The sequence below is a fragment of the Phyllostomus hastatus genome, unplaced genomic scaffold, assembly GCF_019186645.2.
Source record: "Phyllostomus hastatus isolate PE091 unplaced genomic scaffold, TTU_PhHast_1.1 phas_contig_38, whole genome shotgun sequence".
NCBI classification, from domain to species: domain Eukaryota; kingdom Metazoa; phylum Chordata; class Mammalia; order Chiroptera; family Phyllostomidae; genus Phyllostomus; species Phyllostomus hastatus.
The window spans coordinates 28153144-28275039 of NW_025333869.1; the positions used below are offsets into that span (position 1 = coordinate 28153144).

The 121896-nt window shown below is 37.4% G+C and overlaps 1 protein-coding gene and 1 pseudogene across 3 annotated transcripts; both read right to left on the minus strand.

Annotated features, from left to right (window-relative positions):
- Positions 1-2997: 2997 nt before the first annotated feature.
- Positions 2998-116262, minus strand: MYPN (myopalladin). Of its 3 annotated transcripts, none has more exons than XM_045841936.1 (21): positions 116211-116262; positions 84628-85530; positions 67323-67376; positions 63172-63347; positions 59522-59573; positions 56272-56386; positions 55099-55170; positions 49022-49163; positions 47087-47110; positions 44409-44525; positions 43520-43892; positions 32344-32934; positions 31829-31967; positions 17064-17285; positions 15703-15852; positions 14741-14823; positions 13427-13553; positions 11026-11233; positions 9309-9474; positions 7774-7907; positions 2998-5004 (listed from the first exon to the last, which is right to left on the minus strand). In XM_045841936.1, exons 2-21 carry the CDS (start codon positions 85527-85529, stop codon positions 4835-4837), a joined length of 4017 nt encoding a protein of 1338 aa, XP_045697892.1. In that variant the 5' UTR covers position 85530; positions 116211-116262; the 3' UTR covers positions 2998-4834. The 3 variants fall into 3 exon arrangements, with proteins under 3 accessions (XP_045697892.1, XP_045697891.1, XP_045697894.1); XM_045841935.1 differs by lacking the exon at positions 116211-116262 and adding an exon at positions 96003-96215; XM_045841938.1 differs by lacking the exons at positions 67323-67376; positions 116211-116262 and adding an exon at positions 96003-96215.
- LOC123821106 lies at positions 38762-41865 on the minus strand (annotated as a pseudogene).
- Positions 116263-121896: the final 5634 nt, after the last annotated feature.

Consider the following 121896-nt stretch of genomic DNA (forward strand, 5'->3'; position numbering starts at 1 on the left):
TATCAGAAGTTGATGGGAGTAAGAAAGCAACCCTTTTAAAATGCAGCACCTCTGGCCAGTTAAAGGCATTCAGAATCTGTTCACCTGGACTACTTTCTTCAGAATATCGAGCCAAGATGCATGGAACTGGAGTTAGATCATTTTGGATCACGAAGCATGCTAACATGCTCACAGGGGCGGGGTGAGATCGAATGGGTTACAGCAGGTGGATTAAAGGGCATGGAGTTTGGGGCACCCAGGGAAAAAAACCACAGATTGAGGATAGATACAGAAAGGACCATAGACGTCCTTTAACTTTGACACATCATAGACACAAAAAGGGAGGAGGAGGAAGTCTTTCTTCTCCTTTTACTGGCTGTTTTGCCTGGATTCCAAATCATCGCCCAATCCGCTGTACTAAATACTGTAACTCAGTCATGAATTACATGGGCTTTACCAGGTTCACTTGGAAAAGTAGCATTGGGTGGTACATGTGTGAGAAAATGGATTTTGAGTTTTAAACAACCAATTTACAAGTGAATATTTAGAAGGTAACCCATTTGTCATCTGAAGATTATCCAAATCAACCCGTTCCTACAAAAGTTAGTTTTTCACCCCTCTGGGAGTTACTCTCCACGACATGTGTCATTCAAGGCTCTAGCTCTATCACTGCTAGTCTCCTGACCATTTAATTTCTCACTGGATGCCTACGAACTAAGTGACAAGTAAAAATTTTTTAAAAAATGCATTAAACCAGTCCTACTACTTGGCAATTATGATTCAAATCTTACTTTGTTGAAGGACACTATGTTTCTAACAGGCAGTGAGGTTTTGATGGCTCATTTTCTTTCTCCACTCTCCCTCTGACCCCATTTCTGTGACTGACTACGTTATAAAAAGCCCTTCAGTTCTTTGGAGAGAAGGGTTCTTACGGGATCAGTACGGCTTTTTGAAACAAAGGGCCAGATGAATTGCACCAACTTTCCCTCTTTCCCTGGTCCATTTTTACATGTTTTTGAGGTTCCCTGGGGGGGCTTCAAGAATGCTACATGTCTAATGAACACTATGGAAAACAGCAGGGGCTCGTGAGGCCAAAGTGCGCATTTATTTCTACTTTTCAGGCGTGCTGGCACTGCTTGGGCGACAGGGGGAGCACATCCTTCACCGAGGCCGGCACAACAGCTTTCCGCCATCTGCGTCCCTTTGGACCTTTCTGGGTGAGTTCTGAAACGACTCTTGTGCACCTTTGTTCTTATTGGAATCACCTGGGGAGCTTTAAAAAACACTGATGCCTAGGCCACAATTCCAAAATTAGGACTTTCTGATTTGGGGTTGTGGCTTGGGCACCAGGATTCTTAAAAACTCCCCAGGAGATTTACTTTATATGGAAACAAATATTGACTTACATGGATTTTAAAGTTCAATTTAGGTCAGTAAATATTTATTGAGTGCCTGCTCTTATAAGGTACATGGCAAACTTTTGACACAGTCCACACCGACAGGTAGCTAAAATCTAGTGTAGGCAGATGTATAGAGGCTGTGTTTTACATAAAATACTATACAAAGTTCTCTTCTCCCAGGCTCAAGACATTCACTATAAGGTTTCAAGGAAGGTAGAATTGTATTTGGTTGGGGTCTGGGAGGGGGATCATCACAAAGGAATTCACAGAGGCAGTGGCCTTTGAGATGGACTTTCAGAACAGGTAAGATTTCTATAGGTGTTGACTAGGGAGAGAGACTTCCAGGTAGAGACAAAAGGGAGGCATGTGGCTGGAAAGCAGGGGCCTGTGTTAATATGTCTGCTGCCACACTGGCTATGTTTTCTGAGTAATGGGTGAAAAGCTTTGGGATCATGTTGGAGCAACAGGGCAGAACAGCTGGCACCTGAGTTAGCTCCAGGGAGCCACTGGGGTTTGAAATGGGGGAACGGTAAGACTGGAGAAGTACTTTGGGCAGGATGAGTGATGCTGAGATATGGGCTGGATTTGAGTGGGGAGAAACAATAGGACTGGAGGCAGAAAAGCCACTTAAAAGTATTTTATCACGTTGAGGTCAGGAATACTGAGGGAAATTACTAAAATAATGAAAGTCTGACTGGAGAACTGTAGGGGATGAGAAGGAAGGGCTGAATGTAAATCATAGTGTTAGAGGAAGCAGGACTTATCAATTGATTGGATAAAGGAAGTAAAAAATGACTTGGATGATTTTTATTTGGATGACTGTGTGTTATTAATAGAAATTATTAAACTGGGTTGAAGAATCACTTACAAAAAGGAAGATGATGAATCTTCTGGATACACTGAGTATACCCAGACATACCCAGCAGAACTAAAATCTCTTATATAAGTATTCCTCATTGTAACTGAATTCTTTTGGAATTCTCAAAGCAGGACACTGATTTGTTTAACTCAGTGGTTCTCAGCAAAGGGGGATTCTGCATCTCTGAGGACATACGGCAATGTCTGGAGGTGGTTTGAGTGGCCACAACCCCAGCAGGGGCTGCTATGCTACTGGCATTTAGTGGTTAGAGGCCAGGGATGCTTCTAAGCATCCTAGAGTGCCCAGGTTAGTCCCCCCACCCCAAACAGAGAATTATGTTGCCCCAAAAGTCAATGATGCTGAGGCTGAGAAACCCTGCTTTAATATAAGCCAATAAATAGCTCAAATTTCATATTGGAAGGTGGGGGGTGGGGTGGGCAGGGTGGTGGGTGGAGGGGAAGGCTTTTATATTTTAGGTCAGACAGCACCATCTAATGGCTAAATAGAATATTTATCCCAGGTCTCTGTTGAAACACTAGAAGCCAAGAGATAATAAAATATTCAGAAAGCTAAGACATATAACGATGAAGAATATCCTTTCCTGGGAAAACTGTCGGGTTTTCAAAAGTAAATGTGATGGGGAGGTCAGGTGTATAACTGTGAAGAGATCATCTTGGAGTTAGAAACTTCTCTTTGGTTAATAGATTTCATAATAGAAGCCAGTATGGAAATAGAACATTTTACAGGATGCATTCTATGTTAAATGCATTCTATTTTTATTGCAGTTGCCTATATTTTTAGCATTGTTCCTGCATACATGAAAAGAGGAAGCAAAGTCTAATCATTCCGTTAAATAATTGAAGCCTTGATTTTAGAGACATGAAAAATGCTGGATGAAGAGATCTAGAAACTTCTATTTGATAAAGAATAGACTTTTTTTTGTCCTAAGACAAGTGCTAAGAAGCAGCACTCTACGTGGCTTCTATCTTATCTCCTCTACTAGACTGTAAGCTCCCTGTGGGCAGGGACTGTGTCTTCTTCATCTCTTTGCGTCGCCCACAGTCTCAAGCATAGCATCTTACATACACAAAAGTGATTTTTGAGTGAATTAACTTATTTTTATACTGAATATCCTTGCCTTGAAGTAAAGAAAAAGAACATTTCAAGCCTTTCTAAGCAATTACTATTTGTTCACTTGAGTAAGATGCCTGCTGGGACAGATACTTCCAATTCATGTCACTGGTGAGCCTGGGGGCAAACTATGCTGTGACAAGTATCCCCAGGACAATTTTTTGACTGGTGCATTAATTGTAGATTTCTCTGTCTAATGTAAGATTCACTCATCCAACAAATATTTATTGAATGCTTACTCTGTGCTAAGTACCATTCTAGGCACTGGGGATATTGCAGTGAACTTAAGTCTAAAAATTCCTTAAGTTGGAAGGCAGGTTTTGAATTGGTGGGTTAGAAAAAAGAGGCAAATTCCCCTTTCCTTCACCTTTTCAGTTAGCATAATATTTTATATGGAGAAAATGCAATTTGATGAATGATCTCAGAGCAGTTCACAACCATTAAAGACCTCTCCTCCCACAACCACTGCTCTGTGAGGGCAAGTGAAGAACACTCTCTCATCACTTCTCCCCTTGTTGCATCTCTTTTTCTCTCACTGTCACACATTCCAGACTTTTGGGAGAGGGGAGGAACAGGAGGATCAGTATATTTATGGGCAGAGGATGATGATTCTTGTCCGTTTTGTAAGTGGCAATTGAAGATAGTAGTGTAAAGAGTGTCTCCAGAGAAGATTTCTTTCTGGTTAGTTTATTAACAACCCCTTAGTTCTAGAGTCTAGGGATATATAAATTCAGAAAGAAAAACCACTCACCATTGTATCCAAAAGAATATGGTGCAGACAGGTGGGTGAAGCCCTCTTCTAGCTATAGAATACTGCACTGTGCAATATTGAGTGTTTCAGTGATTTTGTATCTCAAGCACATTTTGTTGCCTTATTATGTGGCTCAGTACACTCAGGATAAGCAAATCAAAAATGTTTCTCCACACATGTGAGTTGTATGGCATGATCTCCCTACCATTGTAGGGCTAAGTAGAAGCTGTCTTAAGCCACCAAAACTACAGCTATGAATGTAATCACTGAAGGTTGCTGGAGACCTTCCCATCTTTTTCCTTTGCACTGTTTGGTGTTAGTAACACCTAAGGTCACTACTGTCTAACTCTTCTCAGCCCAAGCATATGGCCCCTAATTGCTGCTAGCAAGGCCTAAACATCCCTAACACAGCATGGGGTAGGGAGCATGCTAGCTTTTCCCCAAAGCAGTGGATGGCAGCGGCATGACATCTTTGGTTCATCTGTTATTGTCTCCTCACATTTTTTGTTGGAATCTTTAAAAGGCACAGACCTATATCTCTTCCCCAGCTGAAACTGCAAGAGTCCCCAGCTGTCTCATACAAAGCACTTCTTGCCATAGGTCCAGCGGCATTGGAACTTACTCAAATCCAGTTGCTTGGAAACCACTGGTTCTGGCTTGTCCACCTTCCCCCTCCACAGTCTGCCCCCTTGCACAGCAGGTACCTGGACTTTCTTAAAGTTCATCACTCTCTACTACACTCCGAGAAGAGCATGAATACACAATCGTGCTTTCCGTTGAGGAGAAGGCAGAGAAAATGTCAAGTCCTTTACTGGTGAGAGATCCATAACGACTGCCACTGGGCCGGATGGACATGGGTGGCGGGATCTGCTGGTGCCACTGAGCTGGAAAATGGACCAAAGAACGTGTTGTCATCAAAGGAGCACAGTCTAGCAGGTGCACTGCAGGCGTGCATTCTGTTACCACTCCAGCACTTTCTGTGGGATCTTGGTAAAGCTTTTAAATATAACTAGGTCTGAAATGCCTCATTTGTAAAAGAGAACAATAAAATCTCTCCTTCCTGGCCAGCAATAGGGAAATTGGGCTGGTGGTCTCCTAAATCCCTAATTCCAAAATCTGTGATTCTAATCCAGTAAGATCTGGGACTATCAGAAAGAAGAGTGGGTGAGTAGGGTTGTTTATAAAAATTATTCCTTCTCTTCAACCTAGTGTGGGGCCTGCAAGGGGCAGTGTAGAGAGGGCCGTAGGCTCTTTGGAAGGTGCAGACAAGGAACCTGCAGAAATGGAAGCCAAAAGATGGGTCTGGACCTCTGAGAAGTATCCACCCACACTCTCATCACCCTAATCAGCCATTATCTACCCAGCACCCTAATTAGGTTCCAGTGAGTTTTATAGTAAGAAGACTGAAGAGTAATTATGTGCCACCAATCATGGTTCAGGGCAAAAGAGAATGTATTAGAGGTTCTGTGTTCACCAAGCACTGTCCAAAGGAGACCCCGTTTTTTACCAATCGTTAGACTTGAACTATAGCCTGAATGAAATACCCATCCAAAATGCCCAATCCCCACTGTGGTTTCTGACTCAGAAATTACCGAGGAGAAATTACCTAGCAGAAATTACAAGAGGCCTTGATGTGGAGAAGGGGGAGCATCAGGTGGGGAATGCTGAGGCTTTGGATTCTAGAAAGGTATCGACCCTTTTAGCATTTCCATTTATAAATTGGTCCTTTGTTGATTTTATTGTTTTGAATCAGTTTTGCAGAGTTTAAATACTTTTGAGTGAAGTGATAAAATCAGCCTTCGAAAACTACAAAACTGAGGACAAAACTTACAGTGATTCCACTAAAGAGCAGGCACTTGGGAGGCGGCCATCTGGTCTAGCCTCTCCCCCTGTCCAACTCCTCTTAGTGTTTCCCTGCTCTCCCTGACCTCCTACCCAGGTGACTGTAATTGCTACTATTAAACACTGTCTTTTTGCTGAGAGGGGAGCCTACTGTCCCCATTCCTCAGACAGGCAGGAAACAGTGGGAAGGGACAAAGCAGATTGACTTTAGCTCAAGACCATCATTCCCTAGTCCACCCCCAGGTTTCAACTAAGGACATAGCGCCTCCTATTGGTGCTGTGGAAGCAGGACAAGAGCCAAGAAGAGGTGAGCCAGGACAAAGCAAACTGGGAACTTGGCCACTGGAGGGCAGGACTGGGACAAGAGTCATCAATTTTAGGGTTTATTGGTACTGAGCTGGAGACCTATTTCCTTCTGACACAGTGAGGCCTGTGACATGGTTGAAGGAGTTAGCCTAGATTAAGAAACACATCATAATATTAGACCTAGGAAAATTAGACCTGGGGGGCAGGCCTAGCCCCCTCCTGTATGACATTTTAAAAAGGGATACCTGGTGTGTACCTGTGAATAGCAGGGGCCTCCAGTTCTAGACAGTTACGCTTGTTATTCTGGTTAATCACATTAAACCAGTAATAAACAAGAAACCTTAAAAGTGACCAATTATGGCCCTGAATGGTGTGGCTCAGTGGATTGAGTGCCACCAATCATGGTGGTAAACGATTTAACGATTGGTAAAAAACGGGGTCTCCTTTGGACAGTGCTTGGTGAACACAGAACCTCTAATACATTCTCTTTTGCTCTGAACCATGATTGGTGGCACATAATTACTGGCCTGCAAACCTAATGGTCACTGGTTCAATTCCCAGTCAGGGCACATGCCTGTGTTGCCAGCCAGGTCCCCAGTAGGGGGTGCAGGAAAAGCAACCACACATTGATGCTTCTCTCCCTCTTTTTCTCCCTCCCTTCCCCTCTAAAAGTAAATAAATAAAATCTTAAAAAAATATATATTTGAAAGTGAACAATTATTTTTTTTAAAGGAGAAAAAAAGGCATCACTCATTTGGGTTAAGGAATATGTCTCCAAAAATATTAGTTAATGTCAAAATTATAGAGAACAGGAATAGAGTATACAAACATATTAATAAAGATTACTTCATTGAATACTTTTAAAATTAGAAATATGTCTCAAAGGAATGATACAAAACCTAGGGTTTGCATCCTGGGTGTAGTCACTTAACCTCTCTGAGTCAGTTTCTTCAACATTTAAATAAGAGTAACAACAATTACAGAAATCTCATGGGTCCGAGAGATCTAAGGGTGCCATTTTTTATAAATTATACATTACTATACAAATGTCATTTGATATTATTTTTAGGACAGCTCTTTATTATTAGTCTGATTGTGGAATTGGGACAAAAATATTTGTGAAATGAATTAATAAATTAATGGTACCAGGAGAAGTCTGCTGGTGTGGCTGGAGGGAGTTCCAGTGGGTGGCCCTTGGTACCAGGGAGATGGCATGAAGATGCTGGGTGATCGGAAGTACACGCACATGTAAACTCTGATGTCACTGTAATCCCTAGTATTGGAGGACCTCGTTTGGAAGAAGGTTAAGATCATAGTAAAATGTAAAAGTGTGCAAAGCCCTGAGTTACTTTTAAAGATGAAATAACTTTCAAAGTCTACCTCTTAAGCACTTAAATATAATCCATCCAATTCACTTATGGAAATATACTACACCTATCCTTTAAAAAAAGATTCTCTGAGTTACCAATCACACACAGATATTCAACTGATGTCATTATACCTACCATATATATCCAGCCGAGCAGTGCACGACACGATGCCAACTTCGTTCTTGGCTGATAACGTGTACCACCCGGCGTCTGATTTCTTGGCTGGCTGAATGAGGAGGCAGACATACCCTGTTGTGTCCTGGTGCATACTGGAGAAAAGAAAGAATATATCATATTGTATTTGGGGACAGAAACATCCTTGCCAAGGTTAGGGGACAATTCCAGCAGTGCACTGCTTCCCTCCCTTCTCTGTCCCTAGGTGGAGGAAAGGGGGGCTCAGCTTGAAGCAAACATTCAAGGTGAGCCTGAAGATGAAAAGAAGTCACAAAAGAGCAGCAATGAACCTGCTGAGGCTGTAATGAAGGCTGAGGCCTTTTCTTGCCCTCGCCATTGCTCCAACTCTTCCAGAGTCCTAGTTCCCACCAGCGGTATTCCTACTTGTCACAACCAAAGTCCAGAAAAATCTCTTCCAAACCAGGCTGGACATTTCAACAAGAACTTTATTAGGAAGCTATGGGAAAGATGAATTGTTAGAGGGAATACCTCTTTCTTCTTCTTCTTTTTTTTTTTTTTTAAGAGGGAGTATTTCTTAATGCAACTAACTGGGCATGTGTAGTACTTAGGTTAATCCAGTTCAGGAGCAAATCAGCATGCTCTTCCGACTGTGTCCTCTGCATCAGTAGTTCTCCACCTCAGCTGAAGACTGCAAGCCCGGATAATTCCACCAGAATTCCAGGCTGGGTTTAACATGTTACCTTCACTTAGACTGAAGTGTTAACTTGAGAATATTCTCAGTTCTTGCTTAAGTTTTACCAGAGAAAAAGTCTGACCTATATATACATAGACTTGTCAGATGCCCAAATTTTGTAAAACCTGACAGCTACAACATTCTCTGGAAAAATTCCAGTGACTGTGAAAAAATAATTCTCAGTAGGAATTTTTGTACATCATCTGCCTTTGAGTGCTTGCCCCCTTGTGGCATAAAACCTAAATGGCAAAGAAATAAAAGAGGTTAGGGGATATGAAGCAAGACATCCACGCTATGAACTGGATCCTTAAAGTTACTTTAAAATCAACCATGTAGAGATGGGCAAAGGGGTATAACTAACTTATTGTTTTGTTTTGATTTATTTTATTTTAGCTTATTACTGTCAGAGAGGTTTCCTGGGTACTAATATGACTAAAGATACATGATACAAACTATGCATCGTCATCATAAATTCCTTGTACATTTGTTTGTTTGCTTGTTTTAAATTTTCATAGGAATTTATTTGAGCCAAACTGATGACATAGGCTGAGGAGCAAGATCTCAAATGCTTCTTCTCATACATTTTGAAACTTAAAAATTAAGGTTTTAAAAACGGTGAGACATTCATACAATAGACTACCCTCCAGCAACAATGAGGAGGAAATTCTCGGTGTGTACAATAGCATGGACAAAACTCAAACGCGCTACTCTCAGTGAAAGGCGCCAGATTCAAAAAGCTACGAACTTTTTTGGATGAAGCACTGCGTTTGGGAGTCCCTTTGAATGTGGGGGGCGACTGTACCTGATCCTCTCTCTGGTAAAAGGGATGGTCTCATTGTCCTTCTTCCAGTAGAACACGGGAGGTGGCATGCCTATTACCCGGCACTCCAGCCTCACAGGGTGGCCTTCGGGAACCCCACAGTTCTGCAGTTTCTCCAGGATCACGGGGGCTTTCTTTACTTCTTTGGCTAAACAAAAGAAGGACCATTCTTGTTGGAATAGTAAGTGCCTTCAGGTTCACTCCTCAAACTCACTACAGTTCTGGCATTTAGCAGAGAGGGCATCCACCCCCTTACCTCCTTCAGAACACTTCTCACTCCTCTAAGTGGAGCATGCTGCCTTCATAAAGGCTCCAGAAATGAGGGACAGAGAAATGAGGGAGTGGTCTCTGCATACCCTATAAGAGACACCACTCAAGGATCTGGGTCACACACAGGCGATACAAATGGTAGGTGTGAAATTTAAGGAGTTTCTTTTATTGCTCAGTAGTACACTTTGAGAAACAATGTATTTTATGTACTGAACATAATCCTTTTCTTTTTTTTATAGGTACTTATTTTGCATAAGATATATTAAGTTTCCTGAGCTTTTTATTTTGAAGAAGTTTATAGCTACAAAAAAGTTAAAAGAAGTGTTATATTAAAGAGAAACACACAAATTATGCTTCCTAAGTAGGCTTTCTTTTCTTTGCTTCTCCCTCTCTCTTTCTCTTTTGCCAAAACCAATCAAGGAAAAGATATCTCAAATCTCAGGGTTCCAGAGTCAATATTTTAGCAAAATAGAGGGGAAAAAGTAAAAGCTGATGATTAATATATCCTTGCAGAATGAGCTTGTTCTATTCTGTTGGTAAGAAGAAGTTAGGAGTGAGTAAAAGAAAAAGATATACGGGGGAAACAGCCACTGGCCTGGAGAGAGGGCTACCATGCTGAAGTCACTCTCACTTCCTTTAGGGGCCACACATGGGGGAAAGCCAGCACTAGAATTTATATATTCTGAAATTTAATTCTGGCTGGACTATTGCTCAGAAGGGCTGATATCACTTAGGTGATGACGATTGTTGTCTTTATTTGTAGGCATTAAATTTGTTCATATCATATTATAAAGTAAAAATTCCTCATTCAGTTACGGACTTGACATTTGTTGGGCACCTTCCGTGTTCCAGACAGAGTCAGACACGGGAGATACACAGAAGAACAAGCCAGAATCTGACTTTAGATGCTCATAGTCTCTTCAGGGGGGTAAAGGAGTAAACAGTTACACAGTAAGCGCTCTAAGAGTCTGTCCTTTTCTAAGTGCTATGGAAACAGAGAGGGATGTTTCCATAGCACTTAGATTCACTGTGCCTTGGTGGTGACATTTGAATGAAGCCTTAGGGAATGAGTAGGATGTTGCTAGGCAGAGAAGGGCGTTCTAGGTAGAGGGACCATTGATGCAAAGGCATGGAAGCTTGAAGGGTGGGGTGAGGAAGATCCTTGTGCTTTCCAGGATGATGAACTACAGAGCAAAGGGCTTAAAATTAGTAGTGCTCAGTTAGTTGACCAATTAATTGATTGATTAATTCTCACAATGACTCCCATTTATTGCATGTATAATATGCACAAAGTGCCCAACTGATGTTTCTTTGAAACTGAGATTAGACTTGGTGGGGCAAGGGTCTAAGTAATTCTGTCACAGGCTCTGTGTATTTGGGCAATAGCTTTGGAGGGAGTTATGTTTAAGGGTCCCAGCAGTGAACCTACCTACTACAGTGAGTTCCAGACTGAAGGAATTATGTCCAGTTTTGTTGGTAGCAACACATGTGTAGGTCCCCGCGTCACGCTGAGTGAGTGGGTCAATGAGCAGAGAGTGGACTCCGGTCTCTCTGACCAGCATCTTGTGGGAGGCATCTGGTAGCACAGGTTGGCCATTGAGCAGCCACGTCAGCTCTGGGGGTGGTAAGCCACTCACCTAATTAAAAAAAAAAAACAGGACAGCTGAAGCAAATGACAGATGGATGACAGGCAGATTTATCTGGTGGCTGAATTTTTTATCCTTATCTGGCACCAGACAGTGGGACAAAACATCAACACAAGAGGGTTTGGATGAATAGCTACATGAATTTAAACTGTACAGTATTTAGATCCAGATTCAGGTCATAGTTACATTCTAGATTAGAATAAGTATGAATTAAGAAGGTAAATAGATAAAATAGGCTTGCAGTATCAGTTTCAGAGATGATATGTTGCTTATATACCTAATGAGTGAGAGGTACCCAAGTAAAGGACAGACATTAAACCAGTGTTCTCAAACCTGACTATGTAATATAATCACACGGGGAGCATCTGAAAATCCTAATGCCCACTATTTAACATAGTAACATTAAATCAGAAACTCTGGGGATGGGGCCCGTACATGGGTGTCTGCTAGGGCTTAGAAGTAACAGTCAATTTGGAACATTATTCAGGCCTTCATTGGGAGAGCAAGAATCATCAAGAGAAGTGGACTTTATGAATTACTGACCTCAAGCCTTTACTAATTTGCATCTGAATTTTCCACAGCACTCTGCATCTTTGTCTGGGCAGAAGGGCGACTTAAATTTCTCTGCATACTGGGAGATATCCAGGCTGCTCAAGTGAACCTCGTTCTTTTTTTTCTGATATTTTATTTTATTGATTATGTTATTACAGTTGTGCCATTTCCCCTCTTTATTCCCCTCTGCCCTGCACACCCCCTCCCACCCAAATTCCCCCCTTTAGTTCATGTTCACGGGTTGTACCTGTAAGTTCTTTGGCTTCTACATTTCCCATACTATTCTTACCCTCCCTTGTGTATTTTGTACCTACCATTTATGTTACTTATTTCCTGTACCTTTTCCCCCTTTTTCCTCTCCCACTCCCCTGCTGATAACCCTCCATGTGATCTCCATTTCTGTGATTCTATTCTGGTTCTAGTTGTTTGCTTAGTTTGTTTTTGTTTTTGATTTTTTAGGTTCAGTTGTTGATAGTTGTGAATTTGTTGTCATTTTACTGTTCATAGTTTTTATCTTTTTTTCTTAGATAAGTCCCTTTAACATTTCATATAATAAGGGCTTGGTGATGATGAACTCCTTTAACTTGACCTTATCTGGGAAACACTTTCTCTGCCCTTTCATTCTAAATGATAGCTTTGCTGGATAGAGTAATCTTGGATGTAGGTCCTTGCCTTTCATGACTTGGAATACTTCTTTCCAGCCCCTTCTTGCCTGTTAAGATTTCTTTTGAGAAATCAGTTGACAGTCTTACGGGCACTCCTCTGTAGGTAACTGTCTCTTTTTCTTTTGTTGCTTTTAAGATCCTCTCCTTCTGCCCTGGTTAGTGTGGCTCAGTGGATTGAGTGACAGTCTGCTAACAAAAAGGTTGCCGGTTTGATTCCCGGTCGGGGCACATGCCTGGGTTGCAGGCTGGGTCCCCAGTGAGGGGTGCAGGAGACACAATCACACATTGACATTTCTCTCCCTCTCTTTCTCCCTTCCTTCCTCTCTGTCTAAAAATAAATAAATAAAATAAATAAATAAAAAAGATTCTTTCCTCTTTAATCTTGGCTAATGTAATTATGATGTGCTTTGGTGTGTTCCTCCTTGGGTCCAACTTCTTTGGGACTTTCTGAGCTTCCTGGACTTCCTGGAGCGAACCTCATTCTTGATCAAAGAATTAGAATAGCTACAGGTGATGAATGATGATTAGCATCAGAAATTACCGTCTGTTTTTATAAACTGCCTTGGAGCCATCTTTTCATGACTGTAATTTTTAAAAGGCTTCAAGAATGTAAAAATCACATTTTGGCTTTATAGTAACAAAGACTTTCCAGGCACCATAAGGAAAACGTCAGAATTATATCACCTCTTTTGTTGTTTTTTTTTTTACAAACACGGAGTTAACTTGATACAATACCGATAGTAAGATACAAAGGCTTAAAAATTTCATGAAATATTTTTGTCTAGTATTAAATACTTCAAAACAGCATTGTGAGGAAAACAAAGTGATCTATCTCCTTTCCCCAGTCCTCTTTTCCTTGTGAAAACCCCACAAAATAAAAACAAAAATAAGTGAAAACAAACAAACAAACAATTGCAAAACATGAACAGATCTGGAGCCACAGATGGCGGATGGCGCTAGGGCCTACCTTACAGTCCAGCCGACAGAGGCGCCCCTCGTGAGCTACCATATCCCCAGGAGCCTGCAGGAAATGTGGTCGGAAAAAGCGTTCCTGTAGGGGCTCCTTGTCTTTTTCTTGCACTCGGGACCTTCCTCTATAACAACAAATGTGTTGAGGTATTAAATACAGAAACTCACTTATAAACTTATGACAGTAGGCATTCAGGCATGGCTATTGGGTCTGGAAAATGAATTTTCTTTCTTTCTTTTTTTTTTGTGGGTGGTAGGTGGTGAGGGAGGGTGAAAGTGTTGCTGGACCATAAACAAATAATAAATAATAAATAATGGTGTGGATCTGATGTAAAAAACAAAGTGGTAAGTATCTCATATACTGTAGGTTTATCTTGTGAGATCTGTAATCAAATAAACAGGCTTTAGCTTCTTGCTCTCTGAAGTCATTCTGGGTTAAGTGGCTTAGCTTCTCTTGCCTTGGGTTTGACCAGTTGTTCAAAAGTTTCAAAATAAACAAATAAATCAGTATGCATGCTGAACCTCAAATGAGAGCCAAAGGAGAAGTGCTGTTTATGACCCAGAACAAGGCAGCTGCAATCCTTGTGTCTCCAAGTAATAAAATTTAACCTGGCTATAAATTATAGCAGATCATTAAAGATTATCACGAACTTACTGGTTCAGAATGACCAACAGTAACAGCTGCTCTTGAAAAAAAAATGAAGAAGGTATAGTGCAACGACAGTGAAATACTGTATCTGAAATATGAGTCACTATTTTTGTTTCTTTGGTAAGTCAAATTTAATTCATCCATGTCAGCAACTATGGAATGCTTTGCTAAGATTTTATGGCGCCATAAGAGTCAAGGAAAAGCTATGCTCTTTCTTCTTAGTAGTTCATAAAGTCAGAGAGAAAGAAAGTCAAGTAGTTTATTAGAAAGAATTGGTATACTGGAGACAACAACAACAATATTCAGTGTATGTCCACACAAGCATTAACAGTTTTTGTTTTACTAAAGAAAAAATGATGATCCCAGGTCTAATTTATATGTAAACAGGTTACAAATTTTGAAGCATTAAAAGTGTGCTGTAGGTCAGTACTTTTCAAATTTATTATGTTTATGAGTCACCTGGAGATCTTATTAAAATATAATTCTGATTCAGTAGGTTTGGGGTGGGGCTTAGGATTCTGCATTTGCAATAAGCTCCCAAGTGGTACTGATGCTACAGGTTGATGACTACACTTTAAGTAACAATTTCTGGACCCACTGCTTCAGTGCTATTGTAATGGGTGGTTGCTTGGGAGTAGCTAGAGAAGGAAGATCCTTATTTACCTGTGAGACTGACCAGTAGGTGTTACTCGACTGCGCATCGGCAAACTTTGTACCATTAAGTGGCCAGAACAGCTGATTCTCCCCTAAGAAACAGAAAATGAATAATACTGAAATGAGAATTCCACATCTCAATTTAATATACTTTTTTGAACATGACTCTTATAACTATTATGAACCTTTTGGCTAAATAAGTTTTCTTTGGGGGGATAAACATATAATATGACTCCTTAAATCACTGTAAATAGTCCATGGGGAGGGATTTTAAATAAAATTTTGATGACTTTCAGTTTTTTAAGCTGAGAAATGAACAGAGCACAAATGTAAAAATATGAATTCTTGTGCAGCCATATGCAGAGATCATGGCCAAGTGTTCTTATACTTGCCTCAATAAAGATTATCTTCAAAACTACTATTTTAGTAGGAGGGGTGGGTGAGACTAGAAATTCCTATTCTAATAGTAGTTGAACATATTTATTCAGCCATATCTTTTAGAGGAAGTTGTCAATCTCATCAGAAAAGGAAAGCATAAGATTATGGCTTTCTAACTTTTACAAAAAACAAAAAAGAAGGATGTTATGAGTTTGAGAGATATTCATAAGACTTTGTGAAGTAATTTGCTTATTCTCTAAATGACAAAAACAACAAATCATTTTTTGAATAGATCAGTTTATTGACCCTTCAAGAGAGTCAGTGAGTTGATAAACACAAGATTTAGCCCAATGGGTGTGGGATGTAATAAATAGATACCACTAATGTTTTTGACAAAGGCTGAAGGGTTGAGTGACCCATCAGTGGCTAACCGGTCTTAAATTGTGATACTGTGCTTTAATACACACAATCACAATGCTTCTTATTCATTTTCCTCGGCAAGCCTCAGCAACTCCCACCTCTCAAGTTCTCATTCATGACACCACCCATTCCTTCCTAAGAGTGCAGCAAAATGCTGAACCCTGCATCTCCACCTGGGGGTTGGCAGCCATGATGGTGTAGTTGCCATCATCATCACTCGTGGTGGATTCAATGTGCAGAGAACACGTTCCATCTCCTTCTCGTTTCATTTTGCAGTGCTCATTTTGCTTTGAAATCTGCTTTCCATCTTTGAACCAGTAAACCTGAAATAAAAGATGATCAAGGAGCATATACATTGTTCTGTACATCTTCACAGGATAATAAAGTAGGGAGTAGGATGAAGCAAGGGCTGATTCCCATCTCTATAAGTGAGTCACCTCTTATAAAACATTCAGAAAAAATTATAAAACATATTAAAAGCAGTGTAATATGTTCCAACACTTACACAATGCTTAAGTCAAAAATTCTACATAATTTAGGATCAAGATGAAGCTTTTACTATTTTTGTTGTACTTCATAATTACTTAGAAAGTTACTCTAAGTACAGACATACTTTCAAAGGCAAAGGAAAAACAGAAAACTAGGAGCCTATTTTTCCATTATCCTATTCCCATTATCTTTTTCCATTACAGGCTCAAGTCTTCTGCAGTTGCAGATCTCAGGGTTTAGATGGGCTTACCTTGCTTGAAAGAATAGTATGGTTTATTATGTTGAGTAGAATGAGGCCAGGATTCACTCTCTAAATTTTTCATCCAGCTAAAAATTGAATATATATATTTTTCATGGTAAATTCTGCATATATCAAGGAGATATCTCAAAGGTGGGGGGGTGGAGGGTAAGGGGGTAGGATGAAGTACTGATTGCAACTGCCCTTTGTAGAGGGGTACGTTCCTCTACATTTCCTTGTTCGCTAACGTTACGTGATAACACCAGGCTAATTATTGTTTGTGAAAGAAGAGTGGAGAGATCTCCTGCTACAGCAATACTGGGTGTAAATCCTTCTCTTAGCTGACTGCCAAAAAATCTGATGACTCATAAGATTTTTCAGCAGCCAGTGATAATGATATTTGACATTTTTAGCATTTACCAAGCTAATAGTAATGATACAAATATAGCTCGCTTTGTACAACAACAGGGACACTGTAGACATTCAATAAGTGTTAAGTATAAAAAAATCAATTTGGCGAGTTTGATGGTTGAGAGAATCAATAGCCTAAAACAGAGGATCATAACTAAGAAGTTTATTTTAAAATTTTAATAAAATTCTAACTTACCCATAAGTCTGATTTATTTTTGGTCTACTTAACAATCTTATTCCTGATTGTCTCTTTTAAGCCAAATTAGGTAGACTTTGTTAATTTTCTGATATTGGTTTTTATTCCCTTTGTAGATATTTCACTTGAGTCTGATAAGAAAGGTACTGTCTACGGTTCTGTGCTGTTGCTTTGCCAACTGGCTCATCATCTTCCCTTACCTTTGGAACAGGTATTCCAACAATTTTGCAGGTGAACGTGACTGGAGAGCCTTCTGTGACCCGGAAGTGCTTGAGTCTTTTGTCAAAGATGGGAGCAATACACTTGCCTGTGGGGATCGCGTCATGTTGGATTTCATCATCTGATTCATCAACAGGGGTACGTTCCAAGCGAAACTCTATTTCATTCATCAGTCTCTGCTCAAAGCTTGAAATTTTGTACTCCTGTCAAAATGGCAAACATCTTTCAATTTCAATTTCTATGGGCAAGGAAGAAGGTGTCATTATAATTTAAAGATGCAACTTTTTAAGGTTCAGATGTTAGATTTATATCATGGAGCCCCAATAAACCAGGCATGTTCCATTTCCAGGTCCTCACCACGAGCACTAAAGGTGATTTCAGTGTCTCTACTATAATCCCAAACTGCCTTAGTGAATCCCGATTCCTCACCTTGAGCATGGAGCCCCTGTAGAATCCTGTAGGGAATGGAATGAAGATGGAATGTAATATCCATAACTACTATTAATGTCCATTTCAATATGTAGAGCTCCCTATGAACTGCATTCTGATGGATGCCTGTATTACTAATCTCCTGTCTCTCCTGGACATTCCCATCCGCATACCTGAAGAAAATCTATCCTGAATATATCTTCCTTGACTCCATATCCATCTTCATTGCATCTCTCTACTCCCTTCACAACAAAACTATTTGAAAAAATTTTATATTGTTACAGGATCATTTCTTTGTCACCTGTTCCCTTGCTAACCTAGTCCAGTTAGGATTGTATTCTCACTGTTCCACTGTAATTACTGTTGTTAGGGTCTCCAAATTTGCCAAATCCAGCTGTCACTTATTTGTTCTTACCTTATCATACCTCTCAGCAGCATTAGGCACAGATGACTACTTCTCCTTTTTGAAACATTTTATTCTGTGGGTATTCATGACACCACACTGGTTTTCCTTCTCTGTCTCTAGCTGCTCCTTATCAGTCTTCTTTGCTAGCTCCTAATTGTAGGTAGGTGATCTCATCCAATCCCACAGCTTCAGATATCTTCTGTATACTGAATGGCCCCAAATCCATATCTCCAAGTTGGGTATTTCCCCAGAACTCATAAACCCAGTAATCTACTTTGTATTATGAGAGTCATATACCCAATGGTTTACTCTACATCATGGCTTGGATGCCCAATGGGCACCTCAAACTTAGCATGGTCTAACAATGCCCACTTGATTTCTGTTCCCAGAAATGCTCCTATCCCGCTCTTTCTCATCTCAGGAAATGGCATCTCTATTCATACACTTGGTTAAGTGGCTAAGCCAGTGTTTCCACACACAGTCTATGGTGAAAACCAGGTTTCTAAAAATTTCCAACCTGTACTTTTATAAAATAAAATAAGAATGAATTTACTAGAAAAATGAGAATATAAAAGCATGCAAATTTATTATGCTCAAAAGACGTGAAATTTTTCTGTAAAATTACTATAAAAATTTTGTAATGGTTACTCTCAATTTGTGTACTTATCTCAAGGTGGAGAGGAGATAGCTTGCAGACTGCCACAGGTCCTGAGACCATCCTTTGAGTGTACCCAGTTAAACTCTAAATCTAGGACTTACCCGAATTCCTTTCACTTGCTCTCCCTGCCATATTCTATCTAGCTTAAAAGTTACTTCTCCAAAGCAGCCTTCCCCAGGTCACTTCATGTAGTAACTCTCTACTCTAATTTTCTGTCTAATATCAGTTTCTATGTAGCATTTTTCTTGTTTGTTTCTTGATTGAATGATTGGATATGTCTAAGCACTAGAATGTTACTCCACAAGAGCAGGGGTCATATTTACCTTGCTTCTCTCTGGGTCAATAGCAACCTACACAGTGAGTGGCTGCCTCATGGCAGGTACTCAGGGAGCTTCTGAAGAATGAGTGAATTCATGAGTGACATGGGCAAGCACTTGTTCCAACTGTGCACATCTTTGAGGAATCTGGAAGGTTTTTTGGTGATTTTATCAAGTTGGGGCCCAATTTTACAGAATTTAAAAATGGTTGAATTGATTTCACACAAGGAACTACAGAAGCAATGTGATGAAAATATGCATATTTTGTTTTACTATAAATGTATACATGGTTGAATATTTATTGTTTTACCAATACTGCAAATTGGGAGGTGATGAAAACAGAACATGCAGTGAATTATTTTAAAAATACTAACAGAACTGAGAACCCACTGTAATGCACTTTGTTAATGAAAATGATAAAACAATATATTGATAAGCTGGGACACGTGTGATAGTTTTAATTGTGTCTTCTTCAGAACTTTGCTTCTGGCACAATTAGGTATGGAAGAACATTAGGTATATGTTTACTTCAGGGCCTGGGAGAGCTTAACATCCTTGAGCAATGTGTCAGTTGTATGTGAAATGGGGAGCAGGTATGACACATGATGACACCCACAGAAAGATGACACCTGATGACACTTGGAAGCGATTGTCTTTAACATCACAGGCACCACACTTTGAACAACATAGAGATGCACAAACAGTTGAACTTAGAAGCAGCTGTATTGATTTTATGTAATAAGGGAAGGTTTTTTAGCTTTAATAATAATAATAATAATAATAATAAATGATAATAATAAAAATAAAATAAAATAAAATAATTGAGAGCCCAGAAATAAATTCACATGTATATGGGCAGATAATTTTTGAAAAAGGAGCCAAGAACATACAATGGAGAAAAGAAAGCCTCTTCAATACATGGTGCTGGGAAAACTGAAAAGACACATGGAAAAGAATAAAAATAGTCTGGTATTTGTCGCCATACACAAAAATTAACTCAAAATGGACCAAGGACCTAAATATAAGACCTGAAACAGTCAATTACATAAAGAAAAAATAGGTACTAAACATATGGGCCTTGGTCTTAGAGAATATCTTATGAATTTGACCTCAAAGGCAAATGTTATTCAGTGGGTTAGTGTTGTTCTGTAGACCAAAGTGCTATGGTTCAATTCCCATTCAGGGCATATGCCTAGATTGTGGGTTCGGGTCCCCAGTCAGGGCACGTGCAAGAGGCAACTGGTCAATGTTTTTCTCTGATATCAATGTTGCTGTCCCTCTCTCTCTCCTTCCCTTCCCTTCTCTCTACAATTGATAAGCATGTCTTTGAGTGAGAATTTAAGAAAAAGGCAATGGAAGTCAAAGTAGAAATAAACTAATGGGGCTGTATCAGACTAAAAAGCTTCCATACAGCAGAAGAAGCCATCCACAAAACAAAAAGGCAACAAACCAAATGGCAGAAGATATTTGCAAACAACACTTTTGATAAGGGGTTAATATCTCACATATATACATAACTCCTACAGCTGAATAACAAAAAAAAACAAACAATCCAATTAAAAAATGGGCAGAGGACATAAATGGACACTTCTCCCAAGAAAACATATGAATGGCTAACAGATATGAAAAGACACTTTTTACTAGCTACTAAGGAAATGCAAATCAACCTACAATGAGATACCACCCCACACCTGTTAGACCAGCTATTATCAACAAGACAAGTTAATAACAAGTGTTGGGGAGGTTGTGGAGAAAAAGGAACCCTCATTCACTGTTGGTGAGAATGTATACTGGTACAGCCACTATAGAAATAGTATAGAGATTCCTCAAAAAGTTAAGAATAGTGTTGTTATGTGACCCAGCAATCCCTCTTCTGGGTATCTACCCCAAAAACTTGAAAATATTTATTTATAAAGATCTATGTACTCTTATTATGTTCAATGCAGCATTATTCACAGAGGCTAAGACATAGAAACAACTGAAGTGCCCTTCAATAGATGATTGTTTAAAAAAGATGTGGCACATGTACACAACAGAATACTACTCAGCCATAAGAAAAGATGGAATACTGCCATTCGTGACACCATGGGTGGATCTTGAGAAGATCATGCTAAATGAAATAAGTCAGATGGAAAAAGTCAATAACCATATGATTTTATTCATATGTGGGATATAAAGCTGAAAGCAACAAATGAACAAAAAGACACACAAACAAACAAAAATGCATAGATACAGACAAAAGTAGAGTGATTATCAGAGGGAAAGGAAGTGGGTGTGTGGTAGTAAAGGGTAAGGTGGTCAAATACACGGTGACAAAAGGAGATTTGACTTTGGATGGTAAACACAATATAATATACAGATGATGTATTATAGAATTGCACACTTGAAACCTATATAATTTATTAACCAATGTCATTCCAATAAATTTAGTTAAAAATACTAATTGTAATTATTAAGCATGGAGTTGTAAACAGATTTTAACTGGAAGTTTCTACTGAGGCACCAAGATGGGCTACATATCAGAAAACAAGAAAGGTGGGAGACAAACTATTCTCCAGAAATTTCAAAGCAGCTGCTTAATGATAAGTTAGATGATTTAAAGTCTCCATCAGAGATATAAGAATCAGGAGGGAGAAGATCCAGTGAGAGGACTTTGGACATAGTTATTAATGTCTGTGAGTCTCTTACCTCCACCTCCCGCCCCAGAGTACCTTCCTTTCACTTGAAGTCTATCCAGCATGGTCTCTCTCCTGCCTAAGAAATCTAGAGTGAGGATAGAGGTGGACTTTTGTGGTGGGGAAGCTGAAGGCAGCATTGAGTAACCCTCATTCCTGCACTGTGTCAGGGCAGAGGCCCTGTGACGGTTCTCTTGTTATGCACAAGTGGGTCATGCATGATGCAAAGCCAGTGTGGGGGCAGCTTTGTCCTCCCATGGTTGGGGAAGGAAGGGGTCAGGAAAAGCAGTTAGGAAAGTGGGGCAAGAGGGAGCAAAAAAGAGAGAGAATAGTTATATTTCCTTTCCTGGCTTTTTAGGTTCTTATCCTGCAGCAGTCCCTGGGGTGTGGGTTGGGGATGGGGGTGTTTGTATGTGGGGCCTTAGTTTTGAATAAGGATTGGAGTGTTGGTTACTACAAGGACTGGGAATTTTGTATTACAAAATTGTATTTTTTTAATCAAAATTGTATTTTTGTTTATTTTATTATTATTTTTGGATCAATATTGTATTTTGCAATAATATTGCAACCATAAAACCTTATATAAACTAAAAGTTTTGATCAAAATGATTTTGAGGTAGCCTCATATTTGAGATTGCCAGGAGCAGAAGAATTAGCCCCATTAAATAAATTTAAAAGAATAATGGAAGAAAAAATAAAATTTCTTTTAAAACATAACTGCTTCATGTACCAGTTATATAATATAGTGTATAAATTGCAGATGAGTGACAAAATCAGAATACTGTAGATGAAGGAGTTTTCATGAAAGATTTCATAAAACATTTGGAAAGTCTAAACGGAGAAGCAAGGAAACCAGGCAACAGTTACTGAAGCTTGTCACTGAAGCAGTGAATCTTCACCTCTGAGATGTTTACAAAAATCGATACCATTCCCAAAGCAGGAAGTGCTGTTTTTTTGTAGTGCTTTGCAACTAAGAGTTGGTTATCCCAAGGGTAACTATCCTTATTACATATAAATCAAAGTTTTCCATTCCAAGTTATGACTGATGGGACTCAGATTTTGTAATAAAATTTGCAAACACAAACAATATATGTAAAGTTAAGTTTAAAGGTGCTTTCTGCACTATTCTGCACAAGGGTACACCACTGAACCAATGTTGGTGGACGGGCACTTTGAATTTCCAGGACTTAATTTATGTTGCATTCCCCATTTTCCCTTGCCTTGTCCCCTTTGTGAGTAAAAGCAGAAGCTTCTGTGCCACCTGCTCGTGGGTGATGTCTATTCTCAAAGGAGAGAATGTGTGTGTGTGTGTGTGTGTGTGTGTGTGTGTGTGTGTGTGTGTAAATCTGGCCTATGTGGCAATCAAATCAGTGATAGATGACCCATCCTTTCTAGACTTATTTTTAAGGCCTCAAGTGAAAATGAATTTCACAGAATTTCAGTTGCTCTATGAAAGATAACAAAAAACTAAAATTTTTTTTTCAGAAGAATGTACAATTTAAAAATATAATTTTTTCTTCCTTTAAAGATAATCCTGGGTTTGGGCTGGGGTGGGGGTGAAATGCAGAAAACTGTACCTGAACAACAATTAAAAAAAATTTTGAAAAGCTAAAAAGAGAAAGATAATCCTAAGAGGGCTGATAATTTGACAACTTGAAACATTTGATTTTTAGGACACGTCTGCAGAAAATTTCTTTAAATTGGCATGGTTGTGGAGAGTGCTTTCCTTCTGTTGAGAACCAAAGTATGATGATACAGTCCAATCAGATACGGCATTGCCAAGGCTCTGAATTTCCAAAATGTGGACCCTTATCAGACACTTACTACCTTAAGCTTATGCTGGCTTCCTCTATTCTGGGTTCTGATTCTACTTCAGAGGAGAGTGGGCAAATAGGATCAACTCAGCTGGAGGAGCCTGCTTAAGGGTTCCAACCAACTCTGGGTACAATGTTCATTAAAAAAAGTCTTATGTGTTAGAGAAGGTATTCTTTGTTTTTTGTTTCAGGGAGATCTACAGTATGATCAGAGGATAAAAGATTCCTCCTTTGTTAAACTTGGAGGTTAACATACATAGAGGATGCCTTCTTTCACTATTTATTTAATAATTACAGGCTACCTTCAATAAAGATGAGCAAGCTTCATGCCTACTTCCTGTCCCTGCTGCCAAGTTCTTAGTAAGCACCTACTATGTGCTAAATTCTGTGATAGGCACTGGAGATACAATATTCTATAAAACGGAGATTCTACCTTCAAAGAGTTTGCATAAAAATACTTTAAATCCATTTCCCCTAAAAGTAAATAAATACTAAAAGATGTACAGATTTATTTTATACTTAAATGTTCACTTAGCACCAGTTTTGCTTAATTTCAGTTTTCTTTTTTTCTGTGTGTAAACTCAGTGCACTTTTTAAAGTTTTTACCTTTTTAATCAGTTGATCAAAATAGATTGCTATCACGGCTAGTAGTATCCACAATTAGGTATAAATGGAGTCTATATAGTCAAGTGAGATATTTTCTATAGATAGGCAACAAATCCCAAATTTTCTGCTTGGTTGAGAGTTTCATTATCCTATCTGAAACTAATGTAAATTCCATTGTTGTGTGTTAATTCAGCAAATACTCACTGAACTCCTTCTCTGAGCTAGACATAACAAGTGCACAACGATGAAAAAGACACCCCCAATTCCAGCTCCCAGAGAGCTTGTGATTGGTGTATCATGCATGGGCCCCTGGCAGATGACATTGGGACATTTCTTCACTACAGTGTCCTACAGTTCCCAAATGGGGCAACCTAAGGCCAATGGCTACATGAAATTTTTAATAGAAAATCCTATACACTCCACCAAAAAACTACTCAATCTAATAAGTGAATTTGGCAAAACAGCAGGATACAAAGTCAATATTCAGAAATCAAAGGTATTTTTATATACCAACAATGAAATATCAGAAACAGAAATCAGGAAAAAGGTTCCATTTGCTATGCCAACAAGAAAAATAAAGTACCTAGGAATAAACCTAACCAAGGAGGTAAAAGACCTTTACTCAGAAAACTACACAATGCTGAAGAAAGAAATTAAGGCAGACACAAACAAATGGAAACATGTACCATGTTCATGGATTTGAAGATTTAACATCATCAAATGTCCATGCTACCCAAAGCAATTTATAGATTCAATGCAATCCCTATTAAAATACCAATGACATATTTCACAGAAATAAAACAAATATTTCAAAAATTAATGTGGAATAATAAATGACCCCAAATAGCTCTTCTTTCTCAAAACAGCAATTTTGAGAAAGAAGAACAAAACAGGAGGGATCAAAATACCTGATATCAAACTGTATTACAAGGCTACTGTAATCAAAACAGCCTGGTACTGGCATAAGAACAGATATATAGATTTCCAGCCAAGATGAAGGCATAGGCAGACACACTTTGCCTCTTCACACAACCAGAAGAAGGAAAACAACAAATTTAAAAACAAAAAACAACCAGAACTGACAGAAAATCAAACCGTATGGAAGTCTGACAACCAAGGAGTTAAAGAAGAAATATTCATCCAGATCGGTAGGAGGAGTGGAGATCGACAGCCAGGAGGAGAGGACTCTCAGCAAGGTGGCAGCTTGTGGAGCAAGTGGTCCCACAATCACGTGCAGATAAACTGGGAACAACAACTGGGAGTATGACAGACCATGAAACCCAGGGTCCCAGAGCAGGGAAATAAAGCCTCAAAGCCTCTGACTGAAAACACCTGTGGGATTGAGTCTGCAGTGGGAGAAACTCCAAGCCTCACAGGCGAGTTCATTGGAGAGACCCACAGGGTCCTAGAATTCACACAAACCCACCCAACTGGGAATCAGCACCAGAAGGGCCCAATTTGATTGTGGGTAGAAGGGGAAGGGACTGAAAGTTGGCAGAGAGCTGAGCAAGTGGCACTGTTCCCTCTTGGACCCCTTCCCCACACATGGTGTCACAACACAGTGTTGTGGGTTGCCCCACCCAGGTGAACACACAAGGCTCTGCCCATTACTATGTAACAGGCACGTTGAGACAAAAAAAAAAAAACCACAAAAAACGTTGCCCAAATGAAAGAACAGATCAAAGCTCCAGAAAAAATACAACTAAGCAACGAACAGATAGCCAACCTATCAGATGCACAGTTCAAAACACTGGTAATCAGGATGCTCACAGAATTGGTTGAATTTGGTCACAAATTAGAGGAATAAGTGAAGGCTATGAAAAGTGAAATAAAGGAAAATGTACAGAGCACCAATAGTGATAAGAAGGAAACCATGACTCAAATCAATGGTTTGGAACAGAAGGAAGAAAGAAACATTCTACCAGAACAGAATGAAGAAACCAGAATTTTAAAAAAAATGAGGAGAGGCTTAGCAACTTCCAGGACATCTTTAAATGTTCCAACATCTGAATCATAGGAGTGACAGAAGGAGAAGAAGAGCAAGAAATTGAAAATTTATTTGAACAAATAACAAAGGAGAACTTCCCCAATCTGGTGAAGGAAATAGACTTCCAGGAAGTCCAGGAAGCTCAGAGAGTCCCCAAGAAGTTGGACCCAAGGAGGAACACACCAAGACACATAATAATTAAGTTACCCAAGATTAAAGATAAGGAGAGAATCTTAAAAGCAGCAAGAGAAAAGGAAAGTTACCTACAAAGGAGATCCCATAAGGATATCATCTGAATTCTCAAAAGAAACCTTGCCACCAAAAAGGGGCTGGAAAGAAGTATTCGAAGTCATGAAAGGCAAGGACCTACATCCAATATTACTCTATCCAGCAAAGCTATGAAAGGGCAGAATGAAAGGGCAGATAAAGTGCTTCTCAGATAAGGTCAAGTTAAAGGAGTTCATCATCACCAAGCTCTTATTATATGAAATGTTAAATGGACCTATCTAAGAAATAGAAGATCAAAAACTATGAACAGCAAAATAATAACAAACTCACAGCTATCAACAACTGGATCTAAAAAACAAAAACTAAGCAAACAACTAGAACAAGAACAGAATCACAGAAATGGAGATCACATGGAGGGTCATCAGTGGGGAGGGAGAGGGGGAGAATAGTGGGAAAAGGAGCAGGAATAAGTAGCATAAATGGTAGGCACAAAATAGACAGGAGAGGTTAAGAATAGTATAGGAAATGGAGAAGCCAAAGAACTTATATGTATGACCCATGGACATGAACTAAAGGCAGTGGAGGAACGAGGGGTGGGAGGTAGTGTGCAGGGTGGAGGGGAATAAAGGGAGGGAAAATAGGACAACTGTAATAGCATAATCAATAAAATACATTAAAAAACACGAAAACAGACATATAGAACAATGGAACAGAATAGAGATCCCAGAAATGAACCCATGTCTCTATGGTCAATTACTATTTGACAAAGCAGGCAGAAGCATAAAATGGAGTAAAAATAGCCTCTTCAACAAATGGTGTTGGGAGATTTGAACAGCTATGTGCAGAAAAATGAAACTTGATCACCAACTTACAACATACACAAAAATAACCTCAAGGTGCATAAAAGACTTAAACATAAATTGTGAAACCATAAAAGTCCTAGAGGAGAACACAGGGAGGAAAATCTCAGATATTCCATGCAGCATATTTTCACTGATGTGCCCCCTAGAGCAAAGGATATAAAGGAAAGAATAAACAAATGGGACTTCATCAAAATAAAAAACTTCTGCATGGCTGAAGAAAACATCAGCAAAATGAAAAGGGAATTCACCATATGGGAAAATATATTTGCAAATGATACCTCGGACAAGGGTTTGATCTTCAAAATATATAAAAATCTCACAAGACTCCACTCCAGGAAGACAACCCAATTAAAAAATGGGCAAAGGACCTGAACAGACACTTCTCCAAGGAGGACATACAGAAGGCCCAGAGACATATGAAAGGGTGTTCAGCATCACTAGCCATCAGAGAGATGCAAATTAAAACCACAATGAGATACCACTTCACACCAGTCAGAATGGCCATCATAAACAAAGCAACAAACAAGTGTTGGAGAGGTTGTGGAGAAAAGGGAACCCTAGTGCACTGTTGGTAGGAATTCAGACTAGTACAGCCACTGTGGAAAACAATATGAAATTTTCTCAGAAAACTAAAAATGCAACTGCCTTTTGACCAGCAATTCCACTGTTGAGACTATACCCTAAGAATCCTGAAACACCCATTCAAAAGAATATGCACTCCAATGTTCATAGCAGCACAATTTACCATAGTCAAGGGCTGGAAGCAACCTAAGTGCCCATCAGTACACGAGTGGATCAAAAAACTATGGTACATTTACACAATGGAATACTACGCAGCAGAAAGAAAGAAGGAGCTCCTACCTTTCACGACAGCATCGGTGGATCAGGAGAGCATTATGCTAAATGTAATAAGCCAGATGGTGAAAGACAAATACCATATGATCTCACCTATAAGCGGTACCTAATCAACAAAACGAAGAAGCAAGCAAAATATAACCAGAGTCATTGAAATTAGGAACAAACTGATAGTAACCAGAGGGAGGTGGAGGGGGATAATGGGGGGAAAAGGGGGAAGGGTTGTCAGGAATGTGTATAAAGGACACAGGGACAAAGCCAAAGGGGGTAGGATCGAGGGTGGGGGGTGGAGATGGCTGGCGTTGGGGGAAAATGGAGTCAACTCTTCTTGAACAACAATAAAAAAGAAAGAAAAGGAATGGATGGCAAGACTGCTCACAAACGAGGGTTTTATAAAGAATTCATGGTAGAGAAGAAAGAGGTAAAATTTAAATAGAGGAAATGACTAAGCAGTTTAGAGCAGAAGATTATGAGAACAAAAGGCAGAACAAGAATTAGACACTTATTTTTCCTCCCATCATATAGGGGAGTATCTAGGAACTGCAGGCAGTTTTAAAGAAACATTACTTTTAAAAAAAGGGAGGGAAGAACAAAATAAAGAAACGGAAGGATTCGAGAGAAATAAGGTCAAGGAGGAAAGTTAAAACAAGACATTAAATGTCTGTATGTGTGTATTTAGAAATTAACAGTTGATAAATATTTACTGGGTTCAGAACATCATACTAAGTCATGTGTGAATTAGAGTCATTGGTTGTGAGGGCTCCATTACATTTTGTGATCCTGGGTTCCTTTGACTCTCAGATTCACTGTGCAGCCCTAAACCATTTAAGTTTCATTGATGTTCAGTGAGGATCCACTGGTGGTGAACAATACCCTTCAAAGTAAGAAGTGATGCAGCCAAAATCTTGAAATCCGGTACTTCTCTCTTGGCTTATCTCCATCCCAAATTGACTTATGATTTATTTTCATGCTTAGCATAATGTTGTAATGCTGGACTACACCAATGTTCTAGGACAGTTACTATTCTTCATTTGCTTAGGAATCAAATAGGGCAAGAGAATCCAGCTTTCCGGATCTAAACATTTTCAAAGCAAAAACAAACACAAACAAACAAACAAACAAACAAACAAACAGAAACAAATGCATGCTCTTTAGAAGAAATCACATGCTTCCCCTTTGTGTGTGTGGGCTGATCCGGGAGTGAGAAGACAGATCATTTTGATTACCCTAGGCTGCAGGTATAGATGGCTACCAATACACAAGTGTTTATGCTTGTTCTCTACTTTTCTAAGAAAATTTTCTTCTTAATTTTACTAATGGGCCACAGTACATTTTAGACAGTTCTTCATGATATTTTCATTATCATTTCCCAAGACAACAATGAATAAAACAATGTTATAATATGGTCATCATTTTGTTCCTCAAAACTTCCTCAGAAGTTCTGATCCTCAGAATCAACAACTATGAACCTAATGTAAGCACTCCATCTCAGACAGCTCCTTAGTTTCCTGAACTGCATTTATGCAGTTCGCTTTCCGTTATTCAATGCACAGAAGGCAGTCTAAGACTAATCTATCATAATAATTTTCTGAAGAACACTGATGCATGGTGCATATATTTAGATGGAGAGTACTGTGATTTAAAAAAATTTTTTTATACTTTGATTTGAGAGAGAGAGAGGAAGGGGAGAGAGGAGGGAGGGGAGGGGAGAGAGAAAGAGAGAGAGACAGAGACAGAGAAAGAGAGAGAGATGTATAGTTCCACTTAATTATACATTCATTGCTATATTCTTGTATGTGCCCTGAGTGGGGATGGAACCCACAACCTTGGCTTTTTAGGACGATGCCCTAACCAACTGAGTTATCTGGCCAAGGCCAAAGAGATGTTTGTGTTTTAAAAGGACTTTATTTCTTTTTAGAGAGAGAGGAAGGGAGAGAGAAAGAGGGGGAGAGAAACATCAATGTGTGGTTGCCTCAAGTGTGTCCCCTGCGGGGGATCTGGTCCACAATCCAGGCATGGGAATCAAACCTGCAACCCTAGGTTCACAGACCATCACTCAATCCACTGAGCCACACCAGCCAGGGCCAAAGAAATGTTTTTGAGATTGTTCTTATTATCTACTATAAGCCTTGAAGTTAATTCATAATGGAGGTTTAATAAAGGGTTCTTGGGTTTTTGGCACTCAACTTAATGCAAATTCATGTTTACATGTGCTCTAATTTCAGGTAATTAAAAGAAAAATGCTACTTTCTCATGAGCAGGACAATGGATTAGCATGGATCTACCTACAGACTAACCAAATAGCTGTGTGCTGACCTAGTACCATAATTGCTCCCTCTCTGAGTCATAGCTGACCACAGCTCTGATTTCAATGACATTTAGAAGGATTAACAACCACAAATAGATGACAGTATTATAGGAAAATAAATCTGCATTAGACAGAGCAACATTTATAGGGCTTGAAGGTAACCGTTGTCATAAAACAGTTATGTGAAAGTGTACAGAGACCAGGGCTCCAGCTGTAGTTCCACCACTGACAGTTTGACAACTGTGTCTTAATTTTTCCTATCTAGAAAATGGGAGAGAAGAATAGTTGCCTTGGTATTTGCCTCTCAGAAATATATGTAATTTGGTGAAATAATACATGAGAAGTGTACTCAATTAGGGGAAGCTGAAACATTCTGCTTTGATTCAATAATTTAAAGTCAATTTTAGAAAGCTTTTAAACAACATATTTTCAAAAGAATCCACTCAGTATAGATTGCCCAACATTTAACACAGTTGTAAAATACAGTACAACTATGGTCCACCGGAAACAAGAGACAGAAACACTATGAAAAACAGCAGGAAGATCTGGAGCCTTATTTCAAGCCTTATTTCCAACATTTGTGTCACAAATTCCACAATATTTGGCATACATTTTTTTTTCATCACTTTTAGAGAGAGAGAGAGGAAGGAGAGAAACACTGATGCAAGAGAGAGGAATCAGTTGGTTACCTCCCGAATGCGCCTGGACTGAGGACCATATGCATGTGAACTGGGGATTGAACTGTAGGGTAGGTATGTGATGTGCCCTGACAGGGAATCGAACCTACAACCTTTCAGTTACAGGATGACATCAACCAATTGAGCTACACTGGTGAGGGCTGGCATATAGTTTTGATTCAACTTTTACATTATATTTCAAAGTAGATTTTACCAGTTCCCATGTTGGCAAATCAATCAAGAGTTAGATTATTACAGTGCAAACCTGCATTAAAAAAAGCACCTTAGAAATGCAAAAATAAATGACTCAGATAAGAAAACTGTCTATCTTTCTTTTATTTGATGCTCACATATGTCTTTCCTCTTTTTCCTTTAGTGTAAACACTTACGAGTAAGCAAGGATTTGTACAAATTGAACCACAGGATATTGCCTAATGGCTATTTCACATGTTTCAACCTAATGTAAAGATTGAGAGGAAATGGTGAGCAGATCTCAGGCTTATTAGATTGAAGGATTCAGATAGGGGACAGCTGTTATCCAGTTCCTAAAAGTCTAGATCATCTCAAGGCTCCAGTATTGAAATATCTCAAAGATGTGATGGTGTTTGCCAAAACGGAGCTGAGGACTGTTAGAATGGATAACAGACTATCTTGTCTCTCTGCTTCTTTAACGTATTTTGTTTTAGGTAAACCCTTGTAAACAAGGTAAACTGAGTTAACTACAGGGGTAATCAAGAACTTCAGGTCCATGTGAATGGAGTTTACTACATGACCCTTGGTGAATCTGTGCTCTACCTTCCAAGACTGCCGTGACAACCTCACTGAGGCCAGATGACCTGAGCATCCAGAGAAACGCTGAGTTAAGCAATTTTTTTTCCCTTACAGTGAAATTCCAATAAACTACCTGAACCCAATAATCTTACCTGCTGGTTTGATCTGACATCACTGAAATTCATTTTTTTCCCCAAGTCTAGAATTACTGCATTCTTAGTTTCACGAATGGAATCATCATTCACTGGCTGGGGAGACTTTGTATTTTTCTTCATGAGTCCCTGGGATGGCCTGTAAAATAAAGTCATACCTGACACACCCATGAAAGGCACTGGTCAGTGTGGAAAGGCCTAGAAATCAGAGCAGTTGAAATGGCAACCAGACACCAGGTGTCATGAAACATTTATGGATGGCATTTTGTGTGCAAAGCTGAGCACTGCCTGGAAAATCTGTGTTCGTAGAGGTGTTTTCAATATTTTAATTGCTAAAAATTATTTAAAGTAATCATGTCCTTTGTCCTAAGGTATTCGATATCCACTTTGTATCTAAGAGATAGAATTATTCAGGAACCCACTAAATGAGAGTCCTGTCCCAGACCAAGCTATCTTATGTATGTGCCCCTTGTCAACCAACATGTTTTACACCAAGAAACTGCAAAGACACTTACGTGGATGGTGCACTTCTAGGCAGCCCCATGGAATTGGTGGGTGGGATGGCAGGGAGAGAAGGCAGGACAGAGCTGAGGAAAGCCACTGGATTCTGAATGCGGCTGGTAGGAGAGACAGGAGCTGGGGACACGCAGCGGGGCTGAAACTGGTTTCCGCTGGAGATGGAAAATGTGAGTGGTAGTGGTGCTGGTTCTAATGGACCTGGAGGGGGTGGCTCGTTTTGAACAGAAACTGCTCCTAGAGATTTGGTTTGCATGAAGGGGTGAGAAGCTAAGAGGTTTTCTTTGCTCACTGTCCTCTGAATGGTTTGAGGAGTGCTGCTCAGGGTAAACACTGGAGAGCTGGAAGGGGACATGGCTGCTGCGGTGGTGCTCGTGGAGGGGAAGAAATGCTTTGGCCGGGCCAGGCTGAACGTCTGTGAAGAGGGGGACTTCGTGTGCTTGCTGGACGTTGTCACTGCCAGGGGAGCAGTAGAGTTCAAGACACTCATGTTGAAAGGAAACTCCTTAGGAGATGAAGGAGATGAGTTTTGCAACTGCTGTTGTTCCAGTAAGACTTGGTTGTGAAGCTGTTGGAGCTGATTGGAGTCACTGTACAATAAAACAAGAGTGGGGAGAGAGCAGGGAAATCATCACCATGGACTGATTAAGAAAACACAGTCAGAGTTGCCAGAAATCTGCTAATCAATTTCTTGAGAGTTGTTTCTCCTTTCTAAATCTGTGTTATTGTCTGTAAGAAGGAAAAGGCCAGTGCGATACATAGTAACTCTAGGAGGCATCGTTCACATTTTATTCTTCTGTTGTGACCTTGGAGTTGTGCAATATAACAGCCCAATTTTAACATTTATATTAACAAATTTTAAAAAAGAAATAGAAACAATGGTCCTTTTGTTGGGAGTGCTCATGGTTGAGATGAACAGACAGTATATCAGCTTTGGGACAGAATGTACTGGGCCACAAGCTGATAAGAGTTACTGAAGGGAGCTGAATTCTCCAAGACAATGTGCTATATTCTTCATTCTGTCTCATTTTAGAGCAAACCTTTACAAAGCAGCTACATGTATCCTAGTGTTTCTCATCCTCCTCTGATGACAGAGCTTTACAGAAAAGGTAACCATGTATCCCAAACCATCCTAGACTGTCTTGGTTTACTCCTGTTTTCCTAGAGTAATTATTAAGTCTTTTTCAGTCTAGAAAATGTCATTGTTTAAATGATCAATATATGGTCCCCCTAATTATAAACATTGCCTTAGACTTTCTTTTTTTATTTTTTCTTCCTAAATGGAGAAAGTAGGAGAATGGAGAATGGAGAAACGGAGAAACTGGGAGCAGTTTCTTCATTTAGTATAGGAACCCGAGTCATGGAAGCATCACATGTTTTGCCTTAAGTCACATGGTCTAATTTCTTTGAGTAAACCAGTTATTTTTAATGAATAAAAATGTTCCCAGGTTCGATTCCCAGCCAGGGTACATTCCTGGGTTGCAGGCCATAACCCCCAGCAACCGCACATTGATGTCTCTCTCTGTCTCTCTCTGTCTCTCTCTGTCTCTCTCTCTCTCTCTCTCTCTCTCCCTGCCTTCCCTCCGTAAAAATAAATAACTACAATCTTTTAAAAAAATGTGTAAGGGTCATATATGCAGGAAATTGTCTGTCAAACTTTGCTGTTTAGGACAAGCTGTTCTTAAATGAGTAACCACAGGAAGATCTTCAAGTGAGACTGCAGTGCTCTAAGGCCACTGCAGTTTTATGCTCTTCGGAAAAATCAATTGCTTCGGAAACATAGACAGTGATCTGTTGAACATGAGATCTATTAAAACTGAAAGGTTTTATATTTACTTACCATCAAGAAAGTCAACACCAATAGCAATGATTTTGAACCAGAAGGTTCTCCAAACCTTGATTTTTCTTAACTTTTGGAGTTTAACTTTTTCCTTTCCTTCATTAACATTTCTGATATACAATATATGGAAAAGCAACTCACAAAATAGAGACCCATCTCCACTTTCATTACTGCTGTCAAATGCTATATACTCTGCAATCCTTTGTTCAGCTATGAAAACTTCTGTCTTGAGTTAAACTAGGAATTTCACTTGCCACAGTAACTTCTTTCTCCTCCTCCTTTTCATTTTATTGTATATGAAAAATTGAGCAATTAACAGCAGAAGAAATATTTTTGTCATATTATCCTTAGAAAAAGTATATACAATTAACATTGTTTCTGCTAGTATTGACTTGCCCAATGGTGTGAAAATATACAACCTTTACATTTTTAATGGGACTTCTGGCCAAAATGGAGGCATAGGTAGATACACTTCATTTCCTCACACAACCAAAAGAAGGATAATAACCAACTTAAAAACAAAAAAAAATCAGAATTGCCAGAAAATCAAACTGTATAGAAACCTGACAACCAAGGAGTTAAAAGAGAAACATTCATCCAGACTGGTAGGAAGAGTAGAGTTGGGCAGCTGCAGTGGAGAGGACACTCAGAAAGGAGGTGGCTGGCAGTCCAGGTGGTCCCACATTCGTGTGTGGATAAACCAGGAGGAACAACTAGGGAGTGAGACAGACCATGCAACCCAGGGCCCTGTATGGGAAAATAGAGCCTCGGCAGATACTCCCAATTTCATAGGAGAGTCTGTTGGAGAGACCCACAGGGTCCTAGAATGTACACAAACCCACCCACCCAGGAATCAGCACCAGAAGGGAGCAGTTCACTTATGGGCAGTGGGGGAAGTGACTGAAATCAGGGTGAGGGCTGAGCAGGCAGCATTGTCCCCTCCTCCATGGACAGTTCCACAAGGCAGCAAGGAGGGTTGCCCCACCCTGGTGAATACCTAAGGCTCCACCCTTACAACTTAGCAGGTGCACAGATACAAAGAAATATGGCCCAAACTAAAGAACAGATCAAAACTCCAGAAAGAGAGCTAGGTGATGAGGAGATGGCCAACCTATCTAATGGAGAGTTCAAAGCCCTGGTAATCAAAATGCTCACAGAAATTATTGAGCTTTGTTGCAAAATGAAAGAACAAATGAAGGATACCCACAATGAAATAAAGCAAAATATTCAGGGAACCAACAGTGACAGGAAGGAAACCAGGACTCACGTCAATAATTTGGAACAAAAGGAAGAAATAAACATCCAACTGGAACAGAATGAAGAAACAAGAATTCAAAAAAATGAAGAGAGGCTTAGGAAACTCTGGAACAACTTTAAATGTTCCTATATGCAAATGATAGGGGTGCCAGAAGGAGAAGAACAAAGCAAGAAATGGAAAACTTATTTGAACAAATAATGAAGGGAAGCTTCCCTAATCTGTCTAAGGAAATAGACTTCCAGGAACCCCAGGAAGTCCAGAGAGTCCCAAAAAAGTTGGACCCAAACAGGAATACACCAAGGCACATCATCATTAAGTTACCCAAGATTAAAGATAAAGAGAGAATCTTAAAAGCAGTAAGAAGAAAGGAGAGAGTTACCTACAAAGGAGTTCCCATTAGGCTATGAGCTGATTTCTCAAAAGAAATCTTACAGGCAAGAAGGGGCTGGAAAGAAGTATTCAAAGTCATAAAAGGCAAGGACCTACATCCAAGTTTACTCTTTCCAGCAAAGCTATGATTTAGAATGGAAGGGCAGATAAAGTGTTTCTCAGATAAGGTAAAATTAAAGGAGTTCATCATCACCAAGCCCTTATTATATGAAATGTTAAAGGGACTTATCTAAGAAATTGAAGAAGATCAAAACTATGAACAGTAAAATGACAACAGACTCACAACTATCAACAAATGAACCTTAAAAAAAAGAAAAATGATGAAAACAAAAACTAAGCAAACAACTAGAACAGGAACAGAATCAGATAAGTGGAGATCACATGGAGGATTTTCAATGGTGAGGGGGAAGGGAGGAATAGGGGGGAAACAGTGCAGGGAATAAGAAGCATAACTGGTAGGCATAAAATAGATGGGGAGAGGTTAAAAATAGCATAGGAAAGAGAGAATTCAAAGAACTTACATGTATAACCCATGGACATGAACTAAGGAGGGGAATGCTGGAGGGTTGGGGGGTGCAGGGCTGAAGGGAGATAAAGGGGAAGAAACTGGGAAAACTGCAATAGCATAATCAATAAAATACACTTAAAAAAGAAGCATAATTGGTAGGTACAAAATAGACAGGGGGAGGTTAAGAATAGTATAGGAAATGTAGAAGCCAGAGAACTTATATGTATGACCCATGGACATGAACTAAGGGGGATGGAATGCGGAGGGAGGGAGTATGCAGAGTGGAGGGGGACAAAGGGGAGGAAAAAATGGGACAACTGTAATACCATGGTCAATAAAATATACTTAAAATTTTAATGGACCACGTATTCACAAGATCAAATTCTGTGAGTTCTATAGAATAAAGACGATGCTATGTAGTTTTCAGGACATGTTTGTATTGTTGTCTGAGTAAATTTTAGTCTGGTGACATTGCATAAATACTTTATTATGGTTATGGAAGTAGCAAAAGTAGTATATGAAAAGAAAGTACTCTTAGAAAGATAAGGATGATAAAAAGGGGTCAGGAAGTCATTTGGTATTACTTGATTCTTATTTTCCTTTAGTTTTAAATGAAAACTAAGAATTCATTTAGAATAATGTCTCTTTTTGTTTGAACAGGTTTTAAATTTTTTTTATTAAATTCCATTTTTTCAGAAGGGGTTTAAAACACCTGTTTGGATTCACTTGTTCATTACATCAAGCCGAGGTGTCAATTCCATTTTTCAACAAACTTTTATTAAATCTTCTATTTGTCTAGTTTGCTAGGTACTATAGGAGATAGAAATATGCCTGAGATAGTATGAGCTATTCAGGGCTCAAAAAATCTTTTATATATATATATATGCACATAACACAAATAACCAGCAGCTATTTACAGATAACATATGGAATTTACTTATATATGTTTAATAATGAAGGAACAATGTTAATGAAAAATAAAGGAACAGATTAATTATAAAGCATACTAGTTCTAAAATCCTGAATAACCTGTCTAATTCAAAGTAACAGCCTGTTATAAATTGCTATAAGCTTAGCTGCTCATATCTTGCAGCTATGAAGATTATTTTATTTTATTTTTTGAGTTTTACATTAACTGGTATTTTATTTGCTTAAAATCTAAACATTATCAGTTTGAGAAGAAATCCATTGTGATGTATAGAGCTTGCTATTTAAATTTTAGGTTTTTTTTTTCTTCAAGGTTTTGTTTTTATTTAATTAATTAAAAAATTTCAATTACAGTTTACATTCATTATTATTTTATATTGACTTCAGGGATACAGCCTAGTGGTTAGACAATTGTACACTTTACAAAGTATTCCCCCTGATATTCATTTGATACTTAAATGGCACCATACATGGTTATTACAATATTAATGACTATATCTCCTATGCTATATTATACATCCCCATGACTGTTTTGTAACTGCCAATCTGTACTTCTCAGTCCCTTCATGTTTCACCTAGTGCCCCAACCCCTCGGAGGCCCTCACCCCCAAGCTCAGGGTTCTTAAGCTGTGACACAGACCCACTACCTGCACAGCCTCAGCCTGGGCCTGTGTTCTAGGTTGGTTTTTTTTTTTTTTACCGTTGGTAAAATTTTACCCAAGAAACAGGATACATATAGCTTTTAAAACATGAGCTATTATATAATAAAATAAGAAATGAAACACAATTTAAGTTTGGGAGGCCATTTTTATTTATTTTTTAATTCCTTAAAGATTGGAGCAGAATAAAAGGATCACTGGCTTTGAATTTCTTTGAGATAACAAGTGATGAAGTAAAAACAACAACAACAACAACAAAACCCATACCCTCAAACAAGGTCAGGTAACCTACTCCCTGCCCTGCCCCCATGGTAAAAAAAAAATAAACTTGTACTAGATAATTGATTTTTCAAAAAGTCCAAGTACAGAAAGAAGCAATCATTTTTAACTAAAACCCTTCTATGTTTTTTTGATTACTGCTCAACTTGCTACCATTTAGCAAAAAGCAACACTTCCATAGTGTTCATCTCAAATCTTATTGTTTTACAACTGTGGTATACCATTCATTAAAAATTAAAAGATGAACCAGTCTATCCAGTGATTAATTTGATGTGGCTTTCATTGAAAAAGCCAGGGAAGATGGGGTGGTGGTAAAGAAAAGACCAATTGACAAAAAGGTAAATTAAACTTGCAATGGTTTTCTTAATTAAAAATTTTTTTAAGAAAGAGAAAATGCTATTTTCAACAAAAGGGGAACAAAAGCATTGAAAGCCCATGAGTCAAGCCTTTGCCAAAACTGTTTTATCTTACATAGGGTTTCTCCCTCCTCCCTTTTTCTTTCTTTCTTTCTTTCTTTTTTTCCTTAAATAAAATCCCTCCCAAACCACCATCACTTCTAATCCTGCCCAGACTGGGCTTCATCCCTAGATTTCTCAGGTGCAGGGCTTGTCGATGTTTTCTTTTCTGGAGGGCTTTCTGGTTCCTCCTCCTCTTCTTTGGGAGAAGGAGTCTTTTCCTTTTGATGCTTTAAAGCTGTGGGGCAACCCACTTTCCCTTTGCCTTTCACGGGACTTGGCGTCATGGTAACCTTTATCCTGAGTTTGGGCGGTTTTTTTTTCTTTTTTCTTTTTTCTTTTTCTTCTCTCAGGTTAGGACTCCTTAACCATCTTTTTGTGTTTCTTTTTTGAACCGGCGCAGTCACTACCGTCGTTGTCTAGCATTAGAAAATCTTCATCGCTGCGGCAATCTGTCTCCTGGAACGGTGCCTCATCCTCTTCTTGTTCTCCACTGTCTGCAACTTCCACGCGCATCTCTCTGTTTAGGAGCTGCTTTCGAGAGGCTGCCTGCCGTTGCTGGCGCATGTTTTTTTAGCATCTTCTTTTTCATCTTCACTGTCCTCTGCTGAGTGAGAATCATCCTTCTTCGTCTTCACATCTTTTTCTTCTGAGTCTTCACAATCTTCCTGTGACTTCTCTCCAGATCGCCTTTTTCTTTTAGCTTCTCAATCGAATTTTCTTAGCTGGAGGGCCTGAATCTCTCTTGTAATCTTCATCAGCATCATTAGATTCCTGAAACTGAATAATCAACGACCTTCCTGTTTCTGACAGGCCGAGACTTGTTCGCTGTGGAACCAGGACGGAGTGGAGAAGCCAAAGACCAGGATGCCCGCAGCCCGCGCTCGGCAGCACCCCCGGGGCCGATGCCGCAAATACGCAGAGTAGGGGGCTTCTGAAGCCCCCGGTCCCGCTCCTTGGTTGGGAGACCCGTAAACAGACCAACGGCCCTCTTTTCAAAATGTACGAATCAAACGAGCCCGCTATAAAGATTTCTGAAATCAGGTTTACACCCAAGCTTTCTTCCTATAGAATTATCAGCTTTCTTGTATTACTTGAAAATACCTCCTCTTTTGCCGCAACTTAAGCATTATGATAAAAAAATATGGGTTCTGTAGACACACAGATTTAGGTCCTAATCCTGCCTCTGCCACTCATTGTCTGTATGGCTTTGGGTAGTTTCTAGACTTTTCTGACCCCAATTTCCCTAATTAAATAGAAATAAGTAACACCTCTAGATTTTGTTGTGAGAATTGATAAATAAATCACCAAAATGTATAAGTGGTCAATAAATGATGGCTCTTATATTTTTTGGTTTCTGAACTACAAATATAAATTTCAAGATTTGTGAGAATGAATATCAGTTTCAGAATTATAAGGATGTTTCGTGAGGTTTCTGGAATACAAAAGAATTTCTTAGGAATTGTGAACTGTCAAGATCAAATGTCAATGACAAACACAACAAAACAAACTTGGTATACTGTATCAAGTACTTTTGAAAGCAGTTTTGGCAACGACAGTTTTGGGGACTGTGTGCTGCAGCTGACTGTGGAGAGCAGATTATACACATCTCATCCCTATTCCCAGTTCACTGACCTTTCTTTTGTAGTTTACAGTCAGCCCTCTGGGGGAGGAAACTTGCAAATGATACAATCAAGGCTTCCTTGCCTCTGTCCATTGTTAAAACATTTGCCAGCATGGCACTAATTAGGATCACTAATTCTGAGTAAATATGTCTTTGGAATCAGCTTTTAGCTGCGGTTTTAGCAGTGGTTAGCCTACTAGCTCACATCAGAATCTTCTGGAAAGCACAAAAGACAAACAAACCTCATTGATTTAGGCGTCACTATCCGAAGCATCAATTAGTGTGAGAAAGGATCCAGATCTAGTTATTATCTTTTAAGATTCAGGTCAGTGATTCTTAAACTTGAATGAACCCAAGAATTATCTGGAGGCTCTCATTAAAACACAGATTTCTGGGCCCTACTCCCAGAGCTGCTGATTCAGTAGGTGGCATGGGACCTGAGATTCTGCATTTTACTAAGCTTCTGGGTGACGACAATGCTGTAAGCAGCAAGGATCCAGGTAATTCTTGCTTGATGCTATAGATGATCTCTACCTAATATCATCCAGGACTGTGTAACACAGCTCTAAAGAAACACTTGTCCCAAAGTATAGGCTTTCCAGTACATTTTTATTTTTGTCTGACATTTTACTCACTTTAAATGTAATTACTGTTTTTTCCTGGGTGTAGAGGGGTGTGTGAGGGGGTACGATGGGGTTACAAAGGGTTGCGATTCAGGCTGTCCACCTCCAAACCGGTAGTTTCCAGCCTAGCTGTACATTAAAATAATCTGTGGAGCGATTCTGATTCAATTGGGAGGGAAGGAATACATATTTTTTAAAAGCTCTATATTTTATTCTAGACAGTAGCCAGAATGATGAATCACTGATCTAGACAACTTGATATTCAAGTTGAAAATTTCCAAGTCTGAATTATCTAGGCTCTGATGATAAGTGTTTAAAAATGACAGCTTCCCTTTCTGTTGCACTTTTAAGATCTCTAAGAATTATATCTGTTCTCCATATGAATGGCAAATTGAAGGAACAAGCAGAAAATTGTATCCTCAAGAAGATTATTCAGAGAATCAACATATTTTAATGCAATAAAAGATTAAAATGAATGAGGCTAAAACCAGTAAGACAAAGTTGTTGGCATGTGGATTCATTAAGGATGCATGTGTGTGAGCATGCACATGTATCTAATAAAAACCTATATGTACACAATTAAGAGAAAACTTTAAAAAGGCAAAAAATATTGAAGAATTATACAGTGCTGAAGTCTGAATTTTTAGAGGGTATCACTACATAATTTAGTAGAAAGAAGTTCTGTATTCATTGAAAGTCTCATGTGGCAGATACCACTAGCTGATTACTTTGTAAAATAATTTGATATTATTCATGGCATCAACATGCATAGCCAAAGACCACACTTTCTCGCCTCCTTTGCAACTAGTATAACATGTGATTAAGTTCTGGCCAATGAGATATAAGCAGAAGATTTGGGTAAGACCGAGAAGGCTTCTAAAAGGAATCTGACATCAGGACTTTCATGCACTTGCCCTTCTTGTTGCTTAAAATGCTGCTGTGAGGACCGGACCACCATCTCGGACCATGAGGGGACTTGGAGAAGCAGCCAGTGCTAAAGGTAGCAGAGCAGAAGGATAGGAGACTGGGCTCTCAATGACTACCAAGCCATCATAATAGCCCTGGCTGATCCTCTAATTCCTTCCTTTGAGAGAAAAAGAAACCCTCATGTGCTTAACCCACTGTTAGTTTGGGTTTTCTGCAACATGAAACTAAACCTGATCCAAACTGACATACCTAATAGCCTTTAAATAGTCCCTGGGTAAAAAGAGGCCCTACCAAGGAGGCAATGCCCCAACGAGATTGTTTTGGGTTACTCCTTCCCACAACTCCCCTCTCTGAGAACTGCCCCATCCCCTCTGCCTCTGCCCCCATTCCCTGTCCCAGTCTGTGATTCATTTGACTTTTCTTCCCTCCAAGCATTAAGTCCTCTACACTAGACCAGGCTGGACCAACTGGTATTTGGAATTGAGCTGCTGAGAATGATTTAGTTAGCAGTGGAACTTGACACAAATTGTGATGTAGAGTGAGGCATGCCATGATGGGCCAGGCATGAACAGATAAATCTTCAAAGAGAGAACAGTGGAGTAAACGTGCAAAGAGGAGACAAGGAAGTACTCAAGAAGGCAGAGAGTGAGAGGCAGACAGAGGTTGGACTAACCGTGTGATCCCAGCTCCCAACTCCCTTCCCTGTGCAGAGCCTGGCTGTGTTTGGTTTCCCACTCCTGCAGAGATCCCTGCAATATCCTCTTCCCCACCATTTACTGTGAGTGGATTCCTATTTCCTGTTGCCAGCAGAACTTTGAGGGGACAGAGACAATTCTGGATACAACTTGCTATGAAGCATGTTTCATAACATTTAATTTTATGTCCCGAATTTTACCTTATGTGGTAGTGAGAAAAACATAAAACTGAACAACACGAACTATGTGAAATGAACATCTTGTGGTCAGCACTGAGAAACACATGATGGGAGTGCTGATACTACAGATTTTAATGCTGATAGTCAAAGGTTTATGTAAATATAAATGTCACTTTTATCATTTTGATGTGTGGATAAAACAGAACATAGTGGTAGCATCATGTTCTACATTTGCTTCCCTATGGATGAACTTTAAACATTGCAACATGTCTCTGACAAGGCTCTCTAGCCACATCAGTCTCCTGAGGTGAGTCTGAAAAACATGGCTTCTTCTTCCATCCCGTTATTTTTATGCACAGCCCACTGGGGTCACTATAGCTTATCTAGCCATAGCACAGAACCATCCAAAAAATACTAAATATCTTTTCCATAAAGATTACAAAAGCTTAAGTTGAAGCACAAATGGGAAATATAAGGATGAAATCACAGACAATTGGGGTTATTAGAGGCAAGAAAGCACTTTATAAAAGGAGTTTAGAAACACTTTACTTGGAGTCCTCTAATATTGGACAAACATATTTTTGAGCTGGTTTAGGGATAACACTTCTTGGAGGTAGATTATTAATTGTAAGGATGATAGTAAGGATAGTGATAATACACATAGATTGGTGTAAGTATATATGGTTTTTAAAGCACTTAAAGTGTATTTTCTCAATTTGTAATTCCCCTTTTCAGCTCCATCATTTCAAAGAAGGGAAGACTCAGAGAAGCTCATAGGCATGCTTAGTTATCCATTCTAATTTTTACTTACAGTTTGGGTTTGGCCAGGACTGGAGGGGGCTCTTTGACAGGTGAAGAAGGCTCAGAGATTTTTGCTGCCTGTCCATTGAATTTCTCCAAGAAAGAATCAGGCCTGATCTGGTTGGGGGCCACCATGCCACCCTCAGAGGACACTTCGCTTCCTTTGTCATCTTCAGGCAGGTTGAAGTGTACTCGGAGCCCAATCCTCGAGCTGGACCGGGGCTCATTGTGGTTCACCAGAACTCCTTCCAGTTTGGGTTTAGGGGGCGGTTCCACAGAAGGAGGCTCTGGGTTGGGTGGGGATGGCTGTTGCTCAGTAATAGACAGGTTGGTGGTGGAATTGGTTGGGTGAAGAGACCCATTGTTTCTGAGGTCTTCATTTCCTGAAATGACAATAATAGGGCCTGAGCTGTCAACCTAACTCAATAAGCTTGAGATGGGATTGTAGCCATGAGTTGGGACATGTGTGCAAACCAGATGATTATGCTAAAGGGAAAATGCTTGCCAAACACAGGGAATATAATCTGGAGCATTAAAGAATGGTGAGGATACAGGAAAAAAGCTAAACAAAAAAATTAAGTACTGTTTTGGAAAGAATACTGGAAGTTTATGTAAAACAAAGGAGATGTTTTCTTCAGAAGTATAATAGATAACAATAGGACAACTGGGGTGGTGGTGATGGTTATAAATGTAATAAGTTGAAAACTGGATATTGTTCAAGAACACTTCCTTCAATAATTCAACTTTTAAAAGGAGAACCAAGTAAGTTTCATATGAAAAGCAGTAAGGAAAGAAAATATAAACTCCCCATACTCATATTCACTAAGCCACACCAGCCAGGGCCATACTCATGTTCAAAGTCATAGTCTAAATTGTTCTGGCACTTAAAGAGCCCTTACCTCTTACATCTAGTTGTGCAATGCTTGACACTGTGCCATATTTATTGCTTGCAGTACATGTGAAACATCCAGAGTCTTCTGCAAATACTTCAGCAATGACCAGAGTACAAATCTCCTCTAAATGCCAATAAAACAAAATGGTTACTGACGTAATTAAGAAAATGAAATAATGGAATTTACTGATATCAGATGATAATTCTATGTAAGTCAATATAAGAAGTTGATTATACTAATTTTTTGAAAATAATTAGCCCAATGTTTTTAATTGAGTTGACTGATTAGCAGGCTAAATGAGTCAAAGCATATAGAACAAATAGTCCATTTAGACAGACTATGAACAAGAGAACTTTATGATAATATAATATATTATGGATTCTGAAATTATCTTCTATTTTCATGTTGTCAGTTCAGATGACCAAAGTAGAACCGAGGAACATTAACCTTAAAAATCACAAAAATAAATTAGGAGTTGAAGCAAAAGGAGGTTTGTGTGAAATAAAAGGGTTAATAATTTTTTTCAACCCAGATCTCTCACTATTTCTGAGGGAAACTTTTGCAGTGAGGTACTTTTAAAGGAAGGCCACAATTTAAAACTGGATAATAAATATTTTGCTTAGCTAGTAGTAATAGTAATTAGTCGATAGAATAATTTGAAAATCTGAGTGAAAGGCAAGTGAAATGCATTTTTTCCTTTGTAATACTACGCTAATTCTCATGGATTACTCCAATACAGAGCATGAACCCCCTTTTGAATGACTACAGAAGTGATTCCCAGATAGAGCCATATGTTTATAGTCTAAAATTCCTATAGTTGATGTTCCTTGGCAGCAAATGAAGACACAGGTAAGACAGTAGTCTAAGCCTCCAGTTATCACTGAGGAGAAAAGCACGGTTTTATAAGGAGAAAACTTGACATTTCAGAGTTTCATAACTAAAATAATTAGCTGGACAACCTCTAGGAAACCTGAACAGGAGGCCATGGCAGACAGCATTGAGTATCTGCTCAGTAACTCTACATCCTCCTTCCTCCTTGTTAACAGATTCCTAACTTTGTCTATCCTCCTGGGAGTGATCATATGCCTCACGGCAGGCTGCCCTTGCCCAGCCTCAGGTGGTGAATTGTGATTAGTCATGCTAAGCCACTCGTGCTAACTTTATTCTTGCTAAGTGATGGCATGTGACACACAATTCTGGTCAATGAGATATTGGGGAAAGTCACCTGGGGAGTTTCTGAGAAAGTTGTTCTTGTTCTTTACATGGGACAACAGAGAGTATTATTCCCTATTTTTGTCTCTGAATATTATCATCTGCACTTAATACCCATAACTGTGGCAACAATCTTGGGTATATGAGAGAATCAGCCTAACAGGATACTCTAAGAATGGCAGAATGGAAAATGAAAAAAAAATTGGCCATGATGATCTCTGAGATACTAAATTAACCAATCTCAAGACTGCCATTTCTTAGGGTACATTGCTGTGTGAGAAAATACATTTTTCTTATAGCTCAAGCCACTTTTACCTAGAATTTCTTTACTTACTGCCCCAAGAATCCTAAATGATAGGCAAAGTTTGGTTTTGGTGGCTCTCTGTCCTTTTTCTGAGCCCTTAGCTGTGCTTCCTTTTCTCTGTTCTCCTTCCCAAACATTCATGATTTCCTTTTTCAGTAACCTGCTCTCAGAAAATGATCTGATAAATTCTCTCTCTACACTATACCTTACTGATAAGATAAAGCATTTTGTTTCCACAGGGTACTTGAATTATACAAGGAAGAACTCTCTGGCTGTGAGATTTTAGATGACGGAGTTGGGAAAGGCAGGATTTGTTGTGGGCAGGGACCACTTTTGAGTGACTATGAAATTATTTTGTATATGAGACTGCCTAGTGAAAATACATGGTTTGGATGAATGTGTCAATGGCCTGCAATATTTTCAAGGGGAAAGATACTTCTCCACTACATGCAATGCAAGAATAAGATCCCGCTGGTCTTTACTATGTATCCCCAAGGGCTTAGTGCAGGGCTATGCAATATGGATGTTCAAAGTCTACTTCTGGAATGCCTTTCCATTCAGTTTCCAGAAAAGAGTTATAATAATGAAATTCCAAACCATCATTCTTACCCAGGGGTAAAAATACAATGTGATATTTCAGGGAGATCAGAAAGAAGACACTCAGGTGTTTATGCTTGGAAGGTGAGTGACTTGTATTTTTTAGAGGTAAGAGCTTCACCTAGTTGTCACTTCCATGTCATCTTAGTGTCCTTCCAACTAAATCTAATACCACCATGGACATTGTCTTGATTCTGTAAATTCAAAAATCTGATGCATAAGTTTTCAGAATCATAGGCTGCAAAGTTGGATTCGATCTAGTATTATGGAAATTGCTCTGCTCAGTTTTGGGGGTCATGAGTAGGGGACAAAGAAAGAGGGAAGATATTTCTAAGAAACATTCCTCAATACCAAGAACGAACTGCATTCATATTAGGTAGTGGATACATATTCCAAATTTGCACATGCACTCCTTTCTTCCTTTACAGTAATAGCTAGAGTTGGCTTGGATTTTTTCCCTAAAACCTTATTTCTCACTTTTTCTTGACACCAGTGTAATTCCAATATATTTTGTTATGTGTATCAAATCACTGATCACATACTCATAAATTAAAGTTAAAATGATATTTACCTGGTTCTGCCATGGACCGAGGTTCTAAAAGAAAAAAAAATTAGAAGAGTCTTAGCATTTATTTTACTGATAGACTATATTTTCATCAGGAGCTTTCTATAGAATTTCATAGTCACTTGCATACTCATGAGTGATTTGCTAAGGTTAAGTTGTAAATTTTAAGTAAAATGACCTAAGCACCAGTGGCCCCCACAGGGACCAGACACTTGTGACAGAAGGACAGCAAGAGAGCTGCTCACTAAATGACATTGCCGTATCTTGAGACACACCTGGGTTGCACTTGAGACATGTGAACCTTAGGTGAAGAAAAGTTACTGAGTTAGCTGGGATTCAGGAACCACTGGCTTTTATTGGTAACCATTCAGCCTTACCTGGAAAAAAAAAAAAGACTGAGACTTTGTGAAGACTGAGAGATTATTTTTGTCCTTGGGCCCTCACATCCTAATGAAATGTAGAGTGTACCTCCTGCTCTAAGATTTCTAATATTAGGAGCTTCAAGATTAGGTGACAGGTTCCTTGAGAGCTGGTCCTTTATCTTAAAAGTTTTTTGTGTTTCTGAAAATGCCCACATGGTACTGCATACAGGTGTTCAATTAATGTTTACCAAATTGTAGGCACTCAGTCAGTAGTCATTAGTTACAATCTTCTACACTGATAGAATATTGAATTTTTTTCTTTTTTATCAATTTTATTGCCACTCAGAATGTATTATATTGTCACTGCCACTGCTGTTAAACTTAATAGTAGCTTGATTCATGTATCATACTGATTCATACTACAGTTTTGTGAGAGGCAGAAAACAAAAAAGCAGATAAATTTCCATGTGTTTTATGCTGAAATGGGTCAAGGTGAACGCACTTACATGACAAGAAAAGAAGAATTAACCACTTGACTATATAAGTAATTCTTACAATAAAAAAATCTAATATAAAAATGAGCAAAGGATGTGATCAGGTAATTTAAAAATAAAGAAATACAAAGATTAAGTAAATATGAAAAAAAGCTCTATCCAACATCTAATTAGTGAAGTGCAAATCAAAAGACGTGTTCCCACTTGGGGTCTATAAAATTAGTGAAGATAAAAACATATTGAATCCCCACAGTTAGTGAAAGTATGAGACAAAAGACATTCCCATGTATTGTTGGCTGTCGTGAGGCATAGCTAGGATGACATGTGTCCCAGTTCAGCTGGGACAGACCTGGTTTATTCCTGGGATCATTATGTAATTATTCATAGCACCCTCTTTCACTCCCCGAAGTGTTTCAGATTGGGTGATAAATTATGTGATCATCCTAAATTTAATTCAACCTTTTGAGATGGCATTTTCACAATATATATTACAAGTGTAAGAAAAGTTAATTTACAATAGCAATTCTCATACTTGAATTTATTTTATATTCACAAAAATTTTCTGGTAACATGCATTGAAGCATAGTTTATAACAGTAAATATTTGTGAACAATCTAAATGTTCAACAATAGGAAATTAGTTATATTGATATATCTTTAAAAGCAAGAAAGGCCTACATTTATTAACATGGAAAGATGTTCATTAAATGTTCAGTAAAAAAACTAATTTGCGAAAAGGAGTATGTTTTACAGTGCCATACAATATTATATCAGTTCCAAGTGTACAACCCAGTGATAAGACATTTATATAACTTACAAAATGCTCACTCCAATGAATCTAGTATTTATCTGACACCATAAAAGATTATGATTCATTTTTATTAAAGATATGCATGAAAAAATTTTTGGAGAATATACACCAAAATATTAATAGCATTTAGTTTGGGGGATTATGATTTCAAGTGATTTTTATTTTATCCTTTATTACTATATTTTAATTAACTGTTAAAAATTTATGAAATAAATGTATACAATATATTTATAAAAATTAATTATCAGATAAATATTTTTAAAGCATCAACTTACTTTTCTGTAAAATTCTAAAATCTGGAGAATCTTCTATCAAGGTCCCTTCTCTGTACCACTCAACTTTAGGAGATGGAGCTCCTTTCACTCTGCATTCAAAGACAACCAGCTGACCCTCAGAGGCTGATAAATTTTGTAACATCTATAATGAGAAGGATATTATTAGAACCAAAAAGTGTACATTTTGAAATCTAGTTCCAGTGCTGAATTTTAGGAAAAGATACTACTGCCTCTGTATTTGGATTTTCCCCAAATCTTCCACAGCTCTAACAGCTTCGATTCTGTGCATGTGCATTGTCTTTATGACCCTGTTTCCTCACTATCTTCTTCCTTTTCCTCTCTGTTGAAGTGCTGGACAAGTTTATTAAATACCAGGGAAAACATTTTTGAACAGATCCAAAAGATATTAATTTGTTGGTAAAGTACTTCTGTTCTTAAATGCCTACGTGGTTTCCAAAAATAATAACAATTTAAAAAATCTGCAGTGAGTATCTACTGGGGTACTCAGCATAAGAATAACGTATTTTTCCACACAAGAATATTGCTATCCATGAAGTGTAACATCACTTTGGCCCGAGTTACTGACTCTGTTTTTCTAGCTTTGCTTTATTTACATTGTATAGTCTTGGAAATTGACTTTTGTTTTGTTATTTTGTTTTCCTTATGTGTTCTTTACAGTATAGCCTCAACATCTGTTCAGGGATATAAATAATGACAATCTCTATGAAATCATAGTCACATGTCTCAGAGCCTTAGGTCATGGTGAAATATCTTGTAATTTTGTGAAGGTATTATTAAATGTTTTTCCATACTTTCACAAAAAAAGGTTTACAAAAACTATTTGGAACTGTAAAATATCAGTATATTCCATGATAGACTCTATGAGAGAATGGAACTCGCATTATCAAAACTAATCTTTCTCTCATCATGATTTGTGAACTTGAAGTCACACATTCGTGTAGAAGGTGATTCATTTGACTATGAAATGTTTCTTAGGTATGTGTGTGAGCACGTTTTTGTTTTTAACTTTGGACCAAATATTATAAACAGAAAGGTTATGATTAACTTCCTCCATAAGTTCTTTTAGTAACAAATGCTGCAATGCTTTCTATTATTACAATTTTGGGATCTGCAATTAGGATATAGTGAGTGGCTCAGAAAATCTTCAGAGAAGGGGGAATAGCCAATTTCTTTTTTTGCTTTTGTTATTCACTCATAAATATTTGGTGATTGTTTATAGCTCTTGTCTGAACAATTTATGGTATTTGGTGTATGGCCGTATTGTATTTATGGCATCTGTCTAAGGAATACCGGGGTGGGGATAACCATGTGGTTTTAGCTATAGTAGATTTTTACTTCAGAGGGGTGTCAGGGTGGCCAGGGGGTGTTGTAGTTCAAAGTTAGTGTTTTGTTCTTTTTCGTGTTTCCAAATTTATTTGCTGAAGTATTTCAGGGTGGGATTTCCACAGAGTGGTTTCTGGATTAATAAGGAATGATTTGATTAAAACCCTTTTTATTCCTTGTCTACTCAAAACAACATCTTCTAGTGACAAGAATGAAATGTTCTCAGTAAGCAGGGAACATCAGTGAGTCTTGAGTGCCCTAGCAGGCTGGTGAATGTGGCCCCATTCTGACATCTGAGCAAATTCTGTGTGAAAACAGAAATTTGGGGGCCTATTAAATACTTTAATGGTAGTCAGACATCTCCCTGGGATTCATATGTAATGGAGTTTCATTCCTTCTTCTTCTTCTTCTTTTTTTTTTAAGATTTTATTTATTTATTTTTAGAGAGGGGGAAGGAAGGGAGAGAGAAACATCAATATGCGAGAGAAACATTAATCGGCTGCCTTTCACAGGCCACCAGTCGGAGACCTGGCCTGCAACCCAGGCCTGTGCCCTGACTGGAAATCAAACCATGACCTTTAGGTTTGTGAGACAGTGAGCAATCCTCTGAGCCGCACCAGTCAGGGCTCTTTCCCTCTTCAGGCAAACAAATTAGAAAAACAAACAAGGAAACACAACCAACAAAAAAGGTGGTAATGGCAGAAGGAATTGAATAAATAAAATATGGCTCTTTTTAAAAACAGATGTAAGCAGAATGAGGTCAATTGATATATTTTGACATGGCTTGCAGTCCAGTTCAGATATATAAGCCAGTTCTCAATCTGCAGAGGTTATAGCAAAGCCCTGCATGAAAAAGGACCTCCTTTGGAGAATACGTTGCTCACAATTGAGGACAACATTATTATTATTATTAGTTACTTGACATTGACAGCCAAGACCTGTGTCCGATATGAGAGTTTAGCCAAGATACCTGGGTTACTGCAGTGTATGGAATATTCCCACTAAATGCCTGCGATATAGGATAGAAGCTGATTCCAGTGTGCCACATCGTCAATACTCAGTAAAGGAAGTGCCGAGGGATCATCTTACAAGCCCCTTAGAAAAAGTTGTTGAAAGTCATAGTTTGAAGGACAGTAATAGTGGTTGTTGCTGAAAACTGCTTCTCTACAAAAGTCTCATGGAAGGAACTGGCACACATTGTTGCACATCAGCGTTCAAAACAGTTGCACTATTTGCACACAGTGTAGACAGTGCCACGTTCACACCGGTAGTGAGTACTAGGTTGTTATTGATGGCACAGTGTGTACACTGTGTACAGACTTGATCATAATCATCCAAATTTCACTGAAGACAAATAAGGCAAATGAAACATTCCCCAACTGGCAAAGGTTAAGTCAGTCTTAACTAAGAATTATGGGTCTGGACTGAAGTCACTCTAACCAACTGTCCACAACCTCTTGAGGTAAACAGTATCCAAAGTGCAAATCTGTCTTGTGTGTCATCGCCATGCTGGTCATTTGGGAAGACATTCTTTGTAGGGTGACTTGACTATGCAGAGCCATTTGATATTGGAATTTTTTTTTCTATTCCCCCTAAAGACACTCAGACCCCACAAATCGATGAAAGCAGTAATTCCTTCTTAGCTGATGTGGAGGTTGTTCACCACAGAATAAATATTACTGTGTGCCTGCTTTGTGCCAAGCCCCGTGCCAAATGCTGTACTTGTGAGTTGAAAGGACACAGTTCCTACTTAGTAGATCCTACCCACAAATATAATGCAGGGATATCTTGAGGAAGGGCATCTTCCTTTTTGATTAAAAGATGTCAGCTACAAGGTTCATACTGTCATTTTATTTCTTTTTTTAATCTAGTTGACATTTTTGCAACTTGGAAGATGCTGCAAATGAATGTTTTTAATGCTTTAGGCCGGAATTGGATCAGAGCATTATTTACTGATAAAGAACTGTTTGACTGAGGACCCTTTGCCCCTTGATTGCCACAGGTGCCCTGCGCAACAGCTGAGTCAGTAAAGTCTCTGGAATTGTCAGGTTGGGAGAGGGGCCCGTGTAATCTTTAGAAAACTGGATCCAGTTACTGGTCCAGTTATTTCAGGGTTTCCTGCCTCTGATATTATATAATGAAAGCACACTTCTTTAAATTCTCACTTCCCCTGCCCCCTTGCACTCTTCAAATTACTGCTGAAGCAGCTGGAGCCAGGGCTGCTGCAGCCTTGAAAGTCCGCCAGAGCAGCTGCTGCTGGAGTGGGAGCGGTGTTAGGCGTAAGATTCTAATTTGATCACCTACCTCCCTTCACACTCAAGAAGTGTGAGCACTGTTTTTCCCCCATAAATAGAGTGAAAGTGTCTTTGATACTGATAGAGGATGAAGGATGGTCTATCGCTGTAAAATATTTAAACACATAGGTATCACCTGTGATCATAGCAGTGACCTAACACATAGAATCTCTGTCTTCTCTCGAACTCTACCACTGTTTTGTTGGGTGGCCCTCTTTTTAATTTTAGCCTTAAAAAAAAAGACAATACCTGTACATCCCTATCATCACATAAGGCACAAGGAGTTAAATAAAACTCTGCTCTATAACTGACATTTAAAAAAAATTGACTTCTTGCCATTGCTGTACTGGCAGAGAAATGCTTTGTTGGGCAGTATAGAAAGTGAGTCATGGGGGTTGAAATGCCAGAAGTTTCTAATGAAGTAAATAGAGTGGAAATAACTCTAATAAACATATGCAAATGATCAGTTATCATGGCTCATGCCACATGATTACCACCGCTTGTGGCTCTGACTCAGAAATTTTCTAAGGACACTGGCAGTGACTATGACCTCAATCCTGCCTGCCTTGATGGAAACTAACGCAAGCATGCTGTTGCTGGTAAGTGTCTCTGGAATCTGAGTCAGCCTATCATAGTCCCCATGTCTGAACAATCCTGGCCTCATTTAGGGAGGCAAAAGCATGCATCTGAGGGCTCAGAAAGCCTGATCAGAGTTTGGGCCTTTGTATTAAGGACCATTTTCCCACCATCTAATGGTTGTTTTTTTTAATTTGTTGTTTAGATTTATCTAACAAACAACATATACTAGTGATTATTCATTTTCCCCTTTTTATTTATCAGATGCATATATGTATTTGCCAATCAGCATCTAATTAGAATGAGGTAATCAGAGTCACCATATAAAGGCAGCTAAACCTGTTGTTCTGATTGGTCCATGAAAATAAAATGTAAAGAATAAGCATTAAAGTCCTACTGTACTTTTTGGAATAATAAAAATGACTTTGAACCTAATATTACATTTATGTATTCTGATCTAGGTATTAGAGATAGCCTTCAAGGTACTTGAGAGAGACAGAAAAGTAAACAATTTTATTATTGTGCTGAATGTTGTACCTGAAGTTAGCACCAGGTGATACAGATGCAGGGGAGATAGAGCACCCAGGAAGATTTAAAAGTGAGTGAGAGGGGCAGTTTGTAGTGAGGCAGAGAAAAGAGGAGGGGATTAGGTATACATATTATTCTGTGATTTAGTTGCCTTTGAAGAGTCAGCACTGTCTCCAGGATGTGACAAATGGGCATAACAAATTAAAGTGTCTCGATTTCTGGGGCACTTAAGCTCTGTTTTAAGGCAAAGTGACTTAGCAGTGAAATAAGAGACAGATAGCTCTATTAGCTATAGTACACATACGTGCACACATTCATTTGTAACTCTTCATCAAAGTCTTATATTTGCCAAGTCACAACATATTGCTTCCCTACTTCAAGTCTTTGAAAAATGCAATGCTAAAATTCTAAAAGTAGTTTACAAAAAATGGATCTGAAAAATCAAGAGGCATCTTGTTTCACATGAGAATGTTGAGCTAACTAATATGCATATGGATAAACATGTCTCACTCAAGACTCTGGTTGATTTTGGAAAACTATCTTGGATGAACTGATATGGTGGAACTATCCTAAAAAAATTTAATGTAACTCAATTTTTTTACCTTTTAATTTATTGCCTTGTATAACATATAAACTAAGCCAATATTTTACAAGTGAAAGAACATTGAGCAAGAATTGGGAAAACATGTTTCTAGTCTTGATTCTACTGCTAACTAGTTTTGTGACGCTGGATAAATTGCTTAATCTCTCTGGTTCTCACTTGTTGTTGTTGAGGTTTTTTTTTTCCATTTGTAAACAAAAGTCCTTGGGTAAAACTTCCAGTTCTAATACAAAGACTGTGAGACCCAGAACTAATGCCATTGCAATAGTTGATACCAGGAAATAGAAAAATAGGATTCATTGTCCTAGAATGAGGCTTTATATTAAATTAAGCCTCTTAGAACATTTAACTCCACCTGACTGAGCACCAAAGACATTTTTTGGTGCAAGTTTGTTCTTTTGAAAGTTCATCCAGAGAAACCTTTGGAGTATTAAGTGGCTAGAAACTTATCACCTGACCCCTAGGTGTGGCTATTGTGTTTAACAGCAATAAGGTTATCACCTTAGAGATCAACGTGGTAAGTGGGGAAGACATTTCTTTCATTACACAAACTGTTACTAGAAATCTGGGACTTGAATGACGTGGTAACAACTACTGAAAACCCCAAATCCTATACTGTACTTTTAACAGACCAAAATCCTGAGATAAAACCAGTAAATATTGGATCTTACAAATTTGTTTGGGTACTGGAGTGTATTTAAAGCCATGACAGAAAGAAGTAATATTTTGATTACCTTTGTAAACACAGGAGCTGCAATGATAGGTTTTCCATCCAGTCCTTGCAAATAGTTGGTAGGGCTCCGACACTGTTAGAAGGGAATGAACAATAGATTTACTGTCCCTATCATTATTGGATACATAAATAAGTAAACACAACACATTTATAGAATTTGGTGTATGAAATTAATATAAAACCAAAAGACTGACATTTTCTAAGTCTATGAATCACAGATTTCAAATTTTATACTGAATTGACTGGGCTTTTTTTCTAGGTCATTGTGGCTGTAAATATGTGCCCACCACCTCACAAATGAAGCTAAATCCCTGAAGAGTTACCATAGAACTCCTGAGCCTCCACAGATCACGATTTGAAAACTATTAGATTAGAACTAAAATGTGACCCCTTCTGCATTACTAAATGGCTTAGATAAGTCACTGTTTAAATTTTTTAAAAATGGTTTTATGTCAATTAAATATCAATAAAGCATTACAAATATGTTTGCATTAGTATGATTTTATATTTTTAGATCTATGGTATCTCATATGTGTGTGTGTGTGTGTGTGTGTGTGTGTGTGTGTATTTATATATATATGCCTAGAAAATGCATGCAATTATCTGCTAGAAACTATTAAAAGAGGGTATCTCTGAAGAGTGGGGGCATGAGAGTAGAACCTTAAGTTTTACTTAATATATTTCTATATTTTTTTAGTGTTTTCACATTAAGCATGTGTTATTATTATCATCAGCATCACCATCATCATCAACTTGAAGAATGAGAGGCTTTAATGTATTTTAAAAAATAATTTCATGGTTGTTATCTTAGAAAGTAGACTTCTTTACAGCTCCATGAAACTGAGTTTTCTGATATAGAGTTGTCTTGGGCCGTTGTGAGAACCGTATCAATAACCTAATGCCAATAAAGCTGGAATTTTAGAGACTAATTTGTAAAGAGTTTTTTTTCCTATGAAAGTTGCCTATGAAGCTAAAGAATATGTTCTCAAAGCAATAGGAACCACTGATACTGTACATCAGAAGTACAGCTTATCATGATCATAGAAGTGTGTTACCTAAGGCCATTATGAAGGTGCAACAGAGAAGAACATGATCATGTCATACAAGATGGTCATGGTCACAGTGCCTGTCTGTCACAGTCCCTGGCATTTGCATTTCACTTAGCTTCTTGTACCTGCTGGATGATTGGCACACTCGGCTGGGCCACCACATGTTGGGCTTGGGGTGCTGCTGAAGGAATGGCTGCAGAAGTAGTGGGAGGGGATGACACCTCATTTGGCTTCTGGACTCTGAGAAATGATTAAAATATGTATAAACAGACCTATCATTTCTTGTGAAAATTCTTTCAGCAAAGTTAGTCATGTTATCCCTGCTTATAGTTAGATGTAATACAAATCTTTGGTCAACAATATTCCACAAGCTATTACTGAGAGCTTCTTTGTTCTACACTTTGTTGAATGTAAACAGGAAGAGGATAAAATACCATTCTTGTTCTTGAGTTAGTTGCTCTCAGCCAAGCTGGAGACTTGTGCATATTTACAACCGAGAGTCCAGACAACTGCTATGACTGAACATGTGCAGAAGATAATTTTTGAGATTTGTCTTGTTGTTGCCCTCTGTATTTTCCCTCCCCCTCCTATTTCAAGCAAGACACCAACCAAGCTTTGTAAATCTTTGCTTCTGGGATTTTGGCATGGCAGAAAGATGAAATAGCCTGAGTCAATGAGCTCTTCAAGTTTACACAAACTAAAGAGATTCTTTGAAGGGCAAGAGAGCCAAGAAATATTCTTAAAGAGGATACAGAGGGGAGATTATTTTAGTTTTGTGGATCTTGCCAGAGAACCTGACAAGAGGGAGAACCTGAGTCCAGAGGGGATGGTAACCCCTGTGATTAAAGGGTCCCACTCTCGCTAAAGTTATCAGTACCCAAGTGTATCAGGAAGCACTGCGCTCAAAGGGAACTTGAAGTCTGGAACATGGGCCTCTCCCTTGTGTGGGTAGGTGACAGATGACAGAATGGGTTTCCATTTCGTTTATTTCTTTTAAAAGATTTTATTTATTTGTTTTTAGACAGAGAGGAAGGGAGGGAGAGAAACATCGACTGGTTGCCTCTCACATGCCCCCCGCCAGGACCTGGCCAGCAACCCAGCATGTGCTCTGACTGGGAATTGAACTGGTGACCTTTCAGTTTGGGGGATGATGCCCAACCCACTGAACCATGCTAGTCTGGGCCCTTTTTGTTTAGATGTTACCTCTGTCTGCCTCAGCTTCCTTGTTTCTCAAATGGGAAAATAATTTTTTTACCTCATAGGGTTTTTGTGAGGGTTAAAGAAGGTAATTCATGTTGGATGCATAGAGCAGTGTTTAACATCAAACACTATTTGTATCCATATCCATATCTATAGCCCAAGGATCTTTTCACAATCATGGAGGAGGAAGGGGACATCCAATAATGACTGATTAAATATTTTCCTAGCCAGGTAAGTTGGGGCCTCAGAAGCAGAATTATGTCATGATACAGAGGCTATCAGTGTTCCCAAAGCACCTATTTTCTTTTTCTACAATAATGGAAACCCTGACTTTTTTACATGGCTACTCTAAATGAAGACCTCATTTCCCAACCTTCACTGAAGGTAGTGTGCCCACGTGACTACTTTCTGGTTATGAAATATGAGGAATAGTGATGTATGTGATGTAAGAGAAATGACCTTAAAAGAAGGGCAGGGCATGCTCTCATTTCTTCCAGTTTTAGACTTAGAAGATGAGAGGCCACACCTTAGAATTAGATGAAGGAGAAAGCTGAAAGCAGACTGGAACTCAGTGGACTGTGAAGTGGGTTTAGCAGCTAAATCCATATTTTTTATGCAAATGAGAAATAAATATCTGTCTTATTTAAGTCATTATTTTGAGAGTCTATTACACATATCTGAAGCTAAATCCTACCTATCACAAGTAGATATAAAGAAAGTAAACAAATGAAATTTTTCTTGTTTATTTAAGGATGTGTATCAAAATTAATACACATTAGGCTTATAACTATATTATGAAAGCCTTGAGGAAGGAGGCATAAATGTGCAATGGAAGAGAAGTTTATTATAGACTGGGTTTTGAAGACTAGGCAGAGAAGGAGATAGGACATTCCTAGCAAAGTGCACAGCTTGAAGAAGGGGGCAGGGATTAACTGTACATTGTGTGAGTGATATGGTAACAGTGTGTAGAGCTTGAGGTAGGGGAGTGGGGAGGAGAGGGCAAGAAGGCCTGGTTGATACTCTACTGAATAAGGCTTTGTGTGCCATGTTAAGATTTTAAAAAAATGTTTGTTTTGTATTTTATTTTCCTGTAGATAGTTTTTTAAGTCAAGAAAATGATTGGATCAGAATTATTTTTTAGAGAATAACTGGTTGTATTTGGAAATTATAAAAAAGAAAAAGGCTGGGGTACCTGTAAGGAGGTGACTGGCAATAAAGAGGCAGGAAAAAAGGAGAAACTGAATTGAAGCCATGAGAATAAGGAAGTGAGTTGAAGGGAGAAATCATCTACTCTGGCTATCAATTTTCATATCTGGACAAAAGCAAAAAGCAAATTGTCATTTCAAGGTAGGCCTACAAAAAGGATTTTGAAGAATAAGATATAATTTCTGCCCTTAAAGAGTGATTACTCCCTGTAAGGGAGGACAGAACATGCAAACACAGCCAACAACTCTCTAACCAGTCTTCCAAATATTGCTGCTTGTTTCAGGTGGTCTCAAGGAATGGCTATTCTGTTTCCAGTTCTCATGCCTTCTCTCCACAGCATGCTCGGCCACAATGACCTTCTCTCTCTTGTTTGGGGGTGTCCACTGACTGTTCTTTCAAGCTTCTGCTGAAGGCCACCAACTATGTATCACCTTTCCTGATCTCTCTTTCCCTCCTCAACCAATTGAGTTTTTTATACCAAGTCTTTTGCACCTTGCACATAATTGTCTATTATACTTTATTACTCTTACTATCTATATGCTTGATATATATTTCTTGCTATATTTGCTATGTATTTCATTCTACTAGACTGTAAATGGGAAGGCAGGAAGTATCTGATTTTTCTTAGTGCCCATTGCATCTTGTGAAGTGTGTGGGATAGAGTAGGTACTTAATCAATATTTGTGGAAAGTAATGAATAGGTGAAAATAACAGTTTAGTACTCGGTACAATTGTTCCACAAAAAGGTGGACTTGCCTAGGTCACTCACATATATAATTTAGTATCACCAGCTTTTGTGTTCTTGTGAATAGTGTTATTTAGTCAAAAAACATGAATTTTTTGAACCACTGTTTTTTTCACTCTGTAGATATAGGTATGATAATATTTCATTGGTTATACCTCATTTTTAAAATATTAGAAATGTTAAAATTAATCTGCTAGGCAAGACTTAAGCAAAATTAGAATTACCGATTCATTTCTTCCTTGTTAGGGTCCCCTTCTGAGTCAGAAGAAGAAGCCCCTGGAAATAGAAAAACAAGACATGAAACTTTTATGCTAATTTTTAAACTGGTTCCAAGGCATTTGAAGACCTATAGAATTTCAGACCTAGAAATGAACTCAGTGATTCCCTATACTAACAGTCACTTTTACATATAAGGAAAGAGACCCTAAGGAGATGAAGGACTTGCTCAAGGTCACATGGCTAATTAGTGATAGAGTTCCAATTAACTGGTCCAAATTCCAAATGTTCTTGTATATAAAACACTTGCTGATGCCTTCGGACTAACAAAATACTCTTTGAAGACATTAATATGGTGTCCATCAATTCTCTTGCTCCTGACCCACACAGATTAAATAGAAGAAGGGATTATGCGTATGTTGGATTCCAAACATTGTAGGTGTAGGTGGATGCTCTTCCTTCCAGTCCTAATATTAACAGTCACATTTCATCTTAGGAGTGGGGTGTTTGAAGCTCTGTTGCCACAAATTTAAAAAAATCAGCGATCCAATCTCAGCACTCTTGAGTAGAGCTTTGATCCTGGATTTACTTCTTAATATAGTGAATTCCAGAAAGATTTAACAGAGCTAAATCTGGGGGCATTTATTGTACTCCAAAAATTTGAGAATGAATACATACAATACAATTCTATTCATTTATTATTCATTATTAGTATCTTTATTCACACATCTATTCAATAAATGTTTATCAGATACCCACTACGTACTTGGCACTATGTTGGAGACACAGAAGAATGAGACAGTACCAGCCTTACAATCTAGTTTGTAAATGGGCACTTATACCATAATACTACAATATTTAAGTGCTGAAACCAAGGCATACATAAGGTATTATAGCTGATAAAAGTGCTGAAGAATGGTTCTCAGAAAAACCCAGTGGATGAGATAAATGCAAGAAAACCCCCTTATCATAGATATATAAGGAACATAAATTGATTTATTCCCTAAAATTAGTCATATAAATTTGGTGCTGATATCAATCCTTTCCAAGGCTGCCTAATGGTCTCCCTTCTTTTACCCTTGAAGCCCTGTGGTATATTCTCACCCAGGAGCCAGAGTGACCCTGTTAAAAGCTATGTCAGATCATGTCACATCTCTGTTCAGAATTCTCTATAGCTTCCCATCTCCCTCAGAGTACTAGTCAAAGTCCTTGCAAATGACTTTTGAAGACCTATATAATCTGCTCACCTTCCTCCTCCCATCTTGAGCCCATCTTGAACTTTTGACCTAACTGATCCTTTCTTCCTTGTTTCCTCCACCCTGGCCACATTGACTCATCTCTGTAAGACAGGCACACTCCTACCTCAGGACCACTGCACTTGCTTATTTCTCTGCCTAGAGTTCTTTTCCCTTGAATATCCTTATGGCTCATTGCTTCCTTTCCCCCAGGTCTTCACCTACATGTCGCCTAGTTAGTAAGGTCTTCCTTGATCACTCTATCTAGAATTGCAGCCTACACACACACACACATCCATACTTCCTATCCCCTTTTCTTCCTTTCTATGCATATTCCTTCCATAGTGTATGTGTATATATATTATATATATAATGAGAATAATATATATATTTTTCTCATTTATATACAAATAAATAGATATCTATATCTATCTATCTATCAAGAGAATAAAATATATATTGGTCACTCCCCCTGGCTCCTGGCACAGAACCCCTAAAACCCTTAAAATTTCCTAAGTGATGAGCCCTTTAGAGCATCTCTTTTTCTAATTTGTCTTTGACCGCATTCCTAATACAGGGCTCCTAAAACTCATATGAAGTCCTAAGTGATAAGGGTGCTAGGTGCATATTTTGTCCTAATAAGATAACTGGGTGGGCTCTTCTCTGGTTCCTGGATGGGGGCTGATCACCAGAAAGACTGAGCCATGATTAGAAGCTTGGAATTTTCAGCCCCATCTCCAATTCCCTAAGGAGTAAAGAGGGGCATGAAATGGAATAAATAATTGATCATGCATATATGAGGAAGCCTCCTTAAAATCTGATGTGAACACCGGCCCACAAGTGTCTGTGGTGTTATGGATGAGATACGAGACAAATTCACATGGACTACCAAGTGCTGTGGGGAAAAGGGATGGTGCGGCCATTCTTTCAAGAGGAAAGCTTCCCGACCCTTGCCTTGACAGGTTTTATTGGGTTCAATTTGCATGGGAATAAAGCTCATCAATCATTGTCAGGCAGAAATGATTAAATAATAGATAACATTCAAAGAACTCTGAGGGCCTATTTTGAGTCAGGGTCAGATAGCTACAGGGCCATAAAACTTTGGGGAACAAACTCACTTCCTGCTTGGTCCTTTATTATATAAATTGAGGGTATTAGCAAAGTAGGCTTCACAGGATTTTGCGTATTCTGTCTTAGGTCTGATAGCCCTAGGGAACCCACCCTTTCCAGCATAGGGCTGTACCCACCACTGGTATTGTTTCAGGCTTAAGGCATTGTTTCAGGCTTAAGTCAGGCAGGGGAAGTAAGGCAGCCAAGAGATTAGGAGACTTCTTGCAGACAGAATGAGAACTCAGGCTATGTCAATGCCAAGGGGTGAGGGTCCTTCACCCCTTTTTCTATAGCCCCCAAGTCCTTCCCTGGGGGCCCCCATGATTGTGCCTGTCTTAGATCATCCCTCCCTTGAGGAATCTTACCTGTCATTGGCTAACTGATCAAGCATTGGGGGCCAGGCAGGGTGAAGTAAAAGAGGCAGAAGCAGCACCCCTGCCAGGGAGATAAGCTTTGTCTCCTTAGTGGCTTATGGTCCTAAGGTTGCTCACTCAGCCTTAGCCATGGGGTGGGATTACAGCTTCTGAAACCAGACAGGGTGGTTCCCAACAAAAATCTCAATAGTATGGGGGTTTGGAGAGCTTTCAGGTTGGCAAACACATCCACACCCTGAGGGTGACACTCCCCAGTTCCACAAGGACAGAAGTTCCTACACTCTGGACCCTTCCAGAGCTCATCTTCTTTATCTACTCATCTGTATACTTTATCCATCTGTATACTTTATCATATAATTTTATAAACTGGTTAAGTTTTTTTCTGAGTTTTGTGACCCACTCTAGCAAATTAATCAAAACTGAGTAGGGGGTCATGGGAACCTCTAATTTGTAGCCAAGCCAGATAGAAACTGTGGGTAACCTGGGGACCTATTATTTGTGATAGACATCTGAAGTGAGGTGGGAGCAATCTCATAGGATAGAACCCTTAACCTATTAGATCTGACACCATCTCCAGGTAGATGGTGAGATAAATTGTAGGATACCTAAATGGTGTCTTGGAGAATTGCTTGTTGATATGGAAAGCAATCCCCCTCCCTGCCCCCAACACACACACACATTGGAATTGGTAATCTGAACCATTTCATATACCTATCATGTCATGTATCTTATTTATCGACCTCATTTATTTTATGTCTCTACATTACACTATAAATTCCATCTTTCCATGAACCTAAGAATTTTTGTCTACTTGGTTCACTTTTGTTATCCCCACTGCCTAGAAGTGCGTGTGGTAAAGTAAGCCCTCAATAAATATTTATTTATTATAACTATATGTCTTACTAACAAGTGCCATGTTCCAAGAGTATTTTGCTTTACCTTCTATATAAATCTCAGCAGAGGTTGAATCTGTCCCATAGATGTTAGAAGCAAAGCAGGAATATCGTCCTGTATCCTCTTCAAAGGCTTCAGCAATGGTCAGTGAGTGCAGATTTCCCGCCTGGACAATATGAATGTCTGGGGAATTTTCAAGCTCCTTGCCTTCACAATACCACCTGTAAGGAAGGAGATATTGGACACAACTGAAATGTGAGAATTAATAACACAGATGGCTCCAGATGTTCCTAAAGAAGAGAACTGTGACAAACTTAGAGTGAGAACATGAAATAATGCATTACTGTAGTATAATTTAATTGTAACAATGAGAACACCTGGCAGTATTCTAAGCACATTGACCCTTTACTCAGAAAATTAGAAAGTGACTTCTGTTAAGAATCATACAACTGTGAGAAGATGGATGAGAAGGCAAATACAGCCAACTACAAAGAGCAGGATTTTTAATGTGGAAATTGGTTTCTCCTAAAAAGACTTATAGCTTTCTATAAGTAAGTACATGTTCAGTTTATTTGAAGAGGAATCTAAGGAGTATTAAAGGTTCATGAAGTTGAGTGTGCCCATTCCCTACTACAAAATTTCATCTGATGTAGCTAAATAAAAACATTTTGTTAGTTAGTTGAGTCATCAAAGTAAGGAGAGTGCATCATAGTCACACAGGAGTGGCCCAACTGTAAAAATAACCTAAGTATATGTCTTTAGGTTATGGTATTTTATTTTAATTCTTCATACATAAAGACAAAAGTTTTTATTATAACATAATTTTTGACCAAAAGTTTATACAGAATAATACATAAAATAAAGTTTAATATGTGGAGGGGCATAATAAGAGGAAGCAATACTAAAATTACAGGGAAATACCATTTCTCATATAATAGATTGGCAAAAGTGTGAAAGTTTGACCATTCTGTTACACTGCTGGTAGAAATGTAAAATGGTACACCTCCTAAGAAAGGCATACGGCAACAAGTGCCAAAATTACAGATGCATCTGTCCTTTGACTCAACGATCTGACTTGTGGGAATCTATCATACAGATACACTTGCATACATACAAAATGACAAATGTACAGGTTACTCATTTAAATAGCAAATGATTGGAAACAACCAAAGTGTCCATCACTGGGTACTGGTACAGCCATATAGAACTATGCAGTCTAAAAAGAGGATGAGATCACTATGTATGGATATAGAAAGAAAGTCAAGATAGAGTTAAAATTTTAACAGTAAGGTGCAGAATAGTGTGTATAGAGAGCATTGTATAAAAAATGTGGGAGTTGAAAAATCTGAAAACCAAGTGCCTATTTAGAGATGTCAATGATAAAGAAACTAGTTTGTACATCAGAACCCCAGCAAGTTTCGGGATCTGGAGACACAAGTTTGGGGATGTGGAAACACACTAACAATGAGGGAGGAGACATGGAACTTAAAATAGCGTAACTTATTTCAGGTTTGGGAAATGAGCATTTAGATCCCCACAGCAGGTCGGCACCCTCTCTTCAGTTCCGGGATGCCCCAGAATGAAGGCTGAGTTGCTGCCTGCATGAGCAGCTGCTCCACCTTGAAAACAAGGCTTCAGGAGGGATTTCTCTAGGGAAAAACAAATGGGCCTGATGACTTTGGAACAGAGTATTTAGGAGATGGTTTACAAATGTATTGGATACTGGAGACAAATTTGTGATGGGACCACAGAGCTAAGCACATAAAAAACAAGATAGTAAACAACTTCAGGTCAAAGTAAAAAGTTGTACCAGCAAGGAAACATTCATTTTATCCTACTGGGCTTGGCAGTGAATAACACTTACACAGTAACAAAAAAGGTAAACATTAAATCTTTTTTTACTGTATTTTTTCATTACCATTTAGTCCCCTTATACCCCCCTTCTCCCCCAGCTCCACAAACACCACATGTTGTCCGTGTCCATGAGTCCTTTTTCCTTTTTTCTTCAATCCCTCCACCCCCTGCTCCCGCCTTAGCTGCCATCCTGCTCTCTATGTATGAGTCTGTCTCTTAAATCTTCTTTTAAAGAAAAGTGTGCTGGGATTACATTGAGGTGATGCAGAGAGGAACAACGGAGGTGCTGGTTTAGTGAAGGGGTGCTAAACCCCCATCTTCTGAAACAGGAAGTCAATAGAAAACAGCTAATATCAGCACAGCAAGCAAAAATGGCATAAACATTACCCTGGTTCTCAAAGTGTAGTTCATGTTCTGTGAAGGCAAAACTATTTTCATACAATACTAAGACATTTGTCTTTTCACATGTTGACATTTACACTAATGGTGCGAAAGTCACAGTGGGTAAAATTGCTGGTGCTTTAGCAGCACAGATTAAGGTACTATCTAAATTGACTAGTGGTCATTGTGTTCTTCACTACCACACTCAGTTTTTTTTTTTTTAAATCCAGTTTTACTTAAACATATCCTTGATGAAGCAGAAAAATCATTACCTAAAAAAATCTCAACCTTGAGTGCACGTCTTTCTAACATTCTGGGTGGTGAAATGGGAAGTAGCACAAGTCATTTCTACTGGATATGAAAACGGATGGTGTGATTTTTTTTTTTAGTCGAACTAGGCGCTGATGAGCAACTGATGGATTATGGTTATTCTGACTTGGCTATTCGATAGTCATTTCCTCAAAAAGAAGAAAGTGTGCCTGTCATTTCAAGTAAAAATAACTGATAACATTTGTTGTCATTGAAAATATTCGAGCTTTCAGGGAAAAATAAGAGTTTTGGAAAACCTGGATCCCCCACAGTAAGTGTAGGGCTTCCTAATGCTTAAAGACTTTTAGTGAAATCAATGATGAATCAATGAAAGTAACAAAAGTGATTTTAAAAAATGTCATGTAATAAAATATGTCAACATTTGGAAGATCTGCATTACTCATTTTCCAAATGACCACAATAGATGATGTTACCCAAAGTTAAAGGGTTTTACTATAGCAGAGTATAAAATTCATTGGTATAGTTTCAGATTTCACATTGCTGCTAACCTTAAAGAAACTGGAGCTAGTTGAATTTGAAAGTAGTATCAAACAACAATAGCAGCATTATCTGAAAATGTTATTAAAATAGTCTTCTTTTTCTCAAATACATATCTATATAAGGCTGGATTTTAAAAATTTAGTTCAACCCACACAGCATATTATAACAAACTGAATGCAGAAGCAAATAGGATAATCCAGCTGTCTTCAGTGAAGACAGACATTAAAGAGATTTGCAAAAAATGTAAAACAATGGCACTCTTCTCACGAAATTTTTGAAAATAGTTTTTTAAATAAAATGATTTGTTAGCATGTTTACTATTATTTAAATATGGATAAGTAAATAAGTAAAACATTTCTTAGTTTTAATTTCTAATGTGAAAATTACCATATAGATATAACCCCCATAAGTAAAACCTCTCTTTTGAGTCTCAATGACTTTTAAGACTGCAAAGGGATCTTGAGAAGAAAAGTTTGAGAACCACTGGCATATTATTTACAAATCAAGAGGTAAATAAATAGAACACTGCAGAAAGAGTTGAAATTGGTCTGTTCTTTATTATTTGACCTTCTGTGCAATGTACCTGTATTAATTTGATACAGCAAATATAAATATTTCAAAACAAATAAATACCTTCCCTTACATAAATATTATAAGATTATCTCATTTCTTTAGATAATGTTTCTCTTCCTTACCAAAATGAGAATGGAAATATCTATGAGCAACTGGACAGCCAGAAGGCAATAAGTGGAATAATTCAAATGCCCAAACTCTCTGTAAGAAGCTTTTTTGTCCTTACTCCGATGGCCAGGATGGCTTCAGCCAACTCCAAAGGACAATCAGTAGCCATCACTCTGACTTTAATACCATGACCCACTCAGAAATAATGTAGCAAGCAAGCTGCCTTCTGAAAAGGTATTCAAATTTACCCAGCAACCCTGAAGACTTTTGAGGGTAAGGAGGAAAACTACTCTCTTCAAATGTCTATCCATGTTAGGGAATGCTTTCATAGAAATGCCCTGGCCCAGCTGCATGTTTTAGAATGCCAAATTCTCAGGACGGTTATAGAAGAAGAGTGATTCATGGCCGAGCAGAAATGAGTCAGTGATCTGGGGAAATGGGGCAAGTCCGGATAATAAAGTATGACCCACCTTGAATGCACTGAGGAGAGATCACCAGATCTGCTAACTTGGCTAGCCACAAGCCTGAGAATGAAGACACGGAAGAGACACCATTTTCATTTTTAACTGGACTTTTGGGTCCTATATCATCATTCTGCTGTTAGGTGACTCTTTTATCTAAAATATGGCTTATATAAATATTATGACTCATTGCTTTAGCACATTAACAACTTCTAAATGTAATTTGAACGTGTTATTCTGACTCACCAGTAATAATGCTCATTAAAAGAAGGATTACTCAGAGCCTTTCTTTAGCTCTGTTCCAGCCCTTCCAGTACTCTGTCCTACCTCTTATTGTTCCCTCTCCTAATACCATGTTCATTTCCATCACAGCACCTATATATCACTTATATAATTATATTTATATTTATTTTTATATTTATATATTTATTTTATATACATATATATTATATATTTATTTTATATACATATCCCTCTCCTTTACTGGATGATACAGACTACAGGGCAGAGATTACCATATTTTACTGTGGATAATGCCTACGTTTTGCCCAATTTTTTGAGGGTAAAAACAAGAGTGTGTATTATAATACACATTGGTATAATGATTACATACCATGAGTATAATAATGGGTATAATAATCCTGTGTATATTGCACACAAAACATGGGTGTGCATTACACATGGAAAAATACAGTATCACATTTGTTTTGCTTACCACTTGTTTATCTGTCTCTTAGCCAGGTAGGGCATCCTAGCTGCTTTAAAAAATGTTTGTTGTATACATGTCACACCCATGTATACAACATGGGTGTTGTATACACCCTTTTAAATCCTAATGAATTTAAATTAGGATTATTATAGCCTAAAGTCTGTTTTGTTTTCATTTTTCAAAAAGGCTTGAGGTCTAGAAAAGCTCTTTCTTTGATTGTCTATAGCCATCTTTGTCTAACAAGCCTTATCTTAAATGAAGAGTGTAAAGCCAGAAAGAGCTAAAAGGTAGTATATTTACTTATTGACGTCTTCAGCTGTCTCTTTGACCAAACTGACTCTTCGAATACTGAGTCAACTGGAATATATTGGACAAAATGATAATATTAAATGTTTTCTAACAGGACTCAAAGTTATATTGGATTTCATAACACAACTCAGTGTTTTGTATGTCCTTTTTGACTGTTACTGAGTTAACAAACATTTTTATATCTAATGCCTATATTCCACTGAAAGGAATATAGGGGTACAATGGGGAGGATTTGTCTATGCTTTAACTGTTATTAAATTTGAGTTCTTCCAGGGTAACTTCTTGGTAACTTAAGAAAAGCATAAATACATAGTTGGATAATATAAAATCATTAAGATTACCCCTTAACACATAGTCTATTTTAGACAGCAAATTGGAGGATGTGAAGATGAGAATAATTCCTAAAATAATTTTTAAAGGACTAATTACTTTGAGCAAGGATGACTAGAAATTTTTACTTTCTCCTTGTATAGTTCTTACCTTTTTTCTCTCATAGTACTTATTATTAAATTACTATGTAATTTACTCCTTTATCAAATTTATTATCTATTGTCCTTCACCTCATCTAGAATAAAATTTGTCAGGAAATTTTGTTCTATTTACTGACAAATCCCAAGTCTTGGAATAGTTCCTGATGCATAGTGAGTACTGAATAAATAATTATTGAATAAATGAGTAAACAAGTGAATGTATTAAATTTTCTAGTTTTGTTATTAATGCAGTGTACTTGGTTCCTTCCAATGACATATTTAAAGTACATTTCTTCCTTTCTTCATTTTGCTGTTAAACTTTCAGAATAAATTCTTCTATTTGTTCAATCTGGAGTCTCTTTCATTATGTTGCATTTGTTTGTCTCAAGAATTCAAGTTTTGTTTAACATTATAAAATCAATGTTCTTTACCATACAACAAAATTAAGGGGGGAAATTAATAAAATAATCTCAAGAAAAATTCAACATCCATTAATTTGTAGAAAATCTTAATATTCCTAAACAAAAGGAAATTATAACAAAATGCTACATAATGGTAAAAAATGGAAGTAATTACTTTAATATCATGAACAAGACTGTAGTACCTAGTATCACCACTTCTATTCAACATTGTCCTAGAAGGCTTAGCCAGCTTAACAAGGAAAATGACATATAAGGCACAGGATTAGAAAGGAAGAAGACATCCCCCCCAAAAAAATTTATAGGCAAATTCTCATTGTAGCAAGGTGGTTGGTTAGAAAGCAAATATACAAAGGAAAATTGTATTGCATACATAACAAATATAGAATGTGATTTTTTAAAGGTATTTATAATAGCATAAAATGAGAAACCTATGAATAAATCTAACTAAGGATTTATAAGACTCAAAGTAAAAATTACAAATCTTAATAGAAAGACTTAAACAATACCTAAACAGGTGGAGAAATATGCCAAGATTTTGAATATAAGGACTCAATATTTAATTTTATCAGTTTATTTAAAATATTTATTTATTGATTTTTGAGAGAGAGAGAAACATTGATTTGTTGTTCCACTTATTTATGCATTCATTGGTTGCTTCTTGTGTGTGCCCTGACCAGGGATCAAACTCACAACTTCAGTGCGTTGGGACAACACTTGAACCAACTGAGCTACCTGGCCAGGGATAAGCCTCAATATTTTAAAGATGTCAAATTCTCTGTAAATCAACCTACCATTTCTGTGCAGTTTTGAAAAATCTTAACAGATTTTTAAAAAATTTTGTGGAATTTGACAAGATGATTCTAAAATTTATATCGCAGAGGAAAAAGACAAGCAGAACAAAAAGAAAAAAAAAACCAAAGGAATTTTTTATTTAAAAATAATCAAACCCGAAAAACTGCTTTTATATCCTAAATTATGTTAAGCATATTTCTGAAGCTCTCTGGTAGATTCAATACATTAAAAATTAAATTGCAAAAAAAAGTAAAAACAAAAATGACAGAGATCTTTACTTTAAAATTTTAAAATATAATTAAAATATAATTTAAATTTTGAAATTAAATTTACAATAAAAAAGCCAAGAAGAGCCCCAAATCCTTAAAAGGAAAAGAGTAGAAATAAAAAACTATAAAAAATCTATTGTAATGAGGTCAATGAGCCAAGGAAAAGAATAAAGAGCCCAGAACTAGACCTACACATTTACAGTTTTGAATTATGATAAAGCTGGCATTACAGATCACTGGGGAAATTATGTACTTTCCAGTGAACTAGAACAGTTAGTTATCCAGTCTAAAAAAAATTGAAATGGGTTCCCTGCTTCACACCTTACACAAAAATCAATTTTAAATAAAGTAAAACTTTAGTCTGTTTATACTCCCCTCCCAGAAAATGGTAAGGGAAAAAAATACAATAAAAAAAGTGGTTAAATTTTTTTTTAAAAGCTTAAATGTGAAAGGCAAAACTATAAAACTTTTAGAAGACAATATACAAGAATATCTTTATTACTTTGATGGTAGAAAAATATTCCCTAAGACACAAACTATAAAAATCAAAACCATGAAAAATTAATTAATTTGACACTAAAGTTAAGAAAAGCCAACTATCAAAAGATATCATAGAAACTATAAAAAGACAAATCAAAGAGGGAGAGGATATTTTCACAACACATATGTCATATGATTGGAATCCTAATCATATTTTTAGAAGTCTTACAAATAAATAAGAAAAAAAAGAAACAAACTGACAGAAAAGTGAGTAAAAAATATAAACAGACTCTTCATAGAAAAATGAACCCTGAATAGCCAATAAATGTATTTTTAAAAACTCTCAACTTGTTAGTAACTACAGAAATGAAAATTAAAATCATAACAAGATAACACTTTATACCCATCAGATAAACAAACATTTTTAAGTCTTACAATGTCTGTACTGGCAACAATATAGAACTGTTGGGAACTGCCCTTCTTGGTTTCAGAAGCTGTAATCCCCATGGCTAAGGCTGAGTGAGAGACCTTGGGACCATAAGCCACTAAGGAGACAAAGCTTATCTTCCTGGCAGGGGCGCTGTGTCTGCCCCCTTTACTTCACCCTGCCTGGCCCTGGGCGGATGACCAGTTAGCCAATGACCGGTAAGATTCCTCAAGTGAGGGATGACCTAAGACAGGTATGGTCATGAAGGGGCTCCCAGGGAAGAACTTGGGGGGCTATAGAAAAAGGGGGTGATGGACCCTCCCCCCTCAGCTTTGACATAGTCTGAATCCTCATTCTGTCTGCAAGAAGTCTCCTAATCTCTTGGCTGCCTTACTTCCCCTGCCTGGTTTAAGCCTAAAACAATGACGGAGGGCAGTGCAATCCTGGGTAGGAACAGGCAGTTCCCTGGGGAGACCAGGCCTAAGAAAGAATGCATACAATCCTGTGAAACCTGCCTTGCTAGAATGTCCTCAGTTTTCTGATAAGGGTCCAAGCATAAAATGAGTTTGTTCCCTAAAGTTTTATAGCCCTTCAGCTAACTGACCTTGACTCAGAATAAACCCTCATAGTTCTTCGTATGTTATCTATTGTTTGATCCTTACTGCCTGACAGTGATTGATGAGCTTTACCTGTATTCCTGTGCAAACTGAACCTAATAAAAGCCCATTGAGGAAAAGACTCCTGGCCCTTTTCCTTTGAGAGTTTGGCCACCTTTCCTCCCCAGGCATGTCTTGGTAGGCTTATTCTCATCCACAGTGGATGGGGGGGCTCTGTGGGCAAAGCTCCCCCACATAGAACAACCAGAACTCATATACAATGTTGGTGGGAATGTTAACTGAAACAACTCTTTTGAAAAATATGCTCACATTACTATAATGTTGAAATTGTACATGCTCTGCCTATAATTTCATGCCTAGACACACATGTTCATGCAACAGGAAAATGTAGAATGTTTTTAAATAATATTGTTCATATTAGAAAAAAACTGGAAGCAACACAAATGCACATCAATATTTTCTGGCCTTGCAGTTAAATACTATATGGTAATGAAAATGGGTGAATTAGAGTTATATGCGAAACATGGATATATATTTTAGGGGAAAAATTCAAGTAGTAGAAGAATATATACATTATAATTCCACTGAATATGACATTTTAAAACATATAAAACTTGTTAATATAATTTTTAAAAGTTTTATTATAGAAACTTTCAAACATACACAAAGTAGAGAAGCTGGCATAATAAACCCCATGCACACATTATTTAGCTTCAACAAATGACAATGTTTCTTTTATATTCTCCACTTTTCCCCACCTTGGATTATTTTAATGTAAATCCAGGATTTTTGTCATTTTGCCTGTAAATACTTCTGTATCAATATTGTTTAGGGACATAAACTAGCCTGGTTTTTCATCTCAAAACAGATCCTTCCTCAAAGCACCATGTGCTGCAGTGAAGTGACTGCAAAAGAGTCTGTGAGGGGTGTTCAGTTGGAGGAAGGACTGCGGAGCAGGTGCTAAAATGTTAACTGGAGATTACAACATCTGGGTCAAGGAACCCAGCAGGTGTGAGGTCCCCTTGGGGAAGTACTTCCAGGTCAGGATATCTTTGAAGAAATGCAAAAATGCTCAGCACAGAAATAAAGAGCCGTTTGTTAAAATATAGATGTATGGGCCTCATCCCTACAGATCCTGAATCAGTAGGTCCAAGGTGGAACCTGTGAATTTGCATATCCACCAAGGTCCAGGGTGATGCTCACACTGCTGATTCAGGGACCTACTTTCAGTAGCACGTTCTAGGAGTTTCCCAAAATCTAGCTTCTGTTCCATCTCTAAACTTATCTCAAACCATTTCCTCTTCACTCTTCGTGTTCTGGTGATAGCACTTTCTTCAGTTTCTTTAACCCAACAATTGTGTTGCTGCCTACCTCAAGGACTTCCAATTTGCTGTTCCCTCATGTTGCAACACTTTTCCCCACACTCTACTATGCTGGGCTAACTCCTAGTCATCTTTTATGTCTTAGCGTAAATACCACTTTTTGGGGAACCTTCCCTAATGTACCTATAAGGTTTGGTCAGTTAGCTAGATGCCCTTCATTTAAAACATTTGTCACAATCATAATTATGCAATTATTTGTGATTTTCTTGTTTTATTATTTGTACTCCTTTCTAGATTCTAAGCTCCATGAAGGCAGGGGATTCTTCTTGTTCACTCCTTTAATCTTAGTGCCTATAACAGTACACAGCTCATAATTTTCACTTAATATTTCCTGGATGAATGAATGAAGAAGGTATCTGGATATTCCCAAAAGGAAGAATAAAAAGCCCCTAAATAATGTAGTATTTTAAAATATTTACATAATACTTTACATTATAATTATATATAACACGGTGGGGCCAAAGTAGGTTTATGGTTGTTTGTTGGGAACCGCCCTGACTGGTATTAGAAGCTGAGACCCCCGCCTAGGCTAAGGCTAAGGGAACGCCCTTGGAACTGTAAGCCAGCAAGGAGACAAAAGCTTATCTTCCTGGCAGTAATGCTGTTTCTGCTGCTGAACCCCAAAAGCTTGGTCGGTTAGCCAAAGACGGGTAAGATTCCCCACGGGGGGAACAACCCAAGCCAGGCACGATCACTTTGGGAGGCGCCCCAAAAGAAGGACTTGGGGGGCTGCAGCAAAAGGGGGTGATGGACCCTCACTCCTCGGCTTTGACAAAGTCTGAGTTCTCAGCGTCCAGAAGAAAATCTCCTTATCTCTCAGTGGCCTTAGTTCCCGCGCTCCACCTAAGCCTGAAACAATGACGGGGAAGTACAGCTCGGTACTGGGAAGTGCGGATTTCCCGGGGTGATCAGGCCTAAGAAAGAACATGTAAATTACTGTGAAACCTTCTTTGTTCAAGAATGCTCTCAGTTGAATGAGGAGGGTCTTAGGAGGAAGCTAGTTTGTTCCTCAGCCTTACAGCTCTTTGACCCCCAACTCAATAGACCGGCAGAGTTCTTTGTTTCCTATATTCCTTACTTCCCCTAATGAGTATTGTACATTACCTGAGTTATTATGCAAAAATGAGCCTAATAAAAGCAGGTATGGACGGTGGATCGGCGCGCTCCCCACTAGGGGGGGTGGCCATTCTGTCCCTACTTCCCCACAGAAACTGGTTTGTCTCTGTGCATGTGTTGTTATTTCTCGCGTGTTTATTGTCGAGCCATCCACAGTGTGCCGTGGTCACTGCTAGCCGGTGACCCACGCGCAACAGTTGTTCACATGGAAAATAACACAATAATTAATAAATAACAAAGTAAACTGTTTCATGTACTCACAACTGTAAACCTACTTTGGTCCTACCCTGTATAATTACTTATAATATTTTAAAGAATTGCACTGTTATTTAAGATAAACATATTTGTCCTTATAACTAATTTATTTCCTCAGCACACTACTTGAAGGCATAGGTCCAGAAGTAGCAATAGAAAAATCTAACAGGTTTCTGGTCAAGATGGAGGCACAGGTAGACACATTTCGCCTCATTGCACAACCATAAGAAGGAACACAACTAACTTAAAAACTAAAAACACCCAGAGCTGCCAGAAAATCACCCAGAAAAATATCCAGAACTGTACCGAAGTCTGACAACCAAGGATTTAAAGAAGCTATATTCATTCAGATGGGTTACAGGGGGCAGAAGCAGGGAATCCAGGCAGGGAGGACATGGTGTGGTGTTGGCAAGCCAGGGGTGGTGAGGCGGAGCTGCAGGCAGAATGGGCAGTCCCACATTCATGTGGTGGATAAAAATCAGGGACACCTTGTGAATGAGCAATACCAGCTCCAGGCCAGACAGCAAAGCCCAGGATTCCAAGCTCAAGACAAATAAAGTTGCATAACTTCTGGCTATTAACCCAGTGGGGGTTAGGGCACTGGAAGAAACTGCCAGTTTCTCAGGAGAGCCCGGGAAGTAGCAAACCCACCTACTTTGGGAACCACAACCAAGGCAGCAGCTGGAGGGCCACCAGTCACATATGGGAGGTGAATGAAGTAACTGGAAAAGGGGAGAGTTCCAGGAAAGCCCCTAGAAGTCAGCCAGCAGCAGCATTGGCCCCTCTTTGACCCCTACCCACATGGAGCCACAAAGCCTTGAAGCAGGTTGCCCTGTGCTGACAAATACCCAAGGCTCTGCCCCACACAATGTAACTGGTACACTAAGGCAGGGAATCAAAGCAGCTCTACCTAGTACAAAGACACAGGGAGGCTGCTAAATGAGTAGACAAAGGAATATGGCCCAAGTGAATGAACAGAACAAAACCCCAGAAAAAGAACTAAGGGATGAGGAGATAGCCAACCTATCAAATGCAGAGTTAAAAACACTGGTGGTCAGAATGTTCAAAGATCTCATTGAATATGGCAAAAGCATAAAGGAAAAAATGAAGGCTGTATGAAGGAAAATAAAAAAAAAATACATAGGAAACCAACAGTGAAGGGAAGAAAGCTGGGCTTCAGATCAACAATTTGGAACATAAGGAAGAAATAAGTGATCAACCAGAACAAAATGAAGAAATAAGAATTCAAAAAAAATGAAGAGAGTTTAAGAAGACTCTGGGACATCTCCAAAAGGGCCAACATCCAAATCACAGGGATGCCAGAAGGAGAAAAGGAAGAACAAGAAATTGAATATTTATTGAAAAAGTAATGAAAGAGAACTTCTCTAATTTGGTGAAGGAAATAGACATACAAGTCCAGGAAGCACAGAGAGTCCCAAAAAATTAGGTCCCAAAGAGGTCCACACCAAGACACATCATAATTAAAATGCCAAAGGTTAAAGATAAAGAGAGAATCTTAAAAGCAACAAGAGAAAGACAGAGAGTAGCCTCCAAAGGGGTTCCTATAAGATTATCAGCTGATTTATCAAATGAAACTTTGTAGGCAAGAAGGGGCTAGAAAGAAGTGTTCCAAGTCATGAAAGGCATGAACCTATAACCACAATTACTCTATCCAGCAAAGCTATCATTTAGAATTGAAGGACAGATAAAGTGCTTCCCAGACAAGGTAAAGCTAAAGGAGTTCATCATCACCAAGCCCTTATATGAGATGTTAAAGGGACTAATTTAAGAAAAAGAAGAATATCAAAACTATGAACAGTAAAATGACAACAAACTCACAACTATCAACAACTGAATCTAAAAAACAATAACAAAAAGAAACTCAGCAAACAACTAGAACAGGGATAGAATCATAGATATGGAAATAATTTGGAGGGTTATCAGGTGGGGGAGGGGCAGAATGTGGGAAAAGGTATAGAGATTTAGAAGAATAACTGGGTAGGTACAAAATAGACAGGGTGATGTTAAGAACAATATAGGCAATGGGGAAGTCAAACTTATATGCATGACCCATGGACATGAACTAAGTGAGGGGATTGCTAGAGGGAAGAATGTACTGGGCAGAGGAGTGCATAGGGGGAAATATTGGGACAACTCTACCAGCATAATCAATAAAATATACTTTAAAAAAAAATTAAATAGCCAAAGTAGCCATCGACATTTATAAAAGGTAAATTTGTGCTGCTTCAGAAGGTTGTGTACAAGCAAATATACTTAGTGTGACCCAGCTGTACATTCCTGGAGAAAGAATTTGGAGTCAGGATACAAAAAAGGATCATGGCCATTTGCTGTGAATTCCTGTAGACTCTTTCATCCGTGGGTAACACATGAATGTATTTCATTTTCTAAGGCAAATCCCCCAATGAAGCTATGTCCAAGATTAACGAGCTTTAAACAATGCCACTGATATAGGATCCCATCCCTACAAAACAGCAATTTTCACTCACTTCACTAGGAAATCAATAAACATATGTAAAAATGATTTTTCAGTGTTCTAAACTAGAGTTACAAGAACATAAGTAAAATACTAATTGTACACAAGAGCATATAACTACAAGGTTATTTCTGTTTCCAGAAAGACTTATTATATTTCTTTGAAAAATAGCAAAAGGATGTTTTTTTTATTGACAGTTGGTGTTCATATATAGCAACCCAAAATGTCTCATTATTATTTTAATGCATTTTATTTATTTATTTAGATTTTATTTATTTATTTTTAGAGAGATGGGAAGGGAGGAAGAAAGAGAGGGAGAGAAACATCTATCAGTTGCCTCTTATCTCAACCAAGGACCAAAACTACAGGCATGTGCCCTGCTCTGACCAGGAATTGAACTGACAACCTTTTCCTTTGTGGGATAATGCCCAAACAACTCACCCACACCAGTCGGGGTTATTTTAGTGCAGTTTTAAAGAATCCTCTGGATCAAAATCTATGTTCTTGGGTTTGGAACATATGAAGATGTCTTTGTTTCCATGGTAAGCAAGCATGTGAGGGTCTTTCTACACAACACTATTCAATCCCCAAAGTACTAATTTTATCTTTCAAAAAAGTATGAGTATGTGTGTGTGTGTGTTAGGTATGTATTGGGTAACATGTAACAGATGAGATAGTGGGAGGACTTACTGCTAAAAGGTTGGAAAACACTATTCCAGTCTAACACTACTAGAAGTTAGTTCCAAGTATTACCTGTATTTTTAATCCTTTTGTAATTACAGAGATATTGTGTCAGACTTTTCCCAGTATTCATGTAATTCCATAGACTTTTCCCAGTTCCACTGCCTTCTCATTTGACCTTCAGTCCTGCGTTTCTGACAGCCTATTGAATATGGTCCCTTTAACTCCTCAACTCAAGTAATCAACCTCCTCCATAAATCAGCCACCTCTTCCATTTTCTCCATCCTTGCCAGTGACCCCCATCATTCTACCAGGTTTCCAGCTTCAAAGTTGTAAATTTTTTTACTCATCCTTCCTAGCTAGTCAGTCACCAGTTCAGCTTGATTTCTTTTCTCTTAAATATTGCTTGTTCACGTCATTACTTCCCCAGTGCTCCCACTCCAGTTATATCAGAGCATTTGATGCCAGGGATAGCTTCTTTAGTGGTCTCTTCGCTCCATTCATTTCTGGCCTAACATTCTTCCAGATTGATTCTACCTAAATGCTCCCTTTCATATTGTTACTTTCCTACACACAACTGTGGATGGTATCCACTTGGTTCTGAAACCAAGTCTAAACCATTCTGCTTTGCTTTCAAGTCTCTTCAAAATCATCTGACTCCAGTGTTTCTAGTTCAATCAGTGTCCTTCCTGTCATATACAAATATTTCAATTCCAGTGTTTGTACCTTCATATGAACAAGTTGAATGGATCTGGCCTAAAACAACCCATTCCTCTGCCTACTTCTTCAGTCTTTTCCCTCATCTTTTCTCACCTGTTACCCCATGTTCTCCACATAGCCAAGTACTTGCAGTTGCCTGAAAACACTTTTCTTTGGGCCTTTGCACTTTCCTTTTCCACCCTTGGTTTCCTCAAACTGAAGTAGCACCTCCAGTGTTAACTCTTTTTTATCCTCCAGGCAAAGTAACCACATTTTACTTTGAGTTATTGCATCCTACACATACTTCTATTATAGCTCTTATTATACAATATTGCAATGTTTTGATTACATTTATCTGATTGCTCTGTTAGATTTTGATCTATCCTCTCAGGATAGTTTTAGACATGGTTTCAAAACAGGGTCCTTGACCTAAAACAACACACAATTGTTCTGTATTCCTGGTGAGTAACTTTAGTAAATCCATAGGTATTTGCTGAATGAATGAATGAAAGTAAATTTTTACCTGAAACCTCCTCACTCTTCAAGGTTAAACTAAAACCCAAATATATCTCTGAAGCCTTCTTTGACCTTTCTAGTCCCCATCCCTTTTCTGAAGATGGATGGTCCTTATGGCTGGTACTATAACAATTAGGATGATTTCTTTAGCTGGTTAGCAAGCTCCTTGAGGGCAAGGACACATGTTATACCTGCATTGTCTGGGCCACTGTATCTATCGTGGTGCTGAGCACATTCTAAAGACTAAATAAATATTTGATTTCTGATTAGAGTTATGTAAATTCTATGCTTAGGAAAATAATGATGGCTAATGGTCTACTTGAAAAATTCTAAATTTTTTCTTAATAAAGTGTAATTGCAGTTATTAAATTAAGCACTAATTCATTCAGAAAATATTTAGTGAATACCAACTAATTCTTGGCACCAAATGAGTGGTTGGGATGCAGGCATAAATTCTATCAGTAAAGAAATTCTTCCCTGGTAAAATTGGTATTGCTTCATGGAAGCTGTGTACATTTTTTTCACCTTTAAATTTATAAATTTATAACTGGCTAGCTAAGTAGTTTCTGAGTGACCACCAGATTACTTTGTTTGGGGGAGATACGATATTATAGTTCTTCCTGGCTGATTTTTCTCACAGGAGCACTGAATCTATTTTTTTTAATCCTCACCTGAGGATATATATTTATTGATTTTAGAGAGATAGGGAGGAGGAATGGGGGAGAGAAAGAGAGAGAAACATTGATTGGTTATCTTCTGTATGTGACCTGACTGGGATCAAACCTGAAACCTTTTGGTGTACAGGACAATACTCCAACAGAGACACTGGGCCAGGGCTAAACTTTTTGTGGCAGTTGAGATTATTGTGGTCAAGAAATGGGGAGAATGAATTCTGAATGATCTGGTCCAATTTTTTTTGTCCTATTTATGTCCATAAATTAGTGGTTTGGATAAGACTAATCTAAGTAAGTTGTGTGTGTACCATAACTTGAGTGCTCCCTGGCTTACTTAGATTCACCAGATGCCACTGATTTGTATCCATCATGGTTCTGTGATGACCATCTCACCAGCATCCCCGGGAGTGTCATCAGGCACGCTCAGAGTAGAAGGGTAGACACTGCCCTGGGTTGTTCAGTTTCAACATCTTGCCATGTCTTGAGGCAACAGTCTCACTTCTGATTTAAACCTAAATTTCTTGTTTTCCTCTTTATGGATTAGTTTACTTAATATTTCTTAGTAAACACAATAGGCCAGAAGCTGTGCTTGGTGCTCAAGATACAAAGGTAAAACAACAGAACCCCTGCACTCAAGGAGGTCATTTAGATAGCCAGATAGTAATTATATGCCATAGTAGAAATAATATTTAATATTACTTTATGTTGCTTTGAAAAGCAAAAGTCAATATATGAATATGTCTTTGGACTAGAATTCCTGGAATCAATAGGCATATATAAATAAAAATAGTATTACTAATACAAGTGCTGTCCTATAATAGGAATAAGAAAAATATGACTTCCGGCCCAGATGGAGGTATAGGTGGACGCACTGTACCTCCACGCATAACCAAGATTGGAACAACAACAATTTAGAGGCAGAATAACATCCAGAACTGACAGAAAATTTATCTGAATGGAAGTTGGACAGCCAAGAACTTGAACTAGACCCGTTCATCCAGACTGGTAGGAGGGGTGGAGATGAGCAGCCAAGTGTGGGTTGAGGCATGGAGAGCAGAGTGAGTTGGGCGCATAAGGCGTCTGGGGCATGCAAGATCGCAGCAGGTGGACCCTGAGTATGCAAGCGGCAGCTGGCAGACCCAGTGAGACAGTGATTGTGGAGCAGGGCAGAGCACACAACCCAGGATCCCAGAGAAGGGACTGAGGTCCCATGGAGAACGAAGCTACCTCCATGGTTCCCTCTCGACCCCGCCCTCACATACAACATCACAGTCTAGTGATTGGGGTGCCCAGCCCTGGTGAACACCTAAGGCTCCACCCCTCACCGTAACAGGAGTGACCAGACCAAAAAACAAAGTGAGAGACGGCTCAAACAGAAGAACAAATCAATGCCCCAGAACTCATCTTTTTAAGTGACTGAAAGATAGCCAACCTATCAGATGCACAGTTCAAAACACTGGTGATCAGGAAGCTCACAGAATTGGTTAATTTTAGTTGCAAATTAGATGAACAAATGCAGGTTACCATAAAAGAAATGAAGGAAAATGCACAGGGAACCAATAGTGATGGGAAAGAAACTGGGTCTCAAAACAATAGAGTGGACCAGAAGGAAGAAAGAAACAACCAAACAGGAAAGAATGGAGAAATAAGAATTCCAAAAAATGAGGAGAAGCTTAGGAACCTCCAGGACATCTTTATATGTTCCAACATCCGAATTATAGGGGTATCAGAAGGGGAAGAGGAAGAGCAACAGATTGAAAATGTATTTGAACAAATAATAAAGAAGAACTTCCCCATTCTGGCAAAGGAAATAGACTTCCAGGAAGTCCAGGAAGTTCAGAGGGTCCCAAAGAAGTTGGACCCAAGAAGAAACATGCCAAAGCACATCATAATTATATTAACCAAGGTAAAAATGAAGGAGAGAATCCTAGAAGCAGCAAGAGATAAGGGGACAGTCACCTACAAAGGAGTTCCTATCAGTCAGCTGATTTCGCAAAAGAGATCTTACAGGCAAGAAGGGGCTAGAAAGAAGTATTCCAAGTCATGAAAGGCAAGGACCTACATCCAAGATTGTTCTATCCAGCAAAGCTTTCATTTAGAATGGAAGGGCAGATAAAGTGCTTCTCAGATCAGGTCAAGTTAAAGGAGTTCATCATCACCAAGCCCTTATTTTATGAAACGTTAAAGGGACTTATCTAAGAAAAGGAGATTAAAAAAAAACATGTATGGTAAAAGGACAGCAAACTCACAATTATTAACAATCACACCTAAAACAAAACCAAAAGAAACTAAGCAAACAACTAGAACAGGAAGAGAACCACAGAAATGGAGATCACATGGAGGGTTAGCAATAGGGGAGTGGGAGGAGGAGAGAGGGGGAAAAGGTACAGAGAATAAGTAGCATAGATTGTAGGTTGAAAATAGATAGGGGGAGATGTCCCATAGAGCAAGGGACATAAAGGAAAGAATAAACAAATAGGACCTCATCAAAATTAAAAGCTTCTGCACAGCCAAAGAAAACAGTATCAAAATTAAAAGAGAACCAACTGTATGGGAAAACATTTGCCAATGATACCTCAGACAAGGGTTTAATCTCCAAAATATATAAAGAACTTACAAGACTGCACTCTAAGAAGACAAGGAATCCAATTAAAAAGTGGGCAAAGTACTTGAACAGACACTTCTCCAAGGAGGACATACAGAAAATCCAAAGACACATGAAACGATGTTCAATATCGCTAGCTATCAGAGAGATGCAAATTAAAACCACAATGAGATACCACTTCACACCAGACAGAATGGCCATCATAAACAAAGCAACAAACAACAAGTGTTGGAGAGGTTGTGGAGAAAAGGGATCCCTAGTGCACTGCTGGTGGGACTGCAGACTGGTGCAACCACTATGGAAAGCAGTATGGAACTTCCTCAGAAAATTAAAAATGGATCTGCCTTTTGACCCTGCAATTCCACTGCTGGGACTCTATCCTAAGAATACTAAAACACCAATTCAAAAGAACCTATGCATCCCAATGTTCATAGCAGCACAATTTACAATAGCTAGATGCTGGAAGCAACCAAGATGCCCATCAGTAAATGAATGGATCAAAAAACTATGGTACATTTACACAATGGAATTCTATGCAGCAGAAAGAAAGGAGGAGCTCCTACCCTTTGCAACAGCGTGGATGGAGCTGGAAAACATTATGCTAAGCAAAACAAGCCAGGCAGTGAAAGACAAATACCATATGATCTCACCTTTAACAGGAACCTAATTAACAAAACAAAGACACAAGCAAAATATAACCAAAGACACTGAAACAGAGGCCAGGCTGACAAGGCCCACAGAAGACAGTAGAGGGAATTCAAGGGGACAGTGGGAAGGGTTCACAGGAACAAACTTAAAGGACACATGGTCATAAACTAAGGGGAAGGTGGTAATGGGAGGGAAGTGGGGAGGGGTGGGAGGGGGGACTGGATTGGGAATAAAAAGGAGAAAACTGTATTTGAACAATGATTAAAATTAAAAAAAAGAAAAAAATAGATAGGGGAGGGTAAGAATAGTATGAGAAATGTAGAAGCTGAAGAACTTATAAGTATGACACATGGACATGAGCTAAAGGGGGGGATGTGGGTGGGAGAGGGTATACAGGGTGAAGGGGAGTGAAGGGGGAAATGGGACAACTGTAATAGCATAATCAATAAAATATATTTAAAAAGAAAAAAAAGAAAAAGATGAGGACTGCGTACATACCTAGAACAAGTGTTAAATAGTAATGAAGTCATGTTCTAGTGGTAACTCAGTATTAGGGAGGCACAGTGACTCATAGAGGACTCTAAATGCCAGCAATTCTCTACAAAAGTAATATACTTCAAGCACATTATTCACATATTATCACAGATTATTACATTATAGTAGTACAGGTAGCAAGTGCCACCCTGGGGCTACAGCTGGATCCACATTTTGTGGGGCCTGAAGCTCTTAAATAGGGAAGGTCCACATAAAAAATAAAATAAAATTAGAACACAAAATTAGGTATGGCTTATGCAAATGAGGAGCCCTGAAGCTTAAGCTTCATTTGCTTCACAGAAGAGCTGACTGGTAGGTACATAAAAGATGAATATTTTCTCTACTCATCTGTTATACTAGAGAAAGGCTTGGGGGCATTAGGAAGAATAGTATATATTAAGCTGATACCAAAAAGTTTATAATAAATATAAAGCTATAATATGAGCCTCTAAATTGATCTTAGCAACATCATTATTCTACCTTTATTCTTTCATTCTATTATTTGGCTTTCTTTGAAATTGAAAAAATATCACAGGTATTCATTGGGTATAGATCATAAATACTTTCTTTTTTTAAGCTTCAAGTTCAGTCTATAGACTTGTGCTGTGTGATACCATAGTTATTAGCCATGTGCGTATTGGGCACTTGAAATATCACTAGTACAACTGAGGGACTGAACTTTAAATTATGTCAATTTTAATTTAAAAAACTGATATTCAATTCAGTTACAACAAAAAATTTAAGTTTGTCTGGAACAACTTGCGTATGTCAATCTACTTTTTCACCTCTAAATTCGATAAAATCTAAATGCAGTTTAATTATTTCCTAGGAAAATTTAGTGGCCAAATTGAGATGTACTGTTGTAATTGTAGAATTCACACTGCATGTTGAAGCCTTAGTATGACTAAAAGAATGTAAAATATAATATTAATACTGTTTACATATTGAAATGATGATGTTTTCATATATTAGTTAAATAATATACACTTAAAGAGTTAATTTTGTTCAGTTCTTTTTACTTTTTAAAAATGTGGCTATTAGAAAAATTTAAATTGCATATACAGCTAAAATTGTTCTATTATACAATACTCTTTAAACTCTGGCTGTTTTTCTCAAAAGAGAGTATATGATTTTTGAAACCACTTACTTATAAACTTAGGAGAATTATGGTAGATGGAAAGCAATTACTAAGCATTACTGATGGGTCACGTTTACCTTACTTGAGGTGGTGGAATTCCTACCACTATGCAATCCAACTGTACTCTGGTTCCTTCTGGAACTTCTCTGCTCCATAACTTTTGAGTGAATCGGGGAGGTTGTCCTAGAGGTTCTTCATAGTACAAGGATGAAGGTGAAGACCCTGGGGTGGTGTCTCCACCAGCTGCTTCACTGGCAGCCTGCTCAGCTTCACGCAGCTTAGCTTCCTGCTGTTCAAGGGCATGATTCACTTCATTATCTCTAGTATCTGCAGGGATAGGGATGGGAACAGAAGCCCTTTCTCTCCTTTCTGATGTAGCTGGGAAACTGGAGCTATTTTCCTGCATAACTTTGTTTTGAGATTCCAATTTGCTCTTGTGGTTTTTGCAGGCACGAGGTCTAATCCTTTTGGAGCTATGGGCTTTGAAAAGGGAGGACAGCTCTTCAATAAAATCAGCAGCCTTATTCAAGAATACTTTTTTGGACTGGGCCTCAGAACTATACTGTAGCTTTGCTGCCTCCTGGGGACTCTCTTTAGAGTTGGTAGGACTGCGAGAGTTATCCTGGCAGAAGTTAGGGTCAAAACTTGATTTAGATGGATGTTTCATCTGATCAGAAGAAAGACGTTTTCTAGTTTGAGCTTCATCTGCTTTCTCCAAAGGGTCATGATTGATGGCCAATCTTGCCAGATTGACACTTTCATCTAATTCTTCTTGGCTCAGAAATGCTGAAAGATCTGGAAGGTCATCTTGGCCTCCTCCTCCTTCAGCTGCTCCAGAAGGACTGCCAAAATGGAAAGGGTTGGAGGAAGGCTCTGCTCGACTCCTTTCATTGTTTCCCCGATGTCTAGTTTCTGCTAGATAGCTCTCTCTTAGAAGCTGAGAAATGGAAGTAGAAGCTTCTACACTGTCGTCTTGCATGCTGTGAAAAATAATAATAATGATAATAAATTTGGATCATTTTCAGAGAATAACAAGTCTATGTTTATTACAGCATGATAGATTCTTAAGAACTTAAAGCTTGAAGTTTAAAAATTGCCTAATTTTAATACATTTACAAAATTTACTATAAAGACTTAAAGATTATTTTCAAATTGTAAAATGAAGAGGAACTGAATGAGATTTTTATTGAAATTGGAAATAATAACACAGGCATTACTTTATTAAATTCTTTAAATACAAGTTCAATTGTGAAAGCTATGCTATAGCCATAGCGACATTAAATACAATTCCTAAGTTTTGATAATATCTGTAAAGGCCTTTTAGCTATAAAGTACTTTCATATACAAATAGGGATTTGCTCTCTATCCTCTCCCTTTTACCTTGAATGTAATAAAATAATAGAAATGGAGAGATATTGATCTCAGCCTTGACCAGTGTGGCTCAGTTGGTTGGGCGTCATCCTGCAAAGTGAAAAGTCAGTTCGAGTCATGGTCAGGGCATGTGCCTGGGTTGTAGGTGTGGTCCCCTGGTCAAGAGGTCAGGGCATGTTTGGGAGGCAACTGATCAATGTTTCTTACATCAGTAAGAAACTTCCTCTCTTTCTCCCTCCCTTCCCTTCTCTCTAAGATAAATGAGTTTAGGGGAAAAAAAGATACTGATCTCATAATCTCAACTGGTTGGTGAAAATATAAACTTGATCTAACTCATGAAAATAAATAATGCTTTTTTTAAAAACCAGAGACAGTTTAAATTCACTCTTGTTTATAGGATCAATCTGCTCTTGAAAACTATAATGATTAAGCCTTTTCAAAGAAAGTATAATTTAATTTCTACAAAGATATGAGTTAGATCCTAGGTTTCAAAATATCTCTTAAATTAACATTGGTGAAGAGCAGAAATGGGAGATGGGAAAATGGGGGGCAACACAGGACATTTTTCACTGTATACTCTTTCCTGACTTTTGAATTTTGATTATATAAATACATTATTGACTCAAAAAAATAAGTAATTGTTAAAGTCTTAAGAAAATGATAAAATAACCTTAGTTCTAAGTCCCCTGGACTATGATAATGCAAACCAATTTTATATTGTTAATATTATATCTATTTATTCATTCACACACTTACTAGATGGATGGCAAACTTGTGAACCATAGGATGTTACTCCTCTCTCTCCTTAAAGATGCAGCTAACTGACTACTCTTCCCATTGACCTTAACTTTCTTAACACTCTACTCCATCTGCCACCACCAATCAATCAGAGGTGGTAATGGAGATGAAAACTATTTACCATTCTTGGCTACTAAGTGATGGGACTTGTGCTGGGAAAATGGAGAGGAAAGCAAACTCCTAAATCTTTTTGGGCTTTAAGATTCTATGATGAAACTTATTTCAGTTCATTCCTTATATGATGGTCTCACTTATATCACAAATAAGGCTTTCTAAGAACAGCTTTAATTCTCAGACTTTTAGAGTGTTAATTCAAAACGAATCTCCAAATTGGCAAAGTAGGCAGTGACCTTAAGATGACAATAGAAATGGCTAATAGGATCACCTACATAGAAACATTTTTCCACAGGTGTGCCACAGCTTGACATTGCTGCCACTACTGTATCCACTTGTTTGGGTGAAATTTATTGTCTTTCTAAGAAAGGTTAATTGGGGAAGCAGGAGGTAGAAGAGGAAAAAGGGAGAGGTAGGTGCTGATGGAAAAAGACTTGACTTGGGATGGTGAACACACAAGACAATATACACATGATGTACTATAAAATTGTATACCTGAAAGATATAAATTTTATTAACCAATGTCACCCTAATAAATTCAATTTTAAAAAGGAAATAAAGAGGAGCCAAGGAAAAAAATGAATTGGAAATGCAAAAGCATTGGAATGGGTACAAATATCTATCTACAAAGATATTTATCATAGTACAGATGATAATATTAAAAGAATTGATACAGGGGCAGGGGGTGGGTGGAGGTGGAAGAGGGTATAGACGGGATAATCGGTAATGGAAAAATACAATAAAAATAAATAAATAGAAAAAATAAAAAATTGGAACCCTTTCTAATAGGAAATTAGTTAATGAAATTATGATATACCCATCAAATAGAACTACATGGCTATTTTAAATTTAAATTTAAAGTGAATGATATACAAAATAGTATATAAAAGTGTAATTGATATTCCAGTTGAAAATTTGTCTTATTTGTGCATTAACTCTATAGAAGCACAGTTAAAGATATATGAAATCAGGTACAAAATACTATTTGCAAATGTACAATTGAATATCCTCATTTGTTAATCAACTATTTTAGTTTGAGTTTTTGTATTTATTTAAATGTGAGGAAGAAAATGAAGTGCTTTATAAGTCAGGATGGTCTTTTCTCTGCATGTTGCTGCATGACATTACTGCATATTGTGTTTTATTTTAATTATTTATTTTTTAATCCTCACCCAAGGATTTGTTTATTGATTTTAGAGAGACAAAGGGGGGGGGAGACATTGATGTGAGAGATAAACATCAATCAGTTGCCTCCTCTACATGCCTGAACCGGGGATCCAACCCACAGCCTAGGTATGTACCCTGACTGAGACACAAACCTGCAACCTTTTTGGTGTACAGGCCAATGCTCCAACCAGCCGAGCCACCTGGCCAGGGCATACTGCATATTGTGTTTTAATGTTCCTCGTCTCTAAATATGTTAAGATGGCTTTTATCTTGAGCAACATGGAATGAGCATTGGCCTTGGAATCAGACCTGTTTTCAAATTCTGGTTTTATCTTTTAGCAGTTGTGTGCCTTTGAAAATTACACAATTTCTCTGAACTTTGGATTCCTATCTGTAATACATGGATAATATCTATTTCTAAGGGGAGTGAGGATTAATAACATCATGAACACAAAGACCTTAAAATAGGACCAGCCCCTATAATGGGCACTCAAACGATGTTAGTAAAAACCAATACTCAGGTAAAGGTGATGTTAATGTTGAGGAACTTTTAAGAAGCTTATATTTATGATGGAAATAGAAAAGAAAATAGTTACATAAGTAACCCCTGCTCACTGCAACTATTTTTTTCTTTTGTAAAGAAAATAAGCTAATTAATGTGTAAATTTGTGCCTGTTCTGATGCTTATGGTCATGAGAAATTATTATGATAATAAAACTTTTAGATATTCAAAATAAAGGATCTCTTTAATATTTTAACGTAGTATTTATTACCTAACACTTGGAGTTAGATCTGATTCTAATCCAAGTTCTGATACTTCTTAGCTGTATAAACTCAAGAAAATTACTTAACTTCAGTTCAAGCTTCAGTAAGCTTCAGTAAGCTTCAGTCTACTCATCTATAAAACAAGTATAATAACAGTAGCCATCTCATAGGTGGAAGTAATTTTTAAATGTGTTTGGCATTTAGTAAATGTTCGATAAATGGTAGTTACTACTACTACTAATACTACTATTATTATTATTTAACAACTATAGCCACATACCATGATAAGAAATGGAAGTGGAACTAGTGAAGTGACTTGATCCACAGACGAACTTTAAAGAGAAACTGAACTTTTACTTTGTAGTTAATTCAGCATTATCTATATTCCGTTGAAATACATATAGCCTCATTAACAAACTGGGCTGCCTTCAGATCTTTGTATGTATTATCTTTGCTCCCTGTCCTCACCTCCCTTTACTACATTACTGGGCCCAGTCCTACATGGTCTTCAGTTTTTAGCTGAGACACCGCCAGGGATTTTTTTCTTTTCTCTGACTTGGGTACCTCTCCACTGTGCTCCTAAAACTAGAGTTCTTACCGCCAAATACAGCGCTTATTATAATATATTAAAGTTGCCTGTTTACTTTTCTGTCTACCTTACTTTCTTTTATATACCATCATTTCTATACACCACACAGCACATAGAAGATGATATTTATTGAATTCTTTTGTTCATTAGAATATCCTGCAAAATCAATTGCTATTTATCTCTTTTCTTAATTGAAAGAAAAAATAAGATGGATAAACAGAAATCATATTTACAAAGAAAACTTATGACACAAAGAAAAAATATAAGTATATTTTATATATAAATATAAATATATAAGTAACTTCAAGGTGACTTTCAAATGCAAGTGTGTTTATAATGGATAAAACACATCATGGAGTTATGCTTTGTTTTCATACCAGAAGTATCAAAGAACATCTGATTATAATCAGAAACCTGAGTTTATATCTCAGCTCCAACACTGAATAATTTTGCAATCTTGAGCAAGTCATTTAATGCATCTGAATCTCAATTATTCTCATCTATTAATAGGACAATAACAATTTTGTCTCAGAGGGTTCTCAGATATAAATCCATGTCAGTTGTTAATCTAATAAATATTACCTAAAAAAGGAAATATGAAAATGTATTACTTTCTCTTTAAAGCCTTAATTTAAAATCTGTTATAACATTTGTAGTTTTAAAAAGCCCAAAAAGACAAAAACAAGCAAAAAATAAAAAGCCCAAGTGCTATTATGGATACCCTAGCTTTTACTTAGTCGTTCAATATTTATTGAGCATCTACTATGTGCTGTTCTGGGAACTACAGATTCAACAGTGAATCAAAGATAAAGTCCCTGCCCTTGTGGAGTTGACACAGTAGTGAGAGAGATGTAAATGTAAAGAAAAAAAAATAAAGTAGGGCAAGGGAATAGAGAATGATCAGGGAGGGAGAAAGGTGTGGTTTTTTAGCTAGGAAGGTCAGGGAAAGCTTCCGATGCAGTGGAGATCATGGGAAGGACTTGAAGATCATGGAAGATCATGGGAAGATCATTGGCCTTGCAGATCATGGGAAGGACTTTATTTTATTAAACGTGTGCATGGGAAATCATTTTAAAGTTTTGAGAAGCAGATGACCTGGTTTTGAAAAAGGCCAATCATGGCTGCTATGCAAAGAATCAAGTTAAAGGGAGCAAATGTGGAAACAAGCACATCTGTTAGGAGATTACTGCAGTATGCTATGCAAGAGATGGTGGTGGCTTGGACCAGTGAGTGGTTGTCAGAGTAAAATGGTGAGAAGTGGTCAGATTTGGGATATCTTTTGAAAATAGAGCCATTGTGATTTGCTGATGGATTGAATGTGGAATACGAAAGAAAGAGCAGAGTTAAAGGTGATGCCAATGTTTATGGATTGAGCAACTAGGTGAGTGATGGAATGATTTACTTGAATGAGCCAGGAGCAGGTTTCAGGAAAGGAAATTAAGAGTTCTCTTAGATATTTCATCTGGGGTATTCAGAGTGACACTGAATTTTCTCTCTTTCTGCTTCCTACAAAATTGAAACTTAGATTATATGTCAATTTCAAAATAAGAATCAGTAATTGACCTTGAAAACAGGTCATGGTTTTGGTGAAATGGTCCTAGTTTGAAAATGAAACAATTAATTTGGCATAAATAATCATCACAGACTTTAGTAAATCATGAAACTAATTTGGCTACATGGAAAACTTACGGAATGTTCTTTACTTTGCTAAATATCTCTATTTTTTTCCCATGGATTTTTCCTAAAAAGAGAACATTTTCCCTAAAAATATGCTAAAAATGTAAAAGTCTGGTTCAAAACAAGCAAAACCTGATGCTGATACCCTTGGGTATACAGTCATGGGCCACATAACGATGCTTGGGTTAATGATGAACAACATATTCAATGGTAGTCCCATAAAATTATAATGGAGCAGAGACATTCCTATCACTTAGTGATGGTGCTGCTCTGGTAAGGTCATCATGTTGTGGTCATGCCATAAAGTCCTAGTGCAAAGCTTCCTAGAGCAAATTCGTGCTCTCAGGTTATCAGCATCAGCTAGAAATGCCTGGGGACTCACCTGGACCAGTGTGAGCTTTCCCCTACACACATCTTCTTTCTAAACCAATGTGACAACTAGCCAAACCTCGGGGTTCTTATGATACAAGGTGCCCTTCAGCAATAACTATCAAGAGACTTTGAAGAAAAAAAAATTTATAGGCCTTGGAACATACACAGTATGCCAGGGAGGCAACAGGAATTCGAGGGAAAAGAGAGAGCAGGGGTGTGGGGTTTTGTTTTTACTGGGGTGGAGGGTGGAGACCTAGGTTTTCATGGGCTCACTATCTGTAAATTTAAAACAGAAGAGCCATAAGTTAAGGCCTGGGAAGAGGGGAAAAAAGCAAATGGCCCAAATGGTCAGTTATCAAAGTGAAGATTTCTAAAGCAAAGGTGGGTGAGGCAGCTTGGCTCTTTATCTGATCTTGAGGCTGGCAATGCATTTATTCTAGATAGCCTTCATTGAAGTGGATGCCTGGGCAGTCAAAGTTTAGGTCAGGCACTTGCTTTATAAAAACAAAACAAAACCAGACAAAACTAAATGTCAGGACTCACACTACAGTTACTCGTGTGTTTGTGGTGATGCTTGTGTAAACAAACCTACTATGATGCCAGCCTTATAAAAATATAGCACATACAATTAAGTAGAAGGCTTTCACACCCAGGTTTGTGTAAGTACACTCCATGATGTTCGCATCACTAAACTGCCTAATGATGCATTTCTCGAAGCACAGCTCCTCGTTAAGTGGCACATGACTGCATTTCTCAATTCGTGTTAACTCAGCACTACTTTTCTGTAGGCCCTAGGAAGATCTTGTTGGAAATATTATTTGGTCTAAACTCATCTTTTGGTTATGATATGAATATATAAACTGGGTCACTGGCCAGAGAACCTAATATAAAACCTAATGGCAAAACCTAATATAAAGTAACTTGGATTCAAATATAAATCTGAAATTTTTCTGGCTCTGTAGTATCCTTAGATATTTAAAGAGAAAATAAATCTGGTTAGGGCAACACAAAAATAGCCTAATATTTAATAATTATGTTTCTAGAGCAATGGAATAGGAAAAGATAGATATATTTAAGTAACTCACCTCTAAACTGAGGATGAACAGAACTATTCTGCATACTTCATAGGTTTGTTTGGGAAAGCACTTTAGAAATTGGGGGCACTATACAAATTTAAAGTAATCCTTTTCTGTTGATGTGTAATTATTATGCCTAGAATGTTCTTTAGGGGAAGAATAATTGACCAAATTAGACCCTGCTCCCTCTCTTTAATGCTGGTATTGACTGGTTTGTCTTGCTTTCTATACCCCATGATGTCACACAAGAAAAGCATTAGTTTTCCTGGAGAAACTGTTGCTGGGCCGAGAGCCAAATCCCATTACGTATAGACTAGTCCTGGAGAGTTGGGTACAGATCACATTTTTAAAATCTGGCTGCAGATGGAATGCACTTTGAGGCAAATCTTTCTTCATTGTTACAATACTCATCCTCTCACTAAGACAGGGAGCATCCCCAACTTAGTTTTATTTTGAGTCTAATTTTGGTATGAGTGGCATCAATAAATTAGTATATATTACATTACCAGAGTAAGAACTTGAGATATATGGAAATATGTCAGTAACAATATGGAAATAAGTCCCATTCTTTTCATTTCTCTTTCAGTTTGAAAGAGGAAAAATAGAAGATAAAAACAAATGTAGACAAATGAAATTTATTTATTAGAAGAGAATGTTGAAATAAAGAGATAGCACAGATAATACATGGGAGAATTAGTGGGGATCTGTTACCTTAAAGGGCAGGGATTCAAAGTGTAAAAAAGATTTTTAGATAATAGGCTAGAAGTGAGTAAGCCATTCTCTTATATTGTTTTAATCGAATTGGTAAAGGTAGGAAGGAGAGAAAGTAAAGATTTAGTTTGAGTAGAGATGGGGAGGTAGGCTACTATGAAACATGCTATGTATATTTTCATGCAGAGAAGATAAGCATGTAGGGAACCACTAGTGTAAAAGATACTGAAGCCAGAGCCTAAAGTTAGTATTTAATGTGAAAGATAGCAAAGAAGTAAAAGTAAATTCTCCAACCCATAGAAAGGCTGATGTAAAGCAAGCAAGGAGACTTTAGGAATCTAGGGCCAAAAAAAGGGTTTGGTGGTAATCACAAAAATGATAGGCATGGGAGGTTTTATATCTCTCTCAAGATGTCACTATTCATGATGAACTTAACTATGAAATAGGAAATCCCAAATGAGAAAGCTTTGTCAATCCCCATGAACTCAAAATTCATTTTAAATAAGAAAAAAAATGAACATTTTTATCCTCCTACAGTCTCTTAATATTTCTCTCTCTCTCTGGTGATTAAGGATTTGAAAACAGATAACTTCTGTAATTAAATTGACTTAATATATTTGCTAGATTGGGAGAGAAGCAAGTGTCTCAAATAGACTCCAGATCTCAAGATCTAGTGCTTGTTCAGGAACTTGGCGGGCAGGCTCTGTGGGCTCCTCCCACAATGTGGAGTGTATTGTGATCCTAGCGGAGGAATGTGCAGCTCGTCAAGGTGACTCTGGTACACATGAGCTCTAAGGACTCTTCAGTGACTGTAGGTTTAGTCACACTAACTTTTGTGCCCACTAAAAATGTATCTGCTGAAAATATGTTCTTAAATTTCTGAGCAGACCATTCTGTTTTTACTTGAATTTGTTTTCTTTAGGCAAAAGTGCAATGCTGTAGTAGTTTTAAAAGCTCTTTGTCAAGTATGAAGCACCACAAAAATTTAAGAAAATACCTTCGTGGTACTTGATTTTTCTTTATCTCTTAGGAGAGGGAATTAGTTAAAGTCTTTTCACATTTTGGTCTTGCTATAGGCAATAATACCACAAGACAAGCAATGCCTCTGTCAAATCTCAATGTCAATGAAGGAAACTAATTATTCTGGGGTTAGTATTATTTGTCTTATATTTTTAGGTTAGTGAGCTGAGTTCATTACTCCTGTTACATATAGGAATTAACTGTTAAAAATTTTTAATTTTACAACTGTCACCTTTTCATATACTAACCCCAGTTCATTGAAGACCTTTCACAATGAAGCCTGATTTACCTGATCTCCCATTTCTTCAAACGTAAATTTGAAAAACTATGAATTCCAAAACTTTGTCTGTATAAGAACTCATTCAATTACTTTTGTTCATGAATTGCAGTTCTGAGTCTATTCCAGTGAACACATGTGTTTGCCTTTGTAAACACCTTGTGATAGAAACGGGTAAACAGAGTTTGTATTCTAAATCGATATATAGAAAATCAGTGTTTTAACATGTTATTATGAATTCCCATCACATTAGCCATTACTCCATAAGTGGGAGTTGAGACAAACTTCCAGAATTTGGATAGTGTCCAGTTGTTTGTTTCATAGTCCATTATTATAAGATTCTGTAATGTTTATAATTTTGTCTCTTGACAAAGTAAGTATAGTCCATGTATTTCAGATTTCCTGGGATGGCCTGGATTTTAAATATCTTGCTTGTTGTTAAATCATGCATCTAACAGCATATTTTAACTTTTATTTAAAAATACATTTATTATAGCTATAAGTACAGACAACCTCGACTTCCTAGAAAAGGATTATAAATTTTATGTGAACTTACGAGTTATTGTTCAGGAGAGACTAAAAAGTTATGAAAACTTTTAAAGTTAGAGCTTGTAGAATTCATTTAATCATTGCCAGTGTTAAAATGATTGAATCATAGTAATTTTTAGAGAAAGAAAACAGGATAGCTGTTATGTTCTTTCAAAATGGTTGATGCTAGCATCTTTAACAGTATGAGTAAAAAATGTGTTGATAAAGTTTCTTAGCATCAATACTGAGATGTTCACTTTTGGGGAATAAAGATTTTCATTAACCCATGCTCTCTTTTTGTTTGATTATACAGTTTTAAAAATATAATTCAAGATGTGAATTTAAGTACTGCTAGTATTGCAATGTACCAGGCCAAACAATTGTTACTGTCAGTGTCTTTCTGGTGCAGCTGGAGAGAGAGAGAGAGAGAGAGAGAGAGAGAGAGAGAGAGAGAGAGGAGAAAGAAAGAGCAATGTCCTTTGACCAAGACTTTCTGCAGCTGTTGTGTACATTAATCCAGGGAGCAGATCTCCCAACACTAAATATAGCAGGCATATCCTCTTACATGATAAAAAAAAATATAAAATGAAAATCTTCACTATGGAGTCATATTATTTCAGCTTTGATTTCCTATAAAAAGGAAATAGGCATTGCACACATAATCTCTATATAAACACACTCATTTTAATAAATGAATGTGTGGAAAATTCCAATGATATATGCAGCATGTCATGACTCTCTGTTGAGATATTTTTCATTAGTACTAAAGCAGGCTCTGATCCTTGTGAATTTCATTAATCCCCTCCAAAATCTTCACATGTAGAGAATTTTATCTTTCATGTAATTTTGTGTCCCTTCATACATAATTAGAAAGTTATCCTAGGTTCTACTCTAAACAACAGTAATTAGGACTTCTGAAATATCTTCTCTTCCATTGTCAATGCCTTGTTATCAAAACACACTTGAGAACTTAAATCTGAATATTACCTTTCTTTTTTTAGTTGACCCAGATGAGGATGTCCAACCCAGGCACTCCACTGTGACGACAATTATCCAAGGAGAACTTTTAGATGAATGCACAGAAGAAAAAGAAAATTCTTCACGCCCTTGGAAATAGAAAGTAGCTGTCCATAGAGAGTGAGGAGTTAACCTTAGTTTCAGTGAAGATGGCTGTAAGAAGCTGAACAACCTGTCACCACCGGAGCCAGAGCATTTGTCAGCTCACAGGTCCCAAGTTATTTTGAGCTGTATAAACCATGTGCCTGTCAAACATTCCACCTGATTGGACAGAAGAAAACTGAGCAAAGGGATTCCACAGCAGGACAGCACCTATGGGTGGTAGTGGGGGGCCAATCAATTTTTCTACCTATAGAATTCCTCATATAGCTAGAGGCCCAATACTTACTGGTTTATGTTTGAAATAAATACTGAATTTATCACACCACATTCCATCTGTCAAAAAATAGCACTTTAAAACATATCAACACTTTTAGTTTTTAAGGGCTTTATTTTAATTAATGGGAATTTTACTCTCATTTAATCACTGATATATTTTAGGAAATTTGGCTATGAAAATGCATGAACCAATGTGAAACGGAGAGTTTTTGAATGGTTTGTCCAAAGGCTAAGCAAAAGCAGAGAAGATAACCAATCTTAAAAGTTGTTAGAGACTACAGAAAATATGTAGAGAAAAAACCATCAGCTTTAGAATAAGCCCAGTAACAAATTACTATAAACATACTTCTTCAGGGAAAAACACTAATCATATGCTATTTAAAAGTCAAAACTACTATTTAATATAATATATTGCAACTCCTATTTATTAGTACCTGGAATATCTTTTTCATGCATTATTCTATGCCAGATGTCTTCTTTCATAAACACTACCAATCAATAAAAAAGATTTGTTAACCAAACCAACATTTGCTCAGAAACCTATTTTGTCAAAGTATAGGTCCTTTGATATTAATTTCATTCATTTACAGAATATGAATATGGAAAGAAAAGTTTAACACCATGACTTAGTACAGCTGAAGAGTGAAATAACATCATCAATCTTGATAGAAACCTGCGTTTTGAAAATTCAGAAAAATGCCATTGGTTATTTTTTTTTTAAAGACTCATTCCTAGGTTTCGATAGCATGCAATACATTAATTTAAATCTAGCTTCTTAATTAAATCACACAACTAGTAGGATTCTTTCCATTCATTCACTCAACAAATATTCACCTAATATCTACCATGTATCAGGCAGTTGGTATAAAGTAGTGCATAAAATATATAAAAATTCCTGACGTCATGGATTTGCTAAGAGAGCTTTTTATCCTTTTCGGTCATCTTGAGACTCCCTGTAGGATACTGAATAGATATTAAATTTCTTTGTTTATTGTGCTTACATCAGAGGTTTCAGAATACTTTATGTTATGGAGCTTTTTATTTATAATGCACAATGGAAAAAAAATTCAAGAAAACTTTTAAATAATCCAAGTCAAAAAAAAAAAAGCTAAGGAGGAAAAAGGGTACAGGAACTGAATTTTATGAACAGGTTATTTTCATTACTGCACTAATCTAGGTCTTCAATGTACAGGTTCACACACTCTTACCTAATCCCTAAAGACTACTTAACTGTGTTTCTGAATGTTTAACTTATGTAGATGTTCCAAATTTTTTCATATTTAAAAAGAGGATCTCCTCCCACTATCTCACTCAGATCTTGAGGCACAATTAATGTAAGTGCTACCAGGTCTTGCGTACAGACATGGGAATGTGGAACCTCTATTCCAGGTAGCAAATAAGATGTGCTACAGTTTGATTTTCCAAAGGAAAATGTTTACAAAACTGTAAGTGAACACATTTCTACTTCCCTGCAAGATCTGCCGTGGTAAGCCTGGTACTCTGCCTTTCACCAGGGATAGAATTTTGAGAGGGTAGGAGACACATATTGGAAGATAAAAATAGAGTTGGTTGGGCAGTGGAATTAGGAATCAATAAGAATAGTTAAAATAGGTTTAAAATGCATAAAAGAGTTACAGAAGAAAGAGCTAAAGAATTTCTGAATAGCAGTTTTTGTTCTCTTCCATATTTACCATAACATTTCACACATAGTGTACAAATTCACTGAGCTCTTTGAAAAACAGGTGGATATAAATACTTTAAATAAATAATACTCAGGAACTGTGGGCACCTTGTTTACAATACACCAAGCTTGTATTCTAGATTCCAGATTTAAAAATTAGTTTCTGCTCCCAAGTAATGCAGCCCCTATCCTGCATATTATCAGTACTAATCCCATTAGGTTCTATACCAGAAAACTACTAGTTCAGGTTTTACCAGAGTTCATTGGTACAAAGAATAATTTTTAAAACTTAAAAAAAACTAACATAATTAAAAACAAATTTCATAAGTGACAAACTAACAAAAGGTTACATGTCTTAAGCCTTCCCTGTAAAGTTGAGTGGCCCGTCTAACACATGTATTTATTGTGGTTTGAACATGATCCTGTGCTTGCCTTCAGCTGTTATCTTAATTCAGTCGCTCAGCTACAGAAACAATTTACTCACGTTGGGATGATCCACAGGAATGCCAAGGAATCTGCAAGATCTCTGACAGAGGAAGTCTTCACTTGGAAAATAAGCATGCGAGGATTTCTGTGCTAGTGGATTCATATAAAATTTTTGTATTTGCTATTTTTCCATATTGTTATAGATTCTAACTCTTTAAAAGAAATCATTCACCTATACCAAAGTTTCAATATGTCTTGTTTAAAGGTTGTAGATTTATATCGAGATACCTCTCTCCAATATCAGATGGAAAAAAAAGACCCTCTATGTCTTATTTTAAAGAACAGAAGCATGTATATGTATTTTAACCTTTGTTAATGATAAAAATACTCACACTGGAGAAGTTTTTACCTTCCAAAATGATATATGTATGGTGGATTAGAAAGGATCTTATAGAAACCCCATGATACAATGTAATTGATAAATATAATTAAATCCTAAAGAAATTTCTTTTTCATCTAAGTGGTATTGAAAACACTTTCTAAAGCTAAAACTAAAAACATTTTTAAATAGATGGATTCAAAACATTCAGTTTCAAAAAGTAAAAACATTAAAAAACACTATGAACAGAATACCTATTTTCAACATTATACTGAAAAATAAATTTTGGGTTACCTGTCTCAGAAGAAGCATCATTCCTATATCAATCAACAAGGATCATCCAAAGTCCAAATCTCACTGCCTAACTTGTGTCAGCCACAAAAGTAGCACAAAGAAATGTGATACTGCCCCGCCAGAGTAATGAAGGGTATTTACAGGGTTCCGTGGTAGATCCAGGGACAGTCATTTAGAACAGATTGCTCTTTCAGATCAACTTTAATAACTCAGTCTGCACACTGTTCTTAGCCTGGAGGGATGGTGGGGGTGGATGATGACTAAGAAAGCAGACTCTCTGAATCTCTCCTTAGGCTAGATGAAAAGGATAATAATGATACAATTTAAAAGACAAAGCATAAGGAATGCAAAAATATCCATCTATAGGATGCAAATGACATGTGTAAATGCCTTTATTTGATACAAAACTGAGAATATAGCAAATATATATACTTTCTAATCTTCACTCGAGGATGTTTATTGATTTTAGAAAGAGAGAAAGGGAGAGAGAGAAAGAGAAACATGGATGTCCCACACATGCCCCCATCAGGAATCCAACCGCAACTTTTTTGGAATAGAGGACAACGCTCCAACCAAGTGAACCACAGGTCCAGGGCTGGTAAATATATTCATTAAAGTATCTATGAAAAACAACCATAATAATATTAAAATATTATTTTAATATTAATGAGATTAAATCTTTACTATGTGGTTTCTATGAAAACCCAATTAGGTTTCCTTTATTTGTGTTTTTGATATGTAGCACATATCAAAGTTAACATGTTATGGAAAGTATTATTTCCAAGAAGAAAATATGTTCCCAGAATTTTCTAAAAGAGCATCCTGTGATTATCATTAAGTTATTGAAGAAATCCATAACAATTAATATCAAGTATGTACTCCTGAAGGTGTACAATTGATTCCTACTCTTCACATTAATAAATTATTTTATTAACATATAAATATAGGTGTCATATCTAGCCAAAAATAAAGTAACATTCCTTAGTTACGTGCTGGGCACTACGCTAAGCTCTTCATGGACATTGGATAAAATAATTGTGCTTTATTTTATGTATCCCTTCAACAATCTATGAAGTAGGTAATGTTTTAATTTTCATTTTACAAATGAGAACTGGGGCTTAGAAAGAGGTTAAAAATTTGTCCAAGGACACACAACAACCAAGTGACTATGCCAAGATTAAATCCAAGGCTAACTCTAAATCTATGCTCACAACCACTGCAAATATTTAAAATGTTTACCTTTCTAAGGTACTTATGAAAAAAAGAAAAGGGTAAAAATGAACATAAAACAAATGCTCTTTTAGTAAGTATTTTATGTAGAAGTTTAAGTTTATATTTTTTTCTGACCAAAACGAACCTTGAAATTCTTTTATATGACTAAATAAACACATGGAAAAGCAAATATAGAAGGAAAAATAAAACAATTGCTTTCAGACACACTCTCACTGCAATATTTTAGCTGAAAACATGAATTGATATACATTAAGCATTACTGCTGAAAGGCAGGGCATTGGAAGGCAGTCTGAATGCTTTGACAGACCTTTTTTTCTTTGTTTCTTTATATGACTGTCATTTTGCAAAGACAATTAAGAGCTTTGCTCTTTTGAAAGTAAATTTAGATCCTTGGGTATTATTTCTCAGCACATCAACACGGGTCACTGAATTTTTTTGCAAGTTATGGGTAGAAAAATAACAATTGGAATACTCTCTCTTCATAACCTTAGTACTATATATCTTAAATGCCAGTATGCCAGCCTCTGGGTGATTCCACCCAGATTCTATTTTGGGGCAGCACTGATATCTCAGAAAGCTGAAAACAAAGTTCTGTGTTCTTATGCATGACCCAAATAATCAACTAACACTGATGATGTGACAGAAGAGAAATGGCAATTAACATTTCTTCCCAGCATACTCTTAGTCAGGAAGCAGCCTCAGTTTCCTCTAGTTCACTACTTAACAGCAACTCTGCACGGTACTATTTTCTTAATATTACAAGGAGGAAACTGAGGTTTAAAGAAATTTAGCTTTCTCAAAGTTACTCAACCAGTTTGCTGCACAGGTTGGTAAATTCAAACCTAGGCCTTTTATTTTAAAACATATTCTCTTTTTATTGTTCCCTTCTGTCATCTCAGAAGAATAATGATGCAAGTCAGTTCGAAAATAAAAATGCTACTCACAGGAGGAAATTTACCATTACTTTTCTATGTATTGATAGGCAAAGGGCTATTAAAGCTATTAATTTGATTTGGGGGACTTGGTGTTTAACAGAAAACAGAAGAGAACTGAAAAATAGCATATGACTAAGTGTAGGGCTATTTTCATAATGAAGACTCAGTAAAATTGGTTACTGAAATAGCAAGGGCTGATACACATTTCTGAGAACTTATCATCTTATTACATGAAATCTATCATAAAATTAGTTAATGTTGAATGAAAGTTACTTGCTGCCATGAAGAGAAGAGCATAAAGGTAGAGGTTGGAGAATTTAAACCATGGAAAGTTCAAAAGAAATTTGTATTTTATATAAAGTCAAATTCACATTTTTATTTGCATATGGATCTATCCATTTGGTATTTGCTTGTTTTAGCAAACTTCCTATCAAATAAAGGCAGCAAACTTTAATGTACAAAGCCCTGGAAACCCTTTTTTTGTTTTGCATTTTCATTCATTCTGCTTATCACCTAATTGTTCTTTATTCTAAAGTGAGAATGGATTAGTTAAAACCTAGTCTAAACAAAGTCTCTCGTTAATATCTTAGCTATCCTCTCCTTTCATTCTAGATAATAAGCTTTAACTAAAAATGTAGGTGATAATGTCAATAAAAGGAATAACTATACAGATAATGTCACAGAGAAGTTAAACACAAAAATTTACTACAGTGTAAACTGAGCTACAGATAAATCTATTTGTAGAAAGTGCACTGGCCTGACAATGTTATGCAAATTTTAACCAAGAATAAAAAAGCCCTGGTATAATCTGAAATGTGATAATCCTGAACCTATAAAATACAAACAACCTTTTTAGTCTTCTGCACAAATTCCTGTCTCCAACCCAAAAATTCTAGCAATATTTCATTGCCTTCTTTTTCTTCCTTGCTTTTGTTCAGTTTCCTCCAGTTACTATGTAATTGAACTACCAGTGATTGCAACATTTGTTACATTGCTGAATTAAATTAATTTTTTTATGTTTTATCTATTTACATAGATCAATTCCTTGAGAATGAGAGCCATTAAAAATTCTCTACAGTCTACACAGTTCTAAACTCAAGGCATGGTGCAAAATAGGCACTTAATTATTTGTCCATGGTGTGCCACAAAAAATGATACATTAATTGTCAAGTTATAAGTTATTTACTAAATTTGATGAATACTTATTGAACACTTACTGTGTCCCAGGAAAGAGCAAAGGACCCAAACTCTCAGCAACATTAACTGATTTAATTGTAATGAATGGTTTTAATATTAGTTTAACACAGAAACACTACTAAGAATCAATTAGCCCTGGCTTGTGTGGCTCAGTGCATTGAGTGCCAGCCTGCAAACTGAAAGGTCACAGGTTTGATTCCCGGTCAGGGCACATGCCTGGATTGTGGGCCAGGTTCCTAGTTTGGGGCATACAAGAGGCAACCAATCGATGTTCCTCTCTTATGTCAATGTTTCTTTTCCTCTCTTTCTCCTCCCTTCCCCTCTCTCTCTCAAAAAAAAAAAAAAAAAGTCAATTCCTATGAGGAAGGGAGCTAAAAGTGATTAGGGATATTCATTGTGTATCAGTCACCAACTAAAGAGCTACAGAGCATATGTGCTTTGGCTCCGTGATTGTTTACAGTTCCTGAAATAATTGATATGGGGCACCCTTGCTTTTGGAAAAGGTTTGGGGCTGTTTGTAGCACCCACCTTACCCAAGAGTTCTTCCATAGGTGCTACAGAAGAGGGATCCTCCTGCATTAGCTTACTACCATTTTTTATGACCACCTTTGTACGACCTTTGTCTTATATATCAGGCCCTTGCTTTCTGTCCACCCCATAAAATCACTCTTTTTTCTTCCATAGGCTGCTTATCTTGAATTGCTTCAATACCCTACTGCCCATGGTTGAGGGGCAGTTCAGTCCACTCTCATCCCCTAGTTTTGAGGATACCAGCTCGTCACAGACAGAGCTCCCTGTTTTCCTAGAAATAAAGAGTACACTTAAACACATGATATTTTCCCATTTAAATAAAGATTTCAACTATTTGTGACTGACTCCAAATTAGACTTTTTGAAAGGCAGATAAGCCAGAAAGAATTACTTATCTCCCTGAGTGACCTTAACTGATCCAGCCCAGTATCCACACCAACCAAGCTCTGTTGTTCATATTTAATATATAATTTAATTTAATACAGGAAGTTTGGGTCATTATCTCCATAAAAGCCATTGTAAAATCAAGATATTTAAGTACCTTAAGCTGAGAATAATGATGTATCTAAATCAAATTTTAAAAAGATATATTGTCTCTTTCCAAAAAAATAAACTAATATAGGAATATGAAGAGTTTTAAAGTTGAGACATCGATGTGTGCCTTGTTTGGTTTGAGCATAGTATTTATATACATGTATATATAATAGTGTGTGTATATATATATACTCATCAGTGATATAGTAAGATGGTAAAAGAAGAAATCAAATAGATGCTATAATTAGGCAGAGAGTAAGTTTATTTAGAACTGATTCCAACCTCACCACTTATTATCTGAGAAATAGGCAAGTTATTTAATCTTTTTGTGCCTCAGTTTTTCCATCTCTAAAAAATGAGGAAATTAATAGTACTTAATTCTTAGGATTGCTGAGAATTAAGTTAATATTCTTAGAACAATACTTGGCTCCTAGAAGATGGACAATAAATGTTAGCCACCATTATTATCATTATTATTATATTAAAAACATTATTTTAAGTGAGTATCTTTTAATCTGGTTTTGTGAAGTCACATGGAGTGAAGTATATACAGTTGTGCTGAGCTGTAAACTCTGAGGAAAGGCCAAAGGCTGAATGGGCCATCTAGACTGATGACTCAGACATAGCAGCAGTTCAGGTTTCCAGAGTGATTAAGTCAGTCCTTGGCTTCTAGCCTGACACTGACAACAAGAATGCCAATTAGTGCCAAGAGTAATGAGTTTTTCTAACATTGGTGCTGTTCATTAGAGATTGAAATCAGATCATTTATATCTTGTATAGAACATTAATAGTAATCAACCAAGTTCATATTCAAACCAATGACAAGGAGGTAAAAGTTTCATATCTGTTACCATGCTCCTGAACCATCTGCTTCTGAATTCTAAATTCTCAACTCATCCACTGCCAAGGGGCTAAACATAGCTAAAGGATTTAAATTATAATTTGATCTGACAACCACGTATCAAACAAGACTTCTTTAGCCAAATAAGTAGAGTGGTGACAAATATCACAGCAGTATATCCACTCTATGGTATGTGCTTTATGACAAGAAAATGATAACTGAGGGTATTGGTAAATATCTTACTTCTCATGTGATCTAAGAAAGGATGTCAGCATAAGATTGGTATGAAACTTAGGTAAACAGAACTATTGCTAAGGTTAAGAGATTTAGAGAGGAAACATCTAAGGAAGTGAAGAATATCTTAGTCTTTCCATGATCCTGAATTCTTTAATAAAGAAATTTTCAAAACATATAAACGCCATGTGGAACAAGATAAAGCAAATTTAGATCTGCTAAATAAATACTGCTAATGATGATGATGATGAACTGGGGCAGATGTCAAATACAAAGGACAGTGATGTTTTAAGTGCTATTACTTAAACACTCTTAGGTATTAACACTGTAATTAAAAAGTGTTTTATTGTTTTTTATTAGTGATTTTTCGAGTCCTGTCAGCAGGTATGCTTTAATACTCATGTTTTGCCTATGAGGAAACTGACATACAAAAAGAATAATTAAGTAGTTAAAGTTACACAACTCAATACAGCAAGTCCTTGAACAACGCCATTTCATTCAACGTCATTTCCTCGTTTCCTTATAATGTTGATGAGAAAAAAAAAAAGTCGATTCCCAGAGGAGGGGCCACTGTGTAGAGTTGGCACAGTTCTCTCCCTGTTTGAGAGACAAGATTTCCCCTCAGGACTCTGGTTTCCTCCCACATCCCAAAGATATACACGTGAGGTCAATTGGCATGTCAAAGTATCCCAGTGTGAGTGAGTGTGGGTGTGGGTGTGATGCACCCTGTGATGGAAAGGCGTCCTGTCCAGGGTGCGTTTCCACCTTGCAGTGCCCTAAGGAGCTGCTGAGAGAGGCTCTGACTACTTGCGATCCTGAACTGGAATAAGAGGGTTGGAAAATAAGTATCTTACTTGTTTTTATTAATCTTCCTTAAATGCGCCCTGGCTGGTGTAGCTCAGTGGATTGAGCGCAGGGTGCGAACCAAAGTGTCGCAGGTTCGATTCCCAGTCAGGGTACGTGCCTGGGTTGCAGGCCATGACCCCCAGCAACCACACATTGATGTTTCTCTCTCTCTCTCTCTCTCCCTCTGTTCCCTCTCTAAAAATAAATAAATAAAATCTTAAAAAAAAAGAAGTAAAACATCATTATTAAAAAAAATCTTCCTTAAATGCATGTATAGCTTGCATTTATTTCAGAGTTTTGGGTCTTTAGAAGCTTGGTGAAATTTTTGTGACCAGAAATATGCCATAAGAACTTAACTCACTCTTATTTGTATCAATTAGCCTACAGTAAAATTGATTATGTTTAAGTCATTTTGCTTAAATTTGCAGGTTCCAAGAACCTATTCATGAAGTTAAGTGAGGACTACTGTACTAGAAAAAGAAATCTGAGTATTGAGTTATTATTTGCATAGATTACTATTTTCTTTATCTTCAAGTTTTTGTGAATTTTTTTGTCCACATACATAAGATGATATGATTTAGGAATTATTATAAATATTTGTTAATTTTTATACATTATCTTTTGCCTGTCTCTGAATAAAATTCATACCAAAACAGTGAAATGTCTTAGAATATTCTATTCTACTTGGATTTTGTGAGTGAAGGTCCTAGAGAAAAATCTGTTTCAAAATCTTATCTCCAGGCAACCTACTTCTTAAAAAAGAGTTATTTTTAATTGTGGTATAATATAAAATTTACCATTTTAAAGATTTTTAAGTGTGTCATTAAGTATATTTCATGTTGTGCAATAATAATCACCAACTTCTATCTCCAGACTTTTTCTATCTTGCAAAACTGAAACCTTTACCTATTAAACAATACTTTTCTATTTCCCTCTACTCCCAGATCCTGGCAACCACCATTGTACTTTCTGTTCCTATGAATAGGGCTACTTCTAATTCTAGGTAACCTATTTATGAATGTTCACAAATGCTTTGCATTTTAAAGAAAGCTTAAGGGAAAATTACTTAAATTGTTCATTTCTGGTTAGTGTTTGAAGTAAGGATAAATAAGGGTTCTGCCTTGAGGATCCACATTAGGCTGATTCTAGGTACTCTGATTTAGTAGAGTTATGAAATGGTTAGTTCTTCAGATGGGAGGCAAGGTGCTCTAGTCTGCAGTGTGATTTATTATTGGCTCTCCTACCTTGCCAAGGCCCAGAATACTTCTACAAACTGTGACAAGAAAGAGTTATTCACATGTATTGCCTTTCATATCTCACATCTTCACGTCTTACATCTTTATACAGTTTCAACCACCTAATTCTTTTTTCTTTGAAAGTCCTAAAGAACAAGACCCAGTAAGAATATTTCAGGGCAGCATAATTCTTATCATGGGGGAAATTTTATTTATGATAAAATCCTGCTGGCTATATTTTTACAGCATGGTTTTGTTAAGAGTTCTAGGACATTTTATGATACTTGAGAGCAAATACAGTGAACCCCAAAGGCCAAAATCACTGGTTCCTAATTTTTTCAAGTACAAGGATGTCTTTCCAACATTAAAAAAGGTTGTGGATCTTCCAAGAGATGATAAATAGAATTTTTATCCTTTGATTTAGAAAATACATAAACAAAAAAAGGACCATTAATTTAATACATATTTCCAAGAAAATTATGTTTATTAATTGCAACATTTTCTAAAAAATAATATGTCTATAGTATTCTGTTTCCAGACAATGCTTGATGCATAATTGTGGACCCTTTACAATTGCCTCATGACCCCAACAAGGGTCTTGATCACAGGAGAGAAATTACTGCCCTCCCTGGCTGGGTGGCTCAGTTGGTTGGAGTGTTGTCTGATTTTCAGTCAGGGTACATATCTAGGTTGTAGGTTCCATTCCTAGTAGGGGCATATATGGGAGGCAACTGATTGATGTTTCTCAGATTTATGTTTCTCTCTCTGTCAATCTCTTCCCCTTACTCTCTCTCTAAAATCAATAAACATATCCTTCAGTGAGGATAAAAAAAAGAGAGAGAGAGAGAGATAAATTAATCATCTAAAGAAGAAAAAAAAAAAGAAACTTCTAGCCCAACTCTCTCACTCACTAGCTATATGATCTTGAGAAAATCACTCTATATACTTCAGTTAACTCATCTTTTCAGTTACTGAAAAGTGAAGGAAATGTCTTTTTTTTTTCTTGAGGAGATTGTGAATAGTATAAAAATATAATATATAAAGTATTTAAAAATCTAAATGTGATATATAAAGCAAAATACTTTTAAAAGCAATGTATAAATATGAAAGAATTTCACATTATAGAAAAAACACGGAGAACCTTGAACATTAGTGGTTAAAATAGAAAATTAGCATAAAATGACTATGGTAGGTGAATTTAGACATCTTAAGAAAAGAACTACATTCCAACATAATTATGAGGGTGTTTATAAAGAACTGTTTATAATAGAATAAAATTGGAAACAACATACAAATTTTAACATGAAACAATAATTGTGACATATAAAATTTTAAAAAGTCTTCAAAACAGTATTTATAATATGACCTTATTTATTTACTTACTTATTTTTATTTCTTAATTATAGTTGACATAGACCCTATTTTATTTTTTAAAATTCAGGAGTACAATATTTCAAAATTTTAAATGGTTATATCTAGGTAGTAGAATCATGAGAGATTTTTCTCTCATATTTTTTCTTAACTGTACTTTTAAAAAAGTCCTAAAAAGGGTATATTATATTTACATAGGGAAAAAATAGTAATATCTCCTTTCAAGCCAAAAAACTAAAAAACAAGAACAAAAAACCCCTAAGCCTCAAGTACACCAGAAGAAAAAGCAAAACAAAATTTGGCTATTGCCTAATTGATAGTATCCTATCTATTTATAAATAAAATGTGTGTGTGTGTATAAATATAAATTTGTGTGTCTATATTTCTACATCTACAGTATCTACATTTGAGGAAGTAATCAGAATAAGTAGGAAAGAGAAATCAAAGAAGAAAGAATCAGCAATGCTCATTTAAGAGAGCTTTATCTGCTCTTGATGGTAGAGCTTGGAGTCCCAGTCCAACACTATCAAATACCATGACAATTACCTCTCTTGCTGCAATCCATGCTCATGCAGTAGCATTCTAATGTCAATTTAGTTTTTTATTTTTATTATTTTTTCCTTTTATTGAGTTTTCCATTTAGTTTTTTTAAAAGTAGATTGCCTTATAAGAAAAAGTTATGTTGATTAAAGAACATATTTGTTTTGTTCTAAAGCTATCTGTATCATTGTAAATTAACAAATTGGAATTCTGGCTGCTATATTATCTTGGGAGTTTGGTTAATGTAAGTAATTTGCAAAAGTACTGGGTCACTGTAAGAATTTTTAAAAAACAGCTCAGTGGGTGGGTGCAGAGATCTACTTGTCTTGCAGCTGCCAAGACAGCCTTGTAGGTAGCTCCTGTACAACACCACACAAGATGTGGTGGGGGTGTGACTCTCAGTTGGCCAGCCAGAGGGGAAAGTCCACCAATGAATAAGCCAACAATACCCAAAACTGAATTACAGTGAGAGCCCACATGAACTGCATAAAGGGCATCCCTAGAGTATCCAGCTCAGTAGTTCAAGGAGACTGTACTATTGAGACCTACAGAATCCTACCACAAAGGGCCACCCAATGAAGAAAAGGAGTCAAAATAGATCAATCTAACATGCAGAAACAAACAAAAAGAGCCACCTGAAATGGCAAGACAAATAACCCTCAATTGAAAGGAAAGGAGGAATCCCCAGAAAGAATGCTAAGTTAAACTGAGACAATCAGTTGATCAGGTATAGAGTTCAAAGTAATGGTTATAAGGATGCAAAAGAAACTCTGTGAGGACTACAAGGAACTTAGTGGGAATTATATCAGCACGAAAAAGGACATAGTAACTATGAATAAGAATCAGAAGGAACTGAAAAATACAATATCTGAAATGAAGAATACACTAAAAGGAATTAAAAGCAGACTAGATGAAGATGATTGAATCAGTGAGTTGGAAGACAAAGCAGAAAAGAACATGCAGTCAGAGCAACAAAACAAAAACAAAGTCAAAAAGAATGAAGATAGTTTAAGGGGTCTGCAGGAAAACATGAAATATAACAATATTTGTATCATAGGGATTCCAGAAGGAGAAGAAAAGGAGCAAAGGATAGGAAAAAAATTGCTTGAAAAAATAATGACAGACAACCTCCCTAACTTGGTGAGGTAAAAAGTCATGCAAGTCCAGGAAGCACAGAGGGCTCCAATCAACATGAACCCAAAGAGGCCTGCTCTAAGACACATTATAAATAAAAGGGCAAAATTTAAAGACAGAGAGAATCTTAAAGGCAGCAAGGGAGAAACTGCTAGTAATATATAAGTAGCTTCAATAAAGCTATCAGCTGATTTTTCAACAGAAACACTACAAGCCTGAAGGGAATGGCATGAAATATTCCAAGTAATGAAGAGCAAAGACCTACAACCAAGGCTATGCTACTCAGCAAGGCTCTCACTTAAAATGGAAGGAAAATAAGGAGCTTCCCAGACCAAAAAAAAAAAAGGCTAAAATAGTACATCTCCACCAAACCAGCTTTGCAAGAGATGCTAAATGGACTGCTTTAAGAAGATGAAAAAGGGAGAGCAACACAAGTACAAAAGGAAAAAATGGCAATGAATAAATATCTATCAATAATAACCTTAAATGTAAACTGATTACATGCTTCAATCAAAAGACATAGGAGATGAAAGAAAAAGAAAACACAACCCACATATATGCTGTCTACAAGGGATCTACCTTGAACAAAAGATCTACACAGGCTGAAAGTGAAGGGCTAGAAAAAAAATATTCCAAGCAAATGGACATGAGAAAAAAGCTGGGGTAACAATACTTATGTCAGGCAAAATAGCCTTCAAAACAAAGGCCATAACAAGAGACAAAGAAGGTCATTACATAATACTTAAGAGAGTTGTCCAATGAGAGGATATAACCCTTGTAAACACATATGCACCCAACATAGGATCACCTAAATATATAAGGAAACTCTTGGAAGACTTTAAGAAGGACATTTACAGCAGCACAGTCATCACAGGGGATTTTAACAGTCCACTGTCAACAATGGATAGATTGTCCAAACAAAAAATCATCAAGAATATTGTGGCATTGAACAACAATCTAGATCAAATGGACTTAATTAATGTCTACAGAGCATTTCAGCCCAAAGAAGAAAAACATACATTCTTTTCAAATGCACATGATTCATTTTCAAAGATAGACGACATGATAGAACACAAATCAAGTTTCAACAAATTCAAGAAAATTGAAATCATATCAAGCATTTTCTCAGATTGCAATGGCTTGAAACTAGAAAACAACCTCAAGAAAAAAATTCAAAAACATTAAAAAACATGGAGACTGAAAAACCTATTATTAAATAATGAATGGGTTAACAATGAGATTAAGGAAGAAATCAAGAAGTACCTGGAAAAAAATGAAAACAAACACACAACAACAATTCAAAACCTATGGGACACAGTGAAGGCAGTCCTGAGAGGAAAATTCATAGTAATACAGACTTGCCTAAAAAAGACAGAAAAATCTCAAATAAACAAAACTCTACATCTAAAAGAACTAGAGGAACAACAACAAACAAAGCTCAGAATAGGTAGAAAGAAGGAATTAATGAAAATCAGAGCAGAATTAAATGACAAAGACACTAAAAAAAAACAATTCAAAGGATCAGTGAATCCAGGAGCTGGTTCTTTGACAAGATAAACAAAATTGACAAACCTTTAACCAGACTCATCAAGAAAAAAAGAGAAGACCCAAGTAAACAAAATTGAAATGAAAGAGGAAAAGTAACAATTGATACCACAGAAATACAGAGTATTGTAAGAAATTATTGTGAACAACTATATGCCAAGAAATTGAACAATGTGGGCAAAATGGATAAATTTCTAGAAATATACAATCCTCCAAAACTGAATCAAGAATAAGCAGAAAGCCTGAATAGACTGATAACTAGCGAAATCGAAGCAATCATCAAGAAACTCCTGGCATACAAAAACTCTAGACTGGATGGCTTCACAGGCGAATTTTACTATACATTCAAAGAAGAACGAACTCCTATTCTTCTCAAACTATTCAAAAAAATTCAAGAAGATGGAAGATTCCCAAACTCTTTTTACAAGGCCGGAATTATCATAATTCCAAAATCAGGTAAAGACACAACAAAGGAAGAAAATTACAGGCCAATATCTCTCATGAACATAGATGCTAAAATCCTCAATAAAACATTGGTAATCCATATCCAGCAATATGTTAAAAAGATCATATACCATGATCAAGTGGGATTCATCCCAGGGATGCAAGGATGGTACAATATTTGCAAATCAATGAATATAATATATCACATAAACAAAATGAAGGACAAAAACGACATGACTATGTCAATAGATGCTTGAAAAGCATTTGATAAAATCCAGCACCCATTTATGATAAAAACACTCAGTAAAGTGAGGAACATACTTCAACATAATAAAGGCCATATACAAGAAACCTACTGCCAACATCAGAGTCAAAGGGCAAAAACTAATAGTTTTTCCCTTAAGATCAGGAGCAAGACAAGAGTGCTCATTTTCACCACTCTTATTCAGTGTAGTACTGGAAGTTCTAGTCACATTGATCAGACAAGAAAAAGAAAAGTCATCCATATTGGGAAGGAGGAAGTAAAACTTTCGTTATTTGCAGATGACATGATAGTGTACATGAAAACCCTACAGTCTGCACCAAAAAACTATTTGACCTAATAAGTGAATTTGGCAAAGTAGAGGGATACAAAGTCAATAATCAGAAATGATGGCATTTTTGTACACCAACAATGAACTATCAGAATGAGAAACTAGGGGGAAAATCCCACTTACTGTAGCACAAGAAACTTAAAGTACCTAGGAATAAATTTAACCAAGGAGGTAAAAAACTTATACTCAGAAAACTGTAAACACTGAAGAAAGAAACTGAGGAAGATACAAATGAATGGAGGCATATACCTGTTCATAGATCAGAAGAATTAACATCATTAAGATGTCCATACTACCCAAAGCAATCTATAGATTCAGTGAAATTCCTATTAAAATACCAATGGCATATTTCAACAATCTAGAAAAATACTCCAAAAACTTATTTGGAACCCAAAAAGACCCCAAATAGCCTCAGCAAATTTAAGAAAGAAGAATAAAGTTGGAGGAATCACAATACCTCGTCTAAAACTATACTACAAGGCCACTATGATCAAAAGAGCCTGGTACTGGCATAAGGACAGCACACAGACCAATGGAAGAGAATAGATTGCTCAGAAATAAACCCATGTCTTTATGGTCAATTAATATTTGGCAAAGGGGGTATGAGCATACAGTAGAGCAAAAATAGTTTCTTCAATAAATGGTGTTGGGAGAACTGGACTGGTATGTGCAAAAAAAAAATGAAACTAGACCACCGACCTACACCATATACCAGAATAAATTCAAAATAGATATAAGACTTAAATATAAGTCATGATACCATAAAAGTCCTAGCGGAAAACATAGGCAGTAAAATTTCAGATATCCCACGTAGCAATATTTTTGCCTATATATTTCCTAGGGCAAGGGAAATAGAGGAAAAAATAAATAAATGGGACTATATCAAATTTAAAAGTTTCTGCATAGCTAAAGAAACCATCATCAAAATGAAATGGGAACCAACTGAATGGGAGAACATATTTGTCAATGATACCTCAGACAAGAGTTTGATCTCCAAAATATATAAAGGACTCATGACTCAATGCCAGGAAGACAAACAAACAATCCAATTAAAAAATGGGCAAAGGTCCTGGACATACAGATGGCCCGTAGACATATGAAAAGTTGCTCAACACCACTAGCCATCACAGAGATACAAATTAAAACCACAATGAGATATCAGCTCATGCTGGTCAGAGTGGCTATCACTAATAAATCAACAAATGACAAGTGCTGGTGAGTATGTGGAGAAAAGGAAACCCTAGTGCACTATGGTGGGAATGAAGACTGGTGCAGCCACTGTGGAAAACAGTATGGAATTTCCTCAAAAATTAAAAATGGAACTGCCTTTTGACCCAGCAATTCCACTGCTGGGGATCTACCCTAAGAACCCTGAAACACCAGTTCAAAAGAACTTATGCACCCCAGTGTTCATAGTAGCACTATTTACAATAGCCAAGTGCTGGAAGCAGTCTAAGTGCCCATCAGTAGATGAGTGGATCAAAAACTGTGGTACATTTACACAGTGGAATACTAGGCAGCAGAAAGAAAGATTGAACTCCTATCCTTCGCAATAGCATAGATGGAACTGGACACTATTACACTAAGTGGAATAAGCCAGGGTGGTGAAAGACAAATACCATGTGATCTCACTTATAAGAGGCATCTAATGAACAAAATAAACTAATGAGAAAAATAGAACGAGAGGCTTGGAAACATGCAACAGACTGACAGCAGCCAGAGGAGATAGGGGAAGGGGGATAGTGGTGAAAGAAGGCGAAGGGATTAGTCAACATGTATGAATGACCGATGGACATGGACAATGGTGTGGGGATTGGCTGTAGGAGCAGGGGGTGGACTGGATGGAGGAGGGCAAAGGGGGAAACTGTAATAGAATAACAATAAAAATAATTTTTAAAAAACAAGTTAGAGTTCTGAGCTTGGACAGCTGAGGACCAAATGATGGAACCCGTTGATTTCATTAAGGTAATTACAAGCTGCAAAATCTTATGACAGTCAACCATTGGACTTCCCTAAGAAGCAATCTTAGATTTCAACGTCTGACCTTTAGCATGAAATAAATACAAGGCAGGTGTGTTTTGAAGACTTTATCATAACACATATCCACACTATGAACAGTGGGGATGGTTTTAGCTATGACCCAGCATATCTGGACCTGGAGTTGCAGAAGAATTGAACACTAGAGAAAGTAAGTCTGTTATCCAAAATTGCAGTTGATACCAGCTCAAACTTGAAATTATAATTGGTGCCTCCTAGTCTAGCATATAAAACTGTTTTTACAGTCTTTATGAAATTGTGCCACAGGTGTATAATGCATATACCCATAACTGAATTGTCCTTCCTTGTTCAGAGCACTCAGGTTGATTTTCTTCAAATCTGTTCTATATGCTTTATAATACGTGTAAATGTTAAACATTGTTAAAGTGGAGTGGAGGAAAATGTGGCTATTTACTAAAAATCTAACACTTTGTCGTCACTGTTCTAGATGCACTATATCTTACTTCATTTATTATTTACTAAAACATTAGGATATGTACCATTTAATTCTCTAATAATATCATAAATGGATGCACTTTACCCCATTAGGTCATATTCAAGATTATCATTAAATAAAACTTATACAGACTGAAAAACATTTATTAATCATCTATTTTTATATAGCACCGAAGTACCACTATAACTGAAAAATTTTGGAGCAATGGGTTGTAAATGGTCACTCAGAATGGAGACTGGAGGCAATGAGAGTTTCCCTTTACAATGAGTCAACAGTTAATACTCCCAACAGAAGAGTTTTTTCTTCTCTCTTGTTACTCACTTAAGTATTCCCTTAAAACAGAGAAAAAGAAAGAAAGCTCACAAAAGACCACATACTGCATGATTTCATATATAGAAAATGTCCAAACAGGAATGACTGCCAAATAATTATGAGTTTTTTGGTAGGATAGCGATGAATGTTTTATAATTAATTGTGGCAATAGTTAGGAAACTGTAAATATACTAAAACCCACTGAATTGTACACTTTAATTATTGTGTGGCATGTGAATATATCTCAGTAAAGCTGTAATTTTTAGGAGTTCTAGTTTGCTAATTACACAATCCCTTCAGAGTGACCCTGTGAGACACCCTCTTAATAGCACTAGAGAGTTTTACCATTAATGAGATGTAATTTCAAAAGGCAATAGGTAATATAAAAATGAACTCCAGTGCAGAAGGCAGGAACTTGTAGAGACCATGGAGAGTGATAGGCAAATACTCTTGACTGGAAATAATTCATGTGCATCATAAAGTAAATCACTGATCTAATTCTTTATGAAATAATAACACTGAGAAAATCCTGGCCCCCTTCATGATTCTGTTGTCTGCCTTTGACCAGCTCAACCACTCTGTACTTCATTCATGAAAAAAGCACCCGGTTACCCATTTGTTTCATTTCTAACCTTTCATTTTTGGCTCTGAAGTAACACATACATTTTAATATGACTTGTAGGTACCCTTTCTTCATTCTTCTTCTACATGGTTTTATAAATTTTCTAGGACAGCCTCCCCTCTGTACACTTGAAAAAACAGTACCTACACACCCCAGAGAGCCCATTTCCACAAGGAGAAAAGGGGTGGTTCAGATGAAAACCTTGGGTAAGGACAGATATAAGAACATTTTTATTGTTCCCTTAAACATTAATTCCTGGAGGCATCAGGAAACTTCCTAGTAAAATTTACTAGGCAATATTAAACCTTTGAATTGTCTGGACATCCCTTTAAGAAATTCTTGCTTTGCCTTCCAGGATGATTTCCCAGGGAGGGCCTTACCTGACACAAACAGCAGTGGAGCTCCACAGGTTAAAGAGGGTTTCGCCACAGGACTCCCAGCCCCTCACCTCATTTGTTGTAGGCAGGGAAGGCTGCCTGACTCTCTCTTCCTGGGCTTGCCCATCCTGCTAATTTTAGGCTGCTTCCTCATGCGGCTGCCATGGGTATCAGAGCATGTGGCTGCTCTCCGAGAAGCTATTTTCTCCTATGAGTCTCACTTGTTTGTTTCCAATTTCTCTCTTCTCTGTGACCACCCCTCTCCACCTCTGTGGGGTTGAGCTATTTCATAGTAATAAATAAAATGTCTTTCAGAATCATGCTAACTTTAATCTAAATTTATTACTGAATCTAAGAGACCAAGATACACTTTTTATATTAGCTTTTAGTTGTACCTTCCAGTAGCCATATTTCCAAATCATATGTATCTAACAAATATTTACTAGGGTTTTACTGTGGGTAAGATGTTGCCTTAGTGACAAGGATACAATGATGAGAAAAGCAGATGTGTATTTCACTGAGAGAATCTCAATAACAGAGATTTATCAAACTTCCAGTGTTCGGTGTTGGGTGTCATGACCTGGGAATATAAAAATCAGTAAGTAGAAGTAAGCAGAGCCCCTGTCATCAAATGTATTTCAATATACATAGAAATTCAAAGAGGCAGGGCTTAGAAAATCCTGTTGATATTTAGTTTTGATATAATGGATTCACTCATTCAGTTAATTAATGAAAAAGGACATGTGAATATTCTATTAACATAGTATTCTGCTAGGCCTCAGAGGGAATTTTTAAAAAAGTATAATACAGGTCCCTCCCTTAGAAAGATTATAATCTAAACAAGGAACAATTACTCAATTGGCAAATATTTAATGGACCTTTACTATATATTGTACATGTTCAGTCTTCTCCACTGAGGGCTTCTTAATCATCTTTTTTCCTAGAGACATTGTTTTGAAAGATTTCATACAAAAAACATTTCTAACAATTATTTTCCATATTTCATCACTCAAAGATAGCAATTTTTGGCAACTAGAGCTTCTGACTAATATGGAACAATTTGTATTTGTTTATTCGTGGGGATACAAGGGTGGAAAGACCCAAGCTCCTGAATTTGAGCTAGCAGTCTAGTGATGGAGAAGAAAGGTAACTGATTATGTTGTAATGTGGCAAGTTCTACAACAAAATATGGAACCCAATTTGGGGGTGGGGTTCTCTCACCTGTCATAGATAGGACAAGTCTTCATTAGGAAAGAATAGTCAGACTTCTAGCCAAGATGGAGGCATAGGTGGACTCACTGTGCCTCCACGCACAACCAAGATAGGGACAACAACAATTTAGAAACAGAATAACATCCAGAACTGACAGAAAATTGATCTGAATGGAAGTCAGACAACCAAGAAGTTAAAATAGACACGTTCATCCAGACTAGTAGGAGGGGTGGAGACTAGCAGCCAGGTGTGGGTCACAGCATGGAGAGCAGAGAGTTGGGACCTGGCACATAAGGCATCCAGGGGCACGCAAGGCATTTGGGACATGCAAGACCGCAGCGGGTGGATGCTGAATGTGCAAGCGGCAGCTGGCAGACCCAGTGAGGCAGTGATTGTAAAGCAAGGCAGTGTGCACAACCCAGGATCCCAGCACTGGGAAATAGAACCTCAGGACACTGATTGAGGACACCTGTGGGAGTTGGGGTGCACAGAGAGACACCCAGCCTCACAGGAGAGGTCCTTGGAGGGTCCCACAGCATGCACAAGCCCACCCACATGGGAATTGGCACCAGAGGGGCCCAGTTTGCTTGAGGGAAGCAGCAGAAGGGACTGAGATCCCAGAGCAAGCACCATTGTTCCCTCTCGACCCCGCCCCCACATACAATGTCACAACCCAGTGACTGGGGTGCCCCGCACTGGTGAATACCTAAGGCTCTGCCCCTTACTGTAACTGGCACGGCCAGACAAAACAAAAAGAAGAGAGAGAGAGAGAGATGGTTCAAACAGAAGAACAAATCAAAGCCCTAGAACCCATCCTTTTAAGTGACCGAGAGATAGCTAACCTATCAGATGCACAGTTCAAAACACTGGTGATCAGGAAGCACACAGAACTGGTTGATTTTGGTTGCAAAATAGATGAACAAATGCAGGCTACAATAAGAGAAATGAAGGAAAATGAACAGGAAACCAATAGTGATGGGAAGGAAACTGGACTCAAAACAATAGAACGGACCAGAAGGGAGAAAGAAACCAAACCAAAAAGAATGGAGAAATAAGAATTTAAAAAAATGAGGAGAAGCTTAGGAACCCCCAGGACATCTTTAAACGTTCCAACATCCGAATTATAGGGGTACCAGAAGGGGAAGAGGAAGAGCAACAGATTGAAAATGTATTTGAACAAATAATAAAGAACTTCCCCATTCTGGCAAAGGAAATAGACTTCCAGGAAGTCCAGGAAGCTCAGAGGCTCCCAAAGAAGTTGGACCCAAGAAGAAACACGCCAAGGCACATCATAATTACATTAGTCAAGATGAAAATGAAGAAGAGAATCCTAGAAGCAGCAAGAGATAAGGGGACAGTCACCTACAAAGGAGTTCCCATCAGACTGTCAGCTGATTTCGCAAAAGAGACCTTGCAGGCAAGAAGGAGCTGGAAAGAAGTATTCCAAGTCATGAAAGGCAAGGACCTACATCCAAGATTGCTCTATCCAGCAAAGCTTTCATTTAGAATGAAGGGGCAGATAAAGTGCTTCTCAGATCAGGTCAAGTTAAAGGAGTTCATCATCACCAAGCCCTTATTTTATGAAATGTTAAAGGGACTTATCTAAGAAAAAGAAGATAAAAAAACATGTATGGTAAAATGACAGCAAACTCACAATTATTATCAACCACACCTAAAACAAAACCAAAAGAAACTACGCAAACAACTAGAACAGGAACAAAACTACAGAAATGGAGACCACATGGAGGGTTAGCAACACGGGAGTGGGAGGAAGAGAGAGGGAGAAAAGGTATGGAGAATAAGTAGCATAGATGGTAGGTAGAAAATAGACAGGGGGAGGGCAAGAATAGTATGGTAAATGTAGAAGCTAAAGAGCTTATGACACATGGACATGAACTAAAGGGGGGGAATGTGGGTGGGAGAGGGTGTGCAGGGTGGAGGGAAGTGAAGGGAGGAAATGGGACAAGTGTAATAGCATAATAGAAAATATATTAAAAAAAGAACAGTCAGAGCTGATACTTGAAAACTGGTAATCTCACTAGGTTGGAGAAACAACATGAAAATGTAGAAATGTGTGAAAGAATGTATTTCATAGCTTATCAAACAAAGATAAGGTGATATTTGCAGGACAAGGCAAGGACATGCTGGCAGAGGATGATAGAGACTTAATTATATAGGGGTGTTGAATGCCTAGATTATAAAGATATGTGACCAAATCTGCATTTTAGAAAGATCACCACAGTGACTGTGTGGATGGACCAAAGAGCCAAGACTATAGGGAGTCCACAGCTGTGGCAGAAGTCCAGACTGGAACTGATGAAAGTTGGAAATGAGTTAGCAGTAGGAATGATGAAAGTTTAAATAATTATGGCCAAAAGCAAAGAAATTATGTCTTCATATATTATTGGCATAATCAAACAAATTGCTTATTAACTTAAAGGACACAGATATGCAAATGCAGCCCTGACTGTGTGGCTCAGTTGGTTGGAGGGTCATCCCATAAACCGAAAAGTTGTAGGTTTGATTCACAGTCAGGGCATGTACCTAGGTTGCAGGTTCAATCTCTGTTCAGGGCATGTACAAGAGGCAACCCACTAATGTTTCTTTCTTTCTTTCTTTTTCTTTCTTTCTTTCTTTCTTTCTTTCTTTCTTTCTTTCTTTCTTTCTTTCTTTCTTTCTTTCTTTCTTTCTTTCTTTCTTTCTTTCTTTCTTTCTTTCTTTCTTTCTTTCTTTCTTCTTTCTTTCTTTCTTTCTTTCTTTCTTTCTTTCTTTCTTTCTGTCTTTCTTTCTTTTTCTTTCTTTCTCTTTCTTTCTTTCTTTCTTTCTTTCTTTCTTTCTTTCTTTCTCTCTCTCTCTCTCTCTCTCTCTCTCTCTCTCTCTCTCTCTCTCTCTCTCTCTCTCTCTCTCTCTCTCAAAGCAATGAAAAAAATGTCCTTGGGTGAGGATTTAAAAAAAAATTTTTAAAAACCCAAACAAATGCAGTAGACAAGACATACGCTACACAGCATCTCCAAGTTCTCCTTTATATCCCCTTGAGCATTTCTGCTATACTATGGAGCCAGAAGGATTGGAAAAGGTGGAGAAGCCATTGTAGGCAGTCAAAACACAGATAATGATTATTCAAAAAACAAGACACATCTGAATATATTCCACTTAAGATATTTTTGAGGTGGTGGATGTATTAATTTTACCTTGGTAATGACTTCACAATATATATGTGTATCAAATCATCACATTGTACACACTAAACTTACACAGTTATATATCAATGATATCTCCATAATGCTGAGAAAAAAAGACCACCACATAATAAAGTGAGTACAGGCATACCTTGGATATATTGAAAGTTTAGTTCCAAATCACTCTAATAAAGCGAGTATTACAATAAAACAAGTTATTATCTTTTTGCTGATGGAGGGTCTTGCCTTCAGTTTGTAAAAAAATGCAACACCTGTGGAGAGCAACAAAGCAAAGTGCAAAAAAGAGGTATGCCTGTAATTATATTCTCTGATGGTGTAGTACTTAAAAAAAGAAAGATGTTTTCTACACCAAGAACAATTCTAAAACTTATTACTCCACAGTATTTCTATTTTATTGTCAACACTATCAGAGCTTATGAACAGAAACCGTTTGAAAAGCTGTTTTTTGGAAGTTAGCTTCCTTTTAAATATTGAAGAGATGAAGTTTGTTTTTTATTGAGAATCAACAGCTGAAAACACTTAAATTCACTTCCTAATATACTTATTTTACAAAGAGTAATTATTCTCCTTTTAAAAAAGTATAACAGCAGCTTCAACTGCATGGCATTTTTCTTGGGCAAACATTTCTGTCATTTTAATATAGTTAAACTGCATTTTGGTGTTGTGGAGGTGACAGCTTTAGTTTGTCTGTAGGAACACTGTCCTTCCCAGTCAGTACTTGTTAACTGTTTCTTCAGGCTATCACATCTTACATTGAGACTATAAGAATACATTTTCAAACTCTAGTGAAGAATCTATTCATAAAATGCTTGTTTTATTTATTTTTGGTTTCCAGCTATTTTGTGGTCCTCTGTGCTGCTTTCATAAGATTTTAAATGCTTAATTAAGAATGTGAAATGTTTTGTCAATTTGCTTTAAAAAAGTGATAATGAAATAAGATGCATAACAAGGCTGTTTATTTTATATCATTACTTTGAAAGTTATTAATGAAGGTTTCAATACATGAACATAATTATTCTGTGCCTAGTTTTTATTCAAAGAACTAGTACTGTTAATTTGACCAAGACTTGTGGGTACAATTAGTTTTAGTGCTGATCCTATTTAGAGCCAGCAAGACATTCTACTTAAATATATAAACAAACACACACACACATATATATATATACATATATGTATAATATATATACACATATATATAATCTTGCCTTTTGACTTATGAAGGTTATATGGGACCTGGCATAAGGAACAAAATAAAGTGAATTTCCCAGATTTCATAT

Excerpts from the sequence above, each read along its gene's own strand:
- MYPN (XM_045841936.1), bottom strand. The coding sequence starts at position 85,529 with ATGCAAGACGACAGTGTAGAAGCTTCTACTTCCATTTCTCAGCTTCTA. Across the intron at positions 63,348-67,322 it reads CTCTCCTCAGTGCATTCAAG|GTGGTATTGTGAAGGCAAGG; the intron begins GTGGGTCATACT and ends CCTTCCTTACAG. Across the intron at positions 56,387-59,521 it reads AACAAGGAAGAAATGAATCG|AGTCCAGAAGCCAAATGAGG; the intron begins GTAATTCTAATT and ends ATCATTTCTCAG.